This window comes from Arvicola amphibius, chromosome 14 (assembly GCF_903992535.2).
Source record: "Arvicola amphibius chromosome 14, mArvAmp1.2, whole genome shotgun sequence".
NCBI lineage: Eukaryota > Metazoa > Chordata > Mammalia > Rodentia > Cricetidae > Arvicola > Arvicola amphibius.
In genome coordinates, this window is record NC_052060.1 from 61,564,186 (window position 1) to 61,708,364 (window position 144,179).

The following is a 144,179-nucleotide window of genomic DNA, read 5'->3' on the forward strand; positions in this document are numbered from 1 at the left end:
AGACATTAAAACCAAATCTTAGCTTAAGTTTTTCTCCTAGACATAAGCTACATGCTAGAAAACCTTTCTCATGTAAGTGGCAGAACTCGTGCATTAAGAATGTTCACGTGAGCTGATTACAGTGGCAAAACATAGGGCTTGGGGGTTAACTTAAGAATGTTCACATGAGGGTTAATAACAGCAACAAGGTGTGGGTGGGGTTGGGGAGTTAACTGTCACAAAGCCATGGCAGCTGTTATGTGTAACTGAAATAAAGGTAAGCTACGTGCAACAACCTGCAGACTCAGAAACCATGCTGAACTATAAACCACCCTCTCTAACAGCAAATTATTCCTATTTCTCACTTTTAAAAAAAAGTAAGCATACGGTGCATGAACTAAATCTTTTAAAAAGCGAGAGAATAAATTCAAAGTAAGCGTTAAGACTGGAGAGAGGTAGTGGGGTGGAATCAGAAGACACCGGTAATCGTTACCACTACTGGCAATGTCCTATTTCTAAAACCTTCGGATATTTCTAGTTATTTCTAGCTCCCTTTCGATAAGCCTGTGCCAGGCATATCTCTTACACAGATTACATATTTTAAAAGCTAAGTTTTTAAACAACATCCCAAAGAAGAGAGTTGCTTTCGTTTATTATACGACTTTTCTAGTAAAATACTAAGCAGCCTGGCTACGCAGATTTCGAAGCCAGCAGGACCTAAACAGGACAAACACCTGGTGTGATGGCGTGGCCTACGGAAGACTGATGGAGGTTCGGGGTCGGCCTGGACGACACGGTGAAACCCAGGGCGCCCTGGGCTAGTCTCACACCCTGTTCAAAACTCAAAGTAGCTTCTCCAAAGACTCGAACCGCCCACCTTATCGCTCGCCCCAGTGAACCCTAGACAACGCCAAAGCCCATGCTTCCGAGCCCCGCCGAGTCACTTCCGCCTCCGCGACCCTAGCCCCGCCCCGGAAGCGGAAGGGCACCGCTCCGGGGTCCTTTAAGTCTACGGGACACTCCGCCGCGCCAGCGACGCCGCGATGGCCACCAGGCCGGGCTGTCTCCTCAGCGCCTGATCAGGAACGCGACGAGGCCTCCTCGAGGCAGAGCCTCGGGCCGAGCGGCGGGATCTCGGGCGTCGTTTCTTCACGGCGGCGCCAGGCTCGCGGCCCGGGCGGCCTTCGTCGTCTGACCCCGTCCCCCCTCCTCCCAAAAGCGGAGGGCGGGTCCGGCGGCGCGCGGGCAGCCCCGGCGCGAGGCCCCGCGGCTCCGGTGGGGGACGTCGCTGCGGGCGGCTGTGCTGCTGGCGTCCAAGATGTCGACCAAGAATTTCCGAGTCAGTGACGGGGACTGGATCTGCCCGGACAAGAAGTGAGCGCGGCGGGGCGGCGTGGGGCCGGGGGCGGCCCTCGTGAGGACGGCGGCGGGGCTTAAGGCCTTGGTGGGGGTGGGGGACGGCGGGACGGTCGCCGCCGGCCTTGAGCGGGTCGCGGGCGGGCCGCACGTGACCTCCGCCCGGAGCTCGGCGTTCTGGGCTCGGTCGTCGTCCTCCGAGCTCGGCCGCTGCGCCGCGCCCTCCGTCCCCGCCCGGGGGCCTGCCGAGCCTTCCCAGTGACTTTGGCTATTTTTTTTTCTCCGCACCCTCCTTCCCGGAGGCAGAGGCCTGAGCGCGTACGTGGCTGTGAAGCCGTAGTGCTCGGCTGGTGGCGGTGGAAATCTTCCGGGAAGTAGCAGCTCGTGCTTTTAGCCAGAGCCAAAGCTGGAGGAAGCCCGGGTGTCCTGCTAGTTCTCTCGGCTGCCGAGCATCTAACTTGAAGCCCCTCCGCTTGCTTACAGTTAAACACCGAAATAACATAGGTAGTGTGAGTGGAGAGCAAGGAAATGGCGACACTCACATTCACCTGATTGATAACCGTCTAGCAGGGTGGATCCGAGGTCCTCTTGGACATTGCAGGGAACGGCGTGACACTTTGGAACCATTCAGAGATCAGGACACCAGCCTCTGACTTGGTGCCTTCCGTGACTTGTAGAAAATGTGCTCTCTGTGTTCTTACTGAAAACCCAGCCCAGATATTTCGGGAGGACACTTCGTTCGTAGCCCTGCGCACCTAAACTCATTGACAAAGTGTTAGTTCTACTGAATATATAATTCAGGGAAACATTTTTTTTCAGAACATATTTTCAGGGTTACTTGGATCTTGTGTATTTTTTTTAACAGAAAAGCAACCTAAAAGTTGGGTGGAGTCGTTCAGTTTAGTATTACACTTCCATTGACATTATTTTTTTTAATTGGTGGTCGCTTATTTTTCTCAATTTAAACATTAAATGCTATTTGAAGCATCTAACATGCATTAACTGGTAGTCAGTAAGGTCATGTAAGTGTATAAAATATAAAACCTTCAGTGTTTAATATAAGGTTTGACTTCATTGGTTGTGGTTTGATTTGGTTTTCGATATGTTTTAGGTTTGATAAACACTATACTAAAATTTCTTCACTGTTTAGTGTATACTTTTAGTTAACATAGCCTATGTTTTTTCTTATCCTACCTCTGAAAGGACATTTCATCAGTTCTCTGGAGCCCCTATGTAACCTGTTGTGTCCTGGTGGGTCCGTCCCTAGAATTGTGCTTCTAAAGTTCATCACAGCTTTAACTGAGATTAATTCGGTACCTTAGTTGATGAAGAGTCAGGTGGCACTTTGGAACAGGGGAGTTAAATGACACGTGCTAGTCTGGAGTTAGAAAGGTTTAAATTCTGGAGTGGTTGCTGTTGTTGAAAGTACAATACAAGGTTGAGATTTTTATCCAGTCCTTGTTTCTCTCAAACGATGCTGATGAACATGATGGGGTAAGCGTGCTCTGTGTTCGAGGGGGTAGTGAAGACAGTTTAAATGCAGACATTTTTAATATTTAGGAATTACTTCTTTAAGGGCTTCTCATTTTATTTGCAGGTGTGGAAATGTGAACTTCGCTAGGAGAACAAGCTGTAACAGATGTGGCCGAGGTGAGTGCTCCAGCCGAGTCTCTTACAATGTCTGTGTGCATCATTTCTTTGCTTCCCAGGGTTTATCTTGCATTATTTGTCTGTTTTCAGAGAAAACAACGGAGGCCAAGATGATGAAAGCTGGGGGCACAGAAATAGGAAAGACACTGGCAGAGAAGAGCCGGGGCTTGTTTAGTGCAAATGACTGGCAATGCAAAACGTATGTGCTTCAGATTGCTGTCTGTTACCACAATAAAAATACTTCCAGTCACCATTCATTAATACAATGAACTCTTACTAATTACATGACAAGACATTGTATCCTTTTCAGCCACAACTTTATTGGTCTTCATCTTAAGTTTAGTGAAAAGGAAATGTTTATCTTTCAGGGGTATTACCAATTGTTGCTGTGGTACAGTGTTTATGAGCTGATAACCAAAGGAATGGGGACATTGGTGGCACCGAGTGTCTACTTCCTGTTAGTGATAATTGCCTCTTTATAATATAAAAGTCACTTGAGAAGCATAACCTGCCTCCCATGAAAAATGTTTCTTGTTAAGTTTCTTAATATTTTTGTCTTTCAAATTTAGATTTCATTTTATATTGATTTTTTTCAGTCTCCACATTTTATAGAATATAGATAAATCCTGTGTATATGAAAAAGCACCAGAACAGAAAAGCATCTTAGATAAAACGCTGGTCCTATAGATAGACCTTGAATCTATACAAGGAAATTGTTGAGCAACAAATGTAAGTCAGAGGATTTAGTGTACTGCAAAGGGGTCCTTAGAGGGGAATAAGAACGGTAGCCATATTAGAAAGGTAGATTCCGAGATGGTAAATAATGGGATCTTTAATTAAAGCAGTGTTTCCCCTAGGTAGCCGAATCTAGTTATGCCACTTCTCGAAGTATTGCTTATATTGAATAGATTTTGTTCTCTGCCTGCACACTTCAGGGTGTTCTGGGAATCCATGTTTTCCAGAACAATGTTGTGTTTTGTTTTTTAATTTTCATTACTTCTTAATGAACATTGCTTGGTACTAGTTATTTCACCAAAGAGTTTTTGAATAATATTTCTTTTAATAATATTTCTTCAGTGTTTGAGAGCCTTCTGATTTGATTTTTTTCTTATACAATTGTAGTTGCAGCAATGTGAACTGGGCCAGAAGATCAGAGTGTAACATGTGTAATACTCCAAAGTATGCTAAGCTAGAAGAAAGAACAGGTAAAATAGAGCCACGTTCTAACTGCAATTTCTAGAGGAAGTTACTACCTTCTCAAGAAGGCACAGGGGAGAAAAAGGAATCTGTCTTCTCTTTGGTTTGTTTTGTGTGTGTGTGTGTGTGTGTGTGTGTGTGTGTGTGTGTGTGTGTGTGTTCTGTTTATGTAGCTTTTTGTTTGATAATTTGGATTTATGAAATAGTGTTAGGCAGCCCTTCCCTAGCATTTGGAATCTTAGGGTACTTTCAGAAATGCTTTTCTGCCTCCCTCTCCTAGCTTGGAAGTGTGGTGGTTGGTAATGATACAGCAATAGCATGTGTCCTAGTGTGACAGATAGGTAAAGGACACCTTTAAAGGCATCCTGTAAAACTTAAAAAGTTATTCATAATCTTCGTCATATTTCTGAATTACTAGAAAAACTTTAAAACTACAAGTTACAGAGTATAAGATGTAAATTCTTTTTTGTTGCTATTGGAGTTTTGTTTGCAAATTTCACGTGTGCCTATGTGTTTTGATGGAATTCACAGGCCGGGCATTCCCTCACCTTCAGGACCTCTCCTAACTCCTCAGCCTGATGTGCTCTCTTTCCTTTTTAAACCACTGAGCACCGTTAGTGCTGACTGTGTGTATATGGGTCTCCTGGAGCACGGGTGACACCCAATGGGCGTGCAACTTACATGGAGCCGTGGTTTCCTAGCAGCCAGTAACAGCCCCTCCCCAACCCATGCTGGGACTTTGGCGGCTTGGTCTTGTGGAAGTGTGTCCACAGTCACAGGCACATGAGTTCAGAGTTGAGCTGTGCAGCTGGGTCCATCGAGTCACTGGTCTGCTACCGTGTGCTGCACTCCCTTTGGCACTTAAAGTCTTCCCATCCCCTTTTGGTGGTCACTGAGCCTTAGGGGGAAGGATGTAGTATACATGTGCCGCTCAAAGGGAGCCCTCCACCTGTACTCTTTGCACTGACGGCCTGTTAGCCTCTATTAATCTCCATCTCTTGGCAACATATATCCCTTAACTGTGTCCACATAGCAGAGTAATTGTATCAGGCTCCCCCACAGGTCCTGTGACCTACCAAGCCATGGGGTTTTCGCTTGTCTGCTAGAGAGAACTGTGAATCCTATCAGACCAGGGTCCCCGTAACATTGTGTTGCTGTTGCAACACGGGCCATATCTGGAAAGGCCTCTCATTATGACTCGCAGGGTTTGCAGCTGAGTTAAGACTGTTGATTATTTTTCTTCCCTGGATAGTGAGTGTAGGAACTTCTCCACTATGAAATTAGTCGGCAAGAATAAAACTTTGAGATCAGCACCAGCTTGATAGTCCCATGTCCTGTGACTCAAGTCTGTGGTGCCTTCTGTGAGAACATATTGTCGAAGAACTAAACTCTATACTTGTGTCAGCTATTGGACTCTGGGGAACGGGTCCCAAAGCCTCGTCTTTGTGTCGATGGTATTTGCCAGTTGTTGACTACTGTTGTTTCTGGATGTTGGTGGTGAACCTCTGGCAGAATGTAGTTTTCCGTTGCCAGCAGTTAGCACAGCTGTTATCTCCTTGAGGTGGGATTGTGTCACAGAACAGTGCTCGTGTTCAGCGTGAGAGGCTCTTACGTTGGTAAAACTGTTTGCGTTTGCCTTTTCTCACTAGTTTCACACCACTGCCCGTTCGGTTTCTGGCGATCGGGGCCTAGTGGTAGATCGATCTTTTGAATCAAGTCCTTCCGGCTTTTCTTTCCCCACTTTGCTTGCTTGTTTGTTTTTTAATTCTTAATATGTAAGGCACTTACTGCATAACATTCTCGGTGGTTTTTCTTCTTTCCTGGGGTTCCACCTCTTAACTGCCAGAGGCAGCTTTGCCTTCTGCAAGTTCTACTTTGATTATCTCCTTTCTCTCAGTGCTCTGTGTTTCTCGCTATATTCTGTGTTCCACCTTAAAGATCTACCTTGGGCCTTCTCTCTTGCCTTTGTTTTCTGTATGTTTTCTTCTGAAGCCAAAGTCTTAAGTAACAATAAGTGAACTGTAATACCCAACTTGTTTTATTTAGATGTGATATTTTTGACCTTCCTATAAAGCTACTTATTTTTTACATTGTTACATAATGGTCAAATTCATTATATCCCAACTGGGTTTGATTTCCCCCTAAGACCTGGTCTCTTGAAGAGTTTTGTATCTTGCGATTAGTGCTGCCCACATCAGGATGTGCCCCTCAGTTGGATGGTTCCTGGTCCCTTGTTCATCTTAATCCTACATTCAGAGTCTGCGTTGTCAGATAAATAAGTTTAATCCTGGTTCTTATGAGCCCAGTTCTTGAAGTTATACTGGAGAGGAAAGTCTGTCAAAAACTGTCATAGCAGAAAATGTTCTGCATATATTTTTCATGAGTGACCTGTCATGGGAAGTGTTTAAATTGAAAAGGTCTGTAAGTTCTACTGTGGCTTTACAACTAAAGTAGATCTGACTTATTCTCTATCAGTGTTTTAACTTGTAAAAGATTACTAATTATTATTTACATAAACAACTACTGTTGATTAGATTTTCATTTTCTGTTATTGGGAATAGTATGAACATAAAAATTTTGTTATTTGAGTTGTTACAGAAATTTATGTCCTCTTTTTAAAGGATATGGAGGTGGTTTTAATGAAAGAGAAAATGTTGAATATATAGAAAGAGAAGAATCTGATGGAGAATATGATGAGGTAAGCTCTCAATAGATGTATGCAAACTACATTTTAAGTTAGAGAAATGATAAAAATAAATAGAATAATCTGGAGTTCAGAAGAGCTGTGTGTGTGTGTGTGTGTGTGTGTGTGTGTGTGTGTGCATGCATGATCTTGCACGAGTGCATTGTAGTAGGCGTGTATAGAAGCTGTAGGTTGATACTGGAAGTCTTCCTCTATTGGCATCTTTACCTTGTTTTTGGAGACCCTAGAACTTAACTGTCGGCTGGTTTGGCTGGGCAGTGAGGGAGCCTCCGTTTCCACCTGCAAGTGCAGGGATTTTCCACAGGGACACAAATAGTGTTAGAAAATAAAGTGATTTTCATATATTTCAGCCTAAAGAATATTTTTTATTTGTTTTTCTCTAGTTTGGACGTAAAAAGAAAAAATACAGGGGGAAGGCAGTTGGTCCTGCATCTATATTAAAGGAAGTCGAAGATAAAGAATCAGAGGGAGAAGAAGAGGATGAGGATGAAGATCTGTCTAAGTATAAGCTGGATGAGGTAACGACCCTGCCCTTGTTTCCCTTTGTCTTACTGGAACAGTTCTGAAGCTCAGGGTATCTCTTGTGACACCTGGACCATTGCAGCAATATCTCGCTTGGGCCCCAGGGAGGGGGGTGGGGTCTTGAGGTAAAGAGTCGAGTGTGCCATAGTATGAGTTTATGGTCCGGCTCTCAAGTCCAGACCTTAGAATGTAAGGGTTTGTGTTTTAAGAAACAAATGGTACGTGCCTATCTCTTTATTATCTATTAAATCTTTTAGTCTTCAAAGCCACACTCATGGAAGAGTGGTGCCTGTTTTTCAATGTGATTAGCACCGTGAAGTGCTAGGGGCACAGAACCAAGCAAATGGTTATTGTAGTAGAGAGCAGAGAAAATCGTGTTCCATACTAAGGCTGGTAGTGGTGGGCCAAGGACTCAGGCCAAAATTAAAAATTGCTGACAGTTTGTTATATGTTCTGAGAGCCAGTGGGGTGGCTTCTAGGATCTTGCCTAGACTGCCTGCCCAGTTCTCAGGTTGGTTCTGTCAGATGAGTTTAGTAGGTGAACCCTCAGATGGAAAACAAGTTTACATTGAAGCGTTTGATAACGGATCCATCTGATAATGTCCTATATAATGAAGATTCTTCTATTTTGGTGGGTATCATTAATATGTAAATATCTAAGTAGAATTAAAATTTTATTAGGATGAGGATGAAGATGATGCTGATCTCTCAAAATACAATCTTGATGCCAGTGAAGAAGAAGAGAGTAACAACAAGAAAGCCAGTAGGCGGAGTTGCTCCAAGTCCCGATCATCTCACTCGAGATCCTCATCGCGCTCATCCTCCCCCTCAAGTTCAAGGTCCAGGTCCAGGTAAACGGGTGCAGGCCAAGGGTAACACCAGTCAAAATGTCAGTATCTAACTTTCTACTTATAAACCTTACTTTACTTAAATACGCCTTTTATTTTAAATACTTCAATCAAGTCACCTTAGCTAGACTTTATCTTTGTACCCTACAGATACTGCCCTGTATTTTCAGAAATTTCAAATCTTAGAAGTTGCTTGTTCTGTGTCACCCTCTTGGCTTTGACTAGAATAACTTAAGTTCAAAAGCACTGTGTAAGTGATATATATTTAAGTAGATAGCATATGTTCAGACATTATCAAATGGATATTTGTTTCAGTATGTTAGAGGTTTAGCTGGAGATTTCTGGCCATTAATGACACTTGCAACATTTTTGGTGATTTATTTTGATATTTTTCTGAATAAAGGAAGAAATGCAGCCATTGGGTACTTAATGCTTCTCAAGTATCCAGGAATTAAAGCAGGATGTTAGGTTGTTGTAAATATGTGTTTAGTAATAAAAAAAATAAAGTGTATTATACAGTTCAGAATTAATGGCTAATTATTTTTAAACGTATGTAAGAATAAAATGTGTTACCAACTACTTAAATTAGTACTGTAAAGCCTAACAATATTATTTACAAGTAATTTTGAAGGCTGGGGAATATGCATCAGTGATAGAGCCTTATCTAGCATGTAGGGGGCCCTAGGCTCAACTCAAATCCCTCCCTTTCCTAAAACAGAATAATTTTGAGATAAAAGTGTGACAGTTCCCATTTGTGGGGACAAACTAAAGATGGTGTCAGAGATGTCACTTGTGATTTTCAGAAAATAAATCTTATATTTCCCAAATGCTACCCTCTTGCCAGTAATGTAATTAATGTAGAGCACTGCTAGGTTTGTTATCTTTATATCTTTAATTCTCTGAGACAAGTGAAAGAGTAGCCATCAAAGGTGTGATGCAGCAGCAGTTAGTGTTTCCTGCCTCTGAGCACTGGAGAACTTCAGTGTGAACTGTAATGTCTGAACTCGTGTGATCATTTGCTTACGGTCAAGGAGCCTTAGATGTAATCTGGTTCAGAAAGTCAGCACTATTTTTTGTTTTGTTTTCTTTTTTAAGCTTAATCTTTATTATATGAAACCTTGTTTTGAGTATTTTGCTTGGAAAAATACGTATCTTGCATAGACATCTTTTATGTGAAAATGCACTTTTAATATGTCTTTTTTTCAGTGTTCATATCACAGAGCTCAAAAATGTGGTCCTAGGGAAAAAAAATGCTTCCGTGTTGTTCCAGGTCCCGTTCCAGAAGCTCTTCCGGCTCGCAGTCCAGGTCTCACTCCGGCTCCAGAGAACATTCCAGATCCCGTGGTTCGAAATCAAGGTGAATGAGGTAGCCCTCTCTGTGAGGCAGAGAGGACGGTACTTAGAGACTCCCGAAGGCTCCGCTGCTTGCCCGCATCACGGCTTCTGTTTGCAGTTTGTATTTTAGCTCAGTCTCACCTCACAGTGTCCCAGGACATCCATAGCCAAGATGTGTAATGTGGGGAGGTGAGGCCAAGTTACTCCACCAGGTTATGTTTGCAGTCGTTAATTAAATTTGACATACGAATGATGCATTATTGCCAAAACAAAAAAGGAAGACCAGTCCAGTATGCAATTTCAGAATAGATTTTTTTTTACAGGCAGCTGTTTACAGAAACAGCTTTGCCATTTTTATCTGTTTCTACTGAGTGCTATGTGTGTTAACTCAGTCTCCTTGACTTTTATAAGTTATTTTAAAGACTATTATAAGTTATCTGTGTAACAATCATCCCTCTTAAAACTTAAGTCAAATAGGATGTTAGCTCATATGTGATATAAGCCGTGCTATAAACATTTCAGTTGTGTTTATTCAGATATCAAAGGGAAATGATTGGTAAAGAAGCAATTGAACTGCTAGTTTTTTGCTTTCTTGAAAAAATTTTCTGTACTTCATCAAAATATGCTGCCTTTATGTTAAGTTCACTGTATTGTTGTCTACTGCAGGCACGCAGCATTAACACGAAAGCCTCTAAAATCCACTGTGGGAATTCACATGAAGTTTCCTAACAGCTCTTCTGGAGAAAGGTTCACTACTTGAGCCCATCTAGCGTTTGAGGGCAACTACCGTTGAGTCCCACTGAGGAGGAGAGTGGTGCGTGCCCTCACTGAGCCAGTGCAGTAGAGCAAAGGTGCTTTCTTACGTGTCTTGACATGGTCGGGGCTTCCTTCTAACCCTGAGTCTCCGTGGGTCCCTTTGGAACTGTAGGCCTTCATATCCTTCCCAAAACATTTTAATTGCTTACAACTTTCCAAAGAATTCTCCTTTGGGCTTTCTCATTTTATTTTAAGCCCAAAGGTGAATTTTTTGGGAAGTTTGAGCTAAATTCCTTCAACCAAATATGTAAATGAAGATAGATTTGCATTAAAATTTTTACATCTACTTCCACCTAAAACGTGAATGTCACAATTTCATATTTCATAGCCCAGATCTAAGCACAAACCAAGTTTTTAAAGCTGCCATTTTCTTTGACTACTTACAGCATAGTGTTCTGTCTTTCTGGGCTGTGTCCCTCGGTTTTCTGCTGCATTAAGTTCATTGTTCTCAATAGATTTTACATAGTGTGGATTTTCCCAAAATGGAAGAAGGATCTAATTTCTGACCATAAAGTCGCAGAATTGAAGTTATGTCTTGATTTCACTAATTATATACTTTAAGTTGTAAAGCTATAAGCAATTATAAAATTATTCTGTCTTAATTCAGTAAGCTGCTTTTTAATTACAAGGGGTAAATATTTAGAATTTTTTTTAAGATAAAATGGTTGTGCATAAATAGAACATGTTGAAGGTTGACCCAGAAGTCTTCTGCTGAGTAAGCAGTAAGTATTCCTTCTTACAAAGCTCTCATAGTCAAGTCCTGTTTGCTTTTGAGAACTGGACAGTCTGCACTTCTGCCCTTAATGAAACGTCTGCTTTGTCTCTCGATCAATGAAGATCCAGCTCCAGGTCCCACAGGGGCTCTTCCTCCCCAAGAAAAAGATCTTACTCGAGTTCTTCGTCATCTCCTGAGAGAGACAGGAAGAGGAGTCGATCTAGACCTTCTTCACCCGCCGTTCGCAAAAAAAGACGAACGAGATCACGGTCACCCGAAAGGTTTGGGTTTCTGTAGCATAAGAATGGGTGTTCTTACGTGTATTGAGTAGATGGACTTTCTAAGCAAGGGTTAGGTTTCTTTCTCTTTAAATTATATTATATTAAATTGAACTTTAAATTATATTTTTCATCTTTAAACTTCAGAAATCAATTTACTTTGTTTAGCTTGTTATTAACTTTAGAAAAACTTACAGGACAGACTATTCTCTGAGCATTTTATTGTTTGAATTTTTATTTCCATGTATATATTATAGCCAACTCTCGGTTATTTTTGTGTTCTAAAGATTGAAATCCAAAAGCTGTGTGTTAAAATAACTTACATGTGTTTGTTTTTTAAATTAAATACTCAAAATGGTAGGGATTCTAGGGGACCTAATCAGGATTAACTTGCAAGATCATTGGACTCTATCCTCATTTAAATACATATAAGTGCGTTTCCATAGCAAGTGACTCTTATGCCCTTGGAAATTACTCCTTGTAGTTAGCAACTCTTTCTTCTTGCAGTCCAGATCTATTTTTTCTCTTGAAAAGGACCTTCACTGGGTGCCTGTATCTACAGTACACTTGTCATGCACATAGTCAGCCTGCAACAGAGTTGATTACTTGGTTTCACTAATTTTCTCTTGGTTCTCAGTGTCTTATGATTTGTAGCTGCATTTGTAATCTTAGCAAATTTTCCATATCTTCTCAACTTGTGAAAGAAAAGAAGGATCATTAGAGTCTGGTGACGGCCAGGGTCAGTGAGTAGGGATCATGCTATTCCTGCTCTCAGTTAGATGTCCTTGATACCTGGACTTCAAGATTAGGCCCAGTCTTCTTTCTGTACATTGTTTCTTTATAAGAAAATTACATTCTGATGCCTTTTTACCACTTGTGCAAATTTTTATCTTAGCCACATATAATCTCCCCCCCCCCATTGTTGTCATCTATACTTAATTCACATGTTCTCTATTCCATAAGCCAGGTGATTGGTGAAAACATTAAACAACCCTGAGCCCAGGGCCAGCCCCTGCGGACCACCAGCACTTTGCCCAGGTTGATACTGACTCACTCATTGGCTGCATGACTCTAGCACCTAGCTAACTCTACAGTCAACTTATGTGATCACTGCTTTGAGTGTACCTTCTCATACACCAGAAACCTGCTGTGTGCATAGAGACCTGGTGTGCTCTTTGTGGTGCAGCTGACATTGATTTTTATCATGTGCCTTACCGGGATTATATGCCTTTCCTGTACATGTGTATGATTGCAGGCTTTTTTCAAGGCTTTCCCTTCGTTCCTGGAATAATTGAGAGGTGGCTATATTTGAAATGAGTGTTTATTCTTGTAGAGAGTTTTGAGTTAAAATCAAATCAATTCTGGGCTCACATCCAAAAGTGTATATAAGCCATCCTAGGTTTAATTACTCCTGCCAGCATCGAGATACCTAGTGTTTGCTCTGCTCTGTTCTGGTGTTTGCTCAGCTCGGTGCTGTTTACAGATTGCGCTGCTCTCTTGTCTTACAGGCACCACAGGTCGTCTTCTGGATCAACCCATTCTGGTTCCCGTTCAAGTTCAAAAAAGAAATAATGTATTAAAATTTACATCTTTAAAAAACAATGAATACAGTGCATGAAGCATATTTTTTAGGAAGTTGATGTCTCATTTGGTCGGAAGTGCTACTACATTTGCTAGTAGAGGTGCATGCCTTTATTGCTTTTCAAAACAGTACAACTGTGTTTATTTGTGAAATTGAAGTAAATTGCATTTTAAGCCATACTGTTCCCCAGACAGATGCTCTCTATTCATTATTTACAACCATTCGCTTTGCTTAAAAACACCTGTAACAGAGTACTGGTTTCTTTGTCCTTTTCATTTCTAAATGTCCTATTGACCGAGACAGGGTTGCCTGAGCTTGCCTGGACTCCAGACACATGGGCAAGGCTAATAAACTTGTTGGGATAACCAGTTCATGTTCATATGGGAGGAGTGGTCAACCTGGTTATGTTGTTTACTTGTGCCAGTAATTTCTTACCAGAAATTAACTACATCACAAAGCTGACAACTGGGAACTTTGAGTTCTCTCTACTGAGGGTGCCTTAGAATCCTTATCTCCATCAGCTCTGCACCACTTGTAATGCAAGAGGATAGACGTTAGCACTCACAGGAGTGTGTCTCTGAAATAAAAGTTTAAGAAATAGTTAAACATTGTGCTTGATTGATGAAGGTTCAAAAAAGGCCAAATCATAGTTAATGAGCAAATTGAAGAAAGCTTTTGAAGCCTATTTCTCAGTGACAGGCTGGCAGAGATGCGAATTTAAGGGATTTGCCTTGAGATGTCTGATTTTTTTTCAACACTAGATATCTAAGTAACAGAATCCTTATTTCTGCATGATTTAAGGAAAGTCTTTTTTTTCTCACCTGAAAAAAACATATGGCTTAAAATGCTTTCAGAGTTTTATTTCTAAAATTAAAACCTGGTCACTTGAGATCCATTTTGTTCTCTGGTTTAAAAGTTAAAAGGTTTCTCCTAACAGTCTCTCCCGCAGCAAAACAAGGTAAGTATACAAGGGACCAGCAGTTGTGCTGGAGCTCCTTGTTACAGGAATTGTGGTTCCTGTTCCTCCCTCCTTTAGTATTGTGTGCTGCAGTTAAATAAGTAAAGCATTCTAAGATGTTTAGAGACAGATCAAACAAAATGTTTTTATTTTAAAGTGAGTGTTTTTCACCTCAATTGATCTAAAGATAAAAACAGAATATTGTATGTAGAAATATTTTCGTAATATTTTTACAAGCTTTCCTGTGTTTTTTGTCTTATTTTCCTTGCTGCATTTACTGTAGGTTGCACACGAGCTCTTACTCTCTTGTAACTGTGCCTCAGACTTCTCAGAAGTCGACTTTCTCAGTTGCCCAGGTCGTCTAGCTCCGACGTGTTAGCCTGCGTTTGTTCCGTGCTTTCTGTGTTTGAAACCTGGGCTGTGCTAGGCAAATACAAGATTATAAACTTAGCCAATAGGAGTTTACAAACAGTTCAGATGATTATGATTTGATTTGGTTTAATTGAGCTGTACTAGTTCATTTCATAAGGAAATGATACTGTAGACAAATGTAAATAAAATCTGTGAGTCAAGCATCAAGTGTTGGTTATTAGAAATAAACTAGAAAATTTTAAGCTCTGGTTGAATGTTCACTTCTAAGATCTTAGCGGTTTTTCTTTTGTTAATTGTTTATGCTTTTTTCTGATCACTTTATCATCCTTGCTTTCAGACAACAAACATGGTAACACCTTAGGGATGTTACTTAGAATTTGCATCTGTGTTTGCTTACTACCAGGACATTGCATACTTGACTCCCTGGTCTCAGTTAGGGAATATCAGTGTCCTAGAATTACTCATTCAGCAGTGTCTTTAGGTTCCCTGTGTTTGCACTGGAATTCAGAACAAGCTGTCAGTACAAGGCCATCTATTCACAGCTGGGAAGATGATTGGGTGCTTGCTGCCAATCTGTTTCTCCTGGTTGCCTGGTCCTCAGGACCACTATTACAGAGTCTGATACAGAGTCTAAGGAGGGCTCTGCTTCCTAAATTTTGTTGTTTTTTTGTTTTGACCCAGGTGTTAAATGTTTTAAAATAAGAATGCCATTGTGGTTTTATTGACCTGGAAGTTATATTATTTTTGGAAAATAACAAACACTTGTTTGTTATTGTTTCTGTCATTGATGTGTATGAGGCAGTGGGGCACACATTCTGCCACAGTATGGAAGTGGAAGCCAGAGATCAGCTTTGTGGAGTCCATTCTCTCCACTTTTATGGTTGTTCCAGGTCATCAGTCCTACGCTGTTGGATGACCATTGAGCCATCTCACCAGCCCGACTACAGCAGTCATGTAAGATTAAAACACAATGCAGTTAAAAACTTGTTTGAGGGAATCAGAAGAGCCAAGTCTAATGACAAATTTCAGTATTATTTCTTATAAAAAAAATCTACAGTTAGTAAACCAACTGTTCACATATTTTTAGGATAGTAACTTGGTAAAGAAGCTTTAAGTAAGTAGGCATTTTGGGGATAACTGCGTTCATAGAAAAGTTGCAAAGATTATATACATAAGCTACTTTCCCATTTCCAATACTTCTTGATACTGTAGGTCCATGTTAGGACTAAGAAATAAGTCGTTTATGTCTTTTGTTTGCTTTTTCTTTTATTTTTTTTAATTTTTATTCAGCAGTTTTCATACATATATGCAAGGATTTTGACCACATCCACCCACGAGTCCTTGGAACCCTACTAACCTCCCACCTTCATGCCCTCTCTTTAAATAACCCACAGTCCAGTTACTGCTGCATGAGCATGGCTCAGGCTACCAACATTTAGCTTGCTGAAGAAAAATGGCTCCCAATTTTAGTTTAATCTCAGTTGCTGTTATAAAACATTGTGAACAAAAGCAACTTGGGGGGAGGGCAGTAACCCGAAGGCAGGATTGCTTGCTAACTGTCTACTCACTGGCCCTGTGCTCAGCTAGCTTTCTTACATACCCCAGGTCTGCTTGCTCAGAGATAGTGCCATCCCTAGTGATCTGGGCCCTTCACATCAGTCATCAATTAAAGTTGTCTCTCATAGACATGACCATAGGCCATACAGATCTGGGCAGTTCTTCAGTTGAGGTGACCTCTTTCAGGTGGCACTACATTATATCAAGTTGACAAGAAAAACGAGCCAGTGCACCTTGGGCTACCATGAAATCCTGGCTTTGTTTTTTGAAGACAGTGCTATGTGGCCAGACAGGTTCCATGTGCTCCTGCCTCAGCTTCGCAAGTGCAATCATATTGCCTTCTTATTCTCTCGCTGGTAGTTTGTCATTGATGACAGTTTGAGGGATTCTGCCCGGGTCATACTGTCTTAGGATTTCTAGTGCTGTGAAGAAACCCCATGACTGCAGCTCTTAAAAAGGAAACCATTTAGTTGGGGCTATCTTTTAGAATTCAGAGGTTTAATCATTGTCATCGTGTTAGGAAGCATGGCAGTGTGGGGGCAGATATGGGGCTGGAGAAGAAGCCAAGAGTTCTACATATGAATGAATCCTCAGGTAACAGACACTAGGCTTTAGTGGCTGAAATCTCAAAGTCCATGCTGCTAGAAACAGTTCCAACAAGGTCATGGCTCCAATAATTCTATTCCCTGTAAATCTCTGGGGGCCATTTTTATTCAAACCACCACATATATCTGTTTCCTACTCCCACTGGGTTAGGCTTTTTTTCTCCTTAAGGATTAGGGCTTTAAGTTTAAAAGAACACCACAGGGAAGGCGTTCCTTCTGATCTATGAAGCCTACATTCCCTGGGAATGTTAACCTCAGCATTTAGGGCATTTTGATACTTTCCCTAAGTATTCTTAAATAAGTTAAATGTACTTAACCAGTAAAGAAATGGCAAAATGTACCTCTTGTTGGAGGTGTTATTCCAGAATGTAGAATGGTCCTAAGAAAGACTTGTTTTTTCATGTGCCTACACTTGTCACTTATTTTGTATTTGGTCATTGAGAATTCTCAGGTTGACCTATGTGTCATTGATGTCACCCTTTTCCAATGGAAAGGAAAGTGGGTGGTAGAACTGTCAAGTGGTGTAAGTGGGACCGATAGCAGTGGGGTTAGGAGACTGCTTCAAAGAAGCCTTGCTTGATATGTATGTTATCAGGAGTTTGGACCCTGCTGCCTGCAAATACAACAGTTGCTATATGTGACTTTGTAAGACAATGAAAGATACCAGGATAAGTGTTCCCAAGCCACCAGGCAAATTAGTAATAGATAAAATCCAGTGTCGCTAATGGAATAATAAAGTATAATGACCAGCAATAGAGAAAGATGGTCTTTAGGGAGGACAACAGCTGATTAAGCAGATGCAAGGCAAGCCAAGTATGCAACTTAAAATATGTGGTACTAACCTACTATTAAAAAGCTAAAAGAATTTACCACTAGGTCTCTGAAAAAGCCTGTGAAATACTCTGTCATTGAGTTTTGATGGCATAGGACATTATCTATGAATATAATGTTTAACAAGCATAATCTGGTGGGTCTCGTACTAGTGTGCAACTAACATGCCATTGAGGAAGGGAGAAGCTGGAATGTACTTTTGCAAGCTTTGTACTTTGGCTGTATGGTGCAGTGATCCAGCTCATCTTGAATGTAAGCTAATTTACACTGATCCCCAAATCAGCCTCGAAATGGAATCAAAAGGTAATGAACCTGTGGATGAGAAAGGTAATCCTGCATACTCTGAAAAGAAGTACAGCAGAAAAATGTATTATGGGTAAAGACAAACGGTTTTGGTAGTGATGATGCAAACACCCCAGTTAATGAAAAGTTGTGCCTGTCTGATAAGCCATATGGAAACGGGCTCTAAGTAAGAGGGAAGATAAAAAATTTGAAGAAAACAATGAGTTAGCTTCTGAAGTGTATTTGGAAGCTGTGAATAATAAAATATCAATGAATTGAAGGGCATTTCATGGTACACATTTTTACCTTCAGAATATAAAGCAAAAGCTAGCTATAAGCAAGGTAAAGTAAATACAGATTTCTTTTTGATATAATTAAGTAGAAAATGACAGAAGACTTATGAAAACTACCACCAACTGATCTGGCCTAAGTTACTGAAGAACACTGCAAAATGACCTATACACTATCCCAAGTACTTATTTAGGAATATAGACTTTTCTGTGTTTGTGGTTAAAAAATACCCTAACAATAACTTCATGGAATTGAATATATAGCCAGTCAGGGCAGCATGATCTCTAAACAGCTAGTAGCACAGAGAATAAACAAAAAGCCACAGGGCATTTTGCTTCTTTGTGATTGTAGATTCTTTAGAGCTGACATGCCGTGGCAGACCATGTCCAGATCATACATACCATAAGAATTAATTGCATGAAAACCAAGACCATATTTTAGCTACTCCAACAGAAATAAATGATTACTTTTGAGTAATCATTTTGGTGACTAAATTCAAATCTTATGCTATCAGAACTATGTGTCCATCCAGGTCATTGACAGTTTGTGCATACTTGTGTGAAAATAGTACCTACATATAATAAACATTTCTGGGCTATGTATTGGATGTTAGTACCCTCCTTACAAATACAAACATTGGAACTAAATATGAAGGTAATGAGAAATACTCCAAACCCATACAACAGAAAGGTTACAAAGACAGTGGACTATAGCAGGTCTTTGTTGGAATCCTTGGAACTGCCATTTCCCAAATAATGACACAGAAACTTATTGCTTGACTTCAAGCTTAGGCTTGTTCCTGACTAGCTCTTGGAACTTAAATTGTCCTGTTTCTGTACCCAAAATTCTGTCACATGGTTGTCTAGCTCCATTCTGTATATCTGACTTCCTCAGTGTCTCAATGACATATCCCGCTTCTCTTCTTCCCAGAGTTCCTCTCTCCCTGGAAATCCCTCCTAATCTCTCCTGCCTAGCTATTGGCCATTCAACTCTAATGAACCAATCAGGAAGTGCTTTAGGCAGAGACATTTTTACAGCGTATAGAACAATTCCACAACATTTCCTTCATTTTGTCTAAATAAAAAGGAAGGCTTTTAACTCTTAACACAGTAAAACTATGTAGAATAACAATTATCAGGGAAAAAATACATTTACAATGTCTGGCTGATTTGTATTGGCAAATTTGAAGAAAGTATCCTATCTTGATGATTCCAAAGTTTATACCTAAACAACTTTATCATAATTTGTATTACCAACCTAAAAATACCTTTAAACTTTATTTTCTTAGATAAACAAGCTTTTATGCCTCTAACCTTGTATACTTCATATCTCTGAGTTTTCTGAATTTGGTAGCAAAACTATGTAAAACTACAACTATCTAATCTTCAACCCCATTCAAGATGCAAGGATGTATTACCTGAGTAAACAGGAAGTACAAAGCAAACAACTTTCAAAACCATAAAAAATTGTTGACAGATATTTTCCTGCTTGGACAGTCACCCAGGTTTCCTTTAGGATGTTGGGTCATCCATTTTTGGCCTACATGCCTAGAATATTTGACAGACTGCTGTAAAGTAGGAATATTAGAAGGGCTGTCCTACCTTGTCTTGGGAAAATTAGGTGATTGCCTTCTATACTTTTCCAATTAGGACAGCATGCTGTCAACAGTTGAGGCAAGGGCAGTTTCTTGCCATATAATTAATTTTGCCACAATCACTAAAGATGATTCTCTGCTCTGTGTTTGAATAGGTAAAGGGCATCCGTCAACTTTGTAAGCCCAGTTGGACTGCATAACCAAACTGCAATGTAAATCTCCACCCATGCCATATGAAAGGCTGGCATGTAATAATAAGTTATGAGGACTTTAACCAGTCAGATTTATCATGTCTCATCCAGTCTCTGAGCTGTTCCCATGTTGAGGGATCAGTATGTCAACTGTACTGTTTTTCTTGGTTTTTCTTTATGTCTGTAACCAAGACTTTCAGGGCATTTTCCCCATTCAAATCTGATCTTTATTAATTTTGAAGGAATAGTCTCTCCCCCAATGCAACACATTTTCAGACTTCCTTTCTAAAGTTAGGACTTCCTTAAAGTACATAGGTTGTCTTAACACAGTAGTTTTCCCCACAATCCAGTATCAGCAGATGCTGGTTTTTTGTTCATTAGCATTTTAAAACTTCAAAGTCAGCAAAGCACCAAAGAGGATCCAGATGCCTTGTGTATTTCTCATCCTTAACATGACTTTTTATATTACTTTACTTTCTCTTAAAAGACTATATTATTTTTCAACTTTTTCTGTGACTGTCTTACCCAGTTTCTTCAGCACCTAAGCACATTTTTAAACATTCTATTTAAGAGGTTTCTTTCTGTATGGGCCTGAATTTTTGCATGTCTGCAGCCACACACCTATAGCAGTCTCTGACCATGGGAGACAAATCTTAAACAGCTAGAACACCTACTGCCTGGCTCCGCTAGCACATGGTGCTGGTGACCTAACCATCCCAGCCACACCAAACTGTCCCAGCTCTGGGAATTTGCTGAGTCTGAGCTACCTAGCATCAAGTAGCAAGCTGACAGCTCAAATGCATAGCTCAACAGCAAAGCCTCTTAAAAAAGCCATGCCTCTGTATGCCCCTAAGCAGCAAGACTGCATGATAATCTGCAGTTATTGCAAAACGGTGTCTGGCTCCATGTTTAGAATTTTTGCAGCTTTCTCAGGTCCTATGTGGATTTACATGTGCATTGGACACAAATTGTAGCAGATTTTTTTTTTTTTTTTTGGTTTTTCGAGACAGGGTTTCCCTGTAGTTTCTAGAGCCTGTCCTGGAACTAGCTCTTGTAGACTAGGCTGGCCTCGAACTCAGAGATCCGCCTGCCTCTGCCTCCCGAGTGCTGGGATTTTTTTTTTTTTTTTTTTTGGTTTTTCGAGACAGGGTTTCTCTGTGGCTTTAGAGCCTGTCCTGGAACTAGCTCTTGTAGACCAGGCTGGTCTCGAACTCACAGAGATCCGCCTGCCTCTGCCTCCCGAGTGCTGGGATTAAAGGCGTGTGCCACCACCGCCCAGCTAGTAGATCTTTTTTTTTTTGCCGGACTTTCTTGGATCATCAGCCCCCTCCCAAGTAATGACATGGAGACTTACTAATTATGAAAGTTTGGCCTTTAACTTAGGCTTGTTCCCAGCTAGCTCTTTTAACTTAAATTATACTATTTCTATTCATCTAGGTTCTGCCATGTGGCTTTTTTACCTCTCCATTTTGTATGTCTGACTTCCTGTCAGTGTCTCACTAGTGTCTCCCACCTCTCTTCTTCCCAGAGTTCCTCTCGTTCCCTGGAAATCCTGCCTATTCTCTCCTGCCTAGCTATTGACCATTCAACTCTTTATTAAACCAATCAGAAGGTGCCTTAGGCAGAGACACATCTTACAGTGTACAAAAATATCTCACAATAGAGTTCCCTATGCCCTCATCCAGCATAGGTAATGTCTAAGAAAGCAGCATTATTAAACTTCAGGCTTAATAAGGTTTCACTAATTTACAGATGTCTGTTTTCTATACCAGGAACCAACCAAGAATACTGCCCTAAATATTTTTGTTCTCTTCTGGTTTGAGACAGTTACTGTTTTTCAGGAATTGAGAATTTTACATCCTTATCTGCAGGCAGCAGAAGTGAAATTGACACTAGGCCTAGCTTGAGCATATGAGACCTCAAAATCTAGCCCCACGGTGACATGCTTCTTCCAACAAAACCACACCTTCTTCAACAAGGCACACCTAATAGGTCACTCCCTATGGGCTAAGCATTTAAACATGAATCTATGGGGGACATTCCTATTCAAATCACCATACCTTATAAAACTCAAAATGTAAGTTAAATGTTTCCAATATTCAGCACAGAATAAACATTCACATTCTAAAAGGGAAGAAGGAGACATAGGGGAAACTGGAGAAAAGCGGGACCAAAACCCAGCAGGGCAAACATCAAATCTTAGCATCTAGCATCTGAGGAACTTGTCTTAATTTGGCCTCCAACAGGATTGGACAGATCCACCTTCCAGTTCAGCCTCTCCAGCACACAACAGTTTTTGTTTGTTTGGGGTGAGGTGGGGAAACAATCCATGTGCAGTGCAGTCACCCTGGCAGATGTGCAAGGCAGCTGGTCACATTGACTGCACACTCAGGAAGCAGTTGAATGGTCCTGATCTGCTGGCTTCCTCCTGTCTCTTTTCTATCAGGGCCCTCAGTAGGTAGAGCTGCCCGCACCCAGAGCCAGTTTTCCATCCCTAGTTAATCCTCTAGAAACACCCTTACAGACATACCCAAAGATGTGTCTTCTAGGCAACTAAATACTAAATTGACAGTAAAAATAAATTAACATTCAAAAATTAGCATACAAGAAGGATGAAAGATTTCGGGGGTTTAGTATAGATTTATAGTTCAAACATGCATTTAAAGATTATTATGTATACAATATTCTGCCTATATGTATGGCTACATGCTAGAAGAGGGCACCAGATCTTATTCTAGATGGTTGTGAGCCACCATGTGGTTACTGGAAATTGAACTCAAGACCTCCGGAAGAGCAACCAGTGCCCTTAACCACTGAGCCATCTCTCCAGCCCTCAAACATGCATTTAAATCTTTATTCATTTTATGTGTAGGAAGGCTCATATTTATTTATTTTGTTTTTGTTTTGTTTTTCGAGACAGGGTTTCTCTGTAGTTTCTAGAGCCTGTCCTGGAACTAGCTCTTGTAGACCAGGCTTGGCCTCGAACTCACAGAGATCCGCCTGCCTCTGCCTCCCGAGTGCTGGGATTAAAGGCGTGCGCCACCATCGCCCGGCTCATATTTATTTTTTATTTCTACACAGATAATCTGTTTTGATCCAGGGGTTTGTTAGCTCAGACATGATCTTGTCACATGGCCTTCATCAGAGTCCTCAAACTCATGGAAATTCCCCTGCTTCAGCCTCACCAGTGCTGAGATTGCAATTGTGCAGTACCATAATCAACTTCATAATAGCATTTGTTGGAGATTGTTCTTTTTAGCACCTGTGACAAAAAACATTGAATTACTGTGGTGTGTGTATCTGTAATAAAGAGTTCATACACATATCTATTTCATTTGTATGGTTGTAGAACGTTCACTGACTTTTATATCTACCTTAGTTCCTTCCATGTACTTGGGATAGAATAGTGTATGCTTCTGAAACCATCACAAGACGTTTTGACGCTTTAACAAGAGCGATGTCTCTGTATGCCAATATCACACGCCTTGAAGATGCCAATAAATGTTAGTTTTTAAGTATCAAAAATATTTAAATTAAATTTTATTCAAGACAAAATGGGGTTGATTTAAAAAAAAAAAAAAAAAGGAAGCCTGGGACTGAGAACCGCTATTGGAATGGGGCTGCTGCTCGGCCTTCATGAGAACACGAGGAAGACACAGCCTTCCAGGTGAAAGGTGCCAGTACTGAAGTCACAGATTTAACAAGATTCTCACAATTGGGCCCACAGAAGAGATGCAAAAGAACCCACCCTGATCCGTGTTTCACAGCTCAACTTTGTCCAAAGAGCAGAGACCCCATGAAGGAGAAACACAAGTACTGAGCAGTCACAAGCCAGTCCTGACATGGTTAAGTTGGTGACTATGTCTACAGCATGGATGGTTCTAAAGGAGTGTCTACCCACCATGGGCAATTCAGGACATGGCAGGAGATTGAAAGAAGTACCCTTAGAATCAGAACCAGAGAATGTGGTCCCCATCACTGACCAGCAAATTACAGAAGCACAGAGCAAGTCCATCTGCAGTGAACACAGCCATAAAAGCATATCTGAGAAAAGGAAAGAAAAAGAGCTGTGAGCTTCAGGACAGGAATTCCCAGTGGGACAGCCAAGTGTCCACAGGAGTCACTCCAATGACAATCCAGAGTCACTACAATGTATATTTTTCACTAAGTTATAGGATGCCACCTCCAGAACAAATCACTCTACAAAGAAAAAAACCTCTGGTATCTGAATCCTTCCCTTCCTTTGTGGGGCTTTTGAAAATCAAGATTTAATGTTAAATTTGATAACTGTAGAAACTTCAATGTGTTGATTGGTATCTCTAAGACTAAGACAGTATCTGACAGACCAGGTGCCCAGTGAGTGCTCACCAAATGCCAAAGAATGAAAAATACATTTCAGTACTAACTGTAGGTTCTCCACAAAGTAACAATGGGTCTAGTTCTGAGGCTATTGTTACTATGGAAGTTCAATATGAAGTAAATTCCTATACATAAATATTAAAATATGATGATAGGCGAATATAAGCTTTAAATTTTTTTGAAACATGAAACATGGCCCTTTAATTTCAGTCTCTACTGGTTTGTTGACAAATCAGAGATGCAAGTTTGTGAACTCGGGGTGAGGGCAATGATTACTGTTACTAATGACTAAATTTCTAAGAAAGAAATCAGATTCCCTAAGAAAAACAGATAGTGATCATTGGCAAACTGTCCTTAACGAGGAAAGGGGGATGGTGTCCTTTCAAGTACAAGGCTGAGCTCAATTCCCAAAGCCCGTGTGGACATGCTCTGTCTAGTGGTGTGGATTTATAAACCCAGCACTGGGGAATGGGAAACAAAAACCCCTGAAGTTCACTGTCATTATACCCCAATTGGTGAGCTCCAGGCAATAAGAGACCCAGCCTCAAAGGAAGTGAACAGCTGTAGCACGATTAATAAAAACCCAGAGACAGAAACTGAGGTTCAACCTGAAGGTCAGAAAAGCAAAACAGCCAGTCACTGGCTCTTAACCTCTATCTCAGTTCGAAATAATGATTCTGCCTCCAGGAATTCTCAGAATGAGACGGTCTCTTCCCGTTTTATATTCCTCTGTAGGGCTGGGATTAAAGGTATGCACTACTACTGCCGGTTTCTATGGCAAACTAGTATGGCTACTGAGATTAAAGATATGTGTCACCACTATCTGGTCTGTAAAGCTGACCAGTGGGGCTGATCTTCAGGCAAACTTTATTTATTAAAATACAAATGAAATATCACTACAAACAGCATTGCTGGGAATGATACCCCAGATTGTCTCTGGGCCTCCACATTTACACATATACCCACACAAGGTTAATTTTTCTTTTATTAAGAAATTTTTAATACACTTTTCTTATTTTACATAGCTATCCCCATTCCCACTACCTCTCCTCCTCTCACCTCACCCTTCCTCCCACCCCTCCCCCATCCACTCCTCAGAAAGGGTTAGGCTTCCCATGGGGAGTCAACAAAGTCTGACACTTCACTTCAAGGCAAGACCAAGCCCCCCCCCCCAATATCTAGACTGATATTTCTCCATAGGGATGGGCTCCTAGATGCCAGCTCAAGCACTAGGGATAAATCCTGGTCCCACTGCCAGTGGTACCACAGACCGCCCAAGCCTCATAACTGTCTTCCACATTCAGTGGGCCTAGTTTGGTCCTGTGCAGGTTCCCCTACTATCAGTCCAGAGTCAGTGAGCTCTCACTAGCTCAGAGCAGCTGTTTCTGTGGGCATCACCATCATGGTGTTCACCCCTCCACTCATATTATCGCTCCCCATTCTCTTTAACTAGTCTCGGGTAGCTCATCCCAGGACTTCACTGTAGATCTCTGTATCTGCTTTCATCAGTTGCTGGATGAAGGATACAAGATCAACTCAAAGAAAAAAGAAAGAAAAATCAGTAGCCTTCCTATGTGCAAATGATAAAGAGCAGAGAAAAAAATCAGAGAAATACCACCACTTACAATAGCCACAAGTAACATAAAATATCTTGGGGTAACACTAACCAACAAAGTGAAAGACCTGTACGACAAGAAATTTAAGTCTTTGAAGAAAGAAATTGCAGAAGATAACATAAAGTGGAAAGATCTCCCACACCCTTGGATAGGTAGGGTCAACATAGTAAAAATGGCAATCCTACCAAAAGCAATCTACAGATTCAATGCTATCCCCATCAAAATATCCCAACACAATTCTTCACAGACCTCAAAAGAACAATACTCAACTTCATATGGAAAAACCCAGAGTAGCCAAAACAATCCTCTACTATAAAGGAACTTCTGGAGGCATCGCCATCCCTGACATCAAGCTCTATTATAGAGCCACATCAATGAAGGTGAAAAATTTTTGAGTGCATGTTAGCCTTTCAGTCACTAGAGGGGAGTGTTGTTTCAGATGAACTCAGCCAACTCTTGCAGAGAGCAAAAAGTGCCAACAGGAAACCAACCATCAGAGACTCAAAGTTGTTTATTTGCAAGATGAACAGCTAAGAAGTAGATAACTAGGGATGGAAAAATGCTGTAACAGGAAAGGGTTACTGAAACTTAGTTAAGGTGAAGAAGAGAAATTGTGGGCATCCTCAGTAAGCTTTGGGACCTGGGGAGATGGCTCGGTAAATAAGTTGCTAGCAATGAAAACATGAAGACCTGAATTGGGATTTCCAACACCTGAGTTAAAACCTAGCTGATGTGCTGTTACCCCAGTATTTGGGTGTGGGGAGATAGTCACCAGGAGTCAGTGTTGAAATCTGACCTCCATGAAAACATACACACACACACACACACACACACACACACGCAAGCACACACGGTGGGACGGGATAGAGCGGGAGATTATATAAATATTAATGTTTAATATTACAAATTAATAGAATTTAATTTATGATTCTGTTAATAGAAAATTTTTATTTAACTATAGGGTGGCATTATTTTCTTTGATGAATGAATTCTGAAATGCTCTTATAATTTTTATACTAGAATTTCACTCGGTGCTGGAAACGTGAATTTAGGGTTGTGCTTGCTTTTACATCCAAGAATGACGTAAGCTGTTGTTAAACTTTTAAACTGACATTACCCTAGAAAAATACTTTCCCAATATGAATTTGGAATTGGTTCAAAGTAAATAAAGCAGCAATATGAAGAGGACTTAAAACGCAAGCTCATCCCTATTCTTTTCCAGCTGTGGGTCTCATTATTTTTCCTAAATAAAACAAATACAAAAAGAATTCAATGGCAGCCAAAAGTGATTAGAAATCAGCATTGTTCGCCCTTACTTTTCTTAGGTGTCAGACGTGGAACCGGTTGAGCGCTTTACAGAGTCGGACGCGGGAAGTGCCCCGGAGCTAGTGAGTGTGGCCGAGGGGGCGTTGCGCCAGGTGATCCCGGCCGGGCGACACCGCCCTCAGCCTGCCCACCCGCGGCACCGCCCCTCGGGCTCTCAGCTGCGGGTGGAGCCTCGCGCGGCGTCGGGCGGCGCCTGCAGAGACCCCGCAGCCTGGCGCGGGCGGCGGCGGGTGATGGAGAGCAGAGCCCGAGCCCGCGCCGTCGCCGCGCGCGCGCCGCTTCCCCGCACCTGAACCGGGAGACCCTCGCCCCGCGAACCTTTCCGCGGCTCCGCTACTCCGGCCGGCATGTGGCCGCCGGGTCGCTCCGCCGAAACGCGCAGCAACTTGTCAAGCGCTGCGGAGGACTGCGGCTCGGTGTCCGTGGCCTTCCCCATTACCATGATGGTTACCGGCTTCGTGGGAAACGCGCTGGCCATGCTGCTAGTGTCGCGCAGCTACCGGCGCCGCGAGAGCAAGCGCAAGAAGTCTTTCCTGCTGTGCATTGGATGGCTGGCGCTCACCGACATGGTGGGGCAGCTCTTGACCAGCCCGGTGGTCATCCTCGTGTACCTGTCGCAACGGCGCTGGGAGCATCTCGATCCTTCAGGGCGCTTATGCACCTTCTTCGGGCTGGCCATGACGGTGTTCGGGCTGTCCTCGCTCCTGGTGGCCAGTGCCATGGCCGTGGAGCGTGCGCTGGCCATCCGCGCACCGCACTGGTACGCCAGCCACATGAAGACTCGCGCCACGCGCGCGGTGCTGCTAGGCGTGTGGCTGGCGGTGCTCGCCTTCGCACTGCTGCCGGTGCTGGGGGTGGGCCGCTACAGCGTGCAGTGGCCCGGCACGTGGTGCTTCATTAGCACCGGGCCCGTGGGCAACGAGACCGACCCTGCGCGAGAGCCGGGCAGCGTGGCCTTCGCCTCCGCCTTTGCATGCCTGGGGCTGCTGTCTCTGATAGTCACCTTTGCCTGCAACCTGGCGACCATCAAAGCCCTAGTATCCCGCTGCAGGGCCAAAGCCGCCGCCTCGCAGTCCAGCGCCCAGTGGGGCCGGATCACCACCGAGACCGCCATCCAACTCATGGGAATCATGTGTGTGCTGTCTGTCTGCTGGTCTCCACTATTGGTAAGTAGTTGTGAGGGTGGGGCGTTTGTAGCGACGAGCGGTAAATGGAAACTTTTGAAAGTGTGTGGCACCCCGAGTGCTGGGCAGGCCGCTGCTCCTGCAGCTTCGGGTTGCAGCCTCCAGCCAAGCGTCTCAGCCGCTTATGGAGCTTGCAAGTGCCAGCCTGCCTGGACCTTACAGGCGCACGTGAAAGTGTGGACAACCTGGGCGCAGAGATCTATAGGGGCGGCGCAGGGCCAGGAAAGCCTGACGTTTGCCCCCTGCCTTATGAACACAGATGTGATAACAACTCTAGTCGAACGACCTGTGTTTTAGTTTTAATCCCGAACTTGATTTTCTGCTGCAGAGAAAGTTCAGTACCCAAGAGCCTGGCAGGTCCCCGCTCTTAGGGCTTCAGCCGCGCCGCCGCCCCTCCACTCCATAGCTAACCTTGGCACCTTGTAGTTCTGCGCAGAAGCTAAAGGTCCTTCCTCAGTTAGCTACTGTCTGTGGGGAAGAGTGGGAAGGCGCAGTCGCCTCTACCTCTGGAAAGCCAGTAGACAGTGTGTACACCGCAGTGGAGGACTCTCGGCCCAGTAACACCCTCCCTTTGGCGAGCTATCACTGGGGTCTTGTTGTCCTCCTAAGGGCAAGTCTATGTGATCCCAGAGACAGGGGGTAAGGATGCCTCAGTCCCTGGTTCCCCACACCGTCCATCAAAGAACTAGCCAGAGGAAGCCATACTTCCGCATGATCCCTATCCCTTACTCTCACATGGTGTTTTTGAGGTTTTCTTCTGGGACACTTGTAGCTAGAAACTTCTGTGGTTAAGGATGGTTTGCTAATTCGCAAAGAATGGATGCTTACTTAGGATGTAGGCAACCTGACTTAACAGATGACCAGAGCAGCAGTCCCACGGTGTGGGCAATTGCCACCCATTACACACACACAGGTACAGCTTTTGACAAAGTTTAGCACGCCAGTCATCTCATACGTACAGTTCAGTGAAGTCAGGGACGTCACATTGCTCTGCAAGATGTTAGATCTCCCTTGAAACAGCTGTGTGATTCTTCTTTTCCTCCACTCTCCCCTGATCCCTGACCGCGACAAAGCAAGCCTTTGAGAACCCTATGGTGACTGTCAGGGGGCCTGTGCAGACAAGACAGTGCTGCTGGGACCTAACTGGCCACAAGTGGCTGAGTGGTCACTGTTCTGGCACTGGAACACAGGCTGATGTCATAATCGTGTTTACCAGAACCAGCACCAGTTTTAGACATTTACTGCCTTGGTTGAGGAATGAGGTGTAGGTGGCCAAGCAGAGGAAGACTAAGATCCGAGAATAAACACTTCACTGAAGTTTAAAGCAAGGCTTTAAAGGCAAACAGTTCCCCAACCGATCACAATTGTCCAGAGTCAGGAATCCTGCCCTATGGTCCAGTGCATAGAGATGCCGTTTACACACAAGAATGGGGTGGCTGGCCACAGGACGATCTGAAGTGTTAGCATTTTAGCTAACATTTTAAAAATTCGTTTCTCACAAAATGATTTAATTGAATTCTGGTACATGAGATTGTACCAGAGGAGAAACTCAGTTTCAAAATAGGCAATTTTGTGTATTTCTGTATGTGTATGTGTGGTACACATTCACATGTATGTGAGTGAGAGCACACGCGTCACCGTGTGCCCATGCACTGTTTAGGGCCTTTGCTTGTGGAGGCCAGAGGCTGATGTCGTCTTCTCTGGTCATGTTTCACCTTAGTGTGAAGCAGGGTCTCTCGCTGGAATCCAGAGCTCTCTTCTTTGGTTAGTTCAGCTTGCTGACTTGCTTCAGGGAGCCCTTCCTCTGCCTACCATGCACTTGGGTTGCCCTGGTCACCACACCTGCACAAGCCATTCTCTGGATGCTAATGATCCAGACTCTGGTCCGCACGCTGTACAAGTGCTTTTCCCACACAACCATCTTCCCGGTCCTAGAATAGACACTGAAAAAAAAATCATTTAAGTTTCCTTGGTGCAACATCAAAATATATATCAGCACAGTGTCAGAAAGAGCTGCGGTACAAATTTAGAGTTTTTTGGTAGGCAAGGGGGGTACAAGAACCCCGTGATCTGTATTTTCACCTGTACCTGTCACCCTAAGAAACCGTCTGCATATTTTCTAAGGACGAGTGAAACGTAGAATTCCTATTGTCTTTAGAGAAGTTGTTCATAGGATACTGATCTAGTTACCCCTGTTCTGTCTGGCTGTAAGTTTCTCTTGTTTTGAAGTTTCTCTGATAGTTGTTACTGTTACAGAGCAGAGTAGAAACAGATGCTGTAGGGAAAGAACGAAGGCGCAGCGGTTCCTCACCACCACACATGTCCTAGGGGAAGACAAAGCTTCTCCCTCCTAGAAGCTTTGCAGATTACGAGACGTCAAGCTGTCAAGGTGATGAAATCAGTAAGAAGTGGCCTGCTGGGTAACGCAGCTGCATTTAGTCTGTATTAGTGGACATCAAACTGCCATTTCGTTGGCATCACCAGTTGACTCGGCGACCTCTTGTCTGATTATGATTATTTAAAAATCTTTCGTAATCCATGCCCACCAAGTAGTCCAGTGATTTGACATGATCCTGAGATTCCTAGACACAGGAACCCTTAGGATGCTGTTCAGTCAAGGCCAGGAAGACACTTTATATTTTTGTAGCCTGATATCCCCAAAGAAATGTGACCAATACTGCATCCATTAAAGAACAATAAACCCAAAGCTACGGATGCTATGAAGGATGAGGTCTGATGAGCAAGCAGCTGCTCGTCCTCAGCCTTGGGGCCGGACATGGAAGCCTGGAAGTGTTTGTCCTCATTCCTGGGTTAGCCACACTGCTGCTCGGTGTCCACACATCCTCAGGAATACTTCAGTAGAGATGTATTTTAACTGGCATTTGTTTTAATAAGATACAAGAGATATATGACTTAGTATATTATTTTAGGTGGAAATATGATTCTACAGCATGTAAAAATATTTTGCCAATCCCAAATTATCTCTACCTGTAGATCCTGCCATGTTTGGATGGTGCACAAGGAGAAATAAAAATTCAAATATGCACCTTAGGAAGATTTGGCTATAATTTGTTTTATGAAGTGAGAGTACTCAAAATTCATTACATTTTAGGGTTTATTTCAATATAATATACTGTTTGGTTCTCTATTTCCCTCCCCCCATCTTTCTTTCTTATTCTGAGCACTGATTATAGAACTGAAGGTCATGCACTATAATTTCAAATTTAAGTAGACTAATACAAAACCAGTCAAAGAGGAGCTGGAGATGGTTCAGTAGTCAAGAGCAATAGATGCTCTTGCAAAGGACCTGGGCTTGGTTCCTAGTTCCCATATGACAGCTCACCTGTCTGTGTCTCCAGTTCCTGGGGATCCAACACGATCCAACACTCCCTTCTGACATCCACAGGCACAAGGCATGCACATGCTAGACAGACTCTGTGTGTGTGTGTGTGTGTGTGTGTGTGTATTTCTCTGTGTGTGTGTCTGTGTGTGTGTGTATCTCCGTGTGTGCGTATCTCTGTGTATTTGTGTGTGCAGGCAGAACAACCATACACCTGTTGTTTTTTTTTTTTCCTCAGAGAAGTAAAATTCCACACTTATGGGTGAAACAACTAAAAAACCACGATGCAGGGCAGGCAGGAGTTCATGCCTTTGACTTTCAGAGGTCCCACGGCATGGCTTACTCTCGTGGCTGACCTCAGTGTGTTCAGAAGCACAGTCAGTGAAGACGGTATGCACAGTAGATCAAGGGGGTGCGTGTAAAATTTCCCAGACCCAGACTGACTAGTTTGTACCCAGATGACAGAATGAAGACCTCCCATTGGGTGACAAGCAGCAGAACCCCGTGTGTGGAGGTTGGGAAAACAATTATCAGCAGGACTCTGGCGTGTGGATGGATGTGTGCGGGCCGGAAGATGGTGAGGCTGGCTGCCACTTTATTGTTGGGATAGACTGAGCGGGAAGGCTGGTTAGCTAAAGGAAAAGAAGGTCCATGCGCCGTTGCAGGGATTTATGAGCAGCCTGAGTACTCTAAGACTGTCACCAGCTCCTGCAACACCAACATTCACTGACCATCTTCCATGGAATTAGAACCAGAGTTGTGACCCAGGACACCACCTCTGACTTTACTTTCAGTTTTGGTTGTGGTTTCCTTGCTGCTTGCTTTCCTGAAGCCTGGGAATTCTAGCCTTAACCACAGCACGGGAAGCCTTGTGCCTTCTGATCTGCAATGCACAGAGGTGGCCCTACTGCTAGGATAGTATTCTCGGGGCTAAGTGCTTTCGTTTGGGAGAATCACCATTCATCGAATCCAAGTTTGCAGTTTGGACAAGGGACAGTTGGGTTCCATGCTGTGTACCGATAGGAGGGAGGGGATTCTCTGAATGATGCAGCTTGAGGCCAATATAACCAAAAGATTGAGATAAATCAGAACTAAAAGATGTAGACATTTAAATTTGGGGTTTGTGAGAATGCCGATAACTCAGTGCTTCTTGAGCATTTGAGGGGAGTCAGGTGGTCTACAGAATGCAGAGCTGTGAGCCACCAGCCTTTCTCACCGAAAAGCTGCAAAGGTCAGCCACACAGGACTAACAGTCGGGAACATGCCTGGGGCTGCTCTGTGGTGCTGTAGGGTTTTGTGGACGCATCTAGGGCAGAGCTTCCCTTCTCGGCCCTAACACTGCCCTCCAGGGCAGTAGGAAGTCATCCAGATTTTCAGCAGGTGCGGTGTTTTATAACCATCTGGGGGGTCTGCTTTACGTCTCCACCTGGGCTCTGAGGCTGCCTCCTCCCACCCATGATTCCTCATCCTGGAGGTAACAGGGCAGATTAGACCGTCCTCCCACCAGCCATGGCTCTTAAATTCCCACTTTCTCCCTGAGATGCCAACTTCCATAGATAAAGATGGGAAGTGGTTTTCCCGAGGTCTCCGCCTTAGTATACCACAATAGTGCAGGTAAATGCAATCATTCACTCTTTCAAGATGCGGCAGAAGTATGCAGCTTCTTCAGTGAGGGGCACGTGGGGGTAGCCGGACAGCGTGAGGACTTGGCGTGCTGTTATCGTCACATAGAGCCCCTTCCTCTCTGTTTTTCCACCTGTCGCCCACTCCACAGATCCTCTAGGGCTGCGGGTCCAGCCAGTGAGAGGCCGCCATTAAAGGAGCTCTTCCCTTTCTTGGTTTCATGCTCCTCCTGTAGGACTATTCTTTTTTCTTTTTCTTTTTCTTTTTTTTTTTACCTTGAAACGGGGATAAGAGTGCCAGCCCATTTTACAGGATTGTAATGAAAAGCTAGGCAGGCACGTGTGAGGATAGCGGACATACAGTGCGTGGTGCTTTACTCTGAGCCTGGCAGGCTGGTGGCTTTCTTCCATAAAGGATGTCACCACGATGTCTCACTGAATGACAGCATTCACGTCAATCTCCTACCTTCTAGGACATCACCATCATTGTTATTGTTGCAAAACTGATAATATGGAGTTTGTGTTTTACAACTCAAAATAAAACAGAAAACATGATAGAAAATCTAGCATTTCCAAAAAGAGACAAAAGTAAGAAAAGCACTGAATTATGAGCACCCATGTTGCATGCAAAGTAAGAGAAACACCGAATTCTGTGCACACATGTTGCATGTAAAGAGAAACACCAAATTCTGTGCACACATGTTGCATGTAAAGAGAAACACTGAATTCTGCGCACACGTTGCACATGTGACTCATGATCCCTTTCCTCTCACTACATCCAGAGCTGACAACCCCTTTCATTCTCTCGTCCCCAGACAGTTGTCAGGACCTCCCTTTCCTTAAAACTTCTAGAGTCCAGTTGCCTCTCTAGTGGAACAGGGGTCGCCACTATCCTGTGCTCTCCTCATGCTTGTGAGAGCAGGAGGGCTCATCTGCAGCCCATCCTCCCGCTTCAGCAGCCCTTCTCTGGGATGGAGGTGAGTTTCTGCATTCTCTGCTCCCACACCTTGTGGGGCTTTTTTATAGTCAGGGATTCTTTTTTCAGTATACATACCAATCCAAGTTCCCACTCCCTTCCGTCCTCCCATTCCCTCCACATATCCCCCACCCCACCCCCATCCACTCCTCAGAGAGGGTAAGGCACATTGCTTTGGAGAAGTTCCAAGGCCCTCCCTACTATATCTAGGCTGAGCAAGGCATTCACCCATAGAGAATGGGTTCCCAAAAAGCCAGTACATGCAGTAGGGATAAATCCTGGGACCACTGCCAGTGGCTCCTCCGCCCGCCTCAGCCAGGCAACTGTCAGCCACATTCAGAGGGACTAGATTGGTCCTATGCTTGTCTGGCTGGAGCTGGTGAGCTCCATTAGCTCGGACAGACTGTTCAGTGGGTGTAGACATCATGGTCGTGACCTCTTTGCTCAACTTTCATTCCTCACACTCTTCAATTGGCCCTTGGGAGCTCAGTCCAGTGCTCCGATGTGGGTCTCTGCCTCTCTTTTTATCCATTGCTGGATGAAGGTTCTATGGATATTTAAGATATTCATCAGTCTGAATACAGGGCAAGGCCAGTTCAGGCCCCCTCTCCTTTATTGATTAGGGTGTTAGCTGGGGTTTATTCTTGTGGATTCCTGGGAATTTCTCTAGTCAGGGATTCTTTACACACAGACCTGACTTCACTTTGTGCATCTGGCTGTTGTCTAGGCCAGGCTCTTTTGCAGACTTCTAAGGGTGGAGCCTGTAGAGATATCTCTGCAGTAGTCACAGGCAGCAGGGCCAAACTGAGCCTCTCTACTGACTCAAAACCCAAAGCTGAGTTTGCATGAGGCTTAAATCTAACCAAGTGTAGGGAGCTCGAGTTTCACTATTTCTTGTGCTGACCAGGCACTTCCATGGTTTGCAGAGCGGAGAAAGCATGTTCTGTGGTATGCTCAGATAGTCCCTGGACCGCAGCCCGGAGGAGGGATTCTTAGGGATGGATCTCTGCACTAACTCAGAGTTTACACAAATGCTTCACCAGTGCAGACTTCATGTCAGTGAAGGACCAACAATGAAAAATAGAAATGGACACAGAAAGGTAAACTTGATCATTTACCACCTAATTCTGGAAAAAAAAAAAAAAGAGAAAAAGGAAAGGAAAGGAAGGAGGGAGGGAGGGAGGGAGGAAAGTGGTTATTAATTTTGGCAAAATCCATGCCATAAAACACAGGTCATGTTGGAGTTGGAAGCCCACTGTGTTCAGCAATTATTAATGGAAAAAAAAGCAGTTTTAAAAATGCATGTTCTCTTACTTTTATAATGTTTCTTAAAAGTAGATTTCTTATGATTGCCATGTCTTATGTGTCTTTCTGAAGACTGAGTGCATTTCACAGTTAAGGATATATTTCTGTTACTGGTGTGAAGCTTGCAAACTTGAAGCCAGATATCTTGGCTCGCACCTGAGATCCTAACACTTGGGAGGTGAAGGCAGGAGCATTACCGTGAGTTTCAAACCAGCCTGAGCTAAAGAGAAAAAACTGTAGTCTCTGTCAAAAAACAAAAACAAGAAAATTCTCAAAATAAATAAGTAAGAAATAAATAGAAAATTTGGGGAGGAAAAAGAGGTACATGTTCAATAGAAAATTGGGGGGGGGAGGTACATTGTTCAAGTTCAGAATGAGAAATTTAAAAGACAAGATGCCTTGAGGGGAATCCTCAAAATGGAGACTGTCTCGGTGTATGAAATCCACCGGTAACTCTTGCTGCCTGCTACTTTATCTGACCAAGCTCCTGGCAGATCACAGAGGTCTCATTTCCCCTGCAGCCCCGGGCCAGTGTACAATGCAGGGGCCCACAAAAGCACTCATCGATTTCCTTTGTCACATGTCGGAAGCCGCTTTATCTTGCTGCTCTTCTCTCTTCTCACCAGTAAGACAAAATCGCCGTCCGTTCTGACCTTCTCTTCAGTTCTGACTTCCTAAACAGACCAATGTGTCCCTGCTATGGGCACAGTGTTGGGCACAAAGGAGAGGGTGTCTAGCATATTTCTGAGGGAGAAGCAGTGACGTCTACATGTCATGGACAAGGCTGCACACTCTTTTATCCAGTCTCTCTGCGAGTATCTATGCACACTTACTACCACCCCCCCCCCACACACACACACTGATGGTTCTAGTGAAATACGCAGCCAGGAGGCTGCTTCATAGAGGCAAGGGTTAGGCAACTACACAGCTCTAGGAGGCATTATTATGTCGTAGTCCCTGTAAAGACATTATGGTGTTCAAGTGCAACCTGCCCAACTCCATCATAGCCATAGTGGTAAGGGTAAGGTTGGAGCATCATCTTCATTCATGAAGCTTTTGGTAGACTGCTATACTTATTCCTGTAATCTAGCACACTCGGCCTTGTAGATCTTTGAATAAGGCAGTGGTGTGAACTGAGGACTGAGGCTACCCTGGTGGATTAGAGGCTGACATCATTGCCCTCAAGTCTGATGATAGGGAAATGTAGACAAAGCACTTAGAGGAATCCCTTTTCCCTTAAGAGTTTCTGTAAAAGATGAAAGGAGAGTCATTTGGCACAGTGTGGGTGACAGGGGGGCAGCAGTGGGGAAACCAAGTCATGGAATATCGAGGCATACTGTGGTCAAGTTGGACCAAAGGGGCAGGTACCTTGGCAGGTGGCTGTGGAGTTAGAAATAAGAATTCCCATTGCTTTCTGGGTAAGTTGTGTTGCCTCTTTGTTCCCAGAACTCAGGGAGACCACATAGGAAAGCCAAGCATCTCTTTGACCTCTTTCTGGGATATTCTTGGTGAAAATCAAGCTTTGCCTGAATGCCTTTCCTTAGACAGTGTTTGCTACTTTTCAAGAATAAAATGGAATTACCAGACCTGTGCCAGATGGTTTGCACAAAATAGTTTCCAAATGTCTTACAACCTCCACCAAGTAGTGGGCATCAATTGCTGCAGTTCAAGAGATGCGAGGGAGCTAAGGTCAAGCTGGGAGGCCATGGCCAGGCCCACTCAGCCAGCAGTGCCTTGGGTGGCCCAGGGCTTCCTGGGTTGTTCTTTCTGTTAGAAAAATCTCCGTTGCCCTAAAGCAGCTGAATCAGAATCTGCCCCCACCCTTGGTTTTGGGTACTATTTTTTGGTTTTATAGGACAAAGGTAACCTTTTCTTTTTATATTAAGAATCCTCATTTTAAAACTGACAGTTCAGTCTCTGCAACACTTGAACAAATTGTCAGTCATTCAACATGTGTCCTAGCAACAAAACACCTGAGTGTGGACATGAAATTGGTGCCGCAGGATTAGTGAATCCCTAGCAGGTACTCCAATGCTTATGACAGACACAGAAGATACTTTAATTCAGAAAAACCAACTTTCCAAAAGAATGAAGAAGAGGAGGGGGAAGAGGAAGAAAGAGGAGGAGGAGGAGGAGAAGGAAAAGGGAGGGGAGGAAGAAGAGGAGGAGAAGGAAGAGGAGGAGGGGGGAGGAGGAGAGGAGGAGGAAGAGGAAGAGGAGAAGCATTCATCTTAAAATTCTCGATGTGCAAAGCCCAGGAAAACCAATATCAAACAAGCTGGTAATAAAAGAAATGACAGATCAGAATATTAACTTTAAGATTTTGTATCAATTGGACTAAGAGTTAGGGTTAGGGTTAGGATTCTTAGTGTGCTTCACAGTGGCCACCAAACACCGAAAAAGAACTCTGGTTTGCCATGGCTCTTCCCTACTAGAACAGCCAGTGTTTCACAGTCCCAATTTTTTTTTTTTTAAAAAAAATGGTGATGTGTATAGTTAGGGTTTAAAATGAGATTCTTTACATTTAGCTCAAATAAGCTAAAGACAACGTGGTTGTCATTGACTCACAAGGATCCCATCAAAGGTTGAACAGACAGAGAAAGCAGTGCATCATCAGACACCCTGATGACCTGGGGTAGAGCCCTCAGGTCACCTTCCAGGCCATCAATTGCTCTATGACCCTAGACAAAAATGCTCAGGCCCTGGGATCTAGAGATGACAGGGTGGCTTAGGTGGGGTTAGGAGATATTCCCGTTGAAAGAACCCAAGTCAGCTGTGATCTCACACTGAAAATACTGAGGGTGGCTGAAGAAGTGGGTAAAGGGTTTCTCCTGTACCACCCTCAGGCTCTTCATAGCTGCCATTCAGGGAGACCTGACTTCAGGTAATGGCTGCACTTGTTGCTGTAGGTTGAGCAGTTGGGGCGTTGTATAGTGAGATGCAAAGACCTGACAGTGTGGGGTGTAGAGACCAGTGCTTCCAGCAGGGCCGCTGCTCCTGGCCTGGAAGAGCTGCCCTTTCAAGAAACGCACGTGCAAGTGGGGGATGCGCATTCCAGCCACCTAAATGCAGGACTCTGAGTCACATTCCCCAGCTCCTGGCAAGAAGGAAACGGATGCAGCTGGTTCAAACCAGAAAAATCCAAGAGCGCTTCGGAGCAGAATCTTCCTTTGAGATAGAGAGGCGACCCAGACAAAGACATAGCTTCTCATTCTCAGTCCTCTCTGGACACTGCAGATGTGACTTCAGGAGAGTACACTGTCTTCATTTTCATAGTACACGGCTTTGTTTTCCTCACAAAGCTTTGGCACCTGACAGTCACATGACTCTTGGGAACCCCTCCCCCACCCAACTTACATGGGCTTTCCTGAGCTCATGCCTAGAGGCTCCCCTCCACCAAGGCTTCCAGTTTGCAGGCATTCACACTGATTGTGTATTGCTACAAATATTGCTCCATCGTGCTGGTCCTACTGCACTGGGCATTCTCTGACCACCTGCTCCCGAAGCCGCTTACAAAATAACCACTCTGAGTCTTAGTATTAATTACATACTCTTTGGCCTATTAGCTTAGGCTTCTTATTAACTAACTCTTACATCTTAAATTAACCCATTTTAGTTATTTTGTATTTTACCATGAGGCTCGTGGTTTCTTGCCTCACATGTTGCTTCTCGGGCAGCTACATGGTGTCTCCTGACTCTGCCTTCTTTCTCCCTGCATTCACTTTAGTGTTCCGGCCTATCTATATTCTTTCCTGCCATCGGCCAAAATAGTTTCTTTATTAACCAATGGTAATAAAACATATTCACGGCATGCAAAGGGGAATCCCACATCAATTGTGTGTGAGTTACTGTCCTACAGCCTGGTAGAGCGACCCCATGAACCTAGTGTTTGTAGAATTGTAGCCTCCACTGTGGGTCTCTGGAGAAACTTGAGGCTGTCGTGAGAATGATATTATTCTCCATAGTCACTTTTCATGAAGTGGAGCTGAGAACTCACTCACTGTGACAGACATGAGTAAAGGCACGCAACGTGGAGTGTAGGAAGTAAGACTTCTTGGGCCGAGCTTTCAGAGAAAATGTCTATGAAAGTCACGTCTAAGCTGAGACCAAAAAGACTGGGAAGACTAAAGCGTGAGGGTCCATCTTCATTGTCAGCTTGACTGGATTTGGAATCTTCTAGAAGACACAACTCTGAGTGTGTAAACTTCTCTAGCCTGTGTGTTTCTGAGGGACTGTTCTGAGTCAGGCCTCAGAAGGGGGACATCACCCCCCCCCCCACACACACACACCAAATACCCAAAGGCTTAGCACCCATGAGCTAGGTCACTTCCCTCTCAGAGGTTCCCAGAGTTTTTCCTGAAGAGGCAAGACCCGCTCTGAATGTGAGTGCTCTCGCTTATGGACTGGAGTCCTGAACTGAATGAAAAGAAGAAATGGGGGGAGTGATTGGATGGCTAGCGCTCACTTCCAGATGCCCTATGTGCTCCGGCCATCATCCTTCCTACTGTGATGAATGGTGCCCTTAAATCATGAATCGAGATAAACCTGTCCTTGTCTTCGGTTGCTTTTATTGGGAATCCGAGCTCTAGGCTGGGGGAGCACTCTTCCTCAGTGCGTTCCAGAGGTAGAAAGCTATCACGACTGGACTGAGACCAAAGTGGAGGGCTTATTTCTACACCGCCTAAGAACTGAGAACTATTGAAAGGGTTGAAGCCAGGAGATGGAGTTTAGCTGGCAGCAGTGGGGACCGGACTGCAGAAAGCAAGACTAGGGTAGTCAAAGCAGTGAGAAGGCCGCTGTGTCCAGGTGGCAGGGGTGGCAGAAGCAGGGAGGCATGGAGTGGACGGCGCATACACAAGCACTTGTGAGCAGTGAACTACCACATCTCTTCAGTTCCTCTGTCCCAGTCAGCTGCCTCTGACGAGAGCTGAGCCCATGCCACCTCACTGGGTCTCTGGTGGGGAGCTGGCCAGGTCTCCCCAAATGGCTTTCCCACTCCCTGAGAGGGAAGTGACCTAGCTCATGGGTGCTAAGCCTTTGGGTATTTGGTGTGTGTGTGTGTGGGGGGGGGTGATGTCCCCCTTCTGAGGCCTGACTCAGAACAGTCCCTCAGAAACACACAGGCTAGAGAAGTTTACTTACAAAACATACTCTGTCCTAAGACACTTGTTCCTCCGCACAAGGTCCAGACCTCGGCGGGAACTGTTTATTGCATCTGTGATTAAGCTAGCTGTCAGGATCACCCACTTTTTTCCAAGTGGGGAATGATTCACAGGTTCGTAGTCCATACATCTCGAATCAGGATTGTGAGACTGCAAACAACGGGAGCCACTTTAGGCAATCATGGCAAACTTAGGGGCCACGTCACACGCTTGGCTCCAGGAACAGCAAGGGTTGTCAGTTGCTGAAGTGGCTGGAGACAGCCTTCCTCATGTATCTCTGACTTTGGTGCCTTGCCAAGTGTCCAAATCCCCAGTTTAGTCCCTGCTCTCAGGAGCCAACCCCAGCTTTGCTTACAGCTTCAAGTCTCTAGGCTTATATTTACCGTCTGCAAGTGGGGCTTTACTGTTTCCACAGCAATACAATATTTCAGTGACTACGTCTTTAAGCACCATTTAAACACCATAGACCTCTCTCTCTCTCTCTCTCTCTCTCTCTCTCTCTCTCTCTCTCTCTCTCTCTCTCTCTCTCTCTCTCTCTCTTTCCCCTTATGTTTTGCTCTTTCCCAAGAGACAGCTAGAGATGACAAAATGTCTCGCTACCCTGCATCATCTTCAAAGACTTGCATGAGTTTTGCAAAGCTATAACGAAGGGGTTTGCTTGAGAATCTTCCTGAAGTGAGTGGAGTTTATCAAGAGGTCTGCAGTGAGACTTTAAATGCTCAAGACCAATCCTTAAGTGCCACAGGGAGGAGGTCAGTAATGGAGAAAAGTTCTTGATTTTTCCACAAAGAGAAACCCATAGTCTGTATTCTCTTAATACTTTAGCGGTTGTGCCGAGGCCAGCGTTCTGGACGGCAGATTTTAAAACATTATTTAGGGATAGTGGCCTCCTCCAAGATTAGCCTGGATCCAAAAGTAAATTTCTTAAACGTTAACTTTTGTTCTACAGAGGACATGAGGGCAATTCTGAAGCTCTTCCCTCTGGCATCTACTTCCAATTAAATTATGCTATTGATCAATGTCAGGAGACAGAAAAATCTGAGTTTAGAGCCCCAGTCTCCTCCCTGACTTGGCATTAGCTAGCAAACAACGGAATCTTGGGACGATGTGGGACTCGGGAGTCAGCAAGAAGCTGGAGGCTGGGCTGCTGCTGACCATGTAGGCTCCCCTGGCAGACAATGTTTTCTGAACACTGCTGATGAGCAAGAGTTCCTGAAGATTCGGGGTCGACATGGCCGTGCCAAGGGGTCAGCAGAAGCACCAGGCACCCTGCCTCTGTTTCAGGAATGGAGGAAAAGGAAATTTCCTAAAGGGTGTTTATCACAATAAAAGACAGAGTTCTTTTCTACCGTCTATTACAACGCTCAGAAACATTAGCATTATAGAATGTGTATTGCTGGAGACATGCTGGAGTAGCAGAGGACCGTGAAGAGAGGCAAGGCAGGAAGAAAAGACTCCTGTGTGCTAAGCGATTCTCCGTCAGTTTAAGGGAATTGCCTTTCGTGGTATCTGACTTAACCTTCACAAAGACAAGTTCGGAGTTTCCATTCCCATGGTTTTCAGCTGCACTCATGAAGTTTCTAATTACAGTCCTTTCTGGATCAAACGTCCAGCAATCAGTGGACCAGACACTTCTGTACTCCCTGTCTCATCAGGCCTTGTATGATGGGCTTGCTTAAACACTTTCAGATCACTTCATCAGGAAGAATGAAATAAAATCACAAAACCTGTGCAGTCCAGCAAGCCACCATGATTAAAGACTTTCTGGGATATCCAGCAATTTGTTAACCGATGATAGTCTTAGCAACACAGGTTTCTCAGATCCCTGTAGAGGGTGATGGAAGTTTTATCTATCGGTAGTCCGTTAAAAGGTTCCATTTCCACTGGGTGGTGGTGGCGCACGCCTTTAATCCCAGCACTCGGGAGACAGAGAGAGGCATGTGAATCTCTGTGAGTTTGAGGCCAGCCTGTTCAACAAGAGCTAGTTCCAGGACGGCTCCAAAGCTACAGAGAAGCCCTGTCCCATGCCTCATTCATAAGACTTGTAGCTCCAAGAATAACTCACACATCTTCACACACAGACATATGAACTCGAACTCGTCCCAAATCCTCCAAACTATCAGTTGTTTTTTTTTTCTTCCTTCAGTAAGCAGGGCACTTCCCTAAAGCTGGGGAGTGATTGGCATGCCCTCACCCTCTACTCCTTAGAGGCAGGTATATTTGCCTTGACAGTAAAGAGAGTGCCTTCCACTGGCCAGCGCTTTCTTTAAAGGGCCAGAACTACGCATGTTGGGCACAGCCTCTCTTTATCTTGCCAACCACATTATGTATACAGATGAAGAAATAATTTTTCAATACTAAGGCACTTTTCCAGGTCACAAAACTTAAAAAAAAAAAAAAGGCAAAGCCAGCCTTCATATCAAACCTATCTAGCTTTATTGCCTTCGCAATTAGCAAGCAAGCTACATCGTTTCCTTCTTGTCAATATTCTTGTGTTTATCTGGCTTATTAAAGTATAAATTGCTTAAGAGTGGAGCATAACTGATGGTGTATCTGTGGGGCCATGGCAGCCCCTCCAGAAGTCTGTGGGATAAACAAAGAAGGTGGTTGCAACACCCCGAAAGGAGGCGAGGTTGAGAGTCGAAGATCATCGACACATCCCCACTCAGAGTTTCACTTGTACTGCGTGGATTTTAATATTGGTATTCATCCTGAAACATGGCAGCAATACTTTCATCTTTCTTTAATTTTCTGACTAAACAGCATGCTTTAAGGCCTACACCCAATAAATGGTATTTAGTGACCCAAACCACAGCTTTTATTCCAAAGCACTAATTGGATTTGTGCCAATGAATAACGGTCCAGTTGCCACCGAAGGTTCATGAGTACATTAACAATAGTATACGTTTTTTTGTAGTGGTTACTAATGTTTCCAATTTGTTACATGGAATCAAAGCTCTTAGAAAGACAAAAATACCTTCAGGATAGATAAGAAGAGGAGAAACAATGTGACTTTTGTAACAGAGAAGACTTAATTAGAAGCAGCAATAAGAACAATAGAAAACAGCTGTCCCAATGCCTGGAATCCACAGAACGAGAAATGAAGAGGCCTGGAAAGGTGCTCTGGGGATGGCAAAATAGCGAGAGATTCAGTAACGGAAACAGTAAAGACAACAGATGGAGAATGGTTCTCGGCAGAGGCTGAGAAGGTTCACTGTATGAGGCTCTCGTCGCTATCTGCTGCAACCATGACCTTCTATGGGCAGAGGGTAGCTAGCATAGGCTTCTCAGCTAATCTCCCAAACTGAATAATCTGTGCTGGAAAGATGATTCATGGCACAAGAGCTTTGCTGTGCAAACTTGGGGATCTGCGGTCGACTCCTGGGAACCCTGTAGAAGGCCCAGTGTGACTGTGTGTCTGCAACCCCAGGGATAGGGGTGGGGTTGGAGACAGGAGGATTGCCGAAGCTCTCTGGATACCAGCCCAGCCAAAGTGAGCAAGCTTCAGGTTCCGTGAAGGACATTATCTATCTCCTTAACAAGCTCCAGGTTCCGTGAAGGACTTTATCTCAATGGATAATGTGGAAACACACCCATGCTCGTGTAAGCAATCCTAATAAAACCCGGTGGTCCATTTAAATAAAATGACATGAAACTGGGTGGTGGCGGCGCACACCTTTAATCCCAACACTTGGGAGGTAGAGGCAGGCAGATCTCTGTGAGTTCGAGGCCAGCCTGGTCTATAGAGCAAATTCCAGGACAGCCAGGGCTATAGAGAGACCCTGTCTCAAAAAAAAAATCAAAAACCAAAACAAAATAACAACAACAACAACAAAAATACATGAAATTGGGGCAGAGACTTGTTAGGAAGAAGGAGGCCTGGAATGGGTTGGTGAGAGAGGACAATGGGTGAACGCAATAAAAATGCATTGTGTACATATATGGACTGTCAAGAATGAATTAAACTATTTGTAAAAGGTTTTGAAAGTTGGGAGTTCTTTCTTTCTTTCTTTCTTTTTTTCTCTTCTTTTTTTTTAGACAGATCTATTTCGGTAGCCCTGGCTTTCCTGTAACTTTCTATATATTAGCCCTCTAGCCCACAGAGGTCTTCCTGTCTCTGCCTCCCAAGTGCTGGAATTCGAGGCATGAACCCACCCCCAGACTACTACTTAGAGGATTTTGTTGCTATTGTTCATTGATCAGTGTGTCATTCCTGACCTAAACACATCCCCATGACCAGAATACAAAAAAAAAGCAAAATACAAAACAACTCAGTACATTTTAGAATTAATACATGCTGAAATTAACATTCAGGTACACTGAATAAAATTAAATATTTTCCACAATCAAATCTATGAGTTTCTTTTCATCAATTGAAAATGAGTCTACCAGAAGGCTGAAATGCATGGCATGGCTCACATTTGTTGCTTGTATTTTATTCTATAAGTCTCTTTAAAGAAATATGAAATTCTGCTCGCACAGGGTCAGATATGTCCAAATCTTCTATCCCCTAGTCCTGCAAAGCCATTCCTGAAAATACTGATGTTACAACTTAAAACGAATTTTCCAGAAGCATTTCCATTGAAATAATAGCAGGATAGTTTTGTAATTGCCTGCTTAAGCTGCTGTCCTGAGAGGATAAGTACTGTGGGGAGAATGGATTGCAGAGTTCATCTCTAAGGAGAGAAAGAGATAATGGACTCAGGTGATGGATCTTTGCTTTCATGGGAGCCTGGGAGCCTGGGAGCCTTGGGGAGTCAGAGTTTGGGAGAATAAGTTTCTCCCTCTTGTACTGCCTTCTGTGGCTATGTTGCTGCTGAACTAAATGATGTTAACTCCAGTAAGCCAATGGACCAGAGAGAGACTCACCAAGACAGCAAACATAGATGAAGATTCATTGAAAATGCCTATCTTCTATGAAATATAGCAGTTTAATCTTTCTTAAGTTTCTCAAACCTGGTATAAAATCAAGTGCTGATCGTAGTTTAAGTGATGTCTTAAAGTCAGATTTCCTTGAAAACAAACAAGAGTTTCTTTCCATGAGCACCTAAAGTTTACTATTGACATAGGGGGTCCTTCTGTTTATGTGTTGCTTTTATTGGCTAATGAATAAAGAACTGGCTTGGCCTATAGCATGAGAGGTTTTACCCAAAGTCTAACTGACACTCAGTTTACCAAATGCTCCCAACCTGTGAGTGAATAGGCATCTCTGAGGTTGGTATCCCCAAAGGACTCCCTTCATTCCAATGTCCCCAAGAGGAGACAGGCACTAAAAACATTTGTCAGCAGCTATGACGTGGGTGGGAGTCCCATCCAATTAACAGAATGAGGGAGGCACTAGAGACTGAGTGTCCCTTCCTGTCAGGCCACAGAGCCTTTTAGCATCAAGGAAAATCAGCCACTGAGACACTTTCAGCCCCTTAAGCTGTGGATTTGACCTTGAAGGATAGCACAGCTATCCTTACAATCAACATGACTGGGGTTATTATGAGCGAAATGGTCAATTCCATGAGGATGTGTTTGGTGTTGGGAAAAAGAAAATGAATTAATATGGGGTCTAGAAGTTCCAATATCCTTAATGACTAGAAGTCTAACTCTGGAAGGAAGATTTGCAAGTCAGTTGACTTGTGAGGGTGGATACTGTGGTATGAATGCCCTTCTGAAATCTGTGTTGTTATTGTAACAGCATTTAAGTGGAATTATAGAGGGTTATGTCTGAAGGGGCCAACCTCCTGATGGATTAAAGCTGTATCATGGCATTAGTAGGTTCCTCATGGTAAGGAGCAGGGCAGCTGACTTCTTCTCCGACTGGAATGACTTCATTTCCCTTTCTTCCATCTTCTCTAGATTTTAGCACAGTGCCCTTGAACTTCCTAGCCCCAAACCACAGGTCAGCAGGCTAGTGCTCATGAGCGGCTGTCTTGGTTACTCTTCTATCGCTGGGGTAAAACGCCGTGACCAAGGCCAGTTATAAGCGGAAGCATTTAACTGGGGACTGGCTTACAGTTTCAGTGTGCTAGTCCATGGTCATCATGGTGAGGAGCATGGCCGAGAGATCACATCTGATCCACAAGCAGGAGGCAGAGAGAGGGGGAAGACTGAAGGAGAGACTGGGCCTCTTGATGTGGGGTTTGAAACCTCAAAGTCCACCCCTGTGACATACCTCCTCTAAGGCCATAACTCCCAATCTCCCTCTAAACAGTCCAACCAACTGGGCACTGAACAATCGAACCTATGAGCCTATGGGGTCCATTGACGTTCAAACCACCACAGTGAGCTAAGCTGTAAGATCTTGTCATAAGGACAGAACGCAGACTAGGCGATGTGTCACTCCCCAGGCTCTGTAGGCACATCAGCATTTGCGGTAATAGCAGTCTTGTTGTACGCGAGTATTGGACTCATGCACAGCACTCTCCCGGCAGCAGAAGGATGCTGACATGGAGCACTAAGATTTGACAGCAAGCATCCATACTAAGGACAGTACCATAGAATACACATTGTGTCTTCTGCTTTTTCCTTGGGGTATATGTTTGAAGAAAGTGCTAACAAATGAACAGAAAACAGAAATTCTTCTAATGACTCAAGATGTTTTATTTTAAGCACATACTTTTTTTCTTTTTCATCAATCGGAGTCCATCAGCTTCATGTCACTACTGCTGCTGTGATCTGAATCCCAGAAGATTCTGTTTAAAATTATGAGTGGGGGGGGGGGGTTAGCCTGTTTGGATGCTCACCTTCCTGGACCTGGATGGAGGGGGGAGGAACTTGGACTTCCCACAGGGCAGGGAACCCTGACTGCTTTTTGGACAGGAGAGGGAGGGGGAGTGGAGGGGGGAGGGGGGTAAATGGGAGGCGGGGAGGAGGCGGAAATTTTTAATAAAAATTAAAAAAAATAAAATAAAATTATGAGTGATAGGAAGAGATGCATCTGAATAGTCCATCTGAATCTCGATTGACTGTGACTCAGAAAGGAAGGAGGAAGGAAAAAGGGGAGAGAGGGAAGGAGGAAGTTAGGAAGCCAAATGTGAGGTTGATTCTTAGATTAAAACCCCAGACTCTTTACCACAAAAATGGAGATTACACACTGTACCCTTGGCTATCAGTCATTTGTAAATTTAAAGGTATTTATTATCTACAAAGTATGCTGTTGTGTGAGTCTTTGCCATGATACATGTAGAAGGCTATTGCTTTTCTCCTCCTCCTCCTCTTCCTCCTCCTCTTCCTCCTCCTCCACCCCTTCCCCCTCCCCCTCCTTCTCCTTCTGCTTCTGCTTCTTCTCCTTCTCCTCCATCCCCTCTCTTTCTGCTCCTCCTTATTCTTCATTTGTTTATTTTTTGAGACAAGGTTTCTCTGTGTAGCCCTGACTGTCCCGGAATTTACTTTGTAGACCAGTTGATCTTGAACTCACAGAGATCCAACTGCCTCTGCCTTCCTGAGTGCTGGAATTAAAGGCGTGAACCACTACCACTTGTCTAAAGTTTCCAAATAGTGGATTTTATTCTTTAAACAGGGATTTAGCTTTACAAATTATAGAGAGTGAAGACTGTCAGGAGAATATGTAAAATGTCATAATTTTGAAAACTCTGAGAGCTCTTGGAAATACTGAATCATTGTTCCTGAAACTCAAACACTCACACGCCAGGAATCTGAAAACATTGTTGATGAACAAATGTTTTTACAATTAAAATAAATAGACCAGTTAAAAAAAGCAAACGGCATCAGAAAAGGTTCAAAGTTGAAAGGGAAACAGAGTCAGAGGGGTTCTGTATCAGCCTCCGCTCAGGCTACAGCAAGGCTGGCTTTTGGCCTGCCAGATAGACTGGTGTTTCACGTCCTTACAGAACCTAGGCAAAACTACTCAAGCAAAGCAGGAGGAGGGACTTCCCAGAATGAGGGACCCATGCTCTAAGGTCCAAAGGCAGCAGAAATCGAGGCATGTTGAAATGGTAGCTGGAAATCCAAAACAGAGTGAAATTCTGTTTTTCTGAGGGACTTAGAAAATGGGGTGAAATGTTCTGGATTCCAGAGGGAGGTGTTCCAGGAGCACAGACAGGAAACGCCCTGGAGGGGAGACAGGAGCTTATGCAATGCCTCTGGAGGATGGATGCTGGGGTAGGTGGGACTGTGAACCTAGAGGTGACTTCATGTCTACCTACAAGATGAAGGTGTTCCACTGTGTAGACCCTATCTTTTTGACACAACTGCAAAGTTAAATAATGGTGTTGTCCAGTCAGGTTAGAAAAAAGCAGTTTTGGAAAATGCTGTAAGGAAACCTATTCCTTTATATGCAATACCAACAGCCAAGAAGATGGCTCAGGTTGATGAAATGCTTGCTGTTGAAGCAAGAGGACCTGAGTTCAGATCTCCCACTCTGACATATGATCTGGGCACAGCAGCCTGGGCCTGTATGGGGACAGAGAGACAGAAGGATCCCTGGAACTCTGACCAGTCCACCTTGCCTAAACAATTAATAAAGTAAAAGAAATCCGATCACTAATCTATACAATGACCACAGGACAGGAAGAGATGCGTTGGTATGCTGTGGTGGTAACAGACGCCAACATGTACCACAAAAAGTCCTCTGTCCTAGTGAACCCTAATGAATATGTTGGCTAAGCCAATTTTTTTTTTACAAACTAAAGTGTTTTCCTATTACTTGTTAAATTATACAGACATTGCCTGCATAGAATTCAAACAAAAAATGGTCACATTATGGTTTTAGGCAGGATCAAGCATTAATTTTTCACTAGGTTACTAGACTGTTTATGGAACTAAGTAATCTGACAATATTCTAAATTGAACACTAGTATTCTAAATATAAAAATAATATGTTGGCTGTGGAGAGTTTGAGAAACCACAAAAACACAGAAAAGATAATAGAAATTGACTTAATTCTTGCTCACTGGTAACTCCTTCTAATACTTTGCTTCTATACACAGAATTTATTCTTAATTAATTGCAGTCGCAGTGTGTCTTTTGTTTCCACACCCCGAATATTTCTTCATATTGTTTGTCTCCAAAAGCATAATTTTAAATGGCAGTGTTAGAGTAGATGTATATATTATGTACCTAATCGCCCATGGGCTTGGCAAGCATGATGGCTTGGGTTCAGATCCCCTGGATCCAGGTAAAGCCAAGCACAGGAGCATGTGTGCTCAACCCCAGTGATGTGCACTCCCACAGTGAGATGGGAGGCAGACAATGGAGAATTTCTGGACGCCCACAGGAAAGCTGGCCTGGGATACACAAGGTTGATCAACAAAGAGACCTGTCTGAAACAAGGGCCAATGACCAGGGTGGTCCTCTGACCTTCACATGCAAACATGACATATTTGTACACACACACACACACACACACACACACACACAGAGACACATACACACACATACAGACACACACAGATACAGACACACACAGAGACACACACATGCACACACATTACCACGCACACTCATACATACACACACACATACACACAGACACACACAGAGACACACAGAGACACATACATGCACACACATTACCACGCACACACATACATACACACACATACACACAGACACACACAGAGACACACATGCACACACATACATACACAACACACACATGTACACACATACACACACACAGTATTCATTTTTCCAAAGTTAGGCTTTTAAAATTATACATTTTTATGTTGATGTCAACATTCTGCATATTAAATTAACCCACATTTTCAATTATTTCTTTTAAGCATGACTATGTTTCTTTGGGTGGGCAATGGCAGAGTTGAACATTTTTGGTTTTATTTAAATTATATTTAAAGAAATAAAAAGGTCAAGAACCTGGAGACAGACCAGAAGTGGCACTCCACAGAGCAGCGTTCATACTGGATTCCTGCCCTGAGCATCTGTGCTGGTTTCCATTGGTGATGGGTTGGGACCTGTAAGCCAGATAAACCCTCTCCTCCCCAAGCCGGTTTTGGTCAGTGCTTTGTCACAATAAAAAAGGAATAGGGCACGAGGACATGTTTGTTCCCGCATGTCCCCTCTCCTGAAGTGTGCTGTCTCTGAATGTCAAGGATTCTGCTGTAGAAGCCTGTGCAATCCAGGGACAGAACCCCGGTCTGGAAGCAGGTGCACTGTGCAGGCTGAAGGTCAACACGATTCCCTGCTGTCGCCTTTGAAAGTTCACTGCCAGGAGAAGATGTGAGCGAGCCCTGCGTCAGAGAAGGGGAATTGTGTGATCCAAACTAATTGCCTGTCCTGAGCTGCAATCAGAACTGGATCTGACCTATGAAAGGACGTTAACTCTTGGGCCTCCTGCAGCCTACAGTTGTGCTCCTGAGACCACCTTTCCCATGGCTTCATGGATCCCCACTTACAGTCTTTGGGTTTTGTATTTCTCCTTTATTTACCCCAGAGATGTAAAGTTTCCCTCATGAGGAATTGATTTTCGCTTCATAGCTTCTTCCTTTGTCTTTATTTTCTTTTCCAAATCAATTCTCTCTTGTCTTCCAACTTTATTCCACAGTTAATCAGAGAGTGTCCAACCAGATGGCTGTATACAGGGTCTCTAGTCCAGCCGGTGGTTTGCAAAACCCAGAGAGCAGAGGATGCCCCTGAAGCTGGCAATGGGGGGTGGGCACTGCCAGCCTTGTTTTCAGTGTTTGGGCGCAGTGTGCTGCCGTGATTATTGCAAGGGGAGCTGCAGAAACAGCAGAGTGGGACCCAGAGGTGACCTGAACCACCTAGAGAGCAGAGAGGCAGCTTGGAGAAGCCGTCAATCTTTCCCAACCCTCCAGCAATCCTTCACACCATGCAATTATGTGCTTGAAACGGCCCAAACTGGTTTCAGTGTATTACAGCACAACCTGTTCATCAAAGGGCTGGGGATTTCCAGTGGGGCAGGTTGCTCCACTGCAGCCCAGCAGAACCCAGAGCAAAACATCATAGATAAAAATTGGCTTACGGGGAAATTTCTCTTAAACAATTACATTAGGAATGAAGTAAGGATGTGTAAATGTCCCATCATGGCGCCTAAGACCGGCTTGTCAGTTTTAATCTCCGCTACGCAAATTAGTTTGTCTGGGTGTACTCATCTGTCATCTTCAACAGTGCAATTAGCCAACAACTCAAGGCAAGGCAGTATTGAACCATGAGGGTTAGTTCTGAAATTCTCTCAGAGTAAAATCCAAGTGCAGAATATGAAAACTACTCTTGCTGGCTTGTGTTCACATACATAAAAGAGCAGGACCTTGGGGTAGGGGCAGATTGTTTTCCCTTGAGATTGCTCTAAGAGTACCACCTGGCTGTGGCCAGGGCCGAACATAAGTCACTGCTTTCTTTCTATTCTGGTCCTCCACATCTATAGTGTAGAGATTTCTCCTTCCAGCCGACACTCGGGAGAGGCAAGGAATCTTGGATGCTGCCACATTACTCCCTTGGCCAGATCCCATGTCATGTGTAGCTGCTCAGAAAGAGCAGTGATCAAAGCATACATACATATACATATATATATGTGTGTGTGTGTGTGTGTGTGTGTGTGTGTGTGTGTGTGTGGTTAAACATATATTCAAACATATATGTGCATACTTATGTATATTTATTTACATATAATATGCATATGTATATGCAATACAAATATACATATAAATACACACACATATATATGATTAAAAAAGAAAAAATAAAATCCCCTCTTTACGAAATGAATATGCTTTCTGTGTTCCTTCTCCCCTGTACAAAGAGCAAAACTGCATCAATTGGTTCTACCAGAAACTGTAGATCCATACTCAAAGTTTTCTCTCAAAGTCTGGAGGGTTTGAGAAAAATATCTGCAGGCGCACACAAAAATCACCATCACAGGTTCGCTCCTCGAGTTTAAGGAAACCCACAGGCAGATGCCACGGGGCACTCTTATTCCAGAGGAGGCGTCTGAGGCCCTGCTCCCTTGTCAGTCAGCTGGAGATGGAGCACTGTGGGCACTGCCTTCAGCTCCAGTTATCTGTGTGTCTTCCAGGTCATGACTCCTGGTGTGCCTGCCTGGGTGCCAGCTATTGCTGAGAGAACTTACTCATAATCTTATAACCACTGCCTTGCCGGTGGGAAATTACCGACCACTAACCAGTTTAAGGTACAAGGAACCTAGGTTAACTTTATAAATATGACTTAAAATTACTAGTCTCATAAAATAAATTTAAAAATAATTAGGAAGGACTTTGCGAAATGCAATACTTCATTTTATAAAAGAAAACGAAAATATAACCGCAAGCAATTTTAAGTAACATGGTCAGAACAATTCCTGAAAGACAGGTAGTAGCCAAATTCGTTTGGATTTTAGATGATTGGACTTTATAAGGTTCTTTAAGAAGTAGGTAAAACTTTGCAATTGCTTAAAATAAGGGGAATGAGGACTGATTGATATGTTTGTCGCAAAAACAACTGAGTATAAAAAAGCAGTTGTAGAGCTTTTAATCAGACACACGGGATACCCTCACACCATTGAATAGCACACACTCATCTGTGTCTGTTGTCTACACAGAAACCGAGCTCACTCAGGCAGGAGTTGGGATCATGTTTTACCTTTGTAGTTCTTAAAAAATGTTCCCGAAAGCCGGGCGGTGGTGGCACAGGCCTTTAATCCCAGCACTCGGGAGGCAGAGGCAGGCGGATCTCTGTGAGTTCGAGGCCAGCCTGGTCTACAAGAGCTAGTTCCAGGACAGGCTCCAAAGCCACAGAGAAACCCTGTCTCGAAAAATCAAAAAAAAAAAAAATGTTCCCGAGAAAGCGAAGACCGTAAACAAGCTTTATCCCTCACTCGGCGTTTTATCTCAGCGTGGTGGAGGTATTAATTCTCTGCCGCTGCTCTTGGTAGCTCAAAGCCACAGGGCTTTGTCCCAGAGCTCTGACATGGTTAATCTGACGTGGGCATTCATGGACTGCAGCCAGTGTGGCCAGGTAGCCACAATGTTGCTTGATTTTCCTAAACGCAGTGACCAAAGCAAGTGGTATCCTTATCAATAAGCCCTCAAGCTCTTCTATAACCCAGGGGATGGTGATTGTTTGGGGGGCTTCTGGGACACCTCCTCCCGAGCAACAACTCAACGGGAAGTTCCTTGCACCTGGCGCTGGGCTCTTTGGTAACTGTGGTTTCTGGGAGGAATATTGTCCCCTAGCCCCTCGTGTTGGTAGCTCCAATTACACCCTTTCCTATATATGTATATATTATAGGACACTTATGCGTTTGTGTGCCCCCATTCCCGTGCCCCACCTTCCCTCATTCCTTCCCTTCGTATTATCCCCTTCCCTCTTCATATCCCTTGTGTTTTACTTGCCCACTCTCCCACAGCCCCTTTCTAGTTATTGGTACTTACCAGTACCCCATGTTAAACACATAAATACGAAAACTCGAAGCTGGGACCCTCATATAAGATAGAAGATGCAGCATTTGCCTTTCTGGGCCTGGGTGACCTTACTTGGTATAATGTTTTCCATTTCGATCCATTTATCTGCCAAAATAAAAAGTTTCTCTTTACAGCTAACTAAAATTCCATCATGGATATTTAATGGGTTTTTCACTACCTGTTCATCAGTTGAAGGACACATAGGCTGTTTTCATGCCTTTGTTATTATGAGTAGAACAGTAATGAACATGGATAAGTGGGTGTCTGTAGGAGCCTATATAGCAGGATATGGAGGCCTCTGGGTGTATGCCCACGCTTGGTACACTGGGTCATAAGGCAAATTATTAATAGCTTATTGAAGAATCTCCAATGTCTGCACCAGTTTTCATTGGGGTCACACCCCCACAGTTTAAGATGTTGTACCTTAAATGACAGGTGTGTATTTCCATGGTTCTGGAGACTGGGGACTCCAAGGTCCAGAAGCTTCCTGGTTTAGTTCCTCATGAAAGCCAGTTTTCTGTCTTACAGATGCCTGTCTTCAGTTCAGGCTGCATCCTCACAGCTAGGACAGGACCTGGTACCTCTCACTCCCCCATCCCAGTACAGCGTGGGGGGACGATGTGGGGGCAGGAATAGCACTGGACGGGACAGGACAGGGGGCGGCGGGATGGCAGATGACACACGACAACTCCACCCTCTCCATCTCATCTAAGAACTGAGTTGCCTCTCCAAAGGCCCAGGTTCAGCACCGTAGCAGGTGTTGATGCTGCAGATAGGAGCTCCAGAAAACACAGACATTCACTGCGTGGCCAGACCAGCCTCGGTGACCCTTACTGCTCCCACTCAAACGTGTGGCAAGGGCCTGGACCAGGGTGAGACTGTGGTCAGAGTGAAAGGCGCTGCTTAGGGGAGACTCTGAAGGGTTGTGAAAGAATGTGCGGTTAGGAGTCTTTCGATTGTTAGGGAATGTCTAATTAAATCTGGGACATTCCAACAGAACACCCACAGGACGATGAACCCCAAGAGAGGTCGCTTCCACAGACGCGTCCTGTGAGCAGAGAACACAAGCCACATGTTTATGATTTGCACAGCCACACGTTTATTTCATTCTCCTTAGTCTTTGTGTCTCCACCCCATTCATTTCCCCGTCCCTTTGTATCCACCCTCTGCCCTTGCAACTGCCCCACCACACACAAAATAAAATAAAATTTAAGAGAAGAGAGAGAGAAGGAAAAGAATCAGTCTCGTCATGGAAACTGCAGTGTGACACAGTGAGTCACACATAAACCCTTTGTCCACGTATCCTTGCTCGCAAGTGTGCATTTCAGAGAGTCGTTGGTCTGGCCCGAGGCCTCTGACTTCTGCTACGCTGTGGATGCTGGGCCCTCACTGGGACTCCTCTTGATTATCCTGATGGTACCCTGCGTTGTGGAAATCCTGTGGCTTTGGGAGGAGTCATCCCTGGGCTGGTGGTCCTCTGTTCTTTAAAAAAGCAGGCTGAGCAAGCCATAGGGGAAAAAGCAGATAAGCAGCAAAGGTGTGTGTGTATGTGTGTGTGTGTGCGCGCGCATGCGTGTTGTGTATAAGTGAATGTTGGCTTATGTGTGCTACCACTCAAAGGTGATGTCAGAGGATGCTACATCAGCTTTAGCCTCCAGGTTCCCGCCCTGCTTGAGTTTCTGTCCTGACTTCCTTCAGTGATGTACTATGAGGTGGAAGTCTAGGCCAAATAAACCCTTTCCAACCCTTTCCTCCCCAGCTTTTGGTCATGATGCTTCATTAAACAATAGAAACCATACTAAGACACCTCGTGAGGACATGATCAGGAGCGATATAGTCTAGGCAGGTGAAGTCAGCCCCTGTCTTTGCCTCTGTTAATTAACTGGAGTTTGGGTTGTTCCTGCCTCTCACTATCATTTGAATGTAAACAGCTCTGTCAGGAATGGTGACACACATCACTTCTGCTCAGAAAGGCCTGGTGGTGTGGTTAGCATTCCTGGGCTGAAGAAATAAAGGCAGATTGCACTTTCTGTGCTTGCTCCTGGGTTCATCCCTGATCCCCTGTGTGCAGGGGTGGGGGAGCCTCTTTTTCCCCACCACTCAGTAACTCTTCTGGTGGCCACAGCTCCTCATTAAGTCTTGTGGGTATGAAATGCTTCTTTCTCTTCCATTTGTGTTTTTCTGATGAGTAATGATTTTGAACGTCAGAACCCTTACACTTTTCTTCATACAAAAATAACAGATATTAACCCATGTACACCTATTAATTCAAATATATTTACTTGTGCCCCATAGTGTTGTGTTCATATATGTATTATATAATACAGTTCTTCAAATATAAGCATCTGCTAGACATCTGTCTGCTATCCGCTAAATATTGGTCTAGACCCTAGTCACTGGGACTACACTAGTCAGGGGATAGCCCCAAATACCCACCATCCTGGAGTTTGTTTTAACATGTAGATAGACCCCCTCCCCCCAAAAAATAAAATAAAGTAAAATACCAAGTATTTTTATATCTATTGTATGTGAACAAGTACTTTGCCTGCATGTATGTATTGTACACATGTGTAGTGTCTAAAGAGAGCAGAAAGGATGCTGGGTCCTCTAGAAATGGAGTTACCGATGGCTGTGAGCTGCTATGTGGGTGCTGGGAATCAAACCCAAGGCTTCTGGAAAAGCAGCCAACATTTGCAGCCTCTGAACCATCTCTGCAACCTTACATTTTATTGAGCTTAAATTTGAGTTTGGCTCAGCCATTTCACATCATTAAATCATGTGGCTGTAGCTGTAAAAGGGAAATGATAATAATCATAACTTTTTATGCACTAAATGTGTATGAATAACTTCCCACAGTGCCATATTAGAGAAACAAAAAACAACAATGGGAATCAAAATAATGTGGTTGTATTTTTCTACTCACTTCTAATTTTTCTCCAATGATAGATTTTAGTTAGAATTACTGGAATATTATACTTACTGTGCATTCATTATTGCTCAAATATCAGGTCTCATTTGGCTTCAAACCTACTATGAATTTGGTTGATTTTGAGATGTGTTATACCCAGGATTTTTAAGTTTCAAAAGCCAAGAACCCGAGAACCCACATGTTTTACAAAACTACATCATGTCAAATTGCCCAAAATGTGGGAAAATCCGTAGAACAGCCTGAACTCAGAGTGGGGTTCTGTGTCTGGACCGACCCTCGATTTAGCAGTGAGGTTATGCAGACGGCCTGCGTGGGGTCCTCTGCAGAGATGCCTGTGACCTTATCAAGCTTCACGACAACAACTGTTTGTCCTTCTTTCTTAGATAATGATGCTGAAAATGATCTTCAGTCAGACATCCGTCGAGCAGTGCAAGACACAGCTGGGAAAGGAGAAAGAGTGCAACTCCTTCCTCATTGCAGTTCGTCTGGCTTCCCTGAACCAGATCCTGGACCCCTGGGTTTATCTGCTGCTAAGAAAGATCCTTCTCCGGAAGTTCTGTCAGGTAGCAAATGCCGTCTCCAGCTGCTCTAGCGATGTACAGAAAGGGCAGCCCATCTCATTGTCTAACGAAATCGTACAGCCAGGGCCGTGAAAGTGAACATAGCCAATGTGCACACAGCTTTTGCAGCCAATATCCCTCGGACCGCGGCATCTCTGGTATGCTGCTGTTTATGCTTTGGAATGGAATTTTTGATATAAAGCTGGATGGTCTGAGGAGCATAGATAATCCCTTCTGTGCCAAAATCTTGAAATACAAACAGAGGAAAATCTGTTAATAACAGTCTAGCAGTTTGAGTCTCTGCCATCTGTGGCTGAATATGGGGTTATTTATGTGATGAAACACTTATGATAAATGACCTTGAGCTACTCGGGGTACAGAGAGTTGCTGTCCCGGCACACTGTGTGTGGGGAGTTTGGAGTGTAAACCCTTGGGTAGGGGACCAGGCCATAGAGATTTGTTTTGTCCAACAACATTGGTTGTGTTCTCTTTCATCATTGTTTCTGTGACTTTTGCTTCCTCCATTTTTCCACTCAAATTTTAAAGAATCTAGTTGTGTTTTTAAAAATGTATAAGCTATCCAGTATCTGCATATGTGTTGTTTTGATGCTATTTAAATATTAAATATTGTTCAATACATTGTTAACTCATAACCTTACAAAACTTAACTTTTAGTTGGGTTGGTCAGGGAGTTTACTCCTTAACTAAATAAGAACCAGTTTCACTTTTCCAAATACAACAGTTTCTGTCCACCCACTGTTGCTGAATGTTCTTTCCTTTGAATACATTTTGCATTCTTAGAAGCCCGGGGGAGAGTCATTACTAATCTATGAGAGTCAAGAAGCTGCATTTCAGAATGCTACCTAGAGACTGGATTGGGAACTGTGGGTTCATCCTGTTCCAACCAGTGTTCTCTGATCTTTAAATACCAATTCTCATTCTAGAGCCAATAGAAACTAAATAGAGATGTTTTCATATCTGGTTTTCTTATAAGATAGGAATATCAATGATGGCTTCTCTTCACCCCTTGCCCTGCCCTTGGGTGAATGCTATTCCACAGCTTTGCTGTTGAATTGGCTTTTCACACTGCTATAAGGGCACACGGCTTGACGCTTTGGCTTCATGTCTTGTGGCACAGGTCAATTACAACCAGAAGCTTTGGGATTTGAAGGGTTAAAAGTTACCTCACAAAGACTGTGCACCTTCAGGACCATCCCAAATACTGCCTTTATTCTTTGTCACACACCCCCATTTTGCCAGTTCAATAATTTTGCCAGTTAATGTGAAGATTTTGATTTGTACTTTATTGCTCCCTAGTTTCTTCAAAGCTTGGGTTTTCTTTCTGCTTCTTACAGAATGGCATTTTCTTTGTGGTTAGTACCAGTCTGGATGACAGCTGATTGTAACTGTTACAATGTATCTGTTAGGTCAATTATGCTCACTGGCCTGGGTGAGTTAGGATAATTAGTCTAAATGATCACATAAAAGTGAGTCAGAATATAAAGTCTAGTGGAGGTGCTGACACCATCTGGGACGGCTCCATAATCCAGATGTTAAAGACACAAATATAGGGCTATATATACTAGCCTTGTTATAAAAATCTCTCTTAGATATGTTTTATAGCGTATAGGACAACATTATCCTCCCCATCCTCAAACAACTGTATCCAAAAGAGGCTTTGTTTGCTTTTGGAGTGTTCTCTGAGACCTTCTGTGATGAGGTAGACACACATGCTGGATTTGAGTGGTGAAATGTAATTTTGTTGCTGCTTCCCTGACTTCCTTTAACCTCACTTACTGTAGCATCCGGAACATAGGACTTTCCAATAAACCTTGTACAGTGGATGAGTGAATGAGATTCTACCAAAAACTTCTGCTCACTCTTGGGGCAGTTGACCCATCTGTTACAGCTTGTCCAGCCTTAAGGCAAATGGCTTCTTATTTAGTTGAGTAAACAGAGCTCTGCCCTTAGAAAAGTTTGCTGTGTGGTTGTACGGTACAGTGCCATCTGTATTAATTGTCTAGAGGATGTATCTTCAGCTGGTAAAGAGACGACTAGCAAAAGGACATCATTTTTCATCAAGCTGCAAACACAGATCAGGCTGAAATGTACCCTTGGCTAGGAAACCCATTCCTGCCCAGGGGTTCCATAGCAGGAGTAAATGAGTGGCTGTTTCTGACCAAGCTTGAAAAGGAGTCAGAAAGGGAAGAAACTGTAAGTTTTGTTATCTGAGAAACCATTGGACAGGAAGTAAAAATCCTCCACAGTCTCGGCTTGAGATGGTTGGAGTTTAGTGATGTGCTATGGAGAAAGGGGCTTCTGCAGGCAGAAGGTGGCATCCCGATCTCTGAGTTTGATTAACTGGCTTTGAAGTTTACTCCCAGAGAGCTGGTTTGTCATGCATATGTATCCACAGGAAAAATAATGCATGCATGGATTATAGCTCTTTCCTGAACTTGCAATTATTTATTAGAGTCTCAGAAAACCGCACAGAAAGAACAAGTGAACACATTTAAAATTAATAAGTGTCTATGGTTTTTAAATGAATTTAGGCTTCATGTTATGTCATAGATGCCAGAAATGATACATTTTCAAACATGAAGAGTTAATGTTTCAAATAAAATAGACTTCAATATCTTCAAATACTTTTCAGCTGGAAAAGCAAATGTGTTACTGTTACTTCAGAGCCAGGCATGGTGGTGCATGCCTCTAATCTCAGACTACAGAAGTAGAGGCCAGATGATTACCCCAAAGTTGAAGCTGCTCTGGCTTACGGGGTGATTTCCTGCTAGCCAGGCAACACAGAGACTGCATCTCAAAAAACAACAAAAACAAAACAATGAGATTTATCAAATTTGCCTAATGCTGTACACCAAGATATTTTAAACAAATATGTTTAATCACAATAGGTTTAAACTATTCTGAAATGAAAGTATATTCATATTTCTGCTTAATTCTTCTTTATCTCATAAAAGATCTCTTGACAGATTTATAGCAAAATATCATAAAATGTCCCATATGTTCGGGTCCTCACAGGCAGGACCCGAAGTGGTGGCACGTTGGCTGTATCCTGTTGCTTGAACTTTAGATGGATTTGATCCTTTATTTTACCAATGGTGTTCACAGTGTTATTGGTTGGGGCCCCAAATTAGTCACTGGCTGTCAGGCTTCCCAGCATAAAAATTATTCCATCATTCAATAGCACTTCAGGATTGAGAGCAAACCCGAGATGGAAATAAGAAAACTTTTACATTTGTTGGTGTGTGTGTTTCCTTTTATAGTTTTTAGATTCTGGAAAAATCAAGATTTATTGAGAAGCAATTTACATACTGTTGAAGATTCTTGGTGCTTTAGAAAGGGTAGCCATGTGGGTGTGGGGTGCAGGTGGAGAACATGGAGACAGTAGGGAGAGTTGTCCACTGCAACCCGTTAAAATTCTTGGTCTTTTAAGGCTGACTCAGAAGCAGAGACAAGAATGGACTTCATTTACCGTTACGCACTGCTCACCCTGAAGACAAAGAGGTGTGGCCTGGACTTGTTTTTGTAAAAGAAAATGATAAACTCATTCACTCAGATAATCACTAAATGAGAGAGAGGGAGGGAGGGAGGGAGGGAGGGAGGGAAAGAGTCGGAGGACTGAACCTGTTATCACAGCAATTACTGTGGTCTGCTCAGAACCAGCAGACACAATCCCCACAATCTGGTGTGCGGTTCTGGCCACATCGGCACTTGAAGCTCCACTGCAGAGCTCAAACAGGGAGTTCCCCACTCTCCTCACTGCCTCCTCCCCACATGCTTGGCAATGCAGGAAAATGCGTCTTACCACCTTGTGTAAGCTTTTTGGGTGTTTCTTTGCAGTGTACTTAAATATACCTACCATGTATTTTACAACTGATACTCGACATTATGTAGACAGAGAATGAATGTATGAGATGTATATCAGAGTTCTGACTGCATCCAAGGACAGCTTGTCTGTGTATTTAATAAATGTCTGTTATTTATGAAGTCTGTCAATGGAAAATAAAACAAATGATCTGAAATGTCCCTGTCTTTATTTCCTGATCTCAGGAATGTTTCCTTGTCTGGGATATCTTCTTGACTATGGTATCTTTCTGATTTCCTACTTGCTCTGCTTGGTCAAATAAAAGCCCAGTGTCCTGGAACGGCCATGTCCCGTTGGAACGACTGGTTGGTTTTGGTTCTGATTCCAGAACCCCGTGCAGAACATCACTAATTCTTCCCACACTGGAGAGATGCTCTGTCCGCATTTTTCGTGTATTCTCTCTCCCTGTTGTAACCTCCTGATCGCTGTTTTTAACACAAAACCTCATTCATAAATTCCTTGCTCTTGCGGATTCCGCTGTAAACACTGGCCCCTGAGGTAAGAACAGTCCTTGTACATATCAGAGCTTTTGCCTAACAATCCCTAGTGTTGATGAGAACTGGATTCCTCATGGGTACAATGCCCAGCCCCCCCCCCCCACTTACTGTGGAAATTCAGACATATTAAAACTAGTACATAGAGGTCCCCCACCTTCTCCTAAGAAAAAGCTTCTAGACTGGTCTGTCTCCTGTTCCTCCCACACAGGGGTTGTAAGGCCAGGACCCTCACTCTTTGCTAAACACAACCTTGGGGAATGTCATTATAGGCACAGTGGTTATGATCACAGTGATGGGGAACCTGCTGGCCATGGGATGTGACATCCTGTGTTTGTGTCCTGAGCAGGCAAGGATCGCATGGTCTTAGTTCTCTGGTACTTGCTAACAACTGTCAGCCTTTTCATGTTTTGGGTTTTTTTTGGTGTGTGTGTATGTGTGTGTGTGTGTGTGTGTGTGTGTGTGTGTGTGTGGCTGGCAGAGTGTGAAGGGTCTGAGCCAGTTCCTCGGGCTCATTCTTTTCTCTGTAACTCTGTGTACCTGTCTCACATTGAGCTCTGTAGGTTTTTTGGGGGGTGGATAGTGGGATGGCTGAGCAGATAGTGGGACCTGCTGGAGATCCACATGGTAGAGGGAGGAACCAACTCCAGGAGATTGTGTTCAGATTTCCACATGCAACCCTGGCACATATATGCACATATATGTACTCACACACAGAGAGAAAAAGACAGGCAGGCAGCAGGTACAGATACAGAGAACACACACACATATACACAGAGTCACACAGACACACACACAGACACACACACACACACACAGGCTTTGCAGTAGACTCTAGTTCAGGCTTTGCACTTAGAATCCAGAGGGAGGAAGGGAGCGATTTTGATGACAAAGTCACCGTGACATGTGAGCCCTGTAAATCAATGGGCAACGTTTCACTGTGTTTTAGAGAAGCAGACTCTGCTAACCTGGAGAGAGGATTTAGAGAACTTTTCTCCTCACGTCTCCCAGAACTTACGGCTTCCGAGGTTATCAGACTGCTCCTAACCGGTCCCACCCTCCTCTTTCTATTTGTCAGACAGAAGAAGTGACCGGGCCACTCAGCTGGGTACTGCACGCACTGGGGCAGATTTTTGGCTTTCTTAGTCGGCTTATTACACAGCATTCTGGCCTTCACTCACGCCATGCCAGCAATATGTCCCTAACAAGGAAAAGAAACATTATTCTCGGGCTTTGCCAGTTAGACCATGGGGACATGTTGGTCCCCAGTAGAAACCTGGGCTTTGAAGAAGGGGCCGTGGATGCAGGTGGGTCTGTGTCCCTTGTGGTGCTGTTTCCTGAGGCCAGGCACTGGAGTGTGTGTGTGTGTGTGTGTGTGTGTGGTCTGCACAAAAATGCAGCAACACCACGTCAACAATGCCTGGGACACAGTGGTCTGACCAGCTTCAGAGTGGTCTGACCGGCTTCCGTAAACTTGCAAGCCTACAGAAGAGGTACGCTTTCTCAGGAGTATTGTCTTTCTGTTGACGCTCCGACATTTATTCTGATGTCTTACAAGGGATCGCTGATATGAGTCTCTGTAATTAAGGACACATTTCCTGGGAGGTCCTTGTAGAGCCATTCTTTAAGGGGTCTCTCATCTGCCTGGTGCCCATGACAGAAGCACAGAACATGCATTTCCGCGGAAGGCAATCTCTGTCATAGGCAGTGGATACTGAAGAAAGGTCAGTGAGCGAGTTTACCCGGGCTGAGTCCTTCAAACACACAATTTCTACTAAATGCTTTGATTGCAAGTTCTATCCCTCCTTGTGCACAGTAAGAGGACTTCTGAGATGTATCGTATAGAGCACAGTGCTGACTCTATTACCACAACTAAGCGTCTCTGGACTTCCTTGAAAGTTGGTGGTGAAGGAATCTCACCGAGTTTCTTCATGAGTCAGGGATCGAGTGTATTTTCCTGTTTTATAAACAAAGCTGAAAGCTAAAGCTGTAACCGAGTTACTTCCTGGTGGACATCGACACCCTGTGATGGTCTCCATCGGTACCCATGGGAGCAGACAAGAGCACAGGGTAAAGTGACTTGGGCACTGTCACTTTAGAAACTGCCACTGCATGACCCACCCTAGGAAGAGCTGATCTGAGCAGGACCAAGCTCTCTCTCTCTCTCTCTCTCTCTCTCTCGCTCTCTCTCTCGCTCTCTCTCTCGCTCTCTCTCTCGCTCTCTCGCTCTCTCCCCCTCTCCTTTCTGGTGCTGGGAACCAAATGCAGGGCCTTGTGCTTGCCTGGAGAGCATCGTCCTCCATGGGGAATCCCTTGAAACAATTCTTTTTTTAAGTAAAAGTTATCCAATGGCTCATTTGTCTTAACACAAAGAGGATTCTTTTGCTTTGTCTTGTGTGCTTTCTTTCTAGCAAGAAAGACTTAGGATGATATTCAGAATTCAATAAGAAGCCCAATCCTGATCCTGAGTATAATCTACACACAAACAGGCTAATGATTAGAATATAGCTCTGTGTTATTAAGAGGTAAAGTGAACACAAAGCTATTTCTACTTCTGTGTGAACCCCAATTGTGCATTGCACTGCTATTTCAAAAGCAGGCAGCAGGAATGACCTAGCGGGCGAATCTTTGCATCGGCACAGCCCACAGATGTCCTTGCAAATGTAAAATCGGTCAAGCCCTGGGCCGACCTTTCACACTGAGCTGTTGCCTTCAGTAGAGTGTTGCACTGTATTTTATGGTCTGAGTTTCTCTGGGGAAAAGAATGGAGTGCTTTGTGAAATTTATCTCTGCATTGCTCCTGCTTCATAAATGAAGATGGAAATGAAATCTTAGAACCTTAAAAAAATCGCATCAATTAAAAATTGCTCTCTAATACAGAAGTGGGTGTGGGCTGCATTTAGGATGTGCGTGCAGACTCTGCATTTAGGATGTGTGTGCAGACTTGCACAGCTGTACAAGCGTGCATTTGACGTCTCATGGGGATTCTCAAGGGTCAGTGGTTTGTAAAAGATTCACCAAAGGTCACTTTCGGAGGAAAATGATTGCCTGTTGGTATTTCATGGCCATGTAAAAATTTCTCCTAACATCATAATTTTCCAAATTATGGGGCATGGTACCAAAAGTAATTCTTACTGAAAATTATTGTAGAAATATTAATATATGGCAGAGAGTGCTTACTAATGAAACTGCTGTACATCCTTAATTAGGCTTGTTCATCAGCAGGTTTCCCTGTTCCGTGGGGTATTCCTGATACAATCTGTTCAGAAGATTAATAATTTAAAGTATTATAAACTACTCTTCAAATAAAACCATTTTGCAAAAATGCTTCTAAGTTTTTGTGAGCAGAAGTAAAAGAGGAAGTCTCCCATACTGGGCAAGGAGTCAGAGACGAGTCTAACCATTGGACTGGTTATTTACTGCTTATTGGTTATTGATAAGTCACTGAGTCTTTTTGAACCTGAATTTTTCAGCCAAGCCACGACTATTAGGCTGAGGCCCTGGATATAATATATAGTAATAATATAATAGCTAAGAATGCTCTTCTGGGGGCTGCTATTGTCCTAGCAGCCTTTCACTAGAGGAGCACCATCGGATAACTAACCGTAGCCGTGCTCACCGGATAACTAACCGTAGCCGTGCTCACCGGATAACTAACCATAGCCATTCTCACCAGATAACTAACCGTAGCCGTGCTCACCGGATAACTAACCGTAGCCATTCTCACCGGATAACTATCCATAGCCATTCCCACCACAGAACTAACTGCAGCCATTCCCACCAGAGAACTAACCGCAGCCGTTCCCACCAGAGAACTAACCGCAGCCGTTCCCACCAGAGAACTAACCGTAGCCGTTCCCAACAGAGAACTAACCGCAGCCAATCCCATCTCAAGCTCACTGCCGGGAAGCTTCTCCTGACAGGGTTAGGCAGTCACACTCTCACCAGAACACTCAAGGCCTCTTGGGAAAGACCTTTCATTTCTTTTGGATTTATCCGTAAAGTTGGGACTTCATACACGTATGAATCATCTTCACACCAAAAAAATGAGGAATCTCTTAGTCTCTGGAAATGTCATGAATTTTCCCCAGTTATATAACACAAACATATTGTAGCAACTCATAGAAGACAGAGCAAGGACAGCACATGGTTTGGTTGCTTCCCTTCAGGATGGTTTTTAGTGCCCACCCTCAGAGCTGTAAGATGCTGACCTCCTTTACAACCCAGCTGCGTGGTTCTGGAACACTAGGGCCTTCTGTTAGCTAAGACGATGCTTTGACCCCAGATCCATCCACACTGACCAATCCTGCATTTTCAGTAATCAGGTGCTGCATACTTTATTCATGTGCATGCATGTGTGTTCATGTCCATGCATGTGTGTGTGTGCACATGTGTGTTTATGCCTGAGAAAATGTGTCTCAGAAACTAGGTCATGGAAATACACCACATTTGTGTGTTCCTCTGTGTGTGTGTGTGTGTGTGATCTGTCCATTATAACTCAACTGTGCTACTTTTCTAAATATGTTTTTTCTTAAACAATTTAATAAATGTATAAATTATTTTTTTGTTGTTGTTCCTTTTTGAGACAGCATTTCTCTGTAATTTTTTTTTGAGCCTGTCCTGGATCTAACTCTTGTAGACCAGGCTGGCCTTGAACTCACAAAGACCTGCCTGCCTCTACCTCCCAAGTGCTGGGATTAAAGGTGTGTGCCACCACTGCCCGGCATAAATGTGTAAAGTAAACTTTTAAGAAAAACTCAGAGGAAAGGGATGTTGTGAGATAAATCTGGTCAAAGTACATGGTGTTCCTGAAGTTATGTTTCTAAAGCTTTTCACTATGGGCAATGAATGTGCCAATAAAAATACGTTTACAGAAATGAAATAGTGCCAGAGGCTCACCGTGAGGCTCACCGTGAGGCCTGAGGTCCCACCCTAGCCCCGTACCTCCACACTGCCCCTGTTTGACCTCTATCCTGGCATATGTCCATTACCTTATTTCTAACTAATGTGTGTGCTGCTGGCCTTATTCTTACATCACCAAACGCCGCACACTGACCACGGCTGGCCTCTGTCCATTCTCTCTTTGTAGTACAGCTTTAATCCATCCTCTTATCTCTTTTTAAGAATACATTTTTAGTTCATCTGCCCATCTCTCTTTATTGAATTCCCTGTTCTCTAGACACCATGTCTTAATTTTTAAATCATCCACTATTTTTATCACATTTGCTTTCAAAATGGGTTTCTCCTTAGGAAAATGTGTCAAGAGCCAAATTCTCAGCTGGGCGTGGTGGCAGATGGATGCCATCCTAGCACTGGAGAGGCTGAAGTAGGTGGATTTGAAATTGAAACCAGCCTGGACTATAGGGCCCTATCACAAAACATAAGTGAACAAAATTTAGCATTCCTGGGAATCTTCAAATGAATGCAAACAAATCGAGCAGCAATGATAACGGCAGTGTAGACGCCATTTCATGATGGTGTTTTTCACGGGCCTGCAGACGGAGTTAGGTCTATCATCAGGATTTGCCGGGGGAGCCTGAGGGTCACTAGAAGTAAACACCCAACCACGTCCGCAGATGGGATGGGAGTAGTGCAGGGGTTCACAACTATTCTCATCTTAAATATCACGTGATCCCTCCCCAAAGGATTGCAGCTATAGGCATTTCCCGAAGCTCTGAGTCTACCTCTGAGGGTAGAAGGTAGAGGCGTTCTCAGGAGCTCTGCTGAAGGAAGGCTTTGGCTCCACTGAAGCTGAGACATTCATCTTCTGCAGACACAAGGAGCCAGCTTTTCCAACAGGATTGATTATTAGACCAGCAAACAAGACTCTCGTCAAAAACTGGTATGCCTGTACGTCTAATCTGAGCATTGCACAGAGCCACAAACTGCAGGGCTCTTCCTTGCTAGATGAGTGAGCAGTGGACAGGAGACCGGCCGGAGGCGGCGGGTGGTTGGCAGAAGTGGCAGGCACTTCCTGCCCGGGCCTGTGGGTTCTGCAGAAGCTAAGTTTGTCACGATTGTTTGTTTCAAGACCACATGTCCCTCCCAACCCTTGTGTTCTTTGCTTCTCCAGTTTTTAGCATGGGAGCAGACTTTCTGAGAAGCTGAAAAGCAAAGGGCTTTGCCTTGCATTTACAGGGTGGCTCCAGGGAAAACCTGTGGCATTCGGGACTGAAGACGGGAGATCCGGCCCCTGTCAGCAGTGAAATAGTCCCCGCTGCCAAATTTTGAAACTTGCTCTCGCTTCTTCCTGCAAAATGCAACTTTGGATGCAAACTGTATTTTGTCTTTGATAAAGAGAAAATAACTCCTGGCCCTCTTTTTGAGTTTTCTTTCCCGTTGCTTCACAGGGAAAACCTGTGTGTTTAGCGTTTTATTCTCAGTGCTCTGCTCTCCCGTCCCCTGGTCACACTGACTAGACCAGTGGAGAACATTTTTTTCTCAAGGGAATAAAATTTCAACATCTCTAAACTCAATTTCTGCTGTTATTGCTCAGTGAATTCTGAAGGCAAGCTACCCAGAGTGCTAGTGAGTTGAAAATTGGTACACATTGGAATCTATATCTGATCTCATTTTTTATGATAGCTTTTGACTACTTCAACATAAATGAAGTCCTCAGGCATCTTGGGAATCCAGGGAAGTTTATTTCAAATGGCTTTAACACATTTCTTATATTTATTTAAAAATTTGTTTTTACCAGCCTAGAGTTAATTAAACCAAATTAAATGAGTTGCTTAGGGGAAAATTAGTGATGATTTCCCTCTGCTGGCCAGCTTCTATGCAGTTTGCATTGGATATGGCGTCTAGAAGTCTTCATGATAGTTATCAGTAATTATATAATTTTTAAATTATATAATAATCGATGGACCTCATCTTATGGGAGCAGGGTCTAATAAGACAATGGCTAAAAAATTGAAGTAGCAAGGAAAGACTGAACCTCATGGTTTCCTTGAAGAAAGCACAGTCTTGCATCTCTCTGAATAAAGAAAGGCCCACTCAGCGTTAGCACCGTCCACATTTTCCTAGCACAACCGTTGGGAAGAGAAGACTATCCTAGAGGCAAGAGGCAAGCAGGATGCCAGCTTGATTGGTGGGGATTGTGTTTGGAAGGGAACCTTCGTGACAATGAGAATATGTGTTTAGGGATCATCTAGGATCCAAACTTGAGGTAATAACAATGGGATTTGAAAGAAGCGCTGTAAATGCTCATAAGATTTTTGTAGGAAGAAGTGAGATACTTGCATTTATTTTATAGGGCAGCTGGATAATTAAAGAAAGCGATATAAATTTTTCAAAAGTGTGAGGGAGCACCAATTTGGAGGGGTTATTGCTGCATTAGCAGTGGGGGAAGAGGAGGCTGCTGCAGTGGAGCAAACCTGAGAAATCCATCACACCACACAGTCATGTGGAGAGAGACATCCTGACTCCAGGGCTCATGTCTTGCTGTTGTCTTCAGAGACCTAAACATGTATGTTGTCTTTGAGAGCATGGAGCATAAAATTAGCTTTGTTAATTTACTCACTGGGTGATCTTAGTCAAAGTCATCTCTCTAATCTTGAATTTAGCTATGAGTAGATGTAAAAGTTTTATATAAGAACACATTTATTGTAAGAATTACATGAAATAATGTGAACATAAGCATGCAGTAGGGTTGCTTCATTTTTGTAAGTTATTGGTATTGAAGCAAAGCTTAGAAGACAAGTGGTCTTCAGTCTTCAAATGAAGCTAAGTGTATTCAACACTGTCCTCACTCCACCTCAGAGTAAGAGAGGCGAGAACGGATGTGGGCCAGCTCCATAGAAAGTAGGAGAATTTATAGGAAACAACAAAACATGCATATCTCAGATCTTAATTTTATTTTATTTAACAGGCTATTGCTATCTAGCCCAGATGGACTGGTGCTGGTGACTTTCCCACCTCAGCCTCTCAAGGGCTGAGATTATAAACATGAGAGCCTCCATGCTTGGGCTATAATTCAAGTTTCAATCTGTCTTTGTGAGATAAGAAACTATGTAACAATTCAAAAATGGTCATTTGAGAAGTTCCTGTTTCTGTTTCCCTCTGCAGAACTCGACTCACCCTCTGAGGCACACCAGTCTCTCCTGTCAGGTTGATTGACCTTTGCTCAGTACTAGCTGGGCAGATTGGCATGACACCCACCTCCGCTACACACACACACACACACACACACACACACACACACACACACACACACACCTCAACCTCCTTCTCTGCCAAGGGACACTAGCCTTATGAATTCTAGTTTATAGGGACTGCATTATTTTAGAGAGGCAAACCTGTTAGCACACAGGCTGGCCTCTTGATAAAGTACTTATCCATTCTAATTGTTACCATTATTTCATGTATAAAATCATCAACAGACCTATCATGACCAAAGCAAAGCAATACTTTGTATGCACATAGGATCATTCTTTTTGTTTGTCTAGGGATGAATTAATTAGCAAATAGAACTATCAAAGAATGTTGGACCACATTGCATTTGAGAATAACATAATAAAAGGCCATTAAATGGGTTTGATTAGGACAGAAGCAATCACAATTCTCTTAGCATTTGGATTCTAAACAATCCTTTAAGACCCCACTTCTGCCCTGGTTTTGTTTCTGTACAAGGAAGGGATATGAATGGGGATATCTGGTTTGTGTAGGGTTGGATTACCAATTTAATTACAAACTGATTGTTTGGTTTCTTTAAGTCTCCATAAATCTTTAATGGACATTGTTAATGTGTAGTAGCTACATCCCCAGGAACCAAACTTTGACAGCACACATTCCAATCAAAGATTGTCTGATTCTTCAAAACTGTTTCAGTTTTTATTCATTATACTTAGAGCTTAAATATTTTCCCAAAATAGAAATAGGCTTGCTTATACTTTTCATTACATTTGCAATATATATTCATGTGTGAAATCCCAACAGTGGAGAAAGCACAGAGGAGAGAAAAATGATGTGATCCTGTTCAGAGCCAGCCACCATCATCAATCCCTTTGAAATGCTGGTCTTTGAAAGTCTCTCCTCAAGCCTGGCTGTATCCAAGAGCCAGGATGGAGCTTCTGTATTTAACGAGTGTCACATGGAATTAGGTGTACTTCAATACCAAGGTGGAGAGACTTTGACTTGATGGGGGAAGGGGGGGTAGAAGAGGAGGGGAGGGGAGGGGAGGGGAGGGGAGGGAGGGGAGGGGAGGGGAGGGGAGGGGAGGGGAGGGGAGGGGAGAGGAGAGGAGAGGAGAGGAGAGGAGAGGAGAGGAGAGGAGAGGAGAGGAGAGGAGAGGAGAGGAGAGGAGAGGAGAGGAGAGGAGAGGAGAGGAGAAGCGGTTAAACCAATGTGGCCCAAGATGAAGGACGCACCTGAAGATTAGTGAGTTACTGACCCTATCTGTGTCCTGCAAACACTGGGCAACCAGAGGGGAGCTGGAAAAGGATGTAAGCACTTCTTAAGGCTTATTCCAACTCAGGACTCCAGGATCCTATGAAACAAACCAGTTATACAGTGGCTACCAAATCTCAGTGTGAACGAGAAAGTTTTATCTGAGTTTAGCAGTTGAACTTAGCAGTGCTTTCCACTGAACCTCTCCCCGGGGCACATCTGCTTTGTGTGATGCTAAACACATTGTGTGGAGGCCGAATCTCAATGCTTCGTCTAGCCAGGTGGCTATGTTTGTTTCTCCAGTTTGTACTTTTGTTTGAAAACTGTATTCTTACAAACAGGAGAGGGAAAAATGTAAAGAGCTACATGGTGATTTTTCAGCATTTAGATGAAACATGCAGTGGTTGGCAATGCCAGGGACAAAGTCTCTTCCCTACAAAATGCCCAAAACAATATGGGCTTGGGCCTACTCAGTTATACATGTTATTCATACAGTAATAGAATAAGCCCATTGGGAACATCTCTCACCAAACTTTTGTACAGTATGACCAAGTCTGTGAAGTGTTTTTAAGTTTGAAAAATAAGAAAAAGAGAAATAGGTTTTAAATATAGAAAGGTATGAATCATTAGATCTTCGGGGAAGCACTGGAAGTTTGAAATAATACAAGGAACTGATACCTTTACACAATCAAAGCGGGTTTTTGTCTTTGTTTTTTAAATCAGTGATAGGATTGTTCTCCTTCTGTACGTGTGTGTGTGTGTGTGTGTGTGTGTGTGTGTGTGTGTGTGTGTGTGAGTGTGCATATGTCCTGTTGCATGTGTGGGCATGCATTCGCATACATCTGCACATGCAATTTCAGCTTCTGTCTTCAGATGCTGTCCATGCTGGTTTTGATACAGCGTCTCTCACATGGCATGAATCTTGCTAGGATCTGCCTGTCTCTACCTCCCCAAGTGCTGGGATTAAAAGTACATGCCACCAGCTTTTTTATGTGAGCCCTGAGATTGAATTGAGGTCCTCACACTCAGAGAGGCAAACTAAGCCATAACTTTCAGATCAGTCAAGCCTTAGGGACCATTCTACTTAACTCTTCAACACCTCATTACGCCACAGAATCTGGTGCGGATGCCTGTTTTAAGGGTTGATGCCTGTGGTGTCACTAGCATTCCCCGAAGACAGCATCTCCATGCAGTGTGTCATGCACTCTGTGAGGTCCTAGCATCAACAGAGGAAGAAAAGGGTCACCTGTGGAAGGGCTGGTATATTGGTGCATGCATCTGAAGGATGCTTCTTTTTAAATTAAATTTACTATGTGTTATTAATTCTTTCAAGATTTCATTCACGCACATAATGTATTTTGTAATAATCACCCTACCCCTCTAATTCCTCCAAGATCAACCACTACAACTCTCACTGCTCCTTCCAAACTTTATATCACACACACACACACACACACACACACACACACACACACTTCAATAGGGGTGTGTGCTCATGAACCTCTTCCCAGTCATGCTATAATTTTCCCTGGGTCTCTCTTATGCAGCTCTTTTGCAAGCAACCACAGCCACTGGGAGTTCATGAGAACATTTCTGACTTAAAATCTTTCTTCCTTCTTTCCCCGAATGGTCCCTTGAGCCTTGGAGGAGCGTGCGTATAGTTGCATTTGTGGCTAAGCATCCCATAGACACTGATTCTCTGCACTGATTTGTGAGTTTCCGTGTTAACCACCATCCCCCGCACAAAGAGATATCTCTGATGTTGTCTGTGGGTTGCACTAATCTGTGGGCAGAGAGGTGGGAATTTAGAGGGTGGTTTGACGTTATGTCTGTTTAGCAGAATATCCATAGAAGATTCTACAATGGAGTCTGTGAGCTGCTGAGCTGTGGGTTCATGGCCAATTTCGCAGTACCTACAGAGAGGACCTTGCATCAAATCAGGGTGTATTTTGTTTACCCACCATGACACTGTCTGCCTATGGGCACATCTTGCCACGGCAGTCAAAGACTGCTGATGGCTTTTCTCCCAGCAGCCTTCCTAGTACCATTGGTTATGAAAGCCATGGAGCCTGGTTCTGGACTATGTGTGCAGCACAACTGGGCAGGTGTTAGCCTCTGCTTGTGTGCAGCACAACTGGGCAGGTGTTAGCCTCTGCTTGTGTGCAGCGCAACTTGGCAGGTGTTAGCCTCTGCTTGTGTGCAGCGCACAGGTGTTAGCCTCTGCTTGTGTGCAGCGCACAGGTGTTAGCCTCTGCTTGTGTCCATATGTTGGAATCAAGGTGGTCAAAGTAATGAGCTAATACACGTGGGAAGCACAGTAAGGACCCATCCCTCATGGCCAGCGTTCACACTAGAGAACGCCAGTACCTTTACCTTTCATGGTAATTTCAGGAGTAATGTTAGTGAATTATGAATTATGATAACAGTGAAATAACAAGGTGCTAGTCGTGTATGGTCACAGAACTAGTTTCTGAGGCATTTAAATAGTTATAATTTTGTTTCATCAGATGTTTTTGGTAAATAGAAAATATTCTGAATTTTAGAGATAAATTAAGAGGATGACTAATATATAAATTCATTGAATATACCATAAACATATAAAATTATTACTTATATAACAAGTACTTATTCTATTATATATAATACTTTATATAATAAATAATTACTTATATGATAAAAATAAATCGGTTATGAAGGAAGATCCGCCAACAGAGGGTGTAGTGTTTGAGTTGGACTCTGCGCAGATACCCTCTCCCTGTTTGCTGGAGCGAGTGTCTCTTCTCTCTAAGCCTCATTTTCTCATCTGGAAAGCAGAGACAGTAGTTCCCTGAAAAGCCTTTGGTGTTTCCACCGTGCCCCAACCTGGGATGTCGTATCTTATCCAAAGCTACCAGGACTTGGGCTCACCCTCCCATTCCTGGAGTGTCCAGAAGTAGGGCTCCCAACCTCTCTAGAATCCTGGCAAACTGAAGGTTCCTTTGCTTACATGCTCCCTTACCTGGAGACTTTTTCCTTTTCCATGAAGGACCCAGGTTATCCATGCTTAGGATGAGAGTTCTCTTCCTTCTGGCTGACCCCTCCCCCCACTGTGCTAGGTCCTTCAGTTATGTCTGGGATGGTTTCCTATTACCCTCACCTGCACACCGCAGCTGTGCCTGTCTCTCACCCACCTCTCTCTGGCCCCTCAAATATCAAACCACATCTTCAAGTCTGGTGTTCTGGCCTGCCCAGTTTCCTCTCCTCCCCACACCGCCAGCCTCTAGGTCAGTGAAGTCTTTGAAGTAGAAACACTTAACAGATGTAGAAAACTTCATTGAATTGAAAGATCACAGTAGTATTACCCATCAGTAAGTACAAGAATATTTGAGGTGCTTAGCAGAGGAAAATTAGAAAGGAGTTCACGGAAGTTACTAGTGCTGGGGAGAGTCCTAGCCCATTCCAGTGGAACAGGTGTGTCAACTACAGACCCCCAGCGGTATGGCTGACCTCCAGGACATTTTCCAGTCCTGTTCACAGCACTGCCATTGAGAGAAGCTTAAACTGAATGAGCTCAACTCACCGAGCGCAGCCACATTTCTAGGTATGCTTAGGGGAGAACCCTGTCAGGACCGACTCAGTGTCCCTAAAAGAAACTCGGGTAGGAAGCAGACAGCTGACAGGAGAGGGCCCAGGCAGGAAGAGAAGGGTGGCTGTGGTGACCCGGAGCCTTGGCTACGCTGTTTCTGTCCACTGAGCTCTAAGCACAATCCCCTTGCTTCTCACCCACCCAGGGGCCCAGGTGTGAAGACAGGGCTGACAAGGGTTCACAAATCATTTCCCTTCTCGGAACCAAGAGCTTTTTATGAAAACACCCATGTGCTGAGGCTGTGATGGGTGAACACTTCTGAGGTGTTTTCTGCTTCTACTGGTAATGGCGCTCATCAAGTACAGCTCTTAGTCCTTCACTCATGGATCCAGCTCACACTGGGCTCCCACTTACCTCAGCCACAGGCTTTCCTGCTCTCCTCAGCCTTGACCTTCTACAGGGGCTGTAGCCAAAGAGTCAGACATGCTGACGTCATAGCCTGGCTGCACAAAATGTGGATTTCTGTCCAATATCAGTTCACTCTTAAGCACAGAGTGGATTCTTCAGAGAACAGGTGTAGTGCAGGGGTCTCCTGCCCACATATCTCTTCACACACAGACTTCCCTTGTCCCCTTCAGATGTCCCCCTTTAGGAAGGACTGCCAGAGACACACAGGGGAGGTTGGCACAAGCGAGACAAAAGTACAGTAATGATATCAGATGCCAATGATTTCAAGATGTGTGCTCCACTATTAAAAGAGGAAGAGTGGGGATCTTGAAGTACATTTGATTTGAGGAAGAAAAAGCATATCAAGAACTAAGATCCACATTCAATGTCAGAAGAGGAAGGTATTTAATTCGGGGCCTCTGGTGTGCCTTAGTTAAGTAAGGACAGACAAGGCTATCATTGTACAGGGTAAACTTTTAAATTATCCATCCTTTATCTGAGCCCTAATGGGAAACTGGTGAGAAAAAAATGAAGCAAGTTTCCTTGTTCACTGAACAGTTGCCTCTTTTCTGAGAACTCTAGGTCTTTTCCACTTCAGTGTAGTGTGGAGAGGAAGGTAAATTTTGGGATCTTGCTAGGAAGTGTGTCCACAGGGTTAAACACAGACTTTCAGACTTTTGTGACTGCATGGGGCAGTAGACACCCCCAGGTCAAGGGCAATGTGCTCAAGAAATCTATAGGATTGTGGCAAGTTTGTGTTCTTTAGAGCTGAATTTTCCTAAGTCATATTGGAAAGGAGCAAGCGTGTGTGTGTGTGTGTGTGTGTGTGTGTGTGTCCGTCCATGTGTGTATATGTGTATATCTGTGAGTACCTTTGTGTGTGTCTGTGGCTGTGTATGTATGTGTATCTATATGTCTGTGTGTTCCCTGTCAATATCTATACATGTGTGCATCTCTGTGTGTCTATGTTTAAATCTGTATACATATATATATATGTATACATATATATCTATGTCTGTGTGTCTTTGTGTCTATATATGTGAGTTTTGTGTTTATGTTTATCTCTATATGTGTGCACCTCTGTGTGTGTACATATCTGTATGTCTCTGTATATATATGTACATATATATGTGTATCTCTGTGTATCTCTGTGTGTGCCTGTGTTTATGTCTGTGTTTGTGTGTCTGTGTGTGTGGTGGTCAGTGTGTGTATGAGTAAGTAGATAGAGGGGGCTAAGTAGAGTTTAAATCAGGTGACTTTCATGATTAAGGTTAATCCCAAGGCACTTGGGCCTATTGGGAGGGCATCCCTAAAATCTACCAGAGTCCTCCAACATGGATGTCAATATTCTACTTCCCATTAAATCAGATTTTTCTTCAACCTTCACTGTCTGTAGAGGGGAGCTGCATCACCTCACGGTCCCCTACAGTCAAACTCTTCAGGGACAAGGGCTCCTTGTGTCCTCGTTGGCTCCCTATTGTCTGTGGGTGGTGCCTATCAATGGGTTCAGTAATGCAGATACATTCACTGTCAATGGAAGGTCCTTTAATACTTTGTAGCTCTAGGTCATTTTAATAACAGTTGATAATTATTCAGTGCTACAAGATGAATTCTGTTCTCTAAAATGCCTGAGTGTTTGGTTCTGCGTTGAAGAATTTGTTATGTCTGGCATTTAGATTTCAATCACTAAGTCACACACTTCACTCAATTAACTTCAAAACTAGCTAATTCTTCTATTGTCTAAGGAAATAACTGTGTGAGACAGCTGTTTATTGCCAACCGTAGTATCCAGTCTATACAGTCCCCATTGCCAACCATAGTATCTAGTCTATACAGTCCCCATTGCCAACCATAGTATCCAGTCTATACAGTCCCCATTGCCAACCATAGTATCCAGTCTATACAGTCCCCATTGCCAACCATAGTATCCAGTCTATACAGTCCCCATTGCCCACCATCGTATCCAGTCTATACAGTCCCCATTGCCCACCATCGTATCCAGTCTATACAGTCCCCATTGCCAACCATAGTATCCAGTCTATACAGTCCCCATTGCCAACCATCGTATCTAGTCTATATAGTCCCCATTGCCAACCACAGTATCCAGTCTATACAGTCCCCATTGCCAACCATAGTATCCAGTCTATACGGTCCCCATTGCCCACCATCGTATCCAGTTTATACAGTCCCCATTGCCAACCATAGTATCCAGTCTATACAGTCCCCATTGCCAACCATAGTATCCAGTCTATACAGTCCCCATTGCCAACCATAGTATCCAGTCTATACAGTCCCCATTGCCAACCATAGTATCCAGTCTATACAGTCCCCATTGCCCACCATTGTATCCAGTCTATACAGTCCCCATTGCCAACCATAGTATCCAGTCTATACAGTCCCCATTGCCAACCATAGTATCCAGTCTATACGGTCCCCATTGCCCACCATCGTATCCAGTTTATACAGTCCCCATTGCCAACCATAGTATCCAGTCTATACAGTCCCCATTGCCAACCATAGTATCCAGTCTATACAGTCCCCATTGCCAACCATAGTATCCAGTCTATATAGTCCCCATTGCCAACCATAGTATCCAGTCTATATAGTCCCCCACACACTGCTCTCAAAACACATCCTACAAACTTCTCTACAAAATTATAGAACTGAGAGGGAAGAAAAGAATGACTGAAAGATGCTTTCCTGATGCACAGATAAACGCTGGCTGTAGGTAGCCATGGCCTGACCTGTCCGTTCCTGGTCATCAGAAATGAGGCTATTTCTAGCTAGGTAGCCCTGGCCTGACCTGGCCGTTCCTGGTCATCAGAAATAAAGCTATTTCTAGCTAGGTAGCTAGCCCCGGCCTGATCTGGCCATTCCTGGTCATCAGAAATGAAGCTATCTCTAGCTGCCACTCTCATTGACTGCCTCATGGTCCAATACAACCGCTTGAGTACCAGCCGTCAGTCTACTTTCTGGTGGAAAGGAGGAAGTCAAGAAAATCGTGCTTTTTCTCTTTAAGACTTTACAGAAGTCCCACCACTTCTGCTTACATATAATTGGTCAGAATTTTCTCACATAGCCACACCTAACACAGAGATCTGGGAACACAATGTGTCAGTTGGAATCCAGCTAGTAATGGGTTCTGTTACACATAAGGGAGAGTAGCTGCAGGAGCCACGATCCTTAAATATTGTGCTGGGATTGGGAGTGACTGTTGTGATGGCTGTTCTCTGTGTGAGTTACTTAACGTCAAGGAATCTGTTCAGACTCTGCCTGAGGGTTATAGTTATTGTGACATTCCGACTTATGAAATACCAGGCAATGATGATTTACTGCATTGTTTTGTATTTAAAACTGAGAAATCTCTCTTCTGGGTCAGATTCCAGACACCCATGCTGGAACTGGTGTGTTGGCCGTTCTTTGGCTGACTCTGTCACCCAAGAGAAATGGGGGTGCCCTGCGTTTAGACTCATCATAACCAATCAGCCCATAGGGTCTATGCTGTATAATGATCACTTTAAATCATGAACAAATTGCAACAATTTTCTTGTTATTGAGTCAAAATGTTTTTACTGCCTGGACAACATCTTTTGCATAGAATATGTTATCAGCAAGAGCTGATTGAGTTGACCTTTATCATGAGGCTGAAGTATTTGTCTTGTGCATAAAGGAGAGCATCTGTTGGGATCCACAAATTAAGTTGACCCCAATGGGTCAACTTAATCTGGTTGTTGGATGGCTGTGGGTGATTATGATGCACAGTAAGAACCATAGGAGGTCACTTCTCTGGTGTAAATGTTTCTGCTGACTGCAGCGCCTGCATCAGGGACTAGGAAACCCTCCAGTGTACAGAAGTGCAGCGGTATTAATCAAACCTTATCCGACCTAAAGATAAGGATTGATTTAACATGAAATCCACGGCTCTCAGACATTACCATGTTCACAGCAGCCTTTAATCTTCCTTGAGCCTCTCAGCTACTGACTTGGTGATAAATAAGAGCCTTGGGGTTGTTTGCTTCTTGTCTGAGCTGAATTTCCTGTGATCTGTTTACCATAGGAAATTACAAGGAGATCCTCAATAGACTTTTGGATGACAATTTATTCAAAAGAGCAGAATGTATACCTTCTATTTGTCTCTGTTTCTACATTCCTAGTTTGTTTGGAATTAATGTGACTTTTTTTATTTTTCATTTTGGGCAGAGATTTTAATTTTGTTTTGGATTTCTGATTGTTTTTGTAATGCATTAGGTTGGGGGAAAGGTCAATGTTTACATATGTATAAGGGAAGTTGCTGTAGTTATTCAGAGTTGATGACATCTGTTTCTTCCTTTCTGCTAACTAGTAGAAGGGAGATGGTGCACACATCCTCCGCAACTTAGGGTTTGCTATGACTGTAACAAGACTGATTGTAAAATCAGTATGATATTAGCAGCTTTTAAATATCTATTTGGATATTTGTTGTGTAGAATGCAGCATCACCACTAATCAGCACTGATCCATGTTCTCTGCTGATGTGGTAGGGCCTGGGAGGCAGGAGAGCAGCACAGTGGGTTCCAAAACTTACACTTGAAGGTACTCTCTCTCTTTTTGTCATTTCCCCCGTTCTCCCTTCCCTTGCTAGATGGTACCAGTGTGAAGGAGCTGTTACATACTCCACACTACCTGGAGGAGAGAAAGCTGCCCACAGGTAGAGCTGGTACAGCCAATCAGACCAACGCAACCTACCCACAGGTGATTCCTGTTTGTGAAAACAGGGGAGTTGTGGTAAACTGAGGGCCACTTCCTCACACATCAGGGGTCCCTGGTCCTCTAGACTCAACTCCAACTACCGTCCTCCTTCTGGCATAGAAGTCACTGCAAGCGCAACCTTTTCCTTCTAGAGTCTAGATACTGCTTTGGGTTCCTCACCTGTAGGAACACTGCCTCTGCTAGGACAACTCTGTGACCCTAACCACTGTGTCCCTGTGCTGGTCTCTGTCCACCAGTTTTCTGTCCCTTCCCTAATCCCAAAGGAATTCAAGGAAGCCAGGAGAGATGAGAGCACCCTCATCAACTTCCCCTTTACCTCACGCACAAACACCAAGACACCTTGCTGCTGCATGTCCTCAAAGGCTTAGACCCTTCCTTCCTCTTCTTTGGGGTTCCTGATCTCGCCTCCCTCACACGCTCCATCCTGGATGGAGTCACTCAGCGTAATTAGGTCCTCATCTGCAAGTTCTTCCCTTAGCACTTCAGCTCCACGTACTTTCCTTTCCCGCTGGTTACAGTCCAAAGGTGTTTACATGTGGGAGAGAAGGGAACAGTAATATTTTCCTTCCTTTACTGAAAATTTTTTCATACAGCATATTATGATCTTTATTTTTCCTCACCCAGGTCCTCCCTACCTGCCCAACTCTATGCCTTTTCTCTCTCTCTCTCTCTTTAGAAAACAAATAAGCAAACAAAATACAATTTAAAAAGAAAAAACAACAAACATACAGAAAACAAAACCCATAGAAGCACAAAACTGGAAAACATAAATGCAAAAGACCAATTAGACCAAAAACAAAACAAAACAACCACACACACAAAAAAACAAAGAACTGTAAGTCAAAAAATACAAAACCAAAAGCAAAACCAAGCCATTTTCTGCTGGCCATCTGCTGCTGGCCGTCTGCTGCTGGCCTGAGCCTACTCTTAGTGGTTTCTATACCCAGTGAGGCTCTAGTGGAGAAAGTTAATTTTTTCCCTTTGCAAACAATCGTCAGTTGGAGATGCGTTCTTGGTCCACTTCCTCCTTGCAGGGCTGGCACCGCATCTGGCTTGAATGTGGCAGGCCCTGTGAGTGCTGCCACAGTCTCCCTGTTAGTTCATGCATGCACGTACCGTCCTGTTGTGTCCGGAAGGTCCTGACTGTGTTCTTGGTGCCATCCCTCATCTCTGGCTCTTACCGTCCCCTCTCCTCTTCCGTACAGATCCCTGGTCTGTGAAGGGAGAGCTTTGCTGAAGACACCCCATTTAAGACTGGGTGCTCCAAAGTCTCTCACTCCCTGACGCCTTCCAGTTGTGGATCGCTGTGCTAATCCCCACCTCCTACAGGAGGAAGCTTCTCTGACAATGTCTAAGACACCAATCTGCGAATATAGGAGTCATCTTGCTCTGTGTTCCTTTAGCAGAAAAATAGAATTTGGTGTTAGGAGACAGTATTTTTACCAATCCCAGAAGATAATTTTTCCTAATATAGTTCATGTATTTGTAGATTTATTTAAAGATGGGTATTATTTTTGTCGCCAAAACCTTTTCAATTTTTGTAATCTGCACAACTTCCTTTTAGTTATCTTTTACAAAACAATGCTTCCTTTTAAAGATATTTTTCTATTTAAGTGGACGTTATTGATTGTGAAGCATCCCCCCAAGCTCATATATTAGAAGTGGCCCCTGATTGATGGCACTGTTAAGGAAGGCTGTGTAACCTTTTGGGCCTGGGGCCTTCTTGTGGGGCTGATGGGGCATGTCCCCAGTTCTGCCTGAGCCCTGTACTTCCAGGTTTGCCAAGAAAAGTAACTAAGAAAGTTGATAGCTAGGCTGTGAGTCACCAGGCTCTCTCTTTAGTTACTTCTCTTGTTTTTGTGACCAAAACCAAATAGAAAGCAGCTCATGGGAGGAAGGATTAGTTTGGTTCATGGTTTGAGAGGACACGAAACCTTGAGACACCTTCATGACCCAACCATGCCAGCCTTGCCCTCCCTCCTGAAGCTCATCGGGCTCCTAAAAATGATGCTGGGACTAAAGATTCTGATGATACCTGAGCCCCAGGCAGACATTACACACCTGAACTATGACAGTGCCGTTCCAGGTTCGGAGCCTCGAGAGGGAGTTGAGGTCTTGTCAGCTGTGTTAGTTTCTCATCCCCTGAGTGACTGAAATAAGCTGTGTTAGCAGCACAGGCTGTTTTGACTGACAGTTCAGTGGTCTGGTCCGCCATGGCAGAGAGGTCACCGTGGCAGGAACGTGACTTAGATGTGCGTGCCTGTATAGTCAGATTGGGCAGCAACGAACAGAATCCTTATACAAAATATACAGAGAGAGAGGCTCATGGCTACCCCTTCAGCTGAGGTGATGGCTATGGACCTTCCCTTACAGGACCCTAGAGTTGTGGGCAGGGTAATCAACACCGTATCCAACACAGCTGAGAGGGACCGGCTAACTCTCCTTGGGCCACACTCTCAGTTTTGTTCCAAGCAATTCAGACACTCGAACCTTTTCAGGCTTATTCACAATCATATGGCGTGTTCTAGTTGTGAGAAACAGCAGTTTGGGGAGGAGGACATTTATTGGCCGCACACTTCCTGGACACAGTTCAGCACTGAGAGGAGTCTCGACGGGATCCATGGGGAAACACCGCTCGCTGGCTTTCTTATTCAGGGGATGGATGACAAAGGATAACAAAGACCAGAGGCAACCAAACACAAGCTACTTTCTGAAGGAGCCTGTGTCCGCATGATGGTGCAGGGAATATAAAGGAGGAACTGAAAATGTGCCATGGTTTATGGAGGAAGAGATTCCCCAGCAGGATTTCTCTTTTTAGAACAGAATTGATGCTGGAGAGAGAGCTCAGCAGCCAAGAGCACTGGTCGCTCTTGCAGAGGACCCAAGTTCTGTTCTCAGGACCCCTATGGAGGCTCACAGCTGTATCACCCTCGTGTAGGTCTTCATGGGCACCGGGCATATATGTGATGCACAGACATGTATTCCACCCCCCACACACAGACAAATATTTAAAAAATAAGAATCATTTCAACTTGTCAGTTAGCATATGGATGCATTTTTTTCTGTTTTATTTTTTGCATGTTGACATTTTAAAAATTAGGGTAATGCTCAAATTAATTCCTTCAATTTTTTGTTAATTATTACATAATATCAATCTTGCTTTAGATACTGTATTAAATTTTTGTTATTGGTTTTTAAAATTAAAGTATAATTTTTCCTTTTCCTTTTCTCGCTCTACCCCTTCCTGTTTCCTTGTCCTCTCTCTTGAAATCATGATCTCTTTTTCTTTAATTGATATAGATAGATAGATAGATAGATAGATAGATAGATAGATAGATAGATCCTGCTTAGTCTATTTAGAGTCACTTGTATGTATATAATTTCAGGGCTAAGGATATGAAATAAGTATTTTTATTGTTCTTACTTTTTTCTTACACTATTTTGGAATATGAGGTTTTTTTTAGCTTTATAATAGTCTGTTTTAATATAAACAAGTGTTGAAATCGATCAATGTCCATCTCAGGAAGCTTCTTGTCTGCATCAGAAGGCACAGCTGTGTCTGCACCCTGCTCGGCAGCCTGGGGGGCTGGGCTATCTCCTTGGCCGTCCACTGGTCCATTCTGCTCAGCATGTTTTGGCTCCTCCTTTGGGGGTTCCACTTTGGGTTTGGGCTTTGAAATTATAGGATTGCAGATACTCGTCAGCTCCTTGATTTTAGCTTCAATCTCCTTTGTCTTGGACCAGTATGAGCACCTGGATGCTGCTGACATGACGAAGGTAGAGAAAAGTACCAATGAGGTAATGGAGTGGATGGATAGCAAGCTGAACCTGCAGAACAAGCAGAGCCTGACGGTGGAATATGAGTTTTTAAATGACTTAATGTTCAAATAAAGCACGCATATCCTCCTGAAGAATAACCCCTTGAAGAGGAAGTGAAAATTAATTGCAGTGTGGAAGTATAGTGTCTACAGATACCTATCAAACTCTGTGGGAAGAACTGTTGACTTCTTCGCAGAGAATCCCCTGTCTCTGTGCAGTACCACACAGGGATGCTCACAACTTTGGGCACTACAAGCAGCTTCCTTTGCTTTCTGCGATGATTTCTGTGGTTTTCAAGGAGAACACCAAGTCTCCTATGTCACAATGCGAAATGAAGACCGCTCTGGGATGAGGGCCATGCTCAGCATCAGGTTCCATGGTACCCTGGTATAAAAGCAAACAGTCCAGGTGTGGTCACTCAGGTCAAAAGGTGATGGCTCTCCTTAGCCTTTTCCCAGGGGCTCCTCCTACAAGATAACTGACTTCACCTTGGACTTTCTTCCTCCTCAGACTTTTACAGCTAATTATTACATGTGACCCTCAAATGTGTGCGAAAGTCTTGGGCACACATGGAGGGCAGGTGTCATGCTTCAGTAGACACCATCCACCCCACTCAATCTTAGGACAATGAGAAATGGCCCCTGTGGCAGGCAGTGTTGGCTCAGGCCTGCTACTCTGCCTTTAAGAACTTAGCCCTTCTTCTGCAGTCCTCCTCACACTCCTTCTTGCCATTTCCCAGGAAGCCCCAGATCTCCTAAATCACTTTTATAGATGCCCCTCTCTAAGCTCTCAAGGCATCATGAACTTATGTTAATGCAAGAAGAGCAGCATAATAACAATTTATTCTGTTTAGAATGCACATTAGTGTTTTGCAAAAAGCACAGAATACCACTGAATACACCCAGATTCAAGCAGTGGCCCTGGGGTCACAAAACCTGGAAACAAGGGAAGCATTTATTGGGACTGTGGAAAGAGTAGATCTGTCTGGAGTCAGGCTTACAGCAGCCAGGGCCAAGACACCCACATGGGAGGCCCTCTTCGTCCCTCTCAGGGTGATTTGGGTTCTGAGAAGAGCAGGAAGGAACAGGGAAGCTTTGAGGGGCTGAGAGTGGTCTCCAAGTAGGGTGGGCCAGATAGGTAACTTCACTCCAGAAAGACCAGGACGGAGTTAACAAGCCTGACAGGAGGCTGTTCCTTGCGTGGGGTGACCTTCCGTCCTTATCCTCGCTATAGAATAATCCACTACCTTAAACTCTGCAGAGAGCTGCAGAGCCCATGAGGTTGTGGTTCTTGATCTAGATTTGAGCAACTCCCTTACTTCACTGAAGCATCACGATCAACAACATTTGCCTGTGAGTGGAGCTAATGTCTGCTTAGAGACACTAGGCAAAAACACAAGCCCACTCATTTGAATACCCTGCAGTAATTAGGCTGCAGTATGCCAGAGGCTAGACACTCAGAGGCATTGACAAACAAAAACTGGGAGTGATGACAATAGCCCAGCCAGGCCACCCCCCAGCTTTCATTCTGGTCATTAATTCACATTCTCTCTCCCTTACCTCCCCTCTCTTCCTTCCCCTCCCCCTCCTCTGCTCTCTCCTTTCTCTTTTTTACTGGACAATTTATGCTCTGGGCTGTTTATAAGTAGATGAAAGCTGCCGATCTATTCTTGGGCCTCATGTGGAACAAAAATGAGGAAACTGGATTCCGGACAAACCTTTACTAAAATCCAGCTTTGTTGCCATAAAAACAACATCCCCATGTGTAAAGGTGCTGGATTCCGTGATCCCCAAAGCTCCTTCTAGCCGTAAAAAGTGCAGTTTTGCTTACTCACAGGATCACCGCCCTGCTCTGAGTAGTTGGCCCTGTGACTAAGAGCAGACTCTCCCTAAAGATGAGCTGCGAGTTCCAATTCGGGGTGAACACAAGCTCCACTGTGCTCTCTTCTCCTGCAATTAGATCCCCTTTCTACTGTTCCTGGTCATCCCAATGGACTCTCTACCATGCCATTCATTCGTGTGTGTGTGTGTGTGTGTGTGTGTGTGTGTGTATGTATGCCTGTATATTACTGTCTGAATTATGAAAAGCCACTGGCCATGAAGGGTTTGTTTTCCCATGTCAACATCCTAAAGTACCTACATTTCCCTTCCATTCTATCTTTATCATGTATATTTAGTTATTAATTACTAATTGATAGAATGGCTAATTCTCTTTTAAGTGTCGTATAAATAAAATTTACCATATTCCCTCCTCAGAACAATGTCTTCAGTCCAGACAATGAAGTTTTGCTATTTCTATATAAAAAGGAAGAGCCAAGTTCATGAATCTTAGAGCTTAATCCACAAATCAGGCATATGTAGCTTGACAGCTGCAGTACTAGAAATGGCAATACATACTGTAAGTTACTAGCAGATCGATTTTTATTAACATTGAGTGAAATTCAGAGAGGGGAGTTAGAGGAAGTAACACATCCGTGATATTAGCTATAAATTGGTAATGTATCATTATACATGTGTGGTTTGAATTCAACTCTGCACATCCTGTAGGTGACCCTGGGTTACTTATCTGTGTTTCAGTTCCTCCAATCTCATGGGAAGACAGTGATATTTAAGTGAATTAAGATTGGTAAAATGCTTATAACAATGCTTGCCAGAGGAAAAGTACATTATGATTATGGTTTTTCAGGGAAGGAATCAAAGAGAATAATTCACATTCAGAAGGGTTTGAAAGGGGCCAGTGAACAGGAGGCAGAAGAGGGATGGGCGGCTATGGGAGGGCACAACTGAACTAAACGGGTGAGAATTCTACAAGTTTTCTCTGAGGCTTCTTCAAAACATGAAGCTAATGTTTACATGAGTCCTAAGGCCTCTGTGTAGACTGTCCCAGCCCTGAGATGCCAGGACCAGGATGGAATAAGTCAGTTAGTTAGGGAATCCGCGCACACAGGGTCCTTGAACTACAGCACCTCACAGACAGACTAGCACAGGGTTCAGCCCACAGAGGCAGTGCAAATATGAAGAAGGATGCTTAAAAGAAATCCCACACTAGCTCAGAATTGAGTGTAATAGAGGGTTATTTATTTAGGAGTAGACTCACAGATCACAATCCTCTGCTGGAACAGGGAACAGCAACCAAATCCCACAGCCAGAAAAGAGGCGGGACAAGCGCTTTACATAGGCACATAAAGGATAAGAGGCCACACCCAAGTGGGTGGGTAACTTAACTGCTACTGGTGGTAGGAATTCCTACAACACCTCCCCCTTTGTTTAAATAAGGAATTTCTAAGCCTAATACAAAATTATATGCAATAAGAACAAATATCAGGTATAAAAATTAGAATTACAACCAGCATAAACAATATCAAGCAAGAAACGTGATAAATGTTTCAATAATTATCCTATCCTAAGGAGTTTAAATCTTGTATTATAAATAACTTGGCCAAGTCATGAGAGGAAAGTTAATTATATCTACCTAGTCTTCAGCCTCATCAAAGACTCAAGAAGAGAAATTATATTACTTGAGTAAGCAGGAAGTGCAATCAGGCAACTTCCAAAATTTGCAACAAATGTCAGAGACAACTGGCTACCTGGGCAAGCACCCAAAGCCTTATTTGCAACATTGGAGCAACCAACTTTGGCTAAGGCCTAGAGTAACTGACCATTTTTAGAGGCAGGAAATTTTTCAAAACCGTTGTCTTACCCTGTCTTGGCAAGATCTGACAGTCTTTTTTCTTGTATCTTGCTTGTCCTGTTCAGACATCATACATTTTGTCAGTGGTAAATGCACGGGCAGTTCTTTGCTCAAAGGCCAGTTTTGCCAAGAAGAAAACAAGCTCCAAGTGGAGTTTCTTTGGTGCACAACATTCTGGCTCGGGAATAGATCAGTGCTGCCAGGAGCAATCGTGTCTCATATCAATAGAACCCTAAGTTATTTAAATGCCATATTCTACAGCTCTTTGAACTGGTTGAACATTACCTATCTATTCAGAATAAATCTCTATGTATCAAAAGAACCTGATTAGTCTAACTATAAGTATGAAAAACATGGATGACTATTGACCTATGAATCTTAATACCTGTATAACTTAAAGACTAAGACTTCATATTAGAATATTAAACAATCTTTAAACAACTGTGTGACAAATGAGGACAGTGATCTCAAAATGTAAATAATGTTTAAGTATCTTGATCAGAGGTAGAAATGTATATTTCAATATGATAAATGTATCCTAAAATTGTATTAATATTATACAAAATGTCTTAAGCAGAGGTAGAAGCATGCATGTATACAATATGACAAAATAACTTTGCCTAGATATACAAATATTGTAGACTAAAATAGGAATATATTCAATATAATTTAAGTTTGTATCAATATACAAAAATCTATACCAATGTAAATTGCCTATAAATAATAGCTCACAAGTATTCACTTTATTACTCACTATTATTATAAGTGTGAGTAAGATCACACTAATCTATTATCCCATCCAATTTCCTCTTTTTTTAAAAAAGAGATCCCTGAGTTTACATAATTCCCCCCCACCCCCCAACCATATACAAATTATAATCAACCCCTAAATGATGTCCCTAACCCTGAGGACAAACTTTGTTGGGAGAGGGGACATTGTCTTCTAGATTTACTTCCAGCTGTCATGGCGTTGATGTTCTTTCTATGGGATCCTGTGAAAGTAAAATGATGGTTAAGTTTCAAGACTACTGTCTTGTATAATTGCAAATAGTCTCTGAGTATTCGGTAGGGTTTTTCTAATCTATTATCAGATCCACAAATAGAGGTGTCACTCACCCTCAAACCTCCAGCAGCCACAGGCTCCTCAGGACACCCTCGGAGGAGACCCAGCACTGGCTGTGTCAGGGGACTGGTATGTTGACACACTTGCCACAGTTGCCACGGGGAAGTCGACCTCCCACTCGCTTGCATGCACATGGGAGGGTAGTATTCAGTCTCACCTGGGTTCTTAAAAACGTCCTTGATATATCTTCGCATGTTACACTTTACTGGAACTTTGGGCTCTCGTACTCAGAGAGAAAAGGGTACATTGCATTTAATGGTGGGGGAAACATTTGCCACCCTATGAGATTACTGGAAGTCAGACTGAGGGGCTTAGTTCTAGGAAGCCATCTGTCAATACAAAGGCTGAGTTCCGCTGTGGAGAGCTGAGGTATCTAAGAGGTCTATTTGCAGTTGACTGTACCATTTTGGAGGTGTCGTGGGAGGCAGTGCATTTGAGGAGTTAAACATGAAATGATATTAAAAGCAGGGAAAGCTTCAAGAGGCTGCTTCCACTTTATAATTCTCCCCTACCCTAATCCCAGGCTGGCCATACACTTCCAATCTCCAGCCTCTGCCTCCCAAGTGCTAACTTTTAAACATCGCTTCTCAACATAGTCTAAAAGCTTAACCTCTAGCTAAGAGGAATGGATCATAGTGGTCAGAGGAGGCTGTTTTTCATGAGACATCTTCCCAGAGTGCCCCATTCTTAAAACAGGCAGCCTTCCCACTTGCAGCTAGGCATAACTTGCCACAGGGCGCATCTGGTGCTGGCTGATGGCCGGCTTCCTTTCTGAAGTCCTTCCTGTTGCCGCACAGAACCTCAGCCTGTCACTGCTAACCACGTACAGTGTGCCGTGCAGAGGCTACAGCTAGCAGGATCAGAAATGCTGATGGGTGTGGGAGAAGAAAGGCCCAGAACCTTTGTCCTGATGTGGGGCAAGCTGTGAGGATCATTCCCAGTTCAGAGAAGTCCTAAAGGTCAGGCAGAGGTGAGGCTCCACTGACCTTCAAATCCTGTTGGTGTCTTTGTCCTTGCTCTTCCCTTCCTGGTTTCTCCCAAGAGACATCCTTCATCCTTACCTCACACATCAATTCTATAACAGGTTGAGGGAGCAGAGATGGCTGGAACCACCTGCTGGTACCTTGGGTGTATCAGAGCTCCAGCTATTTATGACAAAAACTGACAGATCTTTAGGACTTACTGATAATTTGTCTTAACATAGAGGGCATGCTTGAGAGAAGAAAAATATGGAGGATAAACCATTTCCTGAAAAACCATTTATTAGGCTAAACCACACATCACTCAAATATAGAACTATTTCAGACTTATTTTTATGGGAATTTACAACAGAATTGTGAAGAAGGGGAAGGAAGTTTTTATCCGCTGTCCCCCATGACTGCTGTCCTAACCACGTATTACAACTGATGTGTTCTCCCTGATACCTTACTGTTCCAAGTCATGTTAGGTTCATGCCTGTTTCATGAGCTGTAGGCCTGGATGGATAGACGGGGATGAGTACACACTGTCCCAGCTCCCCACAGCAGTGTTCCCATTCTGCCGCTTGATACCAGACTCTGAAACTTTATCCACCGCTACGGTGTGGCCGACCAATGTGGCAGGCTCAGATGTGTTTACATCACGAAGCAGGGCTGTAATTAAGGACCATTATTTGACTGGCAACAGGAGGATCAGCAAGGCCAACTAAAGCCAGAACCTACTGTAAATAATCAGCCACAAATAAGACAGCACTTCTGGGTTCTAGAGCCATGCACATGCAGACAAGCCTTCAGGCAGAAGTGCCTGAATGTTAAACATCCCCTGTGTGACCCACATGCGTGCATGCATGGTTACATTCACGTATGACTCAGCTAAGCCCTTGCGTGCATGAGTGAGCCCCATCCGAGTCATGGCACCAATGAAATTACCTGGCACGAGTGAGAAAGAACCACAAAACACGCAAAAAACCCACGTAGGGGTTTATTAGAGAGGGCGTGTGCAGGCCTGGGGAATCAGTGTGCAGAGAGAGAGGGAGATGGCGTATCCTGCTTTTAAAACCTCCCTAGCGCATGCACACAGGCGGTTGGTGTGACCACATCATATGCAGATGATGCAGATGACTGTGTATACACCTACCCCAGATGGAAGAAGGACTTTCTCTCTCTACAAGAATAAAAGGAGGGAGGATGGGAGGCCTTGCAGAAGAAATGGGGAAACACACTGCTTGCTCCCTAGTCTGACCACTGACCCAGAGTTGTGTTTGGATGGACAATGTCGCCAATCTTCTGTTTTCTCTGCACTGTGAGAAAGATGTCGTGCATGCCATAGGTATCCAGACTCACTTTCTTTATGAGCTCACCCATTTCCACATTGGGGTCCCATGCTGGGGCAACATCTGTTGGGGTCCAGCCTCGACGGGTGTGTATATACTCCAGGGTAGGAGCGTGTGTGCTAGAGATGTCAGGCAGATGAAACAGATACAAAAGAAATAGACAGAGACACAGAATAGAGTCTGGAGGGCAACGCAGTGAATATTGAATTTGCCCGCATTTATTTTCCATATGGTTTATACACCCCACTCCCAAAGCGAGGGGGGTTGGGGCCAAAGGCTTCTTTACCGAGATACAAGGAACAAACGGAGCAATTACCTCTTCAATACCCAAAACATCCCGAGTTAAGTATTCTGTTGTTTAGGGAGGACACGCAGTGACCACACCCTAAGCTAAGATAGTTACACCCTGGGTCAGATCTCCCATAGTAACCCTGAAGGAACAGGCGTAGGCCTGACCTCTCTGACCGTCGATCAAGGTAGAATGGATTCACATCCATGGGCTCCAACATTTCCTTAACACAGCTGGAGTGGGAAGGCTTAGTGTTCACCCAGTTCACCTGACACACTAAGCAATGTCATGTGTTTTGCACAGGTGCACCATCCCAGTTAGTCTTGATGACTTTGAGACCAATGCTCTGGGTAGCAAAACAACTTCATTTCATTCTGCTTTTTCTTGTAAGACTGTTACCGATAAATGTGTTGAAGTGAACTCTGTTTTCAGAGTGTATTACATTTTTATTCAGGGTTGAAAAAGTGCTGAGTAAGCACTCTAGAGACAGAAATCATTTCACACATGGATGTGGAGGAAGCAAAGTGTCTTGCATTCTCAGCGTGATATTGGAGAGTGATGGTCTTGGGAAGACAGTCTAAAGCACATCTCTTCTTTACCATGCCCATTGAAGTCAATGTGCGGGCTTTGGTTCCCTGTCAACACCTCTGAGGGAACATCACCTGAGAAAAAGAACCCAAGAGTAGCTCTGTCCTCTGACACCTCTGTCTGTCCACAGATCAGGAACCACACCAACTATGCTTCCAGCTCCACCTCCCTGCCCCGCCCAGGATCCTCAGCTCTGGTGTGGAGTGACCAGCTGGAAAGGTAAGAGGGAGAGGCTGCCAGCTTGACTGAAAAGCTTTCGTCCTTGACTCAGGTCTGTCTACTGATATGAAGGCAAAAATGCCTCTGAGAATCAAAAGGTAAGGACTGAGGAGATGGCTCAGTCTGTCAGAGCTTGCCTCAAGTGCGAGGACCTTGGTTCAACACCCAGAACCCATGTTGAAAGCCAGGTGTGGTGTGTACCTGTAATCTCAGTGATGGAGAGAGGGAAGGGGGGAGACTGTGGAATCCCTGGAGTTCGCTGACCAGCTAGCCTGGCCAATGAGAGACACTGTCTCAATCAAAAAGGAGAAGTTACTTGAGGACCAGCACTCAAGATTTTCCCCTGACCTATACACACACACACACACACGCACCCACACACCTGGAAGTCATCACACCCATTTTGATCCAGGAAAGCCAAGCTCGACAGAGTGGCTTTCTTTTGTGAAACCCTTCAGACACCTCTTTTCACGGAGACTGGTTCAAGCTTGGACTTATGACAAATCAGCTCCTCTACCCCGCCATTGAGCGCTCATAACAAGATGCATAATAAGTGTTTTACAACCGAGTCAGTGTTTTAATTAGACACCAGAACCCAATGTCTTAGCCACATGGCCGGCACGCTCTCAGTTCCCCTTTGGATTTGATTTGATTTGTATGAAATGTGTCCTCCAGTGAACAAACACTGGAAAACAGAGCAAAATGAAGAGCCAGATGCGTGGTTGACGCTGTTAAATTTAGAACATCAGTTCCTCCCCCGTAACACTGTCTTCCGTGTGTCTGTCAGGGACTCCAGAGCCATGGGCAGACTGAATGAAGTCTGCCAGCTTGATTGTACTCTGTAACCTATGTCCAAAAGAGAGGATGCGAAGAAAAGGGTTTCACTGTTTTTAAAGACAACACACTTGGCTTATCAAGAAAGTGGAAAAAATGGGAAACTCTGGGGATTTGGCCCAGTGGTGGAGTGCTGGCCTAGCATGTTCAGGGGTGGGTTCCCTCCTCAGCAGCAACAAATAAGCCAATTACAGTCCTTTTCATTCTTTCTATTATACTTTTCTTCTTTAGGCATTTTTCAATCTCTCTCTCTCTCTCTCTCTCTCTCTCTCTCTGTGTGTGTGTGTGTGTGTGTGTGTGTGTGTGTGCGTGCGCACGCGCGTGAGTGCAGATGGCCATAGAGACCAGTAGAGGGCATAAGATCCCCTGGAGCTGGAGTGACTGGCAATGGTGAGAAGCCCAATATCAGCCCTGGGAACTGAATTCAGGTCCTCTGCAGTAGCAGAAAGTGCTTTCAACAGCTGAGCTATCCTTCTAGTCTCTCTCTGTACTCCTAAAAATTTTGTCTGGTACATTTGTTGTATGGATTTTTAGGCATTTGTTACTTGTGCTTTCTTTTTATCTTGCTCTCCTTTCTTTAATGTAAAATGCACTTCTCAGACTATTTGAAAACACCTTAGAAAGTTAATATATGCGGTACCCAAGAGTTTATCAAGGAGCACACTGCAGCTCCCTCAACCAGAATTTGCAATCACCCTGGGTACCATGTAAGTATCGGTGCTATAACTGGAAGCCCAAATGTGGAGGGATTTGTTGTTGCTGTTGCTGTCAGTGCTTTGTTTAGTTGGCTTGGTGGTGGTGGTGGTGGTGGTGGTGTTTGCTTGACAGGGTTGTTTTTTTTTCAGTCCTGGCTCATCTCAAACTCTTTATGTTGCTTTGAACTCTGGATTCTCTTTTCTCAGGCTCCTGAGTGCTGGAATTACACGCATGAGACATCACACCTAGCTATGAGATTGCTTTTTCTTATACTTGTATCTTATTTTAGCTTAAGAAAACTTTAAAGGAGCTCATGATGCATAATATATAATGTTCTTGAAAACCACATGCAGTCAAAATGCTTTCTAAAAGAATTAAAGATTTGAAATTCTGTTAGTGAGAAACTGAGTTCCTTCACTCTAACCAGCACGGTGCATTACCTTAAAATCTGGCAGAAGAACTTAGCTGGTTTGATATGAGAAAGGCTGCATTTTACAGGGTTCTTCTTATTTTAGAATCACAATTATATACTCATTGAGACTTACTGTATGCAAGACAATCTGTATTTGACATACCCATAAGTGACCTTATTTACAAAGCACACCTAATTTCTACACACATGTGTTTTGGCTGTAGATGGCATATGCATTTCTTATTTATATGTTATTTTTACTCTATGCACAAGCATGTTAATAATCATTGCCACTGTACTTACAGGTCTCTCTTTGTGTTTTGACAGATGACAAACACCCCGAGGTGGACGTTCACTGCAGTCCTTGCTTCCCTGGGTCTGTGAGTTTCTTCCTCCTGAGAAAGATAATGGAATATTTTGGATTTTTTCCTTCTTTGGACCACAGGTTTTAATTTTTTTCTTGCCATTAAACACACGGAGACAAGCTTTCTTACGATAACCTGAACTTCTGGATGCTGATTGGCCCCCGTGAAGGACTGGGACTCTGCACTTGAGAAGTAGGGCAGAATTGCACAGACTCATCTGTTGAGCAGCACAGACCGAGTTGGTACAGCAGTGTCTCCAACTCCAGCCTTGCCGGGACATCGTCACGTGTTTTAATAGCTTGATTCTACATAAGAATCAATTTTTTTTTTTTAAAAAAAAAAAAAAGCAGCGTAACTTTTTAACAGGAAAGCATTCAGGTGTTGAGAGCAATTGTCCATCTAATAAACTATGAGCTTAATGAGATTTTTTTTAAAAAGCCACGAGAAAGCAGGGTGTTGTGCAAACAGTGTTGGGCCAAGCTGGCATGGAACATGACAAAGTTGTGTGTCCTCAGCTAGGCTTCTGGGAATAGGCCCTTCAGTAATTCACAAACTGCAACATTGTCTCTCTGCTCTTAAGGGGGCCGTTCAGCGAAGGGGTCTTCCAAGTGTCACTAACAGTTCCAAGGCTAGATGACTAAATGTTCAGTTAAAGCCATAAAAAGGAAAACCAGATACAGCCAACTACCTATGGTTCCAGTTCAACCTTACTTCTGAGTCAACATCAACTTAAGATTTCTCACAATTTGTGCTCAGGCAGCACACACAAAAAAAGGGCAAAATTAACAAGATTTTTAATTATTTATCAATTATTCTACATCTAAGTCTGTGACTTTTTATAAAATAAAATAATTTTGTCTATATTGAAATAGTGAACTTTAAAAACTGAGTTCTTTAACAGCGTCCAACACCTTTACCTGCTTGTAAATCCAACAGCCTCTTTTTCCTTCCTCAACCTGCCCTCTGGATTTCTCTCCCCAGCCCCCGTTCCCTTAGCTCAGCAAAGATTCAGTGTCTGCCTAGGCACTCACAGCGCCACGCTGTCACCTGTGTGGGCAGCTCTGGGATCTGCTGTTTCGCACTCGGAGCCCGTACCGGGTGCACTCTGTCCACCCATATAGTTATATAGTGGTGTGGTCTGAGAATCCGCTGTCAACTCCCACAGCTTTATTTCCATCTGTTCATTTTACAACAGTGTTCAGTAGCTGTTAGCCTGTCACTTTTACCACACACTTTTGAGATTTAAGCTCAGCGACCATCACTGAGCGCAGGGTAAATGCCACCACGAGAGAACGTCCATCGCTCACCGGCACGGGTACCGAGCTCTGTACAGGGTTCCCCATGAGGACCGTCACTCGAGGTTTGCTGCAGTGACGCCCCTTACAGGAGCGTGGGCTTTGAAGCAAAGTTGGGTTTGACTCGCCATACACCACGCACAGGCGCTGTGCCCTTGAGAAAGCTTCATTACACACCACTGGGTCTCAAGAGATCCTACCCATGAGCTGAAAACAGTGCTTCCTGTAGGGTTATTGTGATGACCTCTGCGAAGCACATGCAATGTGTCAGATCAGTAAGCACTGACTGATTCATTCATTGTTCAGAATTATCCTCAAGTACTTGCTATGAGCTCTCAGTTTCAACTTCAAGCTGACTTCCTTACTGCCTACAGTTGAATGTCGGGGGCAGAATCCACTTCAAACGCATGTGCTAGTGTCTCTAAGACCTCGGCATCAGTTCTACTGTTGCAGAACGTCCCACGTGTTCTCTCCTTGTCCTTGGACAATTCATATCTGCGTCCTCATCTGTACCCTCATCCTGATGTTACATGGAACCCACAGCATCATAGCACACTGCCTTAAACGCTCTCACTCTCTGTGGTTTTTTCCCCCTAAAACAATGGCTAGAGCCCCTTTCCTATATTGTCTTTATCTATCTCTTAGCTCCGTGTTATCAGACACCTAGAAAGTTGCTGTCGATTTAGTTAATTATCAGCAGGGTGACATCTATGTACAGGACTACCAGTCTGTAATCCGAAAGACTTCGGTGGGAAGCTGCTTCCATATCACCATTATTAACTTTCTTATTTTTGTGTCTGTATCCAAGCGATCTAATCACACTCAGTTCAACACGAGAGTGTAAAGCTCCTTTTGTTGATGTAAATAATAATGAGACAACTGAAATCAAAGTCTGACAAAGGTGATGTCCAGACACCAGACTGACCCTTTCGTGACTCGCCTGAACTCCGAGAGAAAAAGTATGCGTCTGTGTAAAATACGCCTGGTGCTGCTTTTTAAAAACAGGCTTTAGTTTTTAGTGCAGGTTTAGGTTCTCAACAAAGCCGAGTGGAATCCAAAGGACCCTTCGCCTTTTGTCCAGGGAAAGCATCTACTGCAGAGCAGGTTCACCCAGAACGCCGACTTCTGCTGCACCGTGCACTCGTGCTGTGGCTCAGAGACGCGTGAATCAGCTTTAAGGTCCTTGTCCTCGGCATCATCAATAAACATTCTCATCCTGATGTAATGGGGTTGACACAGGGCTAATCCTCCCAATAAACCACTGAGCTCCACTGAGCTGCTGCCCCAACACACAGCACATGCAGAAGCGGAGTTGATCAGTGGTTTTAAACCAATTATAACACCAACCATAAGACTTATGGGTTAAACACATGAAACTGTGTAACATTAATGTGCTAAGTGGATGTGCAGACACAAGTTCTTGCCCCTTTTCACATATATGCAACGGAGTCTTTTAGCTATATGTAATATATTTATGTAAGATACTACATGTTTTGTGTGTATGGTTCTTTATATAATGAAACAAATATATAAGCTACCGTGTGTGACATATGACATGTAACATAAATCTAACATGTCCTGTGTATATTGCATGTAATATGTTTTGCATCACTTTAGCCTCTGGCATTTGCACCGGAGGAAATGAGTTACTGAAAAATCCAATACCTAGTGCTGTCTTCTTGCACCAGCACAAACCAGTGTGAATGAAAACGGGCAAAGAAAACTCCACTAGGCTGGTTCTGTGATGTGAGGCCAGGATAACAGGAAAGGCTGCCAAGCCTGCCGTAAGAGCCAGGCCTGGAGAAAGCAGCTGTGCTGGCATTCGGGGACTGGGCTTTCACTAGAAACTGTATTGTTCCAATCTCCCCAGGAGAGAAGAGAAAAGCAGATCCACTGCCTTGAACGGGTTCATGTAGATATGTGTCTTGTAGTTATACAGTAGTCTACAAGACATAGAAAATTCAGACTTTATTGGTCTGCTCTTTTATTATTTATAAGAAAAGCTGAAAATTAAGATAAAGATGAAGTGAAAGCTATAGAATATATATATCGAATATATTTAAAATGACACAGTCTTCCCATACCCTCAATATTTAGGACTGTATTTGGGGCGTGTTAAGACAACTGTCACAGTGTGGGCATCTTAAGGCTCTGTTCACTATATTTTACTTGCTATAATGACGTAACTATCTCCTTGTCTTGATTCGTGCTCATGTGTTTCAGGAATCTGTGGTTTATTAACCATTCTGTTGATTTTTAATGTGTAGGCAATACTGTAAATATAAGTGGTTCTTGTTTTATCTATGTCCTAAGGCTGGGTTTTTATTAAATGAAATGTTTTTTTATATAAAGATAATTTGTGTGAAGCCCATTCTGATACCCTTTATAGTTGCATTTGAATACTGGCCACATTGTGGGTTTCCAGGACCTGGCCTTTGTGTGTCTTGGGATCCAATAGAAGGGACCAGTAAAGACATAGTCATCGTGATCTGACTGTAGCACATGGGACTGGTACCAAAACTCCTGGGCTGTCACCGTGTGGCATTTAATCGGCACTAAGCTCTGTGTGCTCCCTGTCTACCCAGCACAGAGAATGATCTACAAGAACCGTGCTTTGGGTTTTGAATGAGTTTACTGAGTTTGTAGCAAGAGAAGGTAAAGGAGTCTATAGTGAGTAGCATCTAGAGAGAAGCAGCAGCCGACTCCAGAACACTGGATTCAATGCTCGCAGCATCCGGCAGTCATGACTGGAGGAGCACAATTGAGACAGCAAGAAAAGGCGACATCATCAAATTGGGGCTGGCAAACACCCAGCAGAGGGAGACTGAAGAAGCCCTGCTGAGGCAGCCAGATGGAGCTCCCAAGTGAGTTCCAGGCAGAGCAGAGTGTCCCCTCAGGTGGAACTCCCAAGTGAAAGGGCAAATATCAGAAAGATGCCGGGACTAAACTGGATGGTTACCGCAGCTATCGGGCGCCGACTGGGAAGCTGAGGCAGTCAGCTGGAGTTCCTAATTGAGCTTCTCTCCGTGGACGAGCTTCCCACCCTCACCGTAGACAACTTTACATTACGGGATAGACAATATTAACCTTGGCTGGAAATGAAGTTTTCAGTACTTGAAACCACTGACTGTTTTTCCTTCTTCCCATTGTAGAGCCAGGGAACAGCTTGACACAGGATAGGGCAAGGCCTGTTGGAGGACTCTTGACATAAACAAGCTTGGGTCTGCCGTGGAGAGAACAAGCAGCTTGTGCAGCCTGCTCCAGAGTGAACACACATGAGAACTTGCCAACATGCATTACATATGCCCTCTTTGGGCCAATTGGAACAGATTTTATTTAGGATTGAGCAAACCGATGACGTCACTAGACTTCTTATAGAGACCAATTATAAATATGTTTTAATATGGACTGACTATTCTAATAGAGAGTGAAAATAAACGCAAGCCTACATGTAAGAGAATGTTCACCAAGGTTTACGCCTTCCCTAGGCATGGGTGAACATGAGCCACACCTACAGGCCACAGAAGGCAGAGGGCATAAGGCACAGAGGATAAGCGGAACATAGTCTGCATCTAAGATAACGAGAGAAAATGAACATTTGGAAAGGGCTTAGGCTAATGTGCAGTGGTTCCTTCTCATAAATAAGTACATCAGCGAGTGACACTGTCCAGTTTATTTCTTTAGGGATTGACTGTAATGGTTTATCGATTTAACGTTTGGCTGAAATGCCAAATTCCTTTCAGTGCCTTAGAGTTACACATGAAGCACTTGGGGGAAGCAAATACGAACCTGCCTATACATTCAAAGCAGTAGCCAAGCAACAAGCACTGAAATGCACAGCCCAGGGAGGGGAGAGGAAATGAAATGTGTCCGGATAAACCACATCTCTGAAATCTCAGCATGAAGCACAGCAAGGGCTCCCAGTAACACTGAAGATTAAATCAGGGAGGATGATAAAATGTGGAAGACTTCTAAGTGTGGTCTGACAACCTGTCTCTATAAAAAACTCACTGAGTGCCCTAAGGTGAGTGGGGAAGGTCCCGGGGCTTTGGTGATAAAGGATATGAAAGAGGGTTTTAAGCAATATTAAATAAATGTTGTTCTAAGGAAATAGGGGGGAGGTAGAAGGTCTTAGAGAAAGGAGGGAAAGATCAAACTCGTTCGTGTTTCCTTGAGCTCACCAAATGAACACTCTCCGTTCTGTCTTTACCACAGGATCTGATCTAAGCGTCGGTCATCCCCACCTGATTACAGGGCCTGGCTTTTGATCTTGGGCTCCCAGACCATCCTCTATACCAGCTGTCAGAGTCACATTTGTTCATGAACTGAAAACCCACTTGTCGTCTCCTTTCTTAACCCTTACATTGTTCTCCCATGAGATTCAGGATAAAATTCAAAGCAGGAATGTAGTCCATGGTGGTTTCTACCATCTTGTGTGTTTTATCTCTATCTTGCTCTCTAGTGAGGGCAACTTGCACCTACTATCCCTACACACTGGGGGCTCCAACCTCATCCCTATGTGAAAACCCTAACTCATGTGTCAGATAAAGAAACCACTCCCTCAAGGAACCTTTTCCTGTTTTGCTTGTGAGCCTAGCCTTTAAAACGTCTGAGTTATCTCTCCAGCTTTTTATTTTTTTTTATTGACCCAGGGTTTGATTGCTAATTAGGCAAGCCCTCTACCACTGCACACTCTGACCCAGCTTCTTTCCTTGAAAATATCTCTATTATGATTTGTTGACTGGTCTGCCCATCATTGTTACACTCCAAAGTGAGGACCGCCTTCTTCCTGCTGTCAGACATGTCTGCCACAGTGTATAACAAAGAGCTGCCACTCCACAAATCCTTGCTAGTAAAAGAAAGAATGGAATGTTGTGCAGCAGCTAAATATGAGAATGTGAACAGAAACAATAATCCCAGCAGTACTGAGGACCAAACCATTCTTACGTCATTCATGTACAACAGGGGATCACTCACAGTTTCTGGATAACGCCTCCACCACACTGAAAGGCACATTGGTACCACGCACAGAAAATGATAGATGCTATAGAGGGAGCTCATGGGGATTTGGTATGACATCACCAAACCTACCGCTCACACAAGTCACCCAGCGCTGGCTAGACAAGAGTATCCTGGCTTCTTGAGGTTGTGAGTCAGTTTGGTATGGGGTCTGAGATTTTCTGCTTTTTCAAATGAATTCTTCTCCAGGTGGTTTTCCCCATTGGGCAGGTTTGACATAATTACAGTAGGTTTTGTTTTTTTGGTTTTGGTTTTGGTTTTTCCGAGTAACAGTCCTGATTATTTTGGGACTTGCTCTGTAGACTAGGCTGGCCTCAAACACACAGAGGTCCAGCAGTCTCTGCCTCCAGAATGCTGGGACTAAAGGTATGTGCCACCACCTCCTGGCCTACAGTAGGTTCTTAATCATCATCCTTCAGCCAGCACCTCAGCACTGGCTGGAAGGTCCTACTTCAGAGCTACTGAGTAATAGCTTCTCACAGTGGTTATCAGCAGCCTGTGCATGAGAAGCTACAGGTGACCATCAGGGTGGTGGGGTCTATAGGTGACCGTCAGGGTGGGGGGTCTATCTACAGATGACCATCAGGGTGGGGGGGTCTATAGGTGACCGTCAGGGTGGGGGGTCTATCTACAGATGACCATCAGGGTGGGGGGTCTACAGGTGACCGTCAGGGTGGTGGGGTGGCCATCAGCTGTCTGTGCACAAGAACTAGCTCCAATCCCCTCCATTGTCATATATGACTCTGAGAGCAGGAAGCTAGAAATGGCTGAAGATTCCCCGAGGAAAGACTTCAAGTCAGGGTACTGCACGCTGCCCTTCTGGCATCAATGCCTCCCTTTCTGTTTTGTAAGGAGTGGCTTCACTTCGGCATGTCTCTTTTAACTAATCTGTAACATCCTCTCTCACCTCAACATCAAAGAGACTTCTTATTTCCCTCCCTAATTTCCCAGCTGAGATCCTGCAATGCCACTAGAGCACCTACCGGCTCTGGTCACTGAAGGCATGGGCTCTCCCCTCCATCACTGGGTCTCAGCATTAGAATACATACATAGCATTGCTACATCTTTTTTGAGAGTTTTCTAAAGGAGGAGAAGCTATATTGTCCTCCTTTCTTTGCCTTTGGAAGGCCAAGGCCAGGAGGAGATATGCCCATTTGTAAAATGACCCTCGGTTTTGAGAATGACTCTTGAGGTCATTGATAGCAAACATTCTGGCTTAGAGTACAGTAGAAACAGAGAGGGACCTACAATGTGGCAGGGGTATCTGCCAGTCTCAGAGGGAAAAGTGTTTAGCTTTCTGTGACTGCTGGGACAAAGGACCACAGAGTAATTTAAGCAGGGACAACTTAGCCTCACAGTATTGGAGATCAAAATTCCAAGACCAAGGTTCTGGCATGGTTGACTCCTACCATGTGTCCTGCGGCCTGTTCCGGCCTGGGTAACATGCTGTGACATTCTTAGCTTACAAGTACATCACTCTCGGCCCTAACATCTCACATCTCACAGCCTCCTTGCTCAAAGGTCCCCTCTTTACATAGCTTCGGCAAAACTGGATGAGGGCCTTGCCTACCTCATCCTGGTGTGTGCAGTTACAGCTTCATTAGGACTTAGGAAGAGAGAATGAAGCTCATCACTGAAGGACCAATTGTGTTTCACAGCCCTTGCCGTGAAGATTGGATGTAGGTACGGCATAAAAAAAATCCCAGCAATCTACGTCAGCTCTGGTTGCTATTTAGACAGGCAATTCAAAAGAAATCAGACATCTGACTCTAAAATACTTGGAGTATTACTCTGTAAAAAAAAATAAGTCATACACATTTCATAAACATGTAAAAGAAAGACGCTTGTGTTGTCTATTCCAGATTTTAAATGACCGAATCAAACTAAGAGTGTTCCATGCTGGGGAAGATCGAAAACTCTAGACATTTTTAGAGGAGTTAAGTTTTCAACTCGTGCTGATCTCACAACTTTAAATGTCAGATTTCTGCCTGACAGGCTCTAAGTCAGAGCCATATTCTCATGCAGGGGCTGCAGTCTTTAAGGAAACTGATTTCCTTCAAAGAGGACAACTAAAGAGTTGTAAAATCTTTCACACAGGGCTCTGGGTGTTGCCAGGTGAGGCTGTGGAGGCCCAATTTTGCCTTGTTTTCTCTAGCTGTTTGGGGTTACAGTTTACAGTTCCGCACCTCTTCACACCTGAACTGCATTCACAGGTCCAAGTCTCTTCTGGAGTTTGATCAGCTCCTCTCCCAGGCCTTCCGGCCTCCAACAACAGTTCCTCCTGTGGCCTTAGTGACCACTGATAGCCACACAGAAAACAGCTCTCTGTGTCTAACGCACACACTGCTGGTCTCACCTGACTCAGTGTGTAGCTGTAAGACTTCCAGCTGTTCTCCATTTTAGCACATTTATGTGCTCCATTCCCCACTTTTAAAACAAAAATCTCGGTTAGAAATACATGTACTGTGTCCTAAAAATGGATGCAAGTGTTTTCAGAAAAATAAAGACGCTTTGAGCAACATTCATAAAGTTCTTTCTATATCTACGTGTCCTTCCATGTTCCCAGTCATCACTGTGTTTGCCCCATACCAGCCAGCAATAATCTGATACCGGGCTGAGCCAACAGTTGGGGCTGTAGCTGCCCCTCAGGGGTAGAGCACTTGCCTAGCATGTGGAAGGCCCTGTGTTCCATTTCCAGCACCACAAACTAAAAAAGCAAAAAATGAGCAAATTAATTCTTCAAAGTGACCTTCCCCAAAGGTGTGGGGGAGGCTGTGCACTCAGTGTCCTGGACATCCCTCCTTTAGGTGGAAAAAAACAGCGGAACTCTAGTCAATACCCTTCTCAGATAGGGTGTGGGAAAAGCCCCTCTTCCACTTCCTGTCATGTCTCCTCTCCCTTTCTTCTTCACCTCCCTATCTTTCTTCTTTTGATTATTAAATGAATGAAATCTGTTCTATATTACTTGAAACAGGGAGTCTCCAAAACCACACACTTCAGCATTTTAAATCCCACTGAACAGATGGTTCATGGCCGCTCTCTCACTAATTGCCACCCTTCTGGGAGGTCGTTGCTGGAAACTTCTACTTCAGGATCTGTCTCTGACCCATTTCCTTTCCCAAGGTCGGTGGCTTTACACGATGCAGTAAGAATGTAAGCCCACTTGCCTGACTCCAAACTCCTCTGTCTGTTGTTTTGAGGCGAGGTCTCACTGTGTCGTTCAGACTGACCATGAACTCAAGACTCTGTGCCCCAGTCCCTGGGTACTGAGGTCACAGGATTGCCACTCCCATGTCTGAGCCCAAGTCCCGTTTTGAGTGTAACTTTCAAGGTGTTCCTAATATTTAAAACTAACTTTTAATTAGTTTGAATGCTATCTTACTTCCTGTTTTAAAGCCATTAGAATTGCATCAGTCATTAGAATACATCCATAATTCTTTAAAGAAATGGTGAGATCTTGAACAGACTTCTCCATTTCTATCCTTTCCTTCTTATTGGCCACAATATAGATCCCTGATGGACACTACCCCGTTCATATCATTTTAAGAAACTGTAGTTTATTTCCCCCCTTTGTTCATTTTGTTTTTTAAGCCATTAGATAAATATAGAAAACAGAATTACACTTTCCCACTACGTGACTAACAAGAACTGTCTTTGCTCTCCGAGAGTAAAATACTTCCCAGACAATATTGAATTTTCTTGTCTAGACACAAAGAAAATTCAATAATATGGGTAGAGAGAGGATAATAAGGTTGACACCAGAGGTCCTAGTTTGGGGTCTGAACTTTTCCACTTATTCTGTGTGAAGTGGGTGACTTAAAAGCCGTGAGCTGGTATCATTTCCCTGCAGCACAGCTTGCATGGGCTCTGCAGACGGCCGTGAGGACCAATATGAAGAGCAGATGGGGCTCTGTTACTTCTTAAGACCCCCACAACCACACGGCAATAGTATCCCCTCCGCTCATGGCCCCATGAAGTCCCTGTCAATATCCCGTGGCACTTGTAGCAAATACAAGTGTCCTCGAATCTTCTCTAAAGACCCGCCCAGTTAAGTGCCCTGACAGTTTTACAAATGAGAAGATTCAGCTCAGAGGGCAGGAGGAGCATAAGAACATATTAAACCAGGACCATTCAAACCTAACCAGAACCCTAATTTTCTGTCCCTCTATTGGCATAGAGTGACAGTTTCAACATCTGTGTCCTTCCTATGCTGAGTGTGAAGGGGCCTGTGCTGTCAAGACCAGGTAATTAGTGGCAGAGGCTATAACACACATAGCAAACTGAGATGGTCCTGCTTGTTTGCAAATGATGCATGTTCTCGGGTCCTATGTGAGATTGTGCTGGGATTGGGTGGGCAGGCTGAAGCCACACAAGAGGGGCCATCAGACCTCACTAGACACCTTCACATGGCAAGGGCAGATGCCAGAATGGATCAGCACCATACACACCGTACCCTGCCAACTTGAGAGAAAGTATACGTCCCAGATGGGAAAGACAAAAATCTCGTGGGCTGAGGACAAGGAGAGATGTAATGCCGGGAGCAGTGTGAACCCACACCTGAATCTCACCAGAAACACAGAATAAAGATGAGCATCAGCGACTCCAAGCCCACTTACCTCAGGGCCAAGCAACTCGGCCAAGGGCAGCAGATCAGCAACCAGGGCTGTTCTGAACAGGGGCATATCTGCGTATATTTTTAGCAAAGTTGCAAAAACAAGTTGGTCACTTACAACCCAGTTCAGCCTAGGGTAGAGGCAGGATGGGTTCAGAGTTGTCAAGATGTATGCACAGGCAGCAGGAAAATGTTCAGATACATGGTGATATTACAACCCCAACTGGAAGAAATTTAGGAGTACTTTAATTTATATTGCATAGAAGAAAAGTTCCTGGAACGCTTGGTCAATTTGTTGACCCTTTCAATAAACCAAGGCCATAGATTTTTAAACTAAGTATCTAAAGTTTTTGGGCAGGTCTAGCATATTCTAACTCCAAATCTTGAAGTTGCAAAATACTTATATTTCCAAAATCTATAAAACCTATGTTGACCTCTATTTAACAAAGATAGGGATTGTGTTGTCATAGAAACTGTTGCCCCAACAGTGATGTCATTCTGAAGTTCACCCAGAACTACAAAGGATTTTTTTCAAATGAATAGTTAAAAGTTAAACAAAAGAGTTAATTTCAAAGATCTCTTTCTAAAGGAAAAATAAGGGGGATATGATCTAGAAAGGAAGGAAAAGGTAGATTATTGAATCTACTTTAATCCAAAAAACCCATTAATCTCAAAATATTTTACATTGGTTTGACTTTTGGTTTATTGATACAAATTTAAAGTTATTTTTGCTATACTATATGTATGTTTCTACTTTTATGGTATTGTGCTTATGCAACTCATTTAAAAATATAATGCCTAATTTAAAAATACAAGTTAGTAGTCAGATTAGGTATGTTTTCAAAGCTAAACGGATATATTTAGATATATAGATGGTCTTTAAACACTTCAAATACCTACAGAATATGGCATTTAAGGTGTTTAATAACCTTAGACATTTCTTGATAATGAGACACATATGCTCCTGACAGTAGTACCAATCTACTTCAAAAAAGGATGAGCATCAAAGAAACTATGTACGGAGATTGCTTCTTTTATGGCAAAAGCTAACCATATGGGCAAGAAACCATCTTTTCTTCAACTGCTGACAGTATACTGCCCAGCAGGCTGCAAAAGAAGGTGACTGTCAACCTTTGCCAAGACAAGGTAGAACAGTCCTCCAATATTCCCTGATTCTCAAAAATGTCTGTCAGATATACTAGGCCTATAGGCCAAAGATGGATGCCCCAATATTACAGAAGAATATTGGGTGACTGTCCAGGCAGCCAGATGTCCCAGTTGTTAGGTAGCATTGCATCTTTCTGGGGTCTTTTATGGAGTTAAAGACTAAATAATTAAAAATTTAAATATATTCCTTGTAGGTGAAGACTGCTCATTCATTTCCCAGCCACCCAGACCCAAAATATTCACACAGAAACTATATTAATTACAACCCTGTTTGGCCAATAGCTTAGGCATATTTTTAGCTAACTCTTACATCTTAAATTGGTCCATTTCTATTAATCTTTGTATATCTATATGGTTATTTAGGAACTGGCTGGTGGGACAGAAAAGACCATCTACAGTTGTTCCTCTCCCTGAAGAGGCAGACCCCAGATAAAGGAGTAGCGCATGAAGAGTTTAGCAAGACTGTGTGACTACTTCTCACTTTTCCCAACCACAAGTTTCTCATCAGAAACTCATCAAGCAGATTTTCCCACCCTGGTGGGGAAGCAGATGCTACACTGACAATCACTGCTTTCCAACAAAGCCAAAAGCAGACTTAAAGAATGTAAGAAAATCAAACACACAAGATCACAAAGTTGGCCTCTGTTCCACTGAGAGCTAAAATATTTAAATTTCATAAGTACGGCTTACCTTTTGTACATGACACCTGTTAATAAATCCTAACCGTTTATGCTATTTATTAAATTTGTTTTTTCTTTTTGTAAATCAAGACACTAGCTATCAGTTGATTCTGATGTGTCTAAAATGATTAAATGTTAAACCTTCATTGCAAGTTTAATACTTTTTGTCAGAATTTTAATTTCATTTTTGGTTTCTGAATTTTTATCAGCAGTCTCTTTGGTGTATATATTCATTTCCCAGTCATCTTAAATAGAAAGGGAAAGTACTGACAAACTGACTCAGATCTGACTAGTCCAGGCTAGAATCAGCAAGACTCTTTGTTTGGCTAGTCTTGGCACCCATGTCCTTGGTCGCTTATCATCCACCCGAGTCTTTAGCACCCATCCAACACATGATTCTCCTGAACTCACTCCTCAACCACCCCCAATTCTTGGCTCTGATTCAGAGTCTCCTGCCACTTTGTCTGGAATAATCTCATCTCCTCAGGGTCTCAATTCTGATTTTATGGGACATTTCTAGAGGAGGTCCTTAATCCCTTCGGAAAACATAGAGGTGTGGGGCTTGTTTAATACTGGTTGACTATTTATATAATTTAACATCAGAAAACAATTTGAAACAGAAGGGAAGAGTTGGGTGTACTTTGTACACAGGGCATTATGAAATACCTCATAAGGAAAGACGGCTGATCCCTGGGGAATGGAGCTGTTCCCAGGATTTTGCGAGAATTTTGTCTTCTGCATTTCTGTCTGTAGATGTGTGTATGTGTCTGTATGTATGCATGTATGTATGCAAGTATTACATGTGCATGTGTGTATATATGTATATGCATATGTGTATGCATGCATGGGTATGTGTTTGTATGCATGTGTGTGCACATGTATGTGTGCATGTGTGTATATGTTTGTGTGTGTATATGCATGTGTGCATGCATGCATGTATATGTGTGTGTGCTTGTATAAGTGTGTGTGTGTGTGTGTGAGAGTGTGTGTGTCTCTGTGCGTGTGTATGTAAAACTCTCCCACGTGGAAAACTTTTCTTTCCACACTTCACCCACAAAAAAGAAACCACAGTCAGCTCCCTGGACAAACTAGAGATGCATTTGAAGTTACTCTAAGAAATGTTTTAATTCAAGCATGCAGCTCTATACAGAGTTGTGAAGTTCTATTGGGCTGTGCAGTCCTGTGGCTTCCGTTATGGCCATAGCTGGATCCTGTGGTGTAAGCATTAGCATTCCAGCTGAGTTCTAGAAAAGAATGTGAAAGAGTTGGGGTGCCCATAACAGCACTTAGAAAACAACGAAAATAACATCTCTGTCTGCTATATTTGAATGGAGGACAGCTCAAGGACACAGAGAAACTCACTCTGAAAATCAATAAAGTACAGCAAGTCTGGAAAAACAAGACCTGTGATCATGCACACCTGAGCACTGAAGACAGGCAGGACCCCAGCCAAATGAGCTGGGGTAGGTCTGGGACACACCACTGAAAACAGAAAAGTCAGGTGGACAAATGAGAGAAAAAGTCCAGGTGTGTAAACAGTCTTAGACGGTCATTTTGGCAGGACAGGTCCTACCTGATAGCCAGTTGCACAGAAACTATCTGAAGTTAGAGACCTATAGTCGGGAGGAAGAACAATTATCTAATTGTCTGCCATACTTTAGCACAAGAGACTGTATAAGGACAAGGAGCACACTCAGGAATAAAGCTGCCAGGTCTGCCTGCTGCTCCTTCTGTATCTACTCACTTGTCAGCTGAGAAATACACATCATGTTCCTTCTTTTTCTTTCTCTTTCTCTTTTTCTCTCTTCTTTCTTTCTTCTAAGATTAAAATAATAAAGTTTCAAACAGTGCTTGTCTCAAGAATTTTCTAGGTATCTGCACGGCAAGCAAAGGAGTAACTGTCTGATTTAAAAGCAGTGTGCGGTGGAAGTGGGGACTTAGATCCTCATAGTACAAACCCAGGGATCGTGCTTATAGCTCACGTTGTACAGCATGGGCCATAAATTCTTTGTGAGCTGATTACTTGCCCCAGCTTTGGTCCTGGCGAACCTGGTGGTGCAAAGTAAAGTGACCTAAAAAGAACATCTGAAATTAGGTTATCAGGCTCCTGGGAGAATTTATCAGGTGTTCAAAGTCTCAGATGTCGGATATACCAAACAATGGACTTAAGCCAGTAATGGAAATCCATTGCAGTAGCTTACAGCAAAGTGAGATTTGTTCGAAGAATCTGATGGAATATGAGAGCAGGGAGTGTGATGCCTCAGAACAAAAGTGAGTCCCCCCTTCTTCCTCCCCTATCGGTGTTACTTCTGAACTTCTCTGCAGAGGTGGATGTACGCCTCCCTACAGTTGTCTGCAGAGGTGGATGTATGCCTCCCTACAGTTCTCTGCAGAGGTGGATGTACGCCTCCCTACAGTCAGGCGTCACGGCTTCTCAAATGCTCAGAACTGCCCCACAGTCCTGGAGAGATCCATACTAGCTTCTCCAGCTCTCGAGTCAAATTTCGTGAAACAGAATTGTATTAGCCAAACCACCCAAACAGGGCACAAAGCTTGTGTATAAAGCAATCCCTGGGTGTGGAAGTTCCAGCTTAGGGTATGCTCACCTTAGACTTTCTACCCAAAAAACAGAATGTTGACGAAAACACCTAGAACCAACTGACTACAACAATCAACATCTCTACTAGAAAGAACTTGTTGCTAGGAAGCTGACCTTCATCTTCTCAACTCAGGAAGTGTGCAGAGAGGCAGGCAGAGACTCCAACATGGTCCCTGACTGTCAGATCAGTGCAGTCTGGCACCAGACCAGATGTACAAATGAGGTAGACAGTGAGAGGGACCTCAGCACTGAATGTCTTCACTGGTCAGGGGGTGGGGAGCTTCTCCCACAGCTACAAGCTAGTCAGGGAGTCAGACAAGGACACCAGTGAGTGGGAACAGGGAAATCTGGGGACACTGAGTTGCAGAGAGGATCGATGTTCCCCATGGGGGTTTTGTGAGCTGGTGTAGCTACACCACAGAATATCACAGACTGGGTGCTTCCCACCATTATGGAGGCTGAAGTCTAAGATCAAATGTCAACATGTCCGGTACCCTCTGTGGATTGTCCTTGGCTTGAAGGGTTGCCTTCTCTCCATACCCTGTTCCCATCCATCTTCTGTGGGTCTCTGTGTCCAAATTTCCTTTTTATGAGGATAGCAGTCAGACCTCATTTAACTTCCATTATCTCCTTGAACGCCCTATCTTCAAATGAAGTCACAGTCAGAGACACTTGTGGTTGACTTCCTACCCATGAACTCCACAACTGGCTGGGGTACACTCAGCTGCATCGGGAACATGAATCCCCAAAGCCATCTCCTTCCCTGAGACACCTGGGTAACATCTGAACAATGTCACATGTCCCCACGTGAGCCTCTTCAGGACCTCTGGCCAGTCTCACCACAACTCCATCAGTTCAAGCCATTCTTTTTATATATAGCTCTGTCTAGTGCTTTCTTACACAGTATGAAGTTTAGGAGGGATATAGAATTTAGTCCAAACAAGGGACGAGAGGAAATTTCCAAAGTAGTAATCTTGAAGGGTCATGTGGGGAGGGTGTGTTCCCACAGACAGAAGAGCAGAAACAAAGGCATAAAAACAAGAGGATGCATGGTTGAGCTTGGAATGCTGCCTGGTTTGGTTTGGTGGAGCTTAGGACACATGAGAGAAAGAGACTAGTAAAGAGATGAAGTTGTAAGGGCAATTAAGGCAGTTGTTGAACCAACAAGTGTGAATGAAGGTAGGCTTTCCTCCTCCACAGCTTCTAAGTGATGCTTGGATTGCCAGCAGGCATGAGGTACTCCACCCACCTCCGTTTAATTTTAAAATGTATTGCTGCTAGCACATTGAGACAGGCTCATAGAGCAAGATCATAAAGCAGAGGCATGATCCCCAGAGATGGCTTTGTTAATTTTTGTAGACTAGGCTGTCTCGAACTCACAGATACCCACCTGCCTCTGCCTCCCAAGTGCTGGGATTAAAGGTGTATGTTACCGCCACCCTGCTGGCAAGCCAGGTGCTTTTTAAATTTTGAACCAGAGAAAATGACATTCAGAAGTAGAGTTCTTGGGGCCGCTACTGATGTCTTAGGAGGAGGTGTGGAAAGAGAGATTCTATAAACCCACAGTTTCTGGCTTGGGCAATAATATTTTAGCAATGTTACTGAAGGGGAACGGATGGGCGAGGGCTCAGTGCTAAACACAGTGAGTTCGAGGCCTTGGAAGGATCTAGATGGCCTATCCAAAGAGTTGTGAATACAGAATCAGATTTTCATGAAAGAAAAAATAAAATTTATAGTGATCAGAAGAGTGATGACTTCCATGGCGCCCACAGACTCTGAGAGTGGCAATGCCTCAAAACTCTTATGCTAAGTCTAAACAGAACGGCTCTTGAGTTAAAAGGGACAGTTTAAGTATGTCTAATCACAAGCCAGAGTTTTAGCTATTTTCTGATTATTTAATGTAAAAAAGAGAAAATGCATGACTTTAAAAGTCTGAGATTCAAATATGACAATAAGATAAGTCACCACAGAGGGTTTTCTTACTGTCTATGCCCTACCGTCGTGTGCAGGTGTCCTCGTGAAATGCACATCTGAGCATTAAACCTGCTCTTATAAGAACTCACTGAGAAGGAAAAGAACAGAGAAGTTAAAAATAAGGTCAGAGAAACAGAAAAGGAATTCGAAAATAAAATAAAAACAATAAGTACACAAACAAAGAAGAGGTGGGTATTCCTCTCTCCACACAGAGGTGCCAACTTCCTCCTTCTACAGAGAGATGGGTACTTCCTCCTCCACACAGAGCTCACTTCCTCCTCCACACAGAGCTCACTTCCTCCTCCACACAGAGCTCACTTCCTCCCTCCACACAGAGGAGCTCACTTCCTCCTCCACACAGAGCTCACTTCCTCCCTCCACACAGAGGAGCTCACTTCCTCCTCCACACAGAGCTCACTTCCTCCTCCACACAGGGGAGCTCACTTCCTCCTCCACATAGAGGAGCTCACTTCCTCCTCCACACAGAGCTCACTTCCTCCTCCACACAGGGGAGCTCACTTCCTCCTCCACACAGGGGAGCTCACTTCCTCCTCCACATAGAGGAGCTCACTTCCTCCTCCACACAGAGGAGACCACTTCCTCCTCCACACAGAGCTCACTTCCTCCTCCACATAGAGGAGCTCACTTCCTCCTCCACACAGAGGAGACCACTTCCTCCCTCCACACAGAGCTCACTTCCTCCTCCACACAGAGGAGACCACTTCCTCCTCCACACAGGGGAGCTCACTTCCTCCCTCTATGGCATCCTGGATAGCAGCAGCTTCCTTCTTGAAGCCATGACCCAATTAAATGTGTACTTTCCATACCCTATTCAAATGAGGGCAGGAGTAAGGGTTTAGTGCTGCAGTAAAGACAGTCATGTGTCCATGGAGACAGCCATGTGGTCTAAAGAATGGTCACAAGTGACTGTTAATGAAAAATATCAAAACCCTACACACTGTCCCGATGTTAGAGGAAGTTTGACATTTTAGATGATGTTAATACAAAGAAATATAAATATTTTAAAATAGCACTGTTATCGAGTATTTCCCCAAATAATTATTTCGGAGAGGATTAGTACGGTAAATTATGTAAACCATCACAGCTTAGCAACCATCACCTACAAATTATGTTTGAGTTGTGATGAAAGCCCCTGTGGCCATTGCATCTTTCAGTCATCCAACCTGACATCTATTCCAAGATGTTTCGGTACTGACTCTTTTTCACTCTTCTGAGTTTTGATTTTCTATTTTTAATACCATAATGTGTTTTAAATAAGACATTCTTTAAACTTGGAGGTGTAACGTTAGTGGTAGAGGTTTTACCTAGTATGCAAAGACTTTGGTTTAATATCCAGTTGGGTGTGAGGCAAGAGGACCAGAGCTTCAAACCCATCCTTTGCTATAGGGAGTTTAAGGTCAGCATGAGTAACATGGTACTGTCTTATAAATGAAATAAAAAAAGTTTAAAATATTCTTTATAATCCTTCTCTATTCTTTTTATTTGCTTCAAATAAAAAGAGTATAAATAGTTTCTCAAAAAAATTCATCCTGTGTAGTGTTTGAGCTGTAGGTTTGGCTTCAAACTGTCATACTTCATCTCATATTTAAAGGTCCATATCCTACATTCAAACTGCATTTACTTACCACGTGTACTTCTGTGTTTCTCATGTCTGAAACCATGGCATGGATGATTTAGGGGCAGAAAGGGTTAATTTGGCTCACTGCATTGGAGAAGCACGGGGTGGGGTTGTACAGATGTGGCTGGTTGTGTGTGGGTGGGGTACAGAGCAGTTCTTCACATGGTGGTTGGACTGGAGCCAGGGACTAAACTATACTCTTGAAAGGGCTCTGCTCCACAAAATAGGGCCCGTGGGGAGCACTTCAGATGTTAGAGCACCCCACATGGTGGGAATGAAATCGTAGAATTAACTTCCTAGTCTCTAAGGTAAGAGAGAACAGAACACTTGCCAGAAGGTTGGATCAGTAGGTAAAGCCTTTGTTGTGTGTCTCTATATATTAGGGGGTTTGAGAACCCTGTGAAGTGATTTGAGGTAAAGTTTGTGATTGACTTTTTGTTAGGAGTGAAGTCCATAAATACAGTCATGTTCTCAAAGATATCTATAAAACCCTCCATTCCCATCCACCAGAAACAAAGTCAAAGTGTGTTAAAGTGAAACAGTCTACTAAGTTCAAGCATTTCATTTGATCACAAAACTAAGCAGGGCTGTAGACAAGGAGACTGTTTTCTGCTAAAATTCTAGCGCTGTCTTCTGTCCTGGCCCTAATCCACTTTGCAGGAAATATCTCTGCTTCATGCACTTTCTCCCAAACCTCTCTTTTACCAACTAGAAAGTGATTCTATTAAATCTCATTTTTTCCATAAAGAAAAAATGAGACAATAACACCCATTTTATTGTTACCAAGAATAACTCAGGGCCTTAAAGAAATTGTCCAAACAATAACCAGAACCTGCTAGGAAATCTGCCAACAAATTCATTCTTCTCCTCTTGTACAAAACAGAAAAAAAGTGGTGAATGTAACCTGGAGAATTCTGAGAGATGGGGGGGGGGGCAGAAGACTTACTCCAGCCTTGTTCTGTCTTTCCCTGCTAAGTACCAAGATCTGAAAAGAGTAACATGACTTAGAAAAGAATCTCTTGTAAGATAAATCTCCTCGTTCCCTTCCTCATCTTCCTCTTTCTCCCACTCTTTCCCTGTCTCCTTTCCCCTCCTCATTCTCTCCTTCTCTTCCTCCCACTCCTTTTCCTTTACCTTCTCCTCCTCCCCTCTTCTTCTTTCCCCTCCTGTTTCTCTCCCTCTTCCTCCTCTTCATCTTCCTCTCCCTCCTTTTTTCTCTCCCCCCCCCCTCTTTCTCCTCCTCGCATCCACTGCCTTCTCTTCCCCCCACCACCACTTGTTCCGCCTTCTAGAACAAGTTTTGGTGAGTGTTTTAGAGTAAGCATGGTTTGTGATGACTTAGTCAGAGACATGATGGCTTAAATGACACTGTCCTCATAAGTGATGATGGCTTCAGAGTCTCTTCAGTCTTGGTGATTCATGCGACATTATAAGTACTAACTTAAGTTGCAGACATTCAAATGCTTACTTCTTAATGGCATGCAAATAATTGATGTCCTGTGGTTTATTAAGAACATTGCATGCTATGTTAAAAATAGAATTTAAGGTTTCCTTAGTGACAATAAATAATCCCCATAGCAGCTTTGCACACCAATTTCAGCCTCAACTTGCAGCTGCCATGATGCACCTGCTAATCCTCCCTCCTCCAAACCTTAAAGTGTTTATAATAACAGTCATTTCTGTTCTACTGTGATGCCAATACCACTCTCTAACCTTAAACTGTATCATTAAATGATCCCAACCATGTTTAGGGCCAAAGGAGCCCTGTTCAAACATGTAAAATGGGAAAATGCATCTTGGATAAGATCTGAAAGTGTATTTTATTTTATTTCATTTGTTTGGTCTTTTATTCTTCTCTTTCCTGATGGAGATGTTACTTTCAACTAATTGTCAGCTATCAACTTTCTTAGATTTTGGTTGATAGGTGACTTGTTACCCAGTAATTCGTGTGAGACAAGTCCTCACATGACTCTGCCATGGTGTAATTTTGAGGACTATGCTAAGTGTACAGTAAATATTCCTGACAGGTGGGGTCATCCCTGACACCTTTCAAATAACACAGTCACACTATGACAAGCATGACTTAATAATACTCAAGACACATTAACTTAATACTTAATACCTGAGTAGACTCTAAGCTTCCTCTGTTCTCTTCTCCCATGTGGTTTGAAGCTGAAACCCAGCTTCTTAAAATCCTGCAGATTGGTTTCTCTCTGCTGTCTAGCTGAAGAACCTACAAAGGCATTGCCACTTTGTGTGTACTTTGGAGTGAAATCTTCTCCTTCTGTTCCTCAATTGGATTTTATCTACTCAGTCTCTCTTCTGCTATGAGAAGTTTACAGAGTTTAAATGTTTTGAATTCTAGAATTACACTATGGGAGTAAAGTCCCTGGGTAGAGTCTAGCTACAGTTAATGCTCTGTTGTTTAATTTAGTCATGAGTCATTAGAGAATGAAGCACCACAGTGCCTGTTATCCATGTTGCCTTGTTCTCCCTGCCATCATCCAGAGCACTGGAGAACACCCATTCAGAAAACCAGAGGACACCCATCCAGAACACTGGAGAATACCCATCCAGAACACCAGAGAATACTCACTCAGAACACCAGAGAACACCCATCCAGAACACCAGAGAACACCCATCCAGAACACCAGAGAACATCCATCTCCATCCAGAATACAGAGAACACTCATTCAGAACACTGGAGAATACCCATCCAGAACACCAGAGAATACTCACTCAGAACACCAGAGAACACCCATCCAGAACACCAGAGAACAACCATCCAGAACACAAGAGAACATCCATCTCCACCCAGAATACAGAGAACACTCATTCAGAATGCTGGAGAATACCCATGCAGAACACCAGAGAATACTCACTCAGAACACCAGAGAACACCCATCTGGAACACCAGAGAACACCCATCTGGAAAACCAGAGAACACCCATCCAGAATACCAGAGAACACCCATTCAGAACACCAGAGAACACCCATCCAGAACACCAGAGAACATCCATTCAGAACACTGGAGAAACCTATTTAGAACACCAGAGAACACCCACCCAGAACACCAGAGAACACCCATCCAGAACACCAGAGAACACCTACCCAGAACACCAGAGAACACCCATCCAGAACACCAGAGAACACCCATTCAGAATATCAGAGAACACCCACCCAGAACACCAGAGAACACCCATTCAGAACATTGTCCTGACATTGCTGCTATTGCCCTCCTCTTGGAAAACACACACCTTGGAGATTTTGTTTTTCCTCTTCCTAGCTTGCTTTCCATTCTTCTCAGCCTGGTAAAGACTGAAGCCTAGGTGTGCCTTCCTTCTGTAGAAATTTCCTCAAATGTCCTAGATGTCATTCATTCACCCCAAGGTTTCATTCTCTGTAGTAACTATGCCCATCAACACCACTGAAAACACCTGTGCAGGTAGATTCTGAATGACCAAAGGTAATCCTAGATATCCTGAGTACCAATACCATGCTTCACAAAAGGTATCTTCTGATGCCCCTCTTATTTGTAAAATATAATGACAAGTTGAAAATAAAACAAACAATAAAGCCAAGGACAAATATTACCAACAAGGACATGCTCAACACAGAACTTACTTGTGAGTGTTTCATGCTCAAAGTTAAAAATCAATTCAACTAATCCAGACAGTTTTTCCACTATGGCACAGGTCCAAGTTCTATTTCCAACTTAAGCTAAAATACACTAAATAGCTGGATGATATATTTATTGCTATTTCTGTTTATAAGAACTGAGCAGAAAGAGAAAGAGCAGGCAAAAAGGACAAAGACACATTGCCACAGTCCACATATGTAAGACAAACCAGAGGGAAGTTAGTGAGAAGATGTTTGGACTGCTGGACTACGGATGATTTCTGCCTTTAATGTGCTTTTCCTCAATCACTCGTTAAGTTGTTTGCCTCAGATCTGCTTTATTTTAAGACGGAGGCATTTTTGTGGCTTTACTGTAGGCAGTTTTCTCCTTTCTCCTCTAAAATATAAACCATGTTTAATTTTAATGATGTTTTGTGTGAGAGATAGATCTGTTTGGTCTAGTGGTCAAAATGCATCTCAAAGAGCCAGTGAGAGAAAGTCTAGATCTGTCAGGCTGGAGGAAGTCAACCAGAGGAAGTCCTCATGTCAATGGCAGAGACAAATAACAGTTCTCAGCCAATAGGTCTAGACCCCTTTGGGGGTCAAACAATCTGTTGATGAGGGTTGACTAAGACCATCAGAAAACATATATTTATATTATGATTCATTACAGTAGCAAAATCACAGTTATGAAGAAGCAACAAAAATAATTCTTTGGTTGAGGTCACCACAATATGAGCAACAGTATTAAAAGTTCACAGTACTAGGAAGGGTAAGAACCACTGGCTTATAAGAAACTCCACCAACTTCTCTTGTGATAGTTTTATTATTAGAAGCATTCTGGAGAGTGTTTTGGGTGACAGACTACCGTATGTAGTGACCACACATGTTTATCTTTACATCAGTGAGCACAGGATCTGCATCACATATCTGCAAAGAGGCCTGTGTGTCCTCACACTTGATCATGAGCATGGTTATAGTTTGCAGCTTTAAAGCTACGTTGGGGGTAAACAGGTGCTTTGCCGATATGGAAATGTCACACCCAAGTTCAGAGTTGAGGAAAAACAGTGCAGCCAGGGGATCTGTCGGATTAAAGGAAGGTTGTCTTTGCCAAACGGCATTTCCTCAGCTTAAGTGGCTATAACCCTGAAGGGAAGCTCAGAACATCAAGATGTGTGTTTCCTTCATGCTTCAACATGTTGACATTGATATCCATTCCTCGCAGTCGTTATTCTCAGAGGTGTAGGATGGCAGAAGAGAGATAATTCGATGGGCTAATTTTCCAGCTTTAGTCAGTGTTGGCTGGGGTTAGCAGGTATTACCTTGTTTTTGTGATTAGTTCAGTGTGTGGTCTTCTGAGTTTCCTTTTCTAGATAATTAAGGGCTGGCTGCATGTGTTTCTCTCTGTCTGGATGAATTAGGATGAATAAAGTCATGTTTTAAGCCACTGTGACAAGTGTGGGTCACTCACACTCACAATAGGTCCTTGAAAGGAGTTGATTTTCCATTGTGAGCTATGATCATGATTGAATTGGGCCCTGTGATAATACCCCATGTTGTATTAACTGTGTTGATGTGATAACTACACAACATTGGGTAAATTATTGAGCATTTCTGTGCTTTTCTTTTCTCATCTATAGGTGATACTTGGTTCACGGTGTTGTGAAGTGACATAAGAACTTCTGTGAGATTGGCCTGAGTCTAAAACACAGAAGTTCTCCATGGAAGGTACAGTTGTGGTCACTGTGAGGAAGATGAGATGCTTAGAGGTCTGATCCTCAGTATCTAGAGTCAACATGCTCTTCCAGGTGACTGTTGATTTCAACACTGAGAGCCTGTCTTAAATTTCCAGTCATCTCTCAAAGATGTTGCATTGGCTATTTCCAGGATCTGAAACTATTGCCCCCTTTAGGAGTGTGGGTGGGGGTAATGCAGCATCACATTAACCAAAAACAAAACAGACTCAGAAACATCATCATCAAATGTTTCCCATTATTTGTGGATTTCAGATTTTTATAAAGATGCATAAAAATCACACATATTGTAGTTCATGAAAGCAAGCAGGAGATGGGGAAGAAGGAAACTCAAAGGAACAGGAATTGGGGGGTGGTTGAAAGAGTGTGAGAAAGGTTGTTACAGTCGAAGAAACCCTGTACAGTGTGCAATGGATATGTACCAAAAAGGAACTCATCCTTATGTACTTAGTTAAAAACAAAAGAACTATAAAAGCCACCATGCTTTCTGAAATTATTATTTCCAGGAGACCCTGAAGGCAAAAAAGTAAAGGATGAGTATCTTCAAAACCAGGAAGCACCACCTGAGTTCTCAAGCCTCTTAGCTGCTCACCTTTCCAGTCTCCAGAACCTGTCTATTTTGTCTCTGCAGATACTGGTCTGAAGCCACCTCTGGACTGTCTACTGGTGGAGGGAGAAAGTCATTGTGTAGTTATTCCAACAAGAGACCTTTACAAAGCCCAGAACTACACATAGAAATGATGACCAAAGAAGGCAGAGCCTTTCCTAACAGGGTAGATCCAATTAAGCCAAATAACAGAGAAGTCGATGACAGCAACAAGCAGTAAATAAAATGTGAGAACTGAGAGAGAGAGAGAGAGGGGCAGGTTATTCCCATCTTAGACTAATAGAATGCAAGGCTTTGCAGAGGCAAGGGAGACTCACAGGGTTCCTGAGGGACAATGGGCATCCATCCATCTATGTTCTCTGTTAACCCTTTGCTGAACTCTAATACAAACGAAATGAGATAGCAAGAGTGAGAGGCACAAGAACACCTCTCTGCCTCCTAAGAGTCCATAATTCAGTGATGGGGTGCATGTCCATGGAAGTAAACAATAATGTAATGGAAAGATGACATTAAATATAAGACACATGATACAGGAAACATACAATAATAGGTAAGTGCGTAGGTATTAAGGAATGGGGTTGAGATGGGAAAATGAGGTTAAATCTTTGCTTATGGGTTAGACATGAAGAAGAGAAAGTCAGACACATCAAGACTTAGGATAGGTACAATGCCCAAGGAGGCACTCTAGAGGCTCAGGCTCGCTGAGGCAGGGCTGTGCAAGGTGATCTATACCCAGATGTGGAGTCAGCTCTGTCTCCCCTACTCAGGCATCGTAGTTCCCTGACTACAGCAAAATGGACTGTAGCGAACAGCTGGCTTGATCTATGGATATAAATGTGATTCGGTCCCAAAGTCAGAAGATGTGAAACAGGTCAATACAAGTAGAATAGAAATACTTCTTGAATAGCAGATAAAGAGTTTCCTCCACCCTGCATGAGAAGTCAGCATTGTTGCTTCTTGCCACATTTCTTTCACCAATGTGATCCAACCATCTGATCCCTGGTAGAGAAACTCATGCAAAACCTTCACTCCTCTTTCTGCTGGAGTTCTTGAAGACTAAATAAAGTCCTGGGAGTGGAAAGCATTATTTATTTCTCAGTTACCAGGAACTTAAAGGGCAGCTGAGATAAGAACGCTTCCTTGGGACTTCTGGGAATTCAGAGGGAGTTATCTACTTACTCATTTTCCAGCTCACCACTGGGCTGTAAACAGAAAGACCTGACTGAGGGTGAGAGATGCTATTTCAATACCATATGTATCACAGGGTGATTGATTAACCAGGGTGGCCAAGACTAAGTTAATGATGTGGTCAATATTTCACCAGTTTTCCATTATTAATCATTTAATTTTAATTACTTTATTTTCCTCCTCTCCCCACCTACACTTTTGATGTTTTACATAAATTTACCTAAATTATAAGGTCAACCTCAAATGCCAGAATAAGGATCAAATTATGCCTTACCTAGTCCCATTCTTCTTGAGAACTGGGTGTGAGAGAAGTCAGGGGGTGTGAGTATGAAGGAGAGAAAGAGGAAAGGGACAGAGGGGATGAGAGAGAGGGAGGAGGAGATGAGGAAAAGGAGAAAGAGGTAGGGCAGAAGAGTAAGAGAAGAGGTGGGGGTGGGGAGAAAAGCAGGACCTGAAAGAGAAGCTGATAGACTTAACTTCACAATTTCATTGACACTCATATTCCCTGAGCCCTCACAGCAGACATTAGACAAATGGATATGAAAGGCACAGCTCTTGTTGTTCAAAGGCAAACAGGAAAATCCCCCTTTGAGAGTGGATGTCATGGAAGAGGCTAGGAATGAAGCACATCAAGGGGTGTTAGTCCTAACTGCTGCTGACCTTGGCCTGGCCACTAAAAATGCCAAAGAGACTGCTTCCAGATCCTCTGTATCCCAGAACATGAAATGTTTTATGTATATCGTCTTTATATATATGTACATATGTGTGTATATATAAATTTATTTTACATCCCAGCCACAGTTTCCCCTCCTTTCTCTCCTCCCAGTCCCACCCTCCCACCCCCACTCTGTTCCCACCCCAATCCACTCCTCCTCTGTTTTTGTTTAGGAAAGGGCAGGTGACCCAAAAATATCAACAAAACATAGCATATCCAGCTGCAGTAAGACTAAGCATTTTCCCGTGTATTAAAACTGGGCAAGGCAACCCAGTATGCAGAGTAGGGTCCCAAAAGTCAGTAAAAGAGTCAGAGACAGTCCCGCTCCCAATGTTAGGAGTCCCATAAGAGGATCAAGTTACACAACTGTAAATTACATGCAGAGTGCCTAGGTCAGTCCCACACAGTCTCCCTGGTTGTTGGTTCAGTCTCTGTGAGGCCCTGTGAGCCCAGGTAAGAGTCGTGATAGCAGACTACTCCACCACTGCCCCACCCGTTGGACCCACTCTGCCACCCAAACCCACTGAACCTCATCACCCTCCCCCTGGTTAAACATCCCCTGAAAGAACAGAGCCTCAAGGGACACAAGCACTGCCTGAACCAATTGGAAGAAGAGACGAGCGATTGTTCTACCAGCTTAAACTGTCTCATCACCTTGCTGCATTAATCAAAATTTGATGTCCTTAAATTTGGCCAATTTGGACTTAAAATTTGGAAATTGTAACATAGTATTTTCTTTCATCATCATCATTATTAATTTGGCTTTTTTTGAGATAGGATCTCACTATGCTACTCTGGACAGTCCCCATAGGCACCTATGTTGGAATACTTGGTCCCTAGTTGGTAAGGATTAGGTGTGGCCTTGTTGGAGAAGGTGCGTCATGGGTCCTGCACTGTTCCAAACGCCTCTATAACATCCTTAGGCACAGCTTGAAGAAAGTTGGGAGGTACTTTTAGCTTCAGGCATTTTGCTATTGCCCCAAAGCAAACTAAACCTTGGAGGAAGGGTGAGTAGCCGTTGTTCCAGGAGACACTATGCCCATGAGAAACTCTGCAAGCTGTGCTCTAAAGGAACTGGGGAGAATGTCCATTGGGATTCCCAGGGTCATGGCTCTCCTTCTTTCTCCACACGTAGACACAGGATATCCTATTTCCTACACTTAAATATTCTTTATGATGGACACAGGATATTCTTCAGGGTCCCGGTATTTCCTTCAAGAGTTTCTTTCTCAAACATTTATTTGGCTGAGGCTGAATCCAGATCGACGGGCAGTAACTTGTCATTAGTAGACAGTGTAGTTTGCAGTTACACGTTTTTAACAAGAAACCATATAAAGCAAAATTTACTCAGATTTCATGAACAGCTAAGATACGTGGGGGTGAGCAGCACATTTCCCAAGCCAGACCAAACCCAATCTTGATTTTGGTTGTTTTGTAATGTGTATGGAGCAAGGAATTAAGCTGAGGAAGAGCAAGGGTTTTTTCATGAAAACCTGAGGCTTCATGAAACCTAACCCCACCATGCTTCTAATAAAACTGACTACATACCTCCATTGTGGTGAGGTCCCATCCTGAGGTCTGTCACCTCTCAAACATGCTTCTACCTGAGTGGCTTCATGGTACAATGTTCTCAGGGGTTTTGAGACTTTTCTGGACACAGTGGATTGTTCTTTCCATGTTGATTCATATATACCTTGATAACTTAAGGTTTGTACCCTACCAGCAGTTTTATCCCCATGTGTAACAGCACATACTATTTACACAGAATAATAAACTTCTGGATATTTTATTACATACATATGATGTGCCTTGGTTAACCTTACTTATTCCTTGTGCTCCTTCCTTTCCTGTGATCTCTTAATTTTCCTACACAGCCTGTTTTTACTTTTATCATCCCCCCATGAGATTCCACACATGTGAGATGACATTAGACAGCTGCCTCTCTGCACCTAATTGCCCTTGATGACCTATAGGTCCATTTTATTCTTTTATATTTGTGCCTGGCTTTTATTCACTTTGGAATTTCCTGGGCTTCTCACAATATAAGTGTGCCAATCTTATTTACAACAGCTGTGAACACTTTACGATATGGCGTACCTTAACTTACGTAGCCATCCTCCCACTGACTGGCACCTGTTAGCAAGCGGAGCTTCCGTGAGAAGACCAGTAGATGTTCTCGCGTGAGTGGGGAGAGAATGAGCCGTGAGTCTGCGCTTCAGATCCATTCTACTCAGTCTTACAAAACTAGTTAGCCTCCACACGCTCCGATTTTTCTTTTTGTGAAATGGGGAATAGCAACTTTACGTGAGTATTTTGAGGATCAAGTTACTGTATATGAAGTAACTTTATTGCCTGAACCATAAGCACCTGATAATATTTATATTATTTGAAAGAGCGTATACCTTTGGGCACAGATGTGAGTGCAGTTATGTGTCACTCCATGGTAGAGATACAGTCTGCATGTGTGGATATCGAGAATGTACATACACTACAGCTATGATATCAAATCAAAAGATAATCATTTGGGAACAGAGTTGTCTCTATAGCCTTTTACTGTCCCATGTATTATAATGTGGAACACTATTAAATAGCTTGAGGCTAATTCCTAGAATTAAAATTACTAAGGTAATTTACCATGTTCCTTTAGAAACAGACTCTGAAACAAGGGTCTAAAATGCACATGGCTATTTGGGTGGTAAAAGAGTCCAGTATGGGAAGGCAGATGAGACAGGGAAGGGAAGGCTCTCAATACAAGGCACACAGCAGGTCAGTTATTCTTATGTGTGGGTGGAGCTCAGACCTCAGCCAACTCTGGAAGCTTGTCCAGATGCCTTCCAGGTTGAACACCAGTGTAGTAAGAAGCCACTTGTTTGTTTTTCCAGCTGCCCGGACTACTGAAATAATCACACAGAAACTATATTATTTAAATCACCACTTGGCCAATCACTTAAGTGTATTGTTAGCTAGTTCTTACATCTAGTATTAACCCATTTTCAGTATTTTATATTTTACCATGAGGCTTGTGGTCTACCGGCAAGGTTTCAGCATGTCTGTCTCTGGCAGCAGCTCCAAGGCTTCTCTAAACTCCACCTTCCTTCTCCCAACATTTAGTTTCCCCACCTAGCTCTTTTCTGCCCTATCATGGGTTCAAGACAGTTTCTTTATTAACCAATGGTATTCACAGCACACAGAGGGGAATCCCACATCACACCAGGTTTGTGGGGCACTCACTGGCTGATGACCCTCTCTAGGAGCAGTGACTTCAAGGGCCAAGCAGAGGCACAGCTGCCTGTGGCCTACCAACAGCAGGATAATCTGTAGACACCTTTAAACAAAACAGCTAGAAGCCAATCAGATGTTTGTGGTCACTGTGGGAGAAAAGTCCTGTATACCTAGTTTGTAGACTAGTCCTCCTCTTTGGGGCAGGCCTGTGCAAACCTGGGTTGCTTTGGTCAGAGTGGCAGCCGCACAGGCACTAAGCAGCTGGAAGGCAGTGGAGGGGACATGGTCAGATCACTGGGCACATCTGCAGGGTTGGAATCACCCTGTCTGTCTGCACATGGCCAGAGAGGCTTCCTGAGCTCTTCCCATGAGCCAGCTTCCCCTGTCTGCTGTCTTTCATGGCCACCAGTGAAAGGAACTTCTTGGTATAGGCAGTCTGCTTTCAGCTCAGAGACTAGGCATCTATGAATCTGCCCTGTGAATTTTATCTTCTGACAGGTGTTTATAGGAGCCCTTCTGTGAGGTCATAGGTGTATCCTGAGGGAGAGACATTGCTGTAACAAGTTGGGTATGGGTGGAGCTGGGTGTCAGCTGACACAATTTAGTTGTCCCCTCCAGGCACACTCTTGGCTGGTCACAAGCTTGGCACCCACTCACTGAATAATGGGATATTGCCGTGCCTGTACAAGCTAATGGCTTGGAGGACTTGACAGCAAAGACCACATGGCGAGCCACCTGGTCACATAATCCCTCGGTATCCACCCCAGGCTTTTTGAATGCTCGTATCACATCCTACTGGTAGCTTGTCATATTTTCTTCTCAATATATTGACGATATGAAGAGCCACCAGCTAGCTCCATTATCTATAGTTCTCACCATGTCCTCAGCAGGCATGGTATTCGGCAGGTTGTATAAGGTGGTGGCAACTGTCCTGCAGTTCAGCAGGTGACTACACCTTGAAACCAGGCCACACAGAAACCTACGGGCACAGGGTCCAGGATGGGCATGGAGGATTTCTGCTACCACATGGCTGAGTTGCTCCATCCTGCCTCCTGCATCTTCTTTGCGTGCACCCTCGTTTTCTCAGGGTACCACCAGACACTAGGTCTTCGCGTCTCTGGGGTGTTTGGAGCACCTAGTATGTATATTATCACTTGAATGAGAGCACTGGCAGGCTTCTCACTGTAGACATTAGTTGGCAATGCTGACTGCTCTTTCTGCCTAGTTGGCCAGTTTTCTAACGTGTTTTTAAATTTTCTCTCTACTCAGGAAACTACTCTAATGACTTATAAGTTGTTCTCCATCTCCACCTTTCTTGTTTGGTGTTTATGGGCCTTTTTGCTTTTCTGAAAGATTTCTTTCCTATAGCTTCAACTTAAGTCTGTCTTTAATATTTCTATTTTTTAATGATGTTCATTAAAATATCTCCATTAATACCATTATAAAATAATTCTGTTTCTTCTACTAATCTTATTTTCATTATTTACCTATATTCTTATAAGTAAATTAAATTTGAATCAAATTTTCATGAAATGATGCTCACTTACTTCTGTTTTCTCGTCTTGCTTGTCATGAAGACAGTTGTAAAAACCTCAGCACACAGTTAGGTGTCCAGTGCACAGAAGGTGCTTTTACTACTCCTGCCTTCTCTGAGAACAAGCACATTACATAAGTTCTTCCATCATGCCGTCTTCCACTGGCACTGGTACAGTTAGAAGCCAGAACTGACGCATCATAATTAGCTGATCCCACACTTCGTTCAGGGGTCCTCACACACTCTGACCTAGGATTCCAGCCAGAATATTGCATTATATTCTGTCATCATGTTTTCTCTAGGCAGTGACAGTTTCTGTTTTTAACTGTTTGATAATTTCAGACATGCATATAATGTGTTTGATCAAATCTACTCCCCATCACTTCCTCTCCAGTTTCTCCCCATCCCTCCTACCAATTTTATCTCTCAACTTTGTGTGTGTGTGCATGCGCGCGTGATTTTGAACCCACTGAATCCATTTAGTGATGCCTGTGTGCACGAAGGTACAGGACAATCTTCTGGAGCATGGGTAGCCTTTCAGGGGTCACATCCTTGCAGAAAACTTATTCTTCACCCCGCAGCGACCGTAACTTGCTGATAGCTACTCAGCGAAGGGTGGGATTTATGAGGCTGTCCCCATCCAAATGAGGGTTTTGACTGGCTTGATCTGGTGCAGGTCGCATGCATGCAGTGTATTTGTGTGTGTGCAGTGCACTCTGATACCTGGCAAAAGCTTTCTCTACAGATGTACACACCACTGGCTCTTACAAAGTTTCTGCTCCCTCTTCTGTGATGATCCCTGAGCCTTGGGGGGAGGAGATGTGATATAAATGACCCATTTAGAACTGAGCAATTTGAGCAGTTATGGGTCTCTGTGCCTACAATCTACTACAGAGAGAAACTCTTGGGGCAAGGGCAGAGGGATGCCGTTGAACCATCCCTGCAGTTTCTTGAATCTCTTGTTTTTTATAACACTAGAATTTTAAAGAGGATTCGTGACATTCTTCTCTTTGAATTGTCCCCTGCTGTCCCATTACTATCCTGGGGCCGTGGATCTTAGGGAGGAAAATCATAAAGGCAGAGGTCGTCTTCTTCTTGTCAGTGTAGGGATATGCTGTCAGTGTGGCCTTGCACAGCAGATGTGAACCCGTCCTGATTAGCTGCTCAGGTGTCATTAATTTGTCTTTCTTCCCATCCAAACTGCACTCTGAGAGGAAGCCACTATGCAAAGTTACAGAGTGGGGAGGAACACCCATGTCCTTGGGTTGAGGCGTCTCTATAAGGGATTTAATATTCTGCTCAACAGATTGTCATTTTTGCCCACTGATTTATGTGTTTATATAATTACGGACATGAGGATGTTCCTTTTGCACTTTGGCCATATCTAATATTGATTTATTTTATTGTCCACAGTGACCCACTCCCTTGATGGGCTTCTATGACCCTCTGACACCAGACAGACAGAAATAACCACTGGAAATCAGTATTTCCTGTATGATATTTACATAGACTCAAGTGCCCTCTTATTAGCTCTAATTACAAATTAGATTGCTACAATATGTCTCATTATGTACATGACATGAGGCTCCTTGGGCTCCTTGGGTAACTGTGTCCTGGAACTGCTCAGAAATTCCTTAGGAAAAAACAAGTGGTTTTTCGCAGACTAAGGAACTGCTGACATCCAATACCTGAACCTCTCCACCACTGGAACTTGATTCTCACAGGGATCTAGTTCTCCATGACCACAAATGTCCTTGATGATCAAAGTGGTATCTTGTGACTTTAATCAAATCCAGCTTGCTATGCACAGGAAACAGCTGGTATTTTCCTAGGGCACTGATTAATGCAGAAACAGTCTCTTAGCTAATGTGAATAATTGTAAGAGAACCTACTTGACTTTATAAGAAATAAATTCTATGTGATTGGTGTCTATATGCAACTCAAGAGCCATACCTCCTAAGACCTCACCTCTGAGAAGATATAGCACAGGGTTGATATTCAGGTGCACAAGGGGCTAAGCATAGCCCCCAGTTCCCAGCTTTCTGATGGTGTAAGGAACCATGCCAGATGAGCTCACCCGTCCCCACACACATACTTTTAAAACAGTTCTTAGAACTGCATGCTGAGTTACCAAGTCTTTTCACTGGGTGTGGCTTGAGCATTTATGAGACCTCAAAGCCTATCTTCATAGTGACACACTTCCTCCAACAAGGCCATCCCTCCTCCAACAAGGCCACACCTCCTAATTGTACCACATCCTAAGCTTATGGGGGCCACAACCACATACTACTCCCTGGTACCCATAAACTTGTAACAATATCATAATGCAAAATGCACACAGTCTAACTTCAAAAGTCCCCATAGTCTAACATAGTATCTATAATGTTTAAAGTCCAAAGTTCAAAGTAATCCCCCATAAAAATAAAATCAAAAGACAGATCACATACTTGAAACACATACTGGCACAGGATATACATTACCATTCCAAAATGTAGGGAAGGGATCATAGTGAGGAAATACTGGCCCAAAGCAAGGCCAAAATCAAGCTGGGCAAACTCCAAACTCGGCACCCCCATGTCCAATGCCAAAATGCTCTTTAGATCTCCAACTCCTCTCTGCTCTGTTGACTGTATCACACTTCCTTCTCTTGGTGGCTCCAGTCCCTGTTAGCAGCTCTCCTCAGCAGGTGTCTCACGACTCTGGCACCTTCAACATCTTAGGGTCTTCAAGGCAGTCCAGGCATCTCCATAGCTTCACACAGTGGCCTCCATTCCAGGACACCCCTGACACACGCCTGGCCTCAGGAGCTTTCCTTAGTTGTCGAGGAAGGTTCCATAATGCATTTTTTTTTCTATCTTTGACTCTAAAGCCAGAACCACGTGGCAAAGCTACCAAGTTCTGCTGCTTTCTGGGGCTGAGACATGGCCCCTGTTCAAGTACACCTTTGCCAGTTTTCTGTTTTTGCTGGTTTCCTTCACTGTCTAGGCTTGGCTGTCCTGAAACTTGATCTGTAGACCATGCTGGCCTTAAACTAAGAGATCCATCAGTTTCTGCCTTCCAAGTGCTGGGATTAAAGGCATTTACCATCACACCTGACTCTAAACTTTTTTTTAATTCCTTTTTACAAGTTGGAAGCTTAGCTGGTGGGATCTTGCCGTGAGGTCACAATTCCCTTTATTCTATTTCTTAATCTGTTTATCTTCTTGAACACAGGATTTAACTTTATTCTACTTCCTGGTGCTCTTTTTCTCCTCAAATTGTATATATTTCCTTTCTGAGCTTGCTCCTTTTCATTATAAATCTTCATTAGCATTACTACTAATAACCACATGACAGAGTCTATACTAGGCTGTTTTGAGATTAATTTAGCCAATGCAATTAATCCAAAACTCTTCTCTTTAGCCTCAGGCAGACTCTTCAGACAAGGGCAAAAAAAACAGGCACATTCTTCATTGAAATATCACAAGAATGATCTCTAGGTCACATATTAATATTCTTTTCTGAAACCTCTTGATCCAGGCACCCATGGTTCAAATCACCCTCAGCACCACTGTCTTCCATGCTTCTACTAGGATGACCCATTAGGCATCACTTAAAGTGTTCAACTGATTTTCTAGTCCACAGTCCCAAGGTCCATATTCCTTCAAACAAAAGCATGGTCAGGCCGATCACAGCAACACCCCAGTCCAACTGTTGTCTTAGCGTTTCTACTGCTATGAAGAGACACCATGACATAAGAGCTCTATCAAGAAAAGCATTTAATTGGGGTGGCTTATGGTTTCAGAGGTTTAGTCTATTATCATGGGGAGGCATGGTGGCATGCAGGCACACATAGTGCTGGCGGAGGAGCTGAGAATTCTACATCTTGATCGCACAGGAAACAGGAAGTGAACTGAAACAATGGGCTGCCTTGAGCGTATAAGAGACCTCAAAGTCTGCTTCCACAGTGACATACTTCCTACTCCAACGAAGCCGCACCTCCTAATAGTGCCACTCCCTATGAGCTTATGGGGACCAATTACATTCAAACTACCATACCCGCCATGATGATAATGGACTAAACCTCTAAAACTATAAACCACCTAATAAAATGTTTTCTTTTACAAAAGTTGTCACGGTCATGATATCTCTTCATAATAGTAGAAACCCTAACTAAGACATGGTCTCACCACATCAATCCATTTGTCCTGGAATTCATTCTATAGACCAGGTTGACCTTAAAATCAGAGATCTTCCTGCCTCTGCCTCCCAAGTGCTGGAATTAAAGAGTGGAGCTGGGATTGGAATTGAGCTATACTTCTGGGCAGTGATGGTGCACGCCTTTAATCCCAGCATTTGGGAGGCAGAGACAGGCAGATCTTTGTGAGTTCGAGGCCAGCCTGGTCTACAAGAGCTAGTTCCAGGACAGGCTCCAAAACTACAGAGAAACCTAGTCTCAAAAAAAATTGAGCTACACTATAATTTTAATCTCAGCACTCAGGAGGCAGAGACTTATGGGTCTCTGAGTTTGAGGCCAGCCTGGTCTACAGAATTAGGATTTAGGATTTTGAGGTACCTGGTCACATTGCATCCACAGTCAGGCAGGAGAGAGAGAGAGAGAGAGAGAGAGAGAGAGAGAGAGGAGAGAGAGAGAGAGAGGGGTTGTTGCTCAGTTCACTTTCTCCTTTGTATTCAGTCTGAACCCAGACCCTGGAATGGTGCCACCCACAATCAAGCTAGGTTTTCCCTGGCATAGTATGGTGGTGCATGCCTTTCCAGTTCTCAGGAGACAGGTGTATGTGAAGCTCTGTGAATCTAAGGATAGCCTGGTCTACAAAGCGAGTTCTGGACCTGTCAAAGTCATATAGTGAGACCCAGTCTCAAAAAAAAAATAGGTGGGTCTTCTCTGTTCAGTCGAATCTGTCTGAAAACACCCTTACAGACACACCCAGAGGTACATTTCCATAGAGATCCCAATTCCTAACAAGCTGGAACAAGATTAACTCACAAATAATTGCTGTTTTCCTCATATTGTTCCATTTACAGAGTGGAACTTTCTGTTGTTTCAGGGAATCATTCCTGGATAAATTTAACTCCCCAGATCACCTTTCTCCACTTCAGTGGAAGTTCTCAAAACTGGCGGTAGGCATGAGAATCATTCGAGAAAATTTATAACAAAAATAATGGTGCTGAGGTCTAATAATTCTGGAGTACAGGGTAGGCACAAGCCGTTTCTAAGAGTTCCCCTGGGAGCACTGTGTCTCCTTCCTCTTACCCTTTTAAGTGGAATTTTGTAATGTCCTTGCAGATGTTTTATGCAGTTCTTTAATTCTTAGGCCAACCCAAGTAGGAACCAACACTCTTATTTCATAAAAGAGAAAAAGTGGGAATCAAGGAGTCTGAAACCCTTAACCCAATATTGCAAAACCAGCCTCTGAGACCCAGGAGAATTTGGAAAGGGCCCTTTAGTCTCATCCTAATTTACGATCTATTACACTGCACTCTACACATCTCCCCCCTTGCACATCTTCTGATGTATTTCCCAGTCCATCTGAAAGGACCACTTGGATGTCACTCAAAACTATTGAGTAAAGGTGGATGGCAAGGAGGAGGAGCTTGAGGACAGAGTCATCAGTAAGGAACTGTAGGTTAGTAGTAAGAAGAGAGACATGGAGATAAAAGACAAACCTTATGACGTGGGTTTATGTTTTTAAATCTCGGGTCCCTGAGCATTGCAGACCTATGCCACTGTCTTATAAGTAGAGTAAGATCGGGTTGCACAGGAGTTCTGTAAGATGGAGGGTGTTGTGCCATTGCTATTCCTCTCATGATGATCAAGTTTGAGGGTTGTGGTAACCTCAGGGGTGCAACAATCTCCCCCAGCTTTGGTGACTTAGAATTGTAGAAAAGTCTTCTCAACCAGGTCTGGAAAGCCAAGCTGGACTCAAGGTATAGACAGGCCCACAGCTCTCTGAAGGCTGAAGAAAGGGAGCGCCTGCCTCTTCCAGCTAAGAGGCCCTGGCTTGTGGCAGCACTGCTCCAGTCTCGACCTGTTTGTTGGCTTCATAATTCCCTTCAACTTTCACACCCTTTTCTGCTTTTCTCTTTTAAGGTCATGTGTGGTTGGATTTAGTAACCAGCTGGGTAATTCTATCTCAGACCCTTGTGGCTAAGATCTTTACAACTGCAAAGACACTACTTGCAAGTACCATAGTACCAACTTTTCTAGAAATAAGATGTGGGCGCATCTTTTGGGGACCAGCATTCTATTTTTTTTATTTACATACAATCTTATTTTACATACCTACCCCAGTTCCCTCTCCCTCCTGTCCTCCCACTCCTCCTACCCTCTCCCCACACCATCCCCTCACCACTCCTCAGAGAGGGTGAGTCCTCCCTCCCATGGGAAGTCCACAAAGCCTGGGGGACCAACACTTAACTCATTGCATATCTGAGTAACTAATTACTCCTTGCTCCTGGATTGTCCTGAATCTTTACCACAGTGGCTAAAGCCTTGATTCACCTATCAGCCCTACCATGGCTGTCAGCGTAGGTCTCTGCACATTCCAGAAGGCTCCCCACAGTCTCCCAACCTTTTCCTTTCTATTCCCCATCTCCCACTGGCCTCTCTTCTTTCTGAGTCTTGCTGGTTCTCACTCTCTCCTGTCAGAAACAGCAGCCATTGTGAAATTACTCTTCTTCGTAAGTCTTTTAAACTCTTGACTTTCCATCTTGACCTTCACAGTCATAGCTGAATGCCTGTCTGAATTTCTGAACAACTCCTCCTGCATTTGGATAGTGACTCATTTATCGCCCTGCTGGCCACTGCCTCTGTTCCATAGCCACGTTTTCAGCATGCCAGGTTCTCACAAGCGCTGAAGTGCCTTACAGGGTGACTGAAAGGGATTTTTCACCCATCTCTCTCCCGAAAACACCTTCCTTCAGTACCGTTGATCTGTCTTATGCTCTTCATTGAGGCCTTTCTTTACCAACCCTACCGTATTAGTTACTTTCCTACTGCTATAATAAAAGTGCCATGACAAAAGCAACTTTGAAAGGACTTAGTTTGTCTCACACTGTAAGATACAGTCCACCATGGTGGAGAGGAAATGACAGCGCAAGCATGGGGTAGCTGCTCACACGGTACCTGCAGTCAGAGGGTGGAGGAAGATGAACGCTGGCCCTCATTTCATTTTCTCCTCTATATTCAGCTCAGACCCCACTTCCTAGGGTGGATGTCACCACGTCCACGAACCTAATCTGGACAACCCTTCACAGACACACCCCGAGGCTTGTCTCCTGGGTGGCTCTAGGTTCTGTCATGTGGTCGTCTATATTAAGTACCACATTCACTGTTTGTCATCATTGGCTTGGGGGCTGTTTTTCTTATTTTCTCACTCAAAGTTTATTTAGCAGTGATTAAATTCCACATCTAGGAAGGACTTTTTCCAATGCGAATTCTTTTAATAGCAGAGAGCTTGTCTGGCTGTCATAATGCTTCCAAGTTGTTAAGGTCACCTTCTCCCTGACGTTCTGGACAAGGTAGCAAGGTCGACAGAGAGCCACATTAACCTGAGTTGCAATACATGACCAGCAACCTTTACTAACGAAGAGTGCACTGGCGATTTTCAGATAGATTTGAGGAAAGAAAACAGTAAGTAGACATTTCATTTTTATATCACTTATTCTTTTATGTTGTTAGTCTTTTTTTCCCCAAAGTTTATCCTCTGTATTCAATGTTCACAAGTCAAAGAACAAGTCAAGGAATGTTAATGATGCCATGCCATAGCTGGAACACTGGGTATGGGTGGAGAAAGGGTGCTGTAACTCCATAATCCTAGTTTCATTGTCTACAAAAGGGATCAATAGTGTCTGTAACATTGAAGTATGATCAACAGTCTCTGCTGGTGGCAGGAGAGGGATTAGAGGGGGAAGCATCAAGAAACAAACAGAAACCTAAACATACTTTTGCCCAAAGGGAAAGGGTGGTCCATATTCCATAAGAATTCTAATTTGTGACATCATTTTATTAAAATATTCTAATTTTTATTTGAGCAATGACATAACATACTTTTTGGAAGAAAAATATAATTTGTCTTTTATAGCCATAGAAGACAACCAGTTACCGTTCATAGCAGACACCCAGAAGCTTCTGAGAAGTGTCACACTGGTCGAGGACATTTAGAAAGCTGAGAATTGGATGTCATTTTCTGGCAGACTTGCATGATCAAAATGCCATTTGTTAGTTAACAGGATTAAACTGATAATAATCTCAAAACTACATAAGAAAATTAAATTTATCTGGCTCTTCAAAGCATTATTTTCCATTTTGATCAAAAGCAAAGTATGCTTCTTGGTATAAACAATTTCACTTTTAAATTGGGCAAACAATGTGTACCTGTCTTCTCATTACGTATAGATTATCTTTGTTTTAAGAACAAAACTGTTAGACTTAAGAGATTTGAAGAACATAGAAAATACTATTCAAATACTAGGGATCATCAAATTGCCTTCCTGTAGTATTTTTGTATTCAGAATCAAGGGGATTTGGGAACAGTTAAAGAATTTTATTGAAACAGTAGTTCTTAAAAGTTTTCCTTGAATTATTTTAATACTTTATACAATGAAATTTTAATTATTAATGAGAAAGTACTGACTACTTAGAGATTAGTTCTTAGTCATGCACAAAGCATTTCACATATCTGTGAAAACCACTGGATACAAATACTGATGTGGAAATGCATGATGCTAAATTAAGCTGTTGTCATCATCATCATCATCTTCTTAGGGTTTCTATTATGAAAAGACATCATGATCACAACAACTCAAAAAGGAAAACATTTAACTGAGGTGACAGCCACAGTTCAGAGGTTTAGTCTATCATGGGGAGCGTGGTGGTGTGCAGGCAGACATGGTGCTGGCTACATCTTGATGAGAAGGCAACAGGAAGTGGACTGAGACACTGGATGTGGCTTGAGCGTACACGAGACCACAAAGCCCACCTCCACAGTAATGCACTTCCTCCAACAAGACCAGGCCTACTTCAACAAGGCCATGCCTCCTAATGGTGCTGCTCCCTTTGGGGGTCATTTTCTTTCAAACCACCACAATTATCCTTTTTCTAGGGTCTAAAATAGCCCAGTCTGGATTTGGGCTTTCTATGCAGTCATAGACAACCTTGAGATCCTTCTTCCTTCACCCCCCAAATGCTTAGACTATACACATATCACTGTGCCCAGCTGGATTAAACTATTATTAAAATATTGCTTTCTCTGGACAAGCACTGTTCTGAGCTCTGTGAGTCTTGTGGAAGAAAGGGAGGAAGGACTGTATGAGCCAGGGGGGTCATGGTGGGAGAAACACCAGAGACAGTGGACCTGAGCTTGTGGGAGGTCACGTACGCTGGACCAACAGTCAGGGAGCCTGCATGGGACCGACCTAGGCCTTCTGCATGTGTGTGACAATTGTGTAGCTTGGTCTCTTAGTAAGGCTTCTAACAGTGGGAGCAGGACCTCCCACAAATGCCTGGTGCTTAGCTGGCATTTGGTAACCTGTTCCCCATGCTGGATTGCCTTGCCCCACCTAAACATAAGGGGAAGAGCTCATTCCTGTCTCAACTTGATGCACCATGCTTTGTGCAAAACTCATGGGAGGCCTGCCCCTTTCTTAATGGAGATGGAGGGGCAGAGGATGGGGGGAATAAAAGGGAAAGTTAGAGGATGGGAGGAGAGGAGGGAGGGGAAACTGGTTGGTATAGAAAATAAATGAAAAAATGTTACTTAAATTTAAAAAAAACTAAAATCTTTTTGATTTCTCTCTGTGGTCTTGTCACTGCTAAATAAGGCAGGCTGGAGACAGCCCTCATCATAAACCATAAGAAAACAGTGTATATGCAGCAGATCCAGGTAGGCCTGCACTGCCATTCCCCGAACCCAGGCCTCTTCGACACCTTCATTACCACTTCTGGCTCACATTGAAGCCAGGCAGAGCTGGAGGCTGGGGAGAAAGTGGCTGCACATCCCAGAACTCCTGGCTCTGCTTAAACCACGACTTAGCCCAGCATCTGAGCTACTCACAGGCTGTCATGAAGATTGCTTGGCATGTGAGGAATCTGCCACAAGGTGGGGAAATCACCAGCTCCTACCCTGGGGTCACTGAACTGAATCACGGAATGCAAAGCAGACCACAGTCTGAGAAGCTGTGGGCTGAGCTCATAGAGATGCTTGGGAGGCTTGGTTCTGTTCTTTGTTCAAACCTAGTCAGCGCTCACCAGGAAGAGACTGTTATTTAAAGTCGATCACGGTTTCTGCTTTCCAGGAGCTGTCCTCGCACCAATGTTTATTTCAGGATCGGAAGTGGGTGTGGCATCATGCTGCCAGCTAGAAAGACTCAAAGGTGAACTCCATCCAGGGAGGCTGCAGCTTGCAGCCGGAGAAACCAAGAGTAAGAATGTACCTTTGCTTGGGACCAGTATACGTGTCCTTCACTCCCAGTTTCTCTGGAGCCTTCTCCCTCAGCGCTAATCAGATCTAGTGCAGGTGTGCTAAACACACGTAAGCAAGTGGAAACCATCGGCACCTGGTGTCCTTCTGTGGCAGGCACTGTTTGGGGGACTTATCTTACTCAAACCTGTGAGGGAGTTATCAGGAACACCGCAGGTGTGATACAGCCCAGCCGCATTGAGAATAAAATGCAAGTCTGTCTTCCCCGAGACTTCTTCCCCAGAAACTCATGCTTGCTACCTCGCCTCTGAGCATTTATTTGCACAGCCTTGTTGCTGCACAAAATACCCAACAAAATCAACTCCTGGCAGGGAGTGGCATGGGGGTGGGGGCTGCAGGAAGACAAGGCAGAGGCTGGCCTCTCACCTCACGGGAGACAGAAAGCCGCGGGAGAGCTGGATATTCCCTTCCAGGGCACAGCCCCAGAGCCCACTAAAGTCAAGTGCCAGTGGGATCAGCACCCATGACCCAGGTTCTTCGGGACCCCAAGACAAGCAGGCCTTTAACCCATCAGCCTTTGGGGACACTTCAAATCCAAGCTTTAACCCATCCTGAAGGTCACACACACTAAAGGGGACCCCAAATTATTCGTAGATGATTTGAGAAAGAGCGCCTGGCCTAGGAAGCTGTTTTGATTTTCCCTTCTCATTGAGTGGGATTTTTGAGTCACAGAGTATACAACATGTGTCAGTGCCCCTGCGAGCTGCCACTCAGAGGCCCTTTCCCAAGACTCATGCTGCAACTGCCTGCCCTGTCCGTCCACCCTTTTCCATGTTGAATAAAGCATCTGCGAAGTACCTGGACCTCCTGTGATCTCCTTTGGGAATCTAACATTGGCATAAGGTTGCACCATCCCTTTCTTGGGCTCCGTCCTGGCTATTTTTATGGCTGCTGTAGTTAGAGCTAAAGAATGCTATGCAAGCCTGCAAGGTCCAAAGAAGGGGGCTGTGCCAAGCACACAGCTCTACTCCAGAAGGCTGATGGTCCAGCACCCATTCCAGTGGGTGACCATAGACCACTGGAGGTGTGCCTGTATTTAAAAAATGGAGAGGCTTTTGTCTTCTTGTCTTCTTAAAATTCATATTCGTCAGTTAACTAGAGGATGAGAGTAAGAGAACATCTACAAAAAATAAAAACAACCCCCCTAGACAGAGAAACAAAACAAAAGGGAAAGAGAATGGTGGAGCATCAGCCTTGAGGTCACCAACATGCACCTGGTTACGGCACAGCTGACAGTGTCTGTCACAGCTGACTGCAGGTCTGTCACAGCTGACAGTGTCTGTCACAGCTGACTGCAGGTCTGTCATATCTGACTGTAGGTCTGTCATATCTGACGGTAGGTCTGTCACAGCTGACAGTGTCTGTCACAGCTGACGGTAGGTCTGTCACAGCTGACAGTAGGTCTGTCACAGCTGACTGTAGGTCTGTCATATCTGACTGCAGGTCTGTCACAGCTGACAGTGTCTGTCACAGCTGACTGTAGGTCTGTCACAGCTGACTGTAGGTCTGTCATATCTGACTGTAGGTCTGTCACAGCTGACAATGAATCACCTGGTGTTAGACTCCCTAAGGTCTGAGCTAGGTTGACAAGGTCAATCTGCACTGGGTCTTCATTCTTATCTCTTTGTGGGGTTCATTTCCCTTATGACGCCTGTAGGGACCCCACAATGAAGCCCACTTAGCATCTACTATTGCTACTGGTAAGATGATCTAAGGGCATTCATGTGGCAGGGCTGTCATAAGGAAGGCCAAAAAGATGTCCTGTCTGTGTGCAAAGGAAGTAGCCCTTAGGACTTCTGTGCAGCTATCTGTAGAATGTTCACTGAGGGGAAGGCCTACATTCCTTTCCTTCTGTCCTCCAGCCAAGGGAATAAGGATCAGCTTGAGCCGACTGAAGGAAGCACCACCTCAAATGAGGTTTCCCAAAGAGGTGAAGAATCCATGGACGTTTAGTACACAGCTCTCCTCAAGAAAGTCAAAGAGGAGAGGGAGAAAGGAGCATTCTGGGATGGACAGGAAAGCATCCGTGATAAATAGGACGGAAGGTGAATCCCAACAGACAGCAAATCGATCCCAAAGAGAGGAGACTACACAGGTGCCTTTCAAAAAAGCTTAAAGAGCTGGCAGTTTGCTTTCTGAGCTTGTTTTTACCAGAACGTCCATCAGAGATTGCTAACACATTGTGACTCCATGAAGAAAAGGACGGAGCAGGAACCACAGGAGACGAGACCACCGCTAGCAGAGACTAGAACTGCATCAGCACAATGCATTTCCCAGTTGACCCCAGCCCCAAGGCTCCTTTAATTTTTTTCCAGATCATTAAATCTTCTTTTATGTGTCCCCATGCAAAGCCCCACCCAACTGATCTGGGTTTTCCTTGTCCCTCTTGACTAAGGGGAGCCTCCTGTAGTATCTAGGATTCCTGCATCTTCCAGAGAACTGTGGGACACTCTTGGCTTCCCGGAAGCACAGCCTGGAAAAGGCTGCATGGTGCTGCCTGCTGTGCATGCCGGTTCTTCTGATTTTCAAACTGTCCACACCCACAGCACTGAATAGAGAGGCTGGACCACTTCACTATTTCCCAGTTGGGTTAAAACTGCGGAAGCTGCCTTTCACACACTCATTTTAAGTTGGTCAGACTGAACAGAATCTTATGTCCAAAGGAAAGGAAATATTTCTCTGATCTCTGCTCTTGTTTACATACCAGTCTATAGTTTGTTCTTGAATATAAGTTTTAAAACACTATGAAATAACATAGCCACCCAGCTAGAACATGATAGATTATATAAATCAGCCAGCCCACATGTAAAACAGATTCTTTTTATTCTGGTTTATAAGATCTCAAGAATTTGAAAATTTAAATATACAGAGAAATTATTTAGACACTTCATTAGAAAGTATGGACAAAAATAATAAACCATCTATCACATTAGAGCAGAGCATTGAACTGAAAGAAAACAAACGAGCTGTTCCCTGAAAATGTTAGGAGCCTGAGAATTGAAGCTTCCTGCCAGTCACATGCCGAGGGTGCCCCCGCTAGGGATGCATACTAGACACATAGCTTTGCATTTAAAAGTTTATTTCCAATCTGAACATAGTCTCATGGAACAGAAATAGTCTTGATTGTTTGTTATGCGTACATATGATTTAACTGTCATTATGTTTGATGAACTGGACTTGATGAATTGTCTCAAATATTTTCATGGAATGTGAGACGCCTTACTAGAGTAGGTGAATGATAATGTTGGAGTCCTATTGCTTCAGCAAAGCCACCCGGGAGAACAGAAGCACAGGCAGAGGAGCTTCCCAATCCCGTCACAGGAAAGGGACTGACCGACCTCTGTCACTCAAAGTGGAGTCTGGTTCTTCAGAATCAGACTGACAGGGCTCCAGGGTTCCTGGAAAATGCCCTCAGGAGAGTTAGATACAGTGATGGGAAATACAGAGTTCCATGTGACATCCTTTAATATGTAGAGGAACGCGAGGGGCTGTATGTAGGGAGACTTCCAGTCCCTACTGGTAAGAGCTTAGGCGCAGGATGGTGCGTCTACAAGTGGAGAATTTCTAAACAGAGCTCTGCGGAATTCCGAGCACAGTGGATTTCAATGGCAGCAGTGAGGAGAACATCCCAGCGTGAGAGTGTACGTGGTTCCTACTACTTTCTAAAAGACCATCACAGCCCTGGAACTTAAAGTGCATGGACTTTAAAACCTCATGGTTTCTGTGGGGGAGTGCATATGGGGGTAGGCAGGTTCTCTACTCAGGTCCTCACTGGGTGGGAACCCAGAGTACAGTCAGCTGTGATGTCATTACCATCACGCGAGGGCAGCAGGAGGCTCCACCTGCTTTTCCAGCTCCTCAGTCCCTGGCTCCTTCTTACATCGCTTTCAAAGCCTCACCTGTTTGAGGTTAGACTCCAGGTTAATCTGCCATCTGGATTAACCCCAAACCAATTCGGTTAGGAGCTTCGATTGCATCTGGAAAATTCCTCTGAGAAAATAATGTAATTACCATTGACCTGAGAGACCCTCATGCTCACACATTCTGCCTCCAGCAGAGAGAACTGGACGGGTCAGGTGACTGACTCTCTGATGGTCTTAACTTAAGACATACAACTCAGGTGACCATCACCTGAGACCCAGCAGCACTGGTCAAGGGTGCCAGCACTGCAAATGAAAAGTGTCACCCTGGATGGTAGAATTTGTCTGCTTATGCTGATGATATAATATATATATATATATACATACATATATATATAATCACTATTACATATTGACAATCCAAGCATCCATGTGATGACACTGAAATATTTGTATTTAGGAAGGTGTGCTCATCTAGAATTTTAATTTTTAAGAATATTTGTGAAAACTCCAGACTTTAGGACAGCCAGCTTCGCAGCTCTAAGTTAAACTGTTCAGTTGAGTCTTTGTTTTGGAATTACAACCTCAGACAGAAATCTTACTCAGAACACTGATGAGAATCTGAGTTCTGACACACCGTAAGTTCATTTACCAGGTTTATGAAAATAAGAAGGTCTTAAGAGGTCTGTTAAATCAGATGATTGATGCACTTAAGAACAGAAACAAAAATAAATTACATTAATGAAGGTGGTTAAATATTAAGGGACTCAATTAAGTTGGACTGTAAATTAAAAGAATTACCCCAAAGTAATTGTAAATGTTCAAATTTATGAATGTGTTAATAATAACCACAAACTAATGCATAAACATGAGAAACATTTTATACCAAAATAACCTTGAAGCGTTTTTTTGAGGCATAAACACTGCCCCTGAGAACATAAAACACTCACATTTAACAAGTATGGTGTTGCTGTTGGGTATGTGCCACTTGAGTTCTCCAGACTCTTTTCTCAACTACCAGGAAGCCACCACCATGACCCTAGAACCCGCAGTCGGTGCCCAGAACCCACCCAAGGAAGTAGGACATCATGGTACATGCTTGTCATCCCAGCCCCGAGAAGAAGGAGGTGAGCAGAGCCTTGGGGCTTGCTAGGCAGCAAGTCTAGCCTAATTGTCAACCTCTAGACCAGTGAGAGGCCATGCCTCAAAAACCGAAGTGAATGGCTCCTGAGAAAGATACCTGAGGTTGTTCTCTGGTCCCCAAACACATGAACACACACATATGACCATACATACATAAACACGTATACACAGTGAATTAAACAAGATGCATTATTGGGATACAGCACTCGGGCCACACGCTTCTCCTAAAGACATCAGAGGTTTCCCGTGCTGTGCATGCACGACACCCTCAGCCCTTAGTGCCTTTTAAGCCATTACCTTCCTAGGCACAAATGTTTATTTAGAGAAATATACCAAGGGCAACAGTGAAGTACGGGGGCCGTTGCTCTCTTCCCGAGTTCACCAGACAGTAGCTGGAGGGAGTCAAGACCATTTCAGTCCTTAAGAAATCAAGGCACAGGAGGTGGGGGGAGCAGCACAAGGCTCCAAGGGTTTTGTATAACCGTGTTCCTGTGCCAGCATCTCAGGCCAAAAAAAACCGGAGTGGAGTTTAAAACAGTAGAGGAAGGAGAGGCGGGCTCAGTGTGCCTGCTGTCCCAGCACTGAGGAATGCAGTCTGTCTGGGCAGAAGCTGAGCAGAAAGCCCAGAGGACTTCAGACCCCGTGGCCCCGTACTTGACTTGTGACGGTACATGGGGAATAGAGACCAATTCACATTTCCTGGTGCTCCAGGAAAAACTGAAGATTAAAAACTGTTTCCGAGAGAGAGGTTGGGGGGGGGGGAGAGGAAAGAAAAGAAAGCTGTTTCCAAGAAAATATGAAATAGATTATTCTGAATATATAATATATTGCCCTGTTACCTCCTGTTATTTGTTTCTCAGGTCGGCCAGTCCCTGAGTCTCTGTTCCTGTAGTCGTCCTCCCATTATTAGTGTGTCATCAAGTTTCTTGGGAAAATGCAATGATTCTGGAAGGGAACAAAAGAAAGATGTGTGCACGCTTGAATTCATGACTGTGTGTGTGCATGCCTGTGTGTGTGCATGTCTGTGTGCGCATGCAAGTGCGTGTGTGTGTGTGTGTGTGTGTGTGTGTGTGTGTGTGCGTGTGTAACAAAAGCAAGAGGAATTGAGAACTACAAGAATAAAGAATCAGAGACTGGCTGACCTGAGAACCAAGGAGGGGGAGATAACAGGGCAATATTCAATTTAGTAAGTATTTATTGAGGACCCACAGTGAGCATGGCAACCCACTGGGAACTAAGTGGAAGCAAATTCAATTCTCTCCAGCTCTGAAGGGCTGGAAAACACAGCTAAGGGTCTGCCTAGGAGAGTGCTAGTGTGGGGACCAGGAGACCCACAGGGCTCCGTGAGCACCAGGCCCTATCCTGACTGTCCCAGACTAACTGGGGGAGTGGAGGTAGGGCTGGAAGGAAGGACAGGACAGGACAGGGCTCTGGTTTCCTCGGTTCCACTGAAAAAGCAAATGTGAAAGAGACAAAGATTGAGACCCCATTATGCTCCTTGCTGCTTCATACTTATGGTATTGGTTGTTAAAGGGCCCTATAATAGTAGCTGAGTATTTCTTTACGAGAAAATCTCTAATCTCAAAATAAAAATTAGAAACATTAAAAAAATTAGAAACATTAAGATTTAAAGGAGATAGATAACAAGATAATATATTTCTTCTATACTGATATATAATGTGCAAAATTTTAGTTTTAACTCTCTCATAAAATGTAGTCTAGAAACTTAGTCTCAGGATATCAGAGGAAATGACACGTGTCTAATATTTTTGCAAGGGGAAGACAAAAATCACTGAAGCTGTCACTCTCTGTGGGTACACACTCTTACTCGCCAGCTTTCTGGTAAAATACAGAAAGACCCACGGGGAAGCCATTCATTTTTGCAGAGCAGAAAACAAAAGAGAGTTGAGATTTCTGTGTGGGTCAGAAGGGAATGTGAACTCAAAGCTATGCTGTGATGGGCCAGACTGAGGGGCAGAGAATCACTTGGAAAAACCAAGGAAGGTGAAATGGGAGCTGTGGCTCCCAGAACAGAAAGGGAATCAAATCAGTGCAGCAGATGTAGCAGTTCGTGTGGGCATAGCACGGGTCTCTGGTGTGCCAGCAGACAGCATGGCACTGCGGGTACCAGAGCACCTGGCTATGCCAGTGTGAGGAGGAGCACAGGTTGGAAGGGTCACACTGTGGGCAGCAGTGAGGCCCACAGCCATGCCTGGTGAGCCAGCACTCAGGTGATGTCACCTGCTCTGGGGATGCAGCACAGCAGCACAGTGTCCCAAGGGCAGCCACAATCCAGTCTGTGTCCCTCTGGCAGACCAGATCAGGAGAACCATTGCTGGCTTTTATACACAAAAGTTCACTTTGTAGTTGCTTTCTTGTCTCTTACACACATCCCTGTGGAGTGTAGGTATCACACCACCCACAAAAGCTCTGAATCAGCTCAGTTGATTACTGCAAGATCTGCAAAAAGGAGATGAAGGTGGAATTCAGTCCACCAGAATTGTTAGGATGCTGTTTAGTCCCTAGAGCATGGCGAGTGGTCAGTAGTAGTCACTAATCTTACTCAGTTTGAAAATGAGTATTTTAGACAGGGTTTTCTAGAGTCATGGAACTTATAGAATGAATCTCTCCCCCCACCTCTCTAGTTTATTAGAAGTGTGACCAAAATAAATATCCATATATTTCCATAGGGTCAGAAACGTAAAGTCAGTTATTCACTAAGAATGTACAAATTCCCATATGTTTGTGTGCGTGTGTGTGTGTGTATGTGTGTG

General features: G+C 43.7%; 2 protein-coding genes across 2 annotated transcripts; both read left to right on the forward strand.

Moving 5' to 3' along the window:
* The first annotated feature begins 990 nt into the window (after positions 1-990).
* Zranb2 (zinc finger RANBP2-type containing 2) lies at positions 991-13,173 on the forward strand. Its single transcript, XM_038311123.1, has 10 exons — positions 991-1,353; positions 2,933-2,985; positions 3,076-3,184; positions 4,108-4,190; positions 6,804-6,880; positions 7,270-7,404; positions 8,090-8,259; positions 9,527-9,613; positions 11,245-11,403; positions 12,909-13,173. Exons 1-10 carry the CDS (start codon positions 1,298-1,300, stop codon positions 12,970-12,972), a joined length of 993 nt encoding a protein of 330 aa, XP_038167051.1. The 5' UTR covers positions 991-1,297; the 3' UTR covers positions 12,973-13,173.
* Positions 13,174-27,199: 14,026 nt separating this feature from the next.
* On the forward strand, positions 27,200-95,374 carry Ptger3 (prostaglandin E receptor 3). Its single transcript, XM_038312129.1, has 4 exons — positions 27,200-28,130; positions 57,251-57,430; positions 91,903-91,991; positions 94,261-95,374. The coding sequence occupies exons 1-4, from the start codon at positions 27,312-27,314 to the stop codon at positions 94,262-94,264; spliced, it is 1,092 nt and encodes a 363-aa protein (XP_038168057.1). The 5' UTR covers positions 27,200-27,311; the 3' UTR covers positions 94,265-95,374.
* Positions 95,375-144,179: the final 48,805 nt, after the last annotated feature.

What these genes read in the sequence shown, in the direction of transcription:
- Zranb2 (XM_038311123.1), top strand. Translation starts at nt 1,298, where the DNA reads ATGTCGACCAAGAATTTCCGAGTCAGTGACGGGGACTGGATCTGCCCG. An exon ending in TGGATCTGCCCGGACAAGAA is followed by an intron (nt 1,354 to 2,932) that starts GTGAGCGCGGCG and finishes TTTTATTTGCAG; the next exon opens with GTGTGGAAATGTGAACTTCG. An exon ending in CTAAGTATAAGCTGGATGAG is followed by an intron (nt 7,405 to 8,089) that starts GTAACGACCCTG and finishes AAATTTTATTAG; the next exon opens with GATGAGGATGAAGATGATGC.
- Ptger3 (XM_038312129.1), top strand. Translation starts at nt 27,312, where the DNA reads ATGTGGCCGCCGGGTCGCTCCGCCGAAACGCGCAGCAACTTGTCAAGC. An exon ending in TCTGCTGGTCTCCACTATTG is followed by an intron (nt 28,131 to 57,250) that starts GTAAGTAGTTGT and finishes CTTCTTTCTTAG; the next exon opens with ATAATGATGCTGAAAATGAT. An exon ending in TTCTCCGGAAGTTCTGTCAG is followed by an intron (nt 57,431 to 91,902) that starts GTAGCAAATGCC and finishes GTCTGTCCACAG; the next exon opens with ATCAGGAACCACACCAACTA.